The sequence below is a fragment of the Aplidium turbinatum genome, chromosome 18 (assembly GCF_918807975.1).
Source record: "Aplidium turbinatum chromosome 18, kaAplTurb1.1, whole genome shotgun sequence".
Taxonomy (NCBI): Eukaryota; Metazoa; Chordata; class Ascidiacea; order Aplousobranchia; family Polyclinidae; genus Aplidium; species Aplidium turbinatum.
The window spans coordinates 17,554,289-17,698,467 of record NC_137489.1 but is presented as its reverse complement, the minus strand read 5'-3'; the positions used below and the strand labels follow the sequence as shown (position 1 = coordinate 17,698,467).

Genomic DNA, 144,179 nt, shown 5'->3' with positions numbered 1-144,179 from the left:
TGCCAAAAGCGCCGTTTGCACATTTACATGGCTTTCAGAGTGCTATAGGCACAGGCAGCTAATAACTCCCTATCAAATGCAGAATAAGACTTTTGTGTCTTGTCCAGTCGTCTCGAAAAGAAAGCTACACGAGACCAGGAACCATCAATTTTCACTTACAACACACCACCTATTGCTGTGTCACTGGCATTAACCATCATACTTAAAGGAGCATTTTCCAGTGGTTACACCAAAATTGATGATTCAGCCAAAACTACTTTGCTGTCAAAAAAAAAGCTTTTTCTGCACATTTAGTCCAAACAATCTTTTAATCAGCACGTGTTTTACCGGAAATCACTTCACTGAAGGGTGCTAAGCATTGAGCTGCATGTGGTATGAATCTGTGATAGTAGTTTATCATGCCCAGATATATATCGTCTTAATCGCTTTGTTTTTTCAGGCAAGGGAAAATCAGAAGTTGTCTTGACCTTGTCAGGAGTGGGTCGCACACCATCCTTAGACACCAGATGCCCTAAGAACACTAATTCACCCTTACCAAATTCAGATTTTGTAGGATTGATGATTATTCCCTACTCATCCAGCCTGCAGAATAACTTATTTAAATGCATTTTGTGCTCTTCCTCACTTTTAGAGAAAGTAATATGTTTTCTACATATGCCATTACGTTGGTTAAACCATGAAAGACATGATCAATGAAGCGTTGAAAGGTGCTTGAAGCATTTCTTAATCCGAAGGGCATAAAATTATATTAGAACAGACCTAAAGGACACGTGATGGCAGTTTTATGCCTTGACTCGGAAGACAAAGGGATTTGGTGGTAAGCTCGAACTAAGTCTACTTTACTGAAGATAGAAAAACCTTGCAGTCTGTACAACAAATGATTGATCGAAGGTGCAAGATACATATCAGGCGCTGTTTGGGCGTTCATGGAACGATAGTCTCCACATAGACGAAAAACACCAGAGCTTCCTTTAGGTACCATATGCAGGGCTTAGGAAAAGTTATAGTTTGACCTACCAATAGTTCCTGTTTCCAGGAGCATGTCAATTTCTACTTTTAATTTATCAGGTGACAAAGGGCGAACGCGTGCAGAACAGGGATAGCCAGTAGTTTCAATAGTGTGTGTGATATTGTGTTTAATTTTTTTGTGTTTGTTTGGTGGACACGTCAAACCAGGATACTTTTCTAAAACTTTTAGGAAGGGATTGATGGCTAAAAATGTTTTGGGTGCACCTACATGTGCTACCATTTTTGGGTAAAGTGGCCAATTGGCCATGCAATAGAATGGTTTACACTTCTCGGAAAAGATTGACTGAAGTCGACGCTTAAAGTGAAGTGTTTAAGAAAATCAAGAAAATTTTGCTTCAAAAAAATTTTGAGATACATCTGCAAATACAAAAATCCACCGAAACCGCAAAATTTTATCACAAAACTGCAAGTTCATAGTTCGATGTCCAAAAGTGGCAATGGAAGTTCCATTCACACCCACTGAAGAATGACTAGGGGCAAAGGCAGGTTAGTTGATACAATTTTCACATTTAGTGACATTTTACTAAAACTGTTTGATATTGAAACACCATTTATGGTGCTAAAGAAACTTCGTTTGTTGGGCTAACTTTCCCCCAAGTTTAGTCTGTTTGATGTCACTAGTTATCAGTTCAGACTCATTCAAACTTACATCTCCGATTTGTATCAACTAACCTTCCAAGAAGGTTAGTTGATATACCTATGAGGTTAGTTGATACATGGAACTTCTAGTTGATACGATCAAAATACGCCTCATTTATACTGAGAATATAATATACTTTATAGGCTACTTTTGAAATTCATACACAAACTACTGTAGTGTAGATAGTAGAACCATATTGCCAGGTCAGGGTTAACCAAAATCCGTGACAGTGCTGCAGTCTTATAATGTTATCTAGTGTAAAATGTGATAAAGATATTTTACATCCGGATGTCCTTCCTAACGCCAACCTGTTATACAGATTTGGAAATTGACATAATTGTCAACTCTTATGACAGCCAGGGTTTACGTACAACGTACAGTAAGAGAGTCTTCAGTTGATCTGTATAGCATCCAGTGGCGTAGCCAAGGGGAGGGAGGTTTGGGGGGTTACAACCCCCTTTGGCACTCGTGTGACGTCACGATATTGAGAAGGATGCTTTCAGTCTCTATGTCTCTAAAACAAAGTTTGCCTAATTTTAAATAGACTGCATCAAAAGAGCGAGTTTTGCCAATACCAAACATTCAAATATCTCAGCCAGGAATTAACAAGAAAACATAGAGACAGCTTTATTACCAAAAAATGCCCAAGAAAACATGATCTGATCTTTTTGCTACGCCACCGGACAGCACCATTTTACAGGAATATTTATACCCACATCTTTGTTGAAAATGCTCTCAAAATGCACCAAATTCAAACTAATTTTTTCAAATTTTCTGGGGAGGCCCCCCAGACCCCCGCCGCTGGGTGTCGCCTTTGGCGAAGACGCCGTCGGGCTTCGCCCGCCAGCCGTCAAAACCCCCTCTTTTTAAAATTCCTGGCTACGCCATTGCATCGATCAGTTTTTCTTTTATAAAACTGGGGCATGTTGTCAAAGAGGCCTTATTAATTCTGTGATGTTGTCAAGTTCACAGGTTCTGCAGCTTCATTTACACACAGCTCAAAAGTTCAACAACTACTTCCAAACCAATTTACAGAGTTTTACATGTAGGCCTATTTTACCTGAAAATATTGTTGAAATATTGCAGGTTACTGAATGTATGAATGCAGGTTAGTTGATACAGTGTATCAACTAGCCTGGGCTAAAATGTATCAACTAACCTTTTCCTTACTTTTATCAAAAATGTGTCTGCCATCAATCTAACTAAGTCGGTTAAAAATGATTTGATTTATGCAATGATACTATACACCTATATACTGCCTGTCGCCAATAAGTTAATCTTTTACCGTTTTTCAAACACTCAAGAATTAACTGAATTGTAAATTTGAAAAAATTTACAAAAAAACTCAATTTTTGAACATTTTGCATTATTTTACAAACTTGAAATTGGATAACAGCGAAGTCATCATGTCACCACTCAATCATTATTCTTCACCAGTTGGTGGCGGTATTTGTACAAAATCTGTTTTCTGGAATCCGTTTTTAGTGGTGTATCAACTAACCTTCTGTATCAACTAACCTGCCCTTGCCGTGGTTTTAAATGTTTTTCAAACTTATACGGCCTAACAAAGCTTATTTCAGCACCACTGTCAATCATGAAGCATAAACTTGACTTGTGATCTCTAATGTGAAGAAGTGGACTGTGATTTTTGTGAAATGGTGGTTTTGTTGCACTGAGCACAGTCGATCTCGCAGTGCAACCTACCAGTTTCCCTGGAAAGAGCAAGGAGGGTTACATCTGCAGAAACACATCGTATTTTGTGTTCTTGTCACACGAGAATAATTTGAGGGTGGAGCTTGTGGTCTTTGTGCAAAACGAGCATGTGGTGGACCGGCTCTCTGGGAAGAAGCTTGGCTTGGAAGAGAAACTGTGCTCATTAAATCTTGCACTGACTTAGTCAATAATTCCAGTTGCAAATTTACCCTACCCATTTCAGACTGATGGGGCTCCTTGCCTACAGTACCCACAAAAGATAAAGGGGCGGTATGCTTCATAGCATGGTCTGCTCCTATTGCATACTCCTCTAGTGAAGCCTCATGAAGTGGTGCTAATGCAATTTTAACTTCTTGTGGAAATTTGTCGACCAACATGGACTTCACCACAGAATCGGACATGTCTGACTCCCAGATATTTACTTTCATATTACCTACAAATTCCAAAGGTTTCATATCACCTAACTGCTTGATAGAAACTAACCGTTGAATTTGGTCACATAAAGGTTATGTAAACTTGCTTATCAGAAAGCTTTGTATATCCGGAGATGTTTTTTATCTTCCTAAAAGTGGTTGCACTGAAATCATAGTTAGTGAATCCAGACAAGAAATCAAAGCTTCAGTCTTGTCTGAATCATAAATTATGCTCCACTTCTGACATACTCTATTGAAATTAGCAAACCTTGCCTTAGGGGCTGTTTTGCAAAATTCTTAGGTTACTCGTTTACCCGGTTTTAAAATAGAACTTGATGGGTTGCTATCTGTCATCACGCTGTTGCTGCTGTTTGGTAAGGTATAAGAATTGTTCTGCGCAATAAGTGATTGGTGGCGTGTATTGTAGGTGTGCGTAGCCGCAATGATAACAAAAATTAATTATAAAAAAAATTAAGTTAGACTACACACATTGATTACGGTAGCCTACATTAGTTTCCACAAAACACTAACAGGCAATGCCACTGCTAGAAGAAGGCTTTGTCGAGGGTCACCAGTTTGGTGATTGAGGTTCTTATGGTCGGATAGTGTTCGCTAAGCACTACCGATGTAGGCTACGACTCCTAGCTCAGAAGGGGCGAGTTCTAGCCTTATGTCTTCCAGAGTGCACTGCCTATTAACACCACACAACATAAGCCTTGTATAAGTTAATATAATTTAAACCAAGGTAGACCAACTCAACAATAATAATAACACTAGAATCAATGTTCCGAGTCAAAGTTCAGCTTTACCCTTGAATTAATGTTCCAAATGTCATTTCTTTCTTTGATGACTGCCTTTTTGGTGATTTTCCTTTATGTCCTGCCGCCGAGTCGTCGTTGTCAAAAGTGTAGGCCTACTACTTGAATTCTTCCGCGAGCCACGTTCCAGCCTTGGCGACCTCCAGCAGACCAACACTGTTCAGACGCAGACAGTATTTTAAAGGGGAACGCCACAGATATGTAACGTGATACCGTACAGACAATAGTATAACAGTATACATTAAAACATATAACACACACATAAGATACATACCCAATTCGATTCATCCAAATCTTAACTGGCTTTATCCAGCATAGCACAACAATTAAACATAAACAATGTCACCATTGTTACATTGACAAACAAGCATACAACTGCTTGTGATTCTCCTCAAAAGCAACAGAAACGTTTGGTCGGAAGATGAAGTATGCCTGACAGCATCCCTAGTCCCCCCCCCCAAAAAAAACTAACTGTGCCTTACAATCTCAACCAGCACCAGCTCTGAGCTAAGCATTAACAAAAAGACTGAAAAACAATGCTAGTGTCGTGGGTTGAGATTTCAGAGTTTCTTCATAGAAACTGATAAAAGACCAAAACAAAAGAAAGGGACCGGAACAGCGAGAAATTCTACAATCTTTTTTGATCAGCAAGACAAAGGATACAGCCAACTATCATTTAGCAAAATGTAACAAATCTCCAGAATGTTGGCAAAGTCAGAATAAAACATAAATGTCAAGCATAAATATAAGCTTACTCTAACCACACAAAACAGTGTGAAACCAATCAATTCGGTTTATCAATGAACTATCGTACAATACACAAGCAAGACATTCTTATACACAAGTCACAACCCTCTGATAGGTTCATCAAAATACAAGAGAAGTGACTGAATTACAAGCACAACACAGTATCATTATCATCTGCATATCAGAAATATAGGGTACAGTTAAGAAAATAAATGTAGGCCTATCAGGCTAGGCGATTAGCTTTGCTTTCGGCAACCTGAATAAGCATAGCTTAAACAAAGGTGAAATAAGATTAAGAACACACTAACTTATGTAAACATGCATCAAATATGTAAACCATACATCTTAGTAGTTTATGGTAAAATACCTCACGTCATAGGCCTACAAACATATTGAAAAATAAATACAGCTACTTAACCAAAGGAAAAAAGAACAGTGAGATGTAATATCTCAATAAGTTAAATATGAAATATACAGTATAATAAAACAAATGAAAACCACTTCACTTACAATTTGTATGCCACATCTAGTAGCTCAGAGTAACAACAGTTTGTAAGGTTGTATTTACAAACACCTCTCGTGACAACTGACAATGCCAAGTAGCAAAATATATCAACAGCAAGGACCATTAGGGAAATAAGTCAGAACTAACGCAATCACAAAGCATAGTTTCATGAAGTTCTATAGATTCTATACAGTTCCTATTCATCATCATTAAGTTCCTTCCTCTCGTTGAGGGTTGGAGGAATGAGGCGCCAAGTTTCTCGGTTGTGAGATTTTTTTGCTACAGTTTTGTAATTAAGTCCTGACCAGTCTTCAATATCATCATGTATGACTTTCTTGTAGACATCTTCTTTGCTTACTCATTTCAAACTCTTTCTTTGCCAATATACGGTACCCAAAGTAATTTCTACACAAATTCATTAGACATGCACTTACTCGACAGACTACTTTAGCAATATGGGAAACGTAAGACATGCTGTAAAACAATTTTAAGATTATGATATAGCCCACGCTCAGCATGCCATTTAGTTCATTAGGGCTATATAGCGAATGATGTAAAATGCATGCAAAGATCCTATGGCAACAAGATTCTTGTTGCAAACTTGTAGTAACAACGCACAAATCCGTCATAGATCAACTGCTGTGCCAGTCGCTGAAGGATCTAATCATGATCAACATGGTAACTACACAGATACAAAAGCACTAAACATCATTCAGGCCTTCAAAAAAGATAAACATTATAGGCCTACGCTTAGAAATACCTAATGCTACAAAATGCGTGTGAAATTTCATGGGTGGCCCAAAGGGGCCCGAGGCGACAACCTCAGCTCTTGCCTCACCCTAAATCCGCAACTGACTTTAAGGATACCGGTACTTGCTCGCTAATCGAATTAAATTTGTTCCATCGGAAATGACAGAAATTAATGCATTTTCTGTGTAATTTGCGGTCCCTGTACAATTGCACGGTTCGCACACTCCAAAAACACTGTTTGGACCACCCTAATCTAGATCGTAGCTTAGGCGATTTCATATTATTAAAGGTGGATGAATTACTTGGTTAGTTTCAGCAGCATTTTATCAATTTACCGAAGATTGTGTCTGAACGAATGAAAAAAAAATATATTGATTGTTTAGAAGGCGTTTTAACTTTGATAATAAATTGAAGAACACAGTTGTTGTTATTTTTTATTTATTTCAGGCAATGCCGTCGGCTTTGGGAGATATACAAAGATTTGAAAGCGATACTGGAATGGAAATATTTAATATTACGAATAAATTAGCTAACGTCGAAGGTGCAAGGGAATTACAAGTTGCAGGAGAAAGAAAATCAAATATTCCAACCCTTCCGAATGCTAACTATACAATTCCACCAAGGGGTTGGTGGTTACCGTCAGACACTTTAACTATTCGAAAGGCGTACGGCACGTCTGCTCGTTGCGCCATTCATGCTTCTACGTATGGCTCACTTATTGTGGCAACAAAAGACAAGCTAGCAGTGCCTTTAGAAAAATCAGTTATGCATACCAACATTTCAAACGTTGCAGACAATGTGCTTTATTCTGGAGTGACTGCAGCTGTGAGACATTCTCCTTGTATAGTTGAAGCTGCAAGAGCTTACATAAAACACATCTTGAAGGATAAAGAATACATAGGAGTGCACTGGAGGTTCAACCAGGACTGGAAAAGCTTTTGTAGAGGCTATAAGAACTTTAGTTACATGCAAATCATCTGCAAAGCATTGCCTCAAATAAAGCCCTTGGATTTAGTGAATGGATTAAATAATAGTCTCCAGAATGAAGGAAAACTTGACAGAAATATCTTTGTTTATATTGCAGCTTCACCTGCAATTAAAGATTTCAAAAAAAGCACATACGAAGAATTAAACACACTTAATGGTCGTTTAAAGAAACCTTCTCTCAGTTTAGAATCTTTTATTAACAAACATTAAAAAACATGTTGGGAACAAGAAGGTTGGAAGCAGCCAAATGAGATACTGTCCATGATAGAAAAGAGAATTATGATTCAAAGTACTTGGTTTTTTTCTGCTTTTTATTCAAGTTGGTCAGGCAATGTTATGCTACATCGCTTCGAAAAGCTAGATAATGGTGAGATTCGAAAGAAATTTGCTACTTCTGCTATAGAAGTTACAATAAATGAAATGAAGAAGCGAACAACTAAATTAGAGATTGAAAAACTGAACAAAACTTCTATAAACGAATAAGATCAGAAGTAGTTAGGCAGGGAAGCGAAACAATTTGGTGAAACGTCTCCCAGACAAGCAATGTGATTTTTAAACCGATACCTTACAATAGTTCTTTACCACGTATGCAAGTCTGCGTCATGTGTTAGGAAGCTTACAATAGTTTCCATATTTTGGCCTTATCTTGTGAATGATAAAAGATAGAAAGTTGGAACATGTCAAAATAATAGGAAGGATCAGTTTTTCATCTGCTTTCAATACATTGTTAAACGTTTACTGCAACAAAAAACAATTTATTTAGAAAAAATATGAAAAATAGCATTACACCGACGTGTAGTCACCTAATTTATATTTTCATTCTCAAACGTAGCCTCCTGTTCTATCCTACTTGTAACTTTTCCTGGTCTTCCCTTTCGTTTCCACAACGCTTCTAACTGCTCATCAATCCTACAACTTACAACGATGGGAATTGGGCTTCATGCCAAACATGCTGTTATTACGTCATAAACGGTATCATTGTCAGGCGTCGGCTGCATAGCCGAGTGGTGAGAACACTGGAACGACAATCGGCGCCGGTTCGACACCGCTCAAGAGCATGCGGCTGTGTCTGTGGCAGGACACTTAAAGGCATGCCTGAAGGTGGACACGAAGATTGGCTTCCTTCCCTTCCCGTCCACTTAATCTAAATCTTCAACCACCGGGTGTAAGCTTGGAAACGACAAACAAAAAAAAAAAACGGTATCAATTTTGCCACATTTTGCGTGGCATAGTGATTATCAAATATGGTCGTAGATCAAATCAAGTGATTACAGGTCGGTGAAGTGCTATTTTACAAAAATGAAGAAAAACACATTTTTTCTAAACAACTCGTTTTCTGTTGCAGTAAACGCTTAACAACGTATTGAAAGCAGGCGGAAAACCGATACTTCCTATTATTTTAGTATAAATTTCAACTCTCTATCTTTTACCATTCTCGAGATAAGGCCAAAATTGCAAAGATCCGCTAGGTGGAACCTCAAGATGGCGTCATGATAAAAAAACAACGTCATTTTTTAATTTCAACCTTGAAAATCTATTCAGAGCATGACTCAAGCTTATTTTTCCTGTAAAGTCATCCAAATATAGGACGGTATAGGGACGGTACTAGCCTATAGGCAGAGAAGGGCTTGATCTTCAAGATCACTTTTATTTTAGTAATCTTGAAAATCAGTAAAATCAAGACCAGTTTAGAAATTTAAGTTATCTTAAGTTAAAATGGGACTGTATGGCCTTAGGCAGAGAAGGGCGTGATCTGTTATTTTATGACATATAGGCATTTTTCTTGCACTCGTACAGTGAAAAGTAGCTAATGACCACTGTTAACGAGAAAAGACACTTTATGTCATCCAAAATAAGGAGAGCAGCTGACTCCAAGACTAATATGTCACTTCGCTGCTTCTTGTTGTCTGCTGTATCGCATCTGTGAACGCTGTGTACTGTACTATATGTTGTCGTATCGGGCGCACAATATAACATGATTATTATTTTTAAGCTACCGTTAATACTTACATGTGTTTAGCCGAAGCCGAGTTGAAGTCGGTAGCCGCTTTAACAAGTAGGCTAGAAATTCTGCCACTGCGAATGACTACAATGCAACCGCCAACCAATCAGAACATGTTATAAGAGGCTACCGTCCAATTGTGACCTTTCTAGCACTCAGCCAGAGAGTTAATGCTTGTTTTGAACTTTATTAGGTATATACAAAAGAAAAAAGGGCAATAGCAGTGGTGGGAATCGAACCCGCGTCAATGAAATAACTACTTTCTAGCCCTAACCCTAACCCCTAAGCCAACCAGCTGACAGAAAATCCATCACTTGATTTGCTTTGTATCATCTTCTTTTCGCTCTTTTTCACGTCATAGAAAACGTAGCTTATGATTGGTTGGCGGTGCATTCTAGTCAATTGCAGTGGCAAATTTTTCCTTGTTAAAGTGGCTACCGTTGAAGTCTCAACTTAATTTGATCAGCGTTGCTATTTCAAAAATAAAAAAGCCTTTTGTGTCAGTTTTCATCATCATTACGATTCTTTCTCTCGTCGAGGATTGGAGGCAATAAAGCGCCAAGTTTTTCAGTTGTGAAATTTTTCTATTGCAATTTTGTAATCAAGTCCTGACCAATTTTAATATCACTAGTCCCAATTCATTGTGGTCTGCCCCTATTTTGTTTTACATTCATTTTTCCTTCTGATGGTTGTCCGTGGATATAATTATTGCGAATTATGAGCCCAAAATAATTTAACTTCATTGTTTTAATTGTTTGTAAGATTTCCATCTTGGTTTGTTTTGTAAATAGTGAATTTTCGTTTGTGATTTTATTTTTTCATAAAAATTTTAGCATTCTTCTATAAATCCAAATTTCACATGCCTCAAGTTATTTTATCATTTGTGGTGATAATATCCATGTTTTTGCATTGTAAAGTAACGTAGGCTGGTCCTGATATAGCATTTCATAATTCGTTTTGGAATGTTGATGTCAATATTGCTCTGACTACCCCTGGCTCTGACCACAATGACAAATAAGACGAGTTTTAATTGAGACGTAATACTTGTGAAGAACAAATTAGACGACGCATTGCATTATCAAAGTCAAGTTTCAACACCATGGTAAAAATCTTTAATGATCGAAAGCTCTCCAAAACCTTAAAAATGCGTTTGTTAAAATGCTTTGTTTGGTCAATTTTGATGTACGGATGTGAAACCTGTACGCTAACGGCAAAAACCCGAAAAAAGCTTGAAGCTGCAGAAAGGAGGTTTTACCGAAGAATTCTTAAAATTCTATGAACAGATTTTCGAACCAACAGAGCAGTCTGTTCTCCAACAGATGGGCCGGAAGCAACAGATAATGAGATCTATAGAACTGCGGCAGCTGAAGTTTTTGTGTCACATCATAAGTGTCACGATTTCTTTCTATCTCTTACCAGGAAAAAGACTTGGAAAGGTTCAATGACGTAGTTTAATGGGTCAAACCGAAAAGCAGTCAATTAAATGTCAAATAATTCTACTAGTGAAATGATAATCTGACTTCTTGAAGAACTTTAACGAACGGCTTCTCAAATAACTCTAATTTCTGCATCAACTACCAATCCACAACTCATAGCACAACTCTCATAATCAACTCATAATAATCACCATAATAATCATAATCTCAGAATAAACATTACACAAACTACACCACTATTTATAGTTGGTTGTTCAGTCCAGTAACATCGAGAAGGTTACGTAACGTCACATTGTTCTGTCAAGTTGCAATAAATGTCAACAAGCAGAAGCTTATAGAAGTCTAAAGAATGTCACGTTCGCAAGAAGATTCTTACATAATAACGATTTCGTAATCAGAGGTCCATTCGTAAACAACCTTGTGACATCATGACAAACGATATTGGCAATTGTGAAAACAACAGAACGTTCCAGATACAGAATAATCTAGAATTACGTTGCAGAACAACGACTTCACAATTAGAGGTTACTACTGGTCATTGACCGATAATAACATACCGCTCAAGAATTCCATAATGAAAACAGCACATTCTGTCAAGACGCAAAGCAGCCCGACGCGAGGCTTTGCACATTGATTGTGACAATAAGGAAAGGCGAACTTGAAGATTTATCTTTAAGTGGAAAAATACTAGGAAAACGATCAAGAGGAGCTCAAAGATTCACATTTTTGCACAATTTTCAACCACATACCAAGAACCCTACTAAAATTTGGCAAGACGCACGAGATCGATCAAACTGGGACATCATTGTACATCGAGGGCTGTATCAGCCATGATACCTACAGAGAGAGAATACTTTAATAACCAAAGTTATTGAATTATTGACAAAGCTTTGGTGAGAGTTTGCTTTGTTAAACCATAGACAGACAAAACAAAGTAACTTTAACGGGTTTAACATGTTTTATTACAAAGAGATATAACATAATTACAAAATCAACTCAAACGTCTTCACCACGTACGTGTGTCCTCATCATAAATTACTTAAATCTGCAATACACTTAAAGTGAAAATTATAAGACAAATCAGACTATGCACTATACTGTAACTGTAACCATAGTGGCGGCTGGTGGCTTTGTGAATCGGAGGGGCTGCAAGCTGGCATATCCAGAAATTGTTGGTGGACGATATCCGGCGAGCTTCGCCGAAGGCGACACTCACAGTGGGTGGCCCCTCCAGATTTTTTTTTACAATTACATTGAATTTGGTGCATTTTGAGAGCAGAACAGTCAAAAACGCTGCTGTAGAGCTTGAAAACTACTAATATTTCAAATTTTTATATTCAAAATAAGTGCTAAATACAAAAGAAACTATGTTCTATACACTTAGTCGTTTTCTCAATAGTTCGCTTAGTTTATTGTCTGCAAATATTTATTGTCGATCGCCGGCCACTTCCCTTCTGGACATGATGTAGGTTTTTTTCCCTTAAAAATGCTGCACAATCCTCTATATTTTCAAATTGGTAAGTGCTGTACACTTAGTCTTTTAACCCTGGTGTGTGTTGAACAGACGGCGGACTTCTGCAGGTGACTTGGTTTCATACCAGAGTTGGACAATTTTCAACTTTTGTTCTAGCGTGCTCATTGTGCATACGATACTATAATAGGCCTACTTGTATATTGAGAAACAAAGACATGTGAACAAATCCAACCTCGTTGACTGTTTTTTTTTATTACGGTAATTTATTGGCATCGGATAAGAATGTCCATATACGATCCACAAAAGAAAATACACAAAAACAAAAGACAAACAGAAGTAACTTACCTTCACAACAATGACGTTGAAGTAAGCAATCAATCGACCATTTCAGATCATGCGATCCTTATCACACAAATTAAACATTCAAAACAAAAATCAATTCAAAATGAAGTCCCATACTTAATCTGTTCAAGCACCTAACTATAAAAGAAATCTAAACTTTATTAATCGATGAATGTTGATATCACTGCTGTGCCATAGCAGCCATCAACAGAGATGGGCGTGATCTTGATCTTGAAGATCACAAGTGATCTTGAAGATCAAGATCGTGATCTTGATCTTGATCTTCAAGATCACTTTTTTTTGATGATCTTGATCTTGATCTAAGATCACTTTTTTTTGTGTGATCTTGATCTTGAAGAACAATAAGATCAAGATCACTTTAAAATTGAATTTTACTTCCTAGATAGAGGCATTTTTTTAGAACTCGTACTGTACAAAGTAGTTAGTGGCAACTACTAACATTAAGCCTCTGTTAATATGATATGTGCCCAACAAAAGATGATTTAAAGTCTCCATCAAATCTGGTCAGTGTTGCCATTTCAAAATTGAAAAAGTTTTCTGTGTTGGTCATAATGAAGAAGTCAACTTCCGTGTACTTTATGTTGACGTATAATAAAAAATGATTTAATGTGAATTTTAAAGAAATGTTTGCTTTTATTGACCCAATTTTAGATGTTTCAAAAGTCTAGAATGGCGGTGTTAAAAAATCTGGATTCTAGCCGACTTTGGTCATGTAAAGTGGTTTATTGCAGCAAATCAACCAGACCAAGACTTGTTTAGGGTCTGAGTATGGAGCGGTTTGTCGGACCGCAAACCTCTGAACTTTTTTGATAGCAGACAAGAGTATCAAAGTTGCCAGGTGGGTAAATGGTGCAATAAACATTTGCATAATGCAGTGAAAGTTAAAACTACTTAGTAACACGAATAAAAACTCCCACATGAACCAGACAAACATTTGGTAAAAAATGATGCGGTTTAAACTTTATTTTTATTTATTTATTATAAATAAAAAGTATAAAACTAATGGCAAATTTTGCGACTTTTCAGAACTACTGTAATTAACCTCTGCCTTGGGGGTGACGTTGCGATTCTAAGCAAACTACGTCAACAATTGATAGGCCTATAATAGCAACAGTCACTAACGTATTACAATTCTTAGGCCAGCGATCGAGTAGTTAAGTAAAAGTTAGCAATACCAACTATATACCTTTACCCAGATTGCTTATAGTTATTATTTTTTGCAACATCATTGATCAAAAACTTCTTTTTTTTTTCAAGTACACAAAAAGTGATCTTGAAAGTGATCTTGATCTTCAAGATCACGATCTTGATCTTGATCTTCAAGATCACATAGTTTGGTTATCTTGATCTTGATCTTCAAGATCACCTTTTCTTGGTGATCTTGATGTTGACCTTCAAGATCACCAATACTGGTGATCTTGCCCATCTCTGGCCATCAAGGCTAGGTAGCGGCATACATAGTGGTATTATAATGAAGGAGGTAGTTTGAATTACGACAGCAGTTAGACCTGATCAGGGAAGCAATAATAGAGTTTGACGATGATTCACATCTTCCAACAAAATAAAAGGCACGTTTCCGTTGCAATACATTGATGTTCACGTACGCTATAATGTTTGGGCAAATAGTGAATAATTCTAAATGCATTGTTGAATACAACACGCAAGCGATTTGTGTCACGTTGGTGATAATTTTCTCACAGATGACATGCATTAATTGGGGTACAATACGCAATCAGAATTGGTCGGGAAACAATACGAAAAATGGGCCCCCAAAAACAATTTCCAGCAAAAATAAAAGCAACAAACTTGTGTCATGCATTGCATCATATCTATTATGTTGAACTTGGCATAGGCCTACTTTCCTCAGTGTGAACCTGAATTTCTTTGAAGTTTATAATTTTACAACGTATCGTTATGAAAAAAAAACTTCTTTCAATATGAAAATCAATCAAAATCACTCGACTACATTTGCAGCGAAATTGCCATTGCTCCTCATTATTTTGTCTAGATAGCTTGTAAGTTAGTAGGCCTATACTCGTACGTTGTGCACATCTCATATGCGGTTCCTTTGACGCTTTAACCAGTGTTTAAAAGTATCGTCACATGCGTGTAGGCTACTGCTCCATATCCGCCACTGATTTTGGTGGATGGATAATCCTCGATCAGGTGATTGACGTCCTGAATGTTGGATTCGCAGTGTTCAGGGCTGCTGAGAGTACCCCATCTATGTGGTGTTTGGGTAATGCGGGTGTGTTTGCTGATGATCCTGTTAGCTGTTACCCATTCTTGTCTGTTGTTGTATAAAATCCTGAAAGAGCCGTTGTTTGGTCAGTGATAACGTCTCCTCCCCTTGATAAGTCTGAGTGCCAGGCCAATATTGGTTCCAATCATGGTGCGAATCGAAATCGTTGTAGCTGATAATCTTAGTATAGCCTACATGGAGAAAAAAATTGTAAGCATACAATAGGCTGCAGGTAGGCTAATGCAAATAGCTCAACAAAACATTCAATCCACTCCGGACCTTTAACAATGCAAAGTTGTGGATCACAACATCAAATGCAATGTCTGATTTGGTGCATAACATGTACTGGCTGTTCAATCGGTTTTGAGTCATAGTTTACAAGCAATTCTTTACAAATTTCAATGTGCCAAAACCACGTTTTCAACACGCAACCGTTAGAGGCAGGGGCTCCGAGAGGGGGAGGGAAGTCGGACTACTTTCCCCCTAGCATAACATTGTAAAGTTTGTCACTTTTCAGGGGGCCCATTTTTACTACTAAAATAAAACTTTATCAACTTAAAAATAAACAAATTTTTAAATGAAATGCTTACAACTTTAGTTACAACTACTGTATAGTTACTAACTTTACAAGTATTTTTCGATCAATTTTATGTTGTTCTAACTTGAAAACTAGTGCGCTTTGGCTAAGCGTGTATTATGTTTGCTTGACCAACTGTACCTTGACATTGAAAACTGCGTTTGCCAGGCATATGATAATGGATCCAACATTTCTGGAAAAGTGTCCAAGCAAGATTGAAAAAGTAAACCTTTCTTGCCTATTTTCTGTTTATGGATGTCATTGCTTAAATGCACTAGAGTTGGAGTTCATGGTGTGCAGTGTTGTCCAAATATTATATCATTTTTGAGAAGTGTAATTGATCGACGAAGCTTATGTCATTTTCAATAGCAGCCAAGCCAGATAGGAAATTCTAAAGAAAGCTATTCCATTTCCAAGCAGCCTACTTGAGCAGTTTCAAACCTGTGCTTCTCTGCATTATGTAGATCTCAGTCCAAAGCGAGATTCACTCTACTAACCTATTTATGTCTATTTAAGATTCTCAAAGCAACAAAAATATTTGAAAAAGTGTTTCGAAAGTTGCGATTAATAATTTCCTTGAGTAAAGATTATGGGAAATAAGTTCCGGTTTGGAACTCAAGTTTACTATGTAGCTTTCTTTCAAAAGTACCAACTCATCCAAAATGTAATTATTGTACAACTTGTTTACATTTGTTCTACATGCTTGCAACTGCACATCAGACATACGATGAAATTTCCATAGAACTTCAAACTAATCGATGATGTGTTTGAGTTTTTTGATACATTTGTCACTAGACTATCAACAGCTAGCGAATCTTTTCCAACATAGCCTGCGATAGAATAAATTTCGTTTGTAGGCTATGATTGAGCCCGTGAAGCGGTTTTGTAGGAACATTCCGTCCCCAGAATTTTTTCTTTTTAATTCATAGTCCCCACAACAAATTTAGCTTGCGAGTAGCCTACTCTTTCCAGCTTTCTCTAATTTTGTTTTCATCTTCCTGCAGTTTTTTTAAAATTCATCAGCTGATTGTCTATTGTGTAATATTGAAAACGTGCCTTTAAACTTTTAATTTTTTTTGAGAACTTGCCTTTTAAGTTTGTACCTTGTGTTTCGCATTTTGCCTTACGCGATTTCCATGACTTCTTGATTGGCCGCTGATAAATAGGCTACGCTTTCCTGACAGCCATGCGTCATTTCAAAACCAGCTCAGTGGCCGAGTGGTTTCGCCTTCGGCTCTGGTGCTGGTAGATCTGAGATCAATTCCAGGTCGGGTCAAACCGAAGACTTTAAAAACGGTACCGATTGTGTTCTATCCTGCATAGCGCAGTGAGAATGAGTCGGGTAATAATGTGATAACATCGTAAACCTGATTCCAAATATAAGTGAGCCCTGTCGCTAAAAGACCTTAGCTGTTGTAGAGCGACAATAAATAAAACCATAACATTATTATTATTAGCGTCATTTCAAATTCGAGTTCCAATAATAAGTCAATCGTTTTAGTGCCGCAGCCATGTGGGCGTTTACGTTGCTAGTTTACGTTGAAGTCTGAGTACATGTTGAGATTTAAATAAAGTTATCTGTTTGTTTATGACAGTTCGTCCGAGAAAGCTCGACGTTAAGGATTCCGCGAAACATTACATATTGAACAGTCCTTTTGCTGTATGAATAAGTTAGTGGAGTGAATCTCGTTTAGGACTGTAATCCACATAATGGCATAGATTTTAAACTGTTGGCTGCAAGTAGCCTGCTTAAATAGTGGGACAGCTTTCTTTAGAATTTCCTATCTGGCCGGTTACAATGGAAAATGACACAAGCTTACATTCGATCAATTATTCCAAAATTGATATGACATCTGGACAACACTGTACAGTGTACACTATGAACCTAACTAGATTAAAGCAATGCCATCCATAAGCAGAAAATCGGTAGGAAGGATTTACTTCTTTTAATCTTGCTTGAAAATCCTTCCCTGCTCACTGTATCAAAAGCTTTTGTCAAATCAACAAAGACGGTGTAAAGGTTTTTGCGTTGCTCCATGCATTTTTCTTGAAGCTGTCTGGCGCAATTAAGGTTATATCTACAGTTCCTCGGCCCTGGCGAAATCCGTACTGGCTTTCAGGGAGAAGGCCTTGCTCGAGATGGATCAAGAGGCGGTTCAGTAGAACACGAGCCAGAAGCTTTTCCAGCAATTGACAGGAGGGAGATTCCTCGATGGTTGTCTCACAGTTGGGGATTTCCCTTGCGTTTGTAAATGTGCACTATTGATGCATTTTGAAGTTCTGGGGAAGTACACATTAACTGGAATGAGTTAGTAAGACTGTCAACAAGGGCTTGGCCGCCTTATTTGTAGATCTTTGCTAGTATAGAATCATGTGCAGGGGCTTTTCCCAAGGATAAAAGGTCGATGGCTTTCTGAAGTTCATCAACTGTTGGGAGAGCGTCAAGTTCAGATTGATGGTTACCTGAGGGAGGCGATCAATGGCTTCATCGTTTATCTCTGAAGGCCGCTTGAGGACGTCATGGAAGTGTTCAGCCCACCTTTTTTAAATTTGGCTCTTGGTAGTGAGTAGAATTGATTCATCGATGTTAAAAAGAGGGCGTGGTTTTACAGTGGACGGACCATAAACAGTTTTAAGGCGGCGTAGCAACGCTTACTGTCGTTCCTATCTGCATAGCTTTGGATCTCATCAGCTTCAGCACTAAGCTAAGATCAGGGATGGAGGAACCACGTGGGCCTCGTGGGCCTAGGCCCACCTACTTTATTTTCTGGGTGGGCCTGGCCCACCCACTTTTGAAAGCCAAATTTCTTTGAAAAGGTAGCGAAAACGGAAAATTAGAGGAGTTCCAAAAAAAGCTCTTAACTCATGCACATTGCACACTAGTGTGATTACACAGGCCGACAAAAAAGTTTTGGCACAAAAGGTGAGAGTCAATTTAGAGTATTTCAGGGCCCCTGATTCCAAAAATGCACTTAGTTTTTTCGAATTTTCGAAACTACCAGAAATTGAATTTCGAACCAAGATTACGTTCTTCCGAAACAAGGATAAAATTTTAAGCAGCTACTTTATTGAAGAACACAACTTTGTATTCTGTAATTATATAAATGGCCTTCGTACCTTGATGGGTGTTGCTCAGTATATTAGGCCTACCATAATAAAGAATTACATTTGTTCATCGATGGCTTTGTTTTGCTTATTCGTCTAGTTTGTTAAGCAAAACAATGTATGTACTGTACTTTGTTATTTGTACTTAGTAGCTTAGTTAGTAAGTTTGATACTGTGGAAGTCAACAAATATAGTAACTCAAAACACAAGTTATAGCCTATATTCTACATCTTAATATTGTATCCTAAGGCTTGCTTCACGTCGTATTTTGATTGTTACTAGGCCAGTAAGCGTTAAATAGCCGTTTGTTTGGGTTGTAATCAACGTGATTGGTTCCAAATAGCGTTTATAAAACTCAGAAATGTGCCTGGGATTACTTTCAGTTTTGTCTATATAATAAACGACACGACGTTAAATCTATAGCGGCTCAAAATTGCAAAAAAAAAAACGTTTTTGCTGTATCTCAAAAACTAGAACCAATTCGAAAAAAAGCAAGTGCATTTTCGGAATCAGGGGCCTCGAAATACCCTAAAATGACTCTCACATGCCGTGCCTTTAAAAAAAAATTTTTGTTGGCCTGTAAATGATGAAGTCTAATTTTTAAACTTTTCTGTTGAGCCCAACTGTTGATGGGCAGCACATGTGCGTGTGGTTGCGTGTGATTGGTGGAGTAATCTATAAATCAATCTAATTGTTCTCCAAGGTTAAAAGAATGATAACATTACATATTATGCAGTGCATGCACGTAGGCCTACTGTAGGCTATAATGCTGCAGATTATTTCTCCCAGGTTGGTATTAGCCTATAACTGTGTGTGTATTTTGCGTTTTTATTTGTGTGTACATCGCCATATTTTGTAGAGTACTACAGTATAGAGCAATTTAACAATTTTGTAATTTGTTTGGCCAAATCGGGCCTAAAAACGGAAATTTTTCACTGGTTGGCACAAAAGGCAATCATGAAAACACAATTTAAAAACGATTTGAAGGATTAGGAATGCAACAATGTTATGAGGGGTCTGGGGGGCGACGCCCCCCAGAAGTTTGATTAACTTTTACTGCTACGCCTTTGGGCCCACCTACTTTTAAAATGGTTCCTCCATCCCTGGCTAAGATTATTGCATGTTTCGCAGCTTGGTTTAAATGTTGCTGCCTATATTGTCAAACGCAATTATCTTAGAAATATCCAAGGGGTTGCGCTGGTAATCTCTAAGTAAAAGTCGCTTGGCTTCCAACATTTCCATGATCTCTGAATTGTTCTCATCGAACCAGTCTTGATGGTTTCTGACTGCAGAGCCTAATATTCAGAGATGTACATAAAGTCTACGCCGCAAGTGTGCGGCGTAGACTTTTTGTTTACGCTAACGCTTACGGCCACATGTTTTTGGATAGTTGTCGCTTGAGGCTACGCCGTAAAGTTTTCGCGTTTTTTTAGCGCATAGCGTCAACGCATACTTACGCCAATACCTTCCAGCGCTGCAGTTGAAAGAATGTTTTCAATGGGCAAAGACATATTGGAACCAAAACACAGCAAAATGTCAGATGAACACTTTCAGATGCTTGTGTTTCTTCGTGAAAATTCAAAATAAAACTTGTTTGTTTCGAGTGGTTTATACCGTGTGAATGTTTGGCATGTTGCAAACAAAATGAGTTTACGCTAGTGTATGCGCTGACGCTGACGCCGCCAACTGTTTTTACAAGTTACGTTGACGCATACGGCGTATGGTTTTTCGAACGTTTGCGTTTACGCTGACGGCGTCAATATTTTTTGTATGCGCGTACATCACTGCTAATATTTCAGATGTGGTGGAGTGTAGGCTAATGTGTCTCTTAAAGAGGTTCATTGACTTTCAATGCCGTTATCACTACGGGTTGTAAGGAGAGATTATTTCTCACAGCACATTGGAACTCCTTCACAGTGTCAGGGGACTTCAGCCGACTGATATTGAGCTGTTTTGACTGTTTGGCATTGAGGTCTTCTCTTGGGCTTGATATGAAGCGATAGGTCGGAGACTATTCAGCGGTGATCAGTCCAGCAGTCAGCACCAAACATGGCTTTGGTCACACGTCCATCATGTTTGTCTTTGGCTCTGGTTATGGCATAATCAATGAGATTCCATTATTTAAAGCGGGGTGCATCCATGATGTTTTGTTGCAGGTAGCAAGACGGAACATTGTGTTTGTGATAGCTAGGCCATGGGTGGCACAGGCTTTTAGCAGAAGAAGACCAATGCTATTGCACTTTCCTATACCATTGTTCCGGCGTGTCAATTGCCCTCTTGATTAGAATTGAAATTGTGATGAAATTTTGTTGACATTGTATTTGCGTTGCTTTTGTGTTCTGCGTGATGTGGCTTGCCTGGCTGCAAAGAGATTTCACAACTGATTGTCGCTTTTTGCTGCGTGCCGGAGCCGTTGTTTCTGGAGTCTGGACACAATTTTGCCTTTGTGTTGGGTTCAGTATTTAGTAAAGCAAGCTAGAGGAATGTGTGATTTTGGATTTAAGTTAAATCGTTAAGAATTAAGTGTGTACAAAATTTCAGCTTTTATCCAAACTCACTGAATCAAGTCATACGCAATAAATAAAAATACCAGAAACGATTGCAAGCATGGTTGAGGCAGGAAGAGGAGGGATAGTAGGAACGCATTGAGCCCCTACTCTCGTATCCAACCATGTTTTCCAATAACACCATTCCAGACCTGGTGTTCACAACCAACACGGGCATTGAAATCGCCAAGAATGAGCAACTGCAAATCAATAGTAGCACTGATTGTAAAACAATAAGTCAATATATCAAACATGATTTCCTGCCTCGACGTGTACATACAATATAGGGCTTTTATACATTTCATAATACCAAAGCTTGATTTCCTGTCGGCCCAATTGGTGCAGGCTAATCTGTGCTGTTTAGCCTGTAGATTACACGAAGATAGGCTCATTCTTGCGTCGACCTGGCTCATCCATCGGAGCTTTACAATACGAGAGCTAATTTTCCAAAAGTTAGATACTTTTTTATATCGAAAATTTAGTACTACCTCCGATTAGCACACGAGACCCATATCTGCCTGTTGCTTGCATTGCGGCTATTCGATAATGTTCATTATCATTGTCAGAATAATTCTATTTGCACTTCAACATTTGTTATCTCAAATTCGAGGTTCAACATTAAAGAAGATGTATGATATCCAGAAATCAGTTAAGTTTTAGTTGGGTTGTGAGCGACAACCTCAGACAGCCAGCGAACATCATTCTGTTTTAAGGTTGACTGTCTCAACAGCAACCAGATTATTTATGTGTATTTTGTTGAACCAGATGATTGTTTTGTGAATATCCAGAGTAGACGCACTGCAGCAGTAGTTAAGACTTACATCATCAGTTTGGGCAATCCCACCAAGCCCCAAGCTGAGGCTTAATAGCCTATTCAAGGTGTGCGATATTAATTAATTGCTCCAAGCGACATAAGAAGTTATATTATTGGTTGCTCGAGGAGAATGAACTTTTAGTAATTGCCCGACTGAGAAATGAGGTTATAGTAATTGCTCCTGCAACAATGGTTTCTGAACAGACTATCACGATTTAATTTTAATAAGATAACAGCGTATTACTTGTAACCTATTACATTTGTTTGGGATCAGGACATTCTTTTATTAAATTGTGTAAATGCAATAAACAAAAGATATCATAAAACACACGAAGTTGTCAAATTCGTAAGCTAACTTGTTCAGAACATGTATGATGAAAATGTTAGCTTGGGTCAATGTTTTGTCTAAAGGGTGGTAGATCTGTATGCGCGAAAAACCATTAGGATATGTCAAAATATTTTCCAAAAAAAATAACGTGTCTCCAAACAATAGCACAAAAAGCATTTGAAATCAACAACGAATAAACTGACTTTAAAGAAAGGGATCCGATTTAAACTACTTTTTTATCTACTTAATCCACTACACAAAATTCCTCCAGTATATAACGATTCTGATATTCATCATAGCATAAAGCTGGATTCACAGGAGACGCGGCTACCGTGCGCGTATTTGTAATCTGCAGGTCGTTGCAGCAGACGGAGTGTAATGACGGGTAGACGTTTTCCTAAACATAGGACAAATTCCCCTATGAACTAGCTGACTACATTCATTGCGCCCTTCTAGCACTCAGCCAGAGAATTGTATCTTGCTTTGAAACTTCGTTTGATAATTACAGAAGAAAAAAAAGTAATGGTAAGGGTGGCAATCAAACTCAATGCTTTTCAGAATATGCAACTTTGGTCTCACGGCTGAGCACGCTGGCCGGTAGCCGCCTCTCACCGTGAATCCAGCTTAATTTTGAGTGTACAACAGGCAGCTTTCCGTGGGTGATCATGTATGGCTACGATTGGCTATGATTGAGACCATCATTGTGCAACTGCACTTTTCAAACAAAACCTGCCAATCTCCAACCTGAGAACAAATTCCACAATTAATAGGGGAAGTGAAACTTGTAAGCAACGCCCCTGAAAAGTGAAAACGCTTGATATTCTGGAGATCAACATAAAAGGCTACACAACAACTCACATCACAGTTGTGTAGCAGCTTGCTTAGATCAAGCGAGCATTTGGTTATTATCCTCTTTGCTTGTCATACTCCTTGCCTATTAGCTTCTTTTCTTTTTGCATCCTCTTTGGTCAGCATCTTGGTTTATTATCTTCCTTGCTGATAATTCACTTCGCTGATCATCCTTTTTGGTTGTTATTTTTTTCGTTCCTTATCCTTTTTTGTCATCATCTTCTTTGTTCTTGAATCTCTTTTGTTCATCATATCCTCTTACCTCATCAAATGACCAAATACTCGGTTAATATGGTCAATTTGTTACTCATCATCCTCTTTCTTCATCACCATCCTTGTTCACCATTCTCCTTGTTTATTATCCTCTATGTTTTCATCATCATCCTTGTTGATTATTCTCCTTGCTTTCCATCTTCTTTGCTCATCATCATCTTTGTTACTCTGTTCATCATCATCATTCATCATCATCATCATCTGGCGATTGAAACTCAGCGAAACCAAAACTGTGGCAGCAGCTTTCCACCTCCACAATCGGGAAGCTGATCGTGAGCTACACGTCCAGAACAACAGAAAATCTCTGTCCTTCTGCCCCGAACCAAGATATCTTGGGGTGATACTGGACAGATCGCTCACATACCGCCACCATTTGATGTCACTGCGCAAGAAACTCACATCCCGCGCTGCGCTACTCAAGCGCCTGGCGCAGGCTCTAGCTGGGGGGCGAGGGCTGACACTTTGCGTATAGCAGCCTTAGCCCTTGTCTACTCTTCAGCGGAGTACTGTGCCTATGTTTGGTCAATTCATGCATCAACTCATCAACAACAATCTTCCACGCGTTTTTCAAGAACACTTTATCAAAATTCAAAATGTACACATTCACAACATTAAACAGTTAGATAAAGCTGTGTTTGTTTTTTTTCACAAGCAAACAAAACCTTTGCACAAAAGTTGCTGCCTTATCGAGGGATCAAAATTTGGAGTGAAATTAACCAAACAATAAAGAACTTGCGTATGAACTCTTTCAAACAACATTGCAAAAACTTTTTACTTGATTCTTATGAATAGCCCTCTCGTTTGCAAACAGAAGAAAATGTGTGTGTAACATTTGTTTTATGGTTAATGTTTGTGTAGCATTTGTTTCCCCCTACATCGCAAAAAGGAGTAGCCGAAGCTGTGTATAGCAATAACCATTCAATATGCTGTTTACTCAAAAGCACACAATGTCACTAACTGTGAATTTCCTAAGATTAAAGTTGAATTTCCTAAGATTAAAGTAGCTTCAGATTAACCCACTAGTGCCCACGCGTGCTAACATTGTTACAACGACGTGAAAAGTGGGTATTTTAGATTCCGAATTGCTTTCTTCAGATTGCTGATTTTTTTCAACTTTTTTTTTCTTGGGTTAGAATAACATTATAGCTATAGAAACAGCGCAAGAGCATTTTCGCAAATAAATTTTAGTGTTCGCTATACAACGTTCAATGTTGACCATTTGTGAAATATGGAGCAATATATGGTACACGAACTGTGAACTACAAATCGAGGTATGTAACATGGTTTTTGGTCAACTTTGTGTTTTGATAAATCTATTAATATGTATAGCTATGTGCCCAAAGCGAAATATTTTATTTTTCTCTTATAATTTTTTTTAAATATAAGTTAGAAGTTAGGTGAGTCCTTGTAGGGACGCTTGGTCACTGGCCAGGACGCTTTTTTGCCAAACTGTTGACATACATGCAGGTTCGCCTAATGCTATAGGAATTCGTATGTTTTCATGTTTGGTGCAAAAACGAACGTTATTTGTAACGCTCTGCTATTCAATTTCCAAAACCGTGCGTTTTAGTTGGGGTTGTAGGTTAGGTCATCATTTCGTGTGCGTATGGTGGTGCTTTAGAATCTAAGCGCTTTCACTGTTTTGTACTGTAAATTGAAGTTTTGTTGTAAATGTTCATGTATCTTTAATTTATCTTTATTTTTAAAAGAAGTTCATGTATAATTAAATTTTTGCACTCTTTATAGGAAAATTCATTTCACTGTTTAAGAAGATTTTGGAATTTTAGAAGAAGCTCCACCCAAGGAGCCCACAGATATTGCAATTTTTACTCCTGATGAATACGGCAAAGTGAGCAATGAGAACAGTGCAAATGAAGATGAGGGAGGGTGTCAAAAACGTTAACAATCTTGGAAAGGGATTCCTGAACCAGAAAGGCGATGAAACGACCATTTACTAGGGTTTAATGAACTAAGAAACGAAGTACATCTGCCTAACGCCCATTGCGTTAAATGACCTGGAAGAAGAACTATCGTACAACAAGCCTGCTAAAAGAAAGTTTACAGAATCACCCAAACTAATTGGAAAAGTCACACTTGTAACTAAAAAAAGGAAGGGCCGTCCACAAAAAATTGTGTTTCTTAGTTCATCATCAATTAAAGAAGAGTTAACAGAAGAAAAGATACCGCTTGTACGAGTCAGAAACAAAGATAGGATCCAGTTTACAGCCAAAAATACTACGCTGGAGCAAAAACAAACATCTTCAAGTATGGATGGAGTCCGGGGCTTGACATTATTTATGGCCTGGTAGAAAGTGCTCGACTGATTCCTGGATCGAAGGTTGTGTGCGACAATCTTTACACGAGCCTGGATTTGATAGATCGTTTGTCTAAGAAAGGGATAGATGTTTTGGGGACAATAAGGCAAAATTGAATAAACAATCTATCTTTGCTATCAAAGAAAGAGACCAATGATATGAGAGAGGGGAGATATGAAGCAACTTTACCTTGGAGATGATCAAACCATTGTTGCATGGAAAGATTCTGGACCAGTATACGTTGCATCTAACTTTGTGGACAAGGAACCTTTGGGAAAATGTGCTAGTTGAGTAAATATTATCAAAACATCTAACAAAGACGATGGAGCTATTTCGTTGTAATACAGCACAGTGGGATTGCCGGCTGGTAAAATACAGTAGGCCTATATGATACGCGTTATCTTTCGGCAGTGCGCGTTTACTTTTGAGGTTCACTCAAACTGTTGGTTTGGGCGACTGCAAGGCAGCACTCACTAGCAAGAACTTTACAGTAGTATGCATATTTCTCCATTTTATGGCCCCTTGGCCTTATAGGTTCCCTCAGATTGGGGGTATGGAGCCCTAAACATGGTACTGTCTTTCAGTTTTAGTAGGTAATCATTTTATCAAATTTTAGATACTCTCGTGATGCAAAAAAGAAACTGGACGTAAATAAGCCTTACTTACTCAAGGTCAACAACATGGGAGGTGTGGACCTGTTGGACAATCTCAGTTCCTGTTATTCCATCCGCTTAAGAAACCGCAAATGGTACAAGGGTGTGTACAATTGGATTCTAAATGTCAGTATGGTGCACGCTTGGAGGTTTTATAGAAAAACTGGGCAATCACAGAAGAGAGGGAAATGGAAAAGATTAGCCTCCTTGACTTTATCCGATCATGTGTAGAAATGACAATTATGATCAATAGGAACAACACATTTTCTCTCTTACCATCAACGCACGCACTTGCCAACCGTGAAGAATTCAGAAGGGATCAGGGCAATCACCTGATTATAAAGATTCAAGAGGAACAAAAAAGGTGTCTGCAAACACTGTTGCAAACGTCCGTCATACAGATGCCGTCGGTGTTATGTTGGACTGCACCCAAATTGCTTTGAAATATATCATAACTGAAAGGAATTTGTAATATTATCTGTTTAGATCGAGTTTCGTTTGTTCGTTTCTCAATAAATCTAATGGAAAAGCGATGAATTTTTATTAGGAATTCATTTTCAACGCATCTTAGAGCAGTAGCCTATAGCTTTTTACGACTTCAAAAATTTCCATTACCTGAAAATGCTAATTTTGTTTATTTTACACCAATCCTTCCTACGAATGCCTATATGCCCAAGCGTCCATAGAGGGATGTACCATTTTCTGCATTCCTGGTACAGATATCAGAAGTTTTTTTTTTTTTTGAATATTCATATTCGACCTATAAGGAATTAAAGATCTTACATCAAAAATTTTTTTAAAATATTCCGACTAGAACGATGACCGGGCACTAATGGAAGTTATCAATTACTTGACGTTACTCGATTGTACTTTAATAACGGTCGTCTGTTACTGGATGACAAGCAGCACCTCGACTAGGTAACCGCAAGTTCATTCGGTGCTGCCAATCCTTGCTGCATTGTACAGTATACAGTATATGTTGTATTTGTATGCTGATGCAATTTGTTTCGTGCTAGAAAGCGAAATAAAAAAACATCTCTCTCTCTCTCTCTCAACAAAGTCGCCAATAGTTCGTGATTATTCAAACGAAGAATTACCTAAGTAGACAACTGCAAGGCGAACCAATAGAAAAGACTAGGCTTGAAGTGACGTAGAAATTAGTTGTGATCTACTCCACATACAATATTAACCAAAAGTAATTTCTCTTTTCTCCAGACATTACACTTATTTATCTAAACAAAACAATATTTTGCAATGCAAAGAACAAAATCATGTTTTCTAGCAGTTTGGTTGCTGATATTTTTTTTGTTGTGGCTGCAATACTTTTTGTCCGGCAGAATTGAATTTATGAGATTCCATAACAAAATCACATCTGTTGAAAAGATAGATGGTGTTTATACCTCAACTGATTCTTCAAATCAAACAACTTCATTACTTGCTCGTTCGTTTGAAGAAGACTTCAAGGTAAACTGCTCAGGTTGGAAAATTCCCCAAGAATGGAATAACTCAGTGAAACCTCAGATCACTTTGGATCCTGACAGGTTTCTTTATCCTGGATTGATTTGGGGACCGAACAATATGCTCGTAGGCTTGAAACAATCTACTTACCTCGCCATTAAGCTGAACAGGTGAATACAATTTTTTTTGCAAATGAGTTTCTAACATCATGTTTTAAATTGTGCCGTTGCCGTTCATTTAACTTTTTTTAATAAGGAAGGATCAGCGTTTACGAGATCATAAAATTGCTTACACGAAACAGGATTGCACTTGTACAAAATTGTTGAGATGTTAGAAACGGACAACTAAAAGCTGTAGGCCTATATTCTTTTGCATCAATGTGGCTGCATCATAAAAGAAAATACTGGAAATACTTACCTTAAAATAAGCTTTTTAGCCATACAAATCGTTTTCCCATTGTGCATTACACTTTCTAATAATATCATAGGCCTACGTCGATTTGTATTTTACCAGCATAACTAATAATACAATAGGCTACTTTAGACTTGATCTTCAAGAGAAAATAAATTCAAAAAAAAAATTTACGTACTTTTGATTAGGCTAATCTAAACACTTAGCTTCAATAAAGGAACCCTACACCAATTTCCTGGATAATTTATTGAAATGCTATATTGGTGGTGTATATTTTTGGAAATCAAACACATGCTGTCAAGGCCGTTGACAGGATTTCTCGGGCCCGGTACCAATTTATTTTCGGGCTCCCTTCATCGACAATGTTATGAATATAAAGGTTGTGTACAAACTTTTATTGATGTGCTGTTAAACTGAGGATGACACATGCCATTCAAAGTGGAAAATTCAGAGGAATATCATTTATACATCATTATATTCTCAAACGCATTAAAATTTTTCTACATACCGCTATGCGCTTATCACAATCTTGTCGCTGCTGGTAGCCTGTAATGCAGTAGCTTGCTCTTGTTTGTTGTGTCAGTCTTGTCAGATGTAGAGCTTTTTGTTATTCTGTGCTCAATCAAATCCGATATGCCAAAAGCATGATCGTATAACAAATCTTGCGCAATCTTAAAATTTCCCGAACCGCAAAGCGTACTATCTCTATTTAGTGGTTGCTTTTTTGAACTTTTATTTGTCACATGGCGCTAGACTATTACTTCCCGATTCCATTGATGTTTCACTGGTCATTCTAGGCTCACCAGAAGAGAATTTACAGCAAATGTAGTGCAGACGGTCAGAAAGTTTTCAATTTGATTTGGGAAAGGTTTTAGGGCCTAGGTCAAACATTCGTTGATTGCTGAAATCTGAAAAGCCGTGTTGATCTAATTTTTAGTGGAGAAATAGAGATATCAATCTTCTTACCTGTGCCATTTCAGTTTTTGAGTTTAAACAAACATTAGCCTGCTTATTTTGAAATTCGTGTTTCAGGATATTTTACTGAATATTCGTGGTTAGGGAAATCACTATTAGGTAGACTAAACACTAATAATAATTTATCCTGCAAAGCAGACTATTGTTTAGAAACCAAAATTTGTTTCTTCGAAGCGTATACCAGTACTGCACATGAAATTGGTTGACATTGGTTGCCTGACCATTGACTAACCATTTCTAAGAGGGATCACGGATATTGTGCTAGTTCCTAATACAAGAAAAAGATATTTAAGATAATATTAAACGTTTTTTTTTTTTTTGTTACTTTACCATCTGACCGCTGAAGTGACTGTTTTAACCTCTGATGGCAAATCCTTTAGATCTGATTGTATTAAGATCTTGATAATGTTTGAAGTCGCGGAGAATTTTTTAAATCCGAGCCTCCTAAATATTCCGGGCCCGGGTCCAAGTGTACCACCTAGACCCCCCTGGAAGCGCCCCTGCATGCCGTTGCCGAAAAGTCACACACAATTGAAATTCTTTTGAAAATATAAGCAAAAGAATTCAAAAGGCATAAACGAAGACATTTGAACAGTTTTGAGTGTTCTCGGAGGACAATTCGTTTTTCTTGAAAAGGACAAATTCTCCAAAACGAGGACGTAGCCTATGGTCAGTGGTGGATTTCTAGAAGATTAGCTTCCGGAACGTTAGTTTTTTACTTTCCAAATGCGCTAGGTGCCGTAGAAGAGATTTAGAATATGCCCTTATAAGACTTTGAAACAACACACTTGATGTACCGTACATAAAACGTTGCTAAAGTAAGTATCATAGTCTATAGATGATATAACGTTGTTCAATGCAAATATTCGTATTTTAGTGAAACAATAACACAAAAAATACAAGTTATAGCCTACAATTTTTTAAGACATTTATCGTATTCAAAATCATAAGACCTCTGGCCTCAATTGCCGGGTTACGTCCCTGGCGCAACCAGGATGCAACATACTTCGCTGGTGAAAACTTTCTCAGTGGAGGATCGACCATTCGTATAAAGAGTGAACTTGAAACAGTGACAGTGTATAGAGAAGCACGGTCAGATGTCAGTATGAGGTTCATTTGTGAAAATCCGCGTTCACACTCGCTCGATGAAATTGGAAGGGATTTTAGTAACGTTATCAAATTGTGAAGACTCTGGGATCTTCTTTTCTTAGTTATATATTCACGAAGTCCTCTCACAGCTTCGCGTTCATCTAAGCGCAATTTCTTTGCCACTTCAATGATTTCGTTTTCTCCGTGTGTCATTACTGTGACCTATGGCCAAGTAGTTGAATCAAGTAAGTTATTTTGCAGCTGTTAATAAATAACAAGTCTGTTGAATTCAACAAGCGATCTTGGATGGAATTTCTTAAGTGATGATAGATGCGGGGATTGATTAGCGGGCTATTTCTGCAATTGTTTCCATGCAATTTCACACCTTTGAACTCTAAGTTTTCTTCAGCATTCTTGGTAATGCGATAATGTCGTCCTGGTTCGTTCCTATACGTGTTTCAAATAATTTTGCAAGATTGTTAATTTTGTTATCTGCATCCCAAACAGTACATGCTCTGTTTTGCAGTTCGGGGCTTAGGCTACTTCAGATATTTCTTGCGAGGATTCGTACATCAAAGCCAAGTTCAACAAAAAATCCGTGGATGTTATCTTCGACAAGAGTCCTTGATATTTCCCATGTTCCCGAGAATCTCTTGTGTCGCTACTACCTCCCTTTTTAAAATGTTCGACATGTGCTGGAAAATCATTCCAGACGGCATTAACTGTGCGGAAGCTCGAGGCTACCCAACGTGTGTCCACTGTCCAGTAGGCCTACTCTTCCGATTTTCAACAACTGCACTTCAACAGCCGCTGCACATTCACCCAATTCCCTGCTATTGTTAGGAGAAGCGTGGTAAAGGATATAGCGCTTGTCCATAAAAGATCGAAATCGATTCACATTACTGACTGATTTTACAACATCACGAACCGATAGTTCCAATCTATGGTTTGCACAATACCCAGTGGCGTGCCCAGAGGTGGGCACCCGCTACTTTTAAAGTAGCGCGCGCTACCGCTACTTGAACCAAAATAGCGCGCGCTACCGCTACCCGCTACCAATTTACAAAAGTAGCGCGCTACCGCTACTCGGACCAAAGTAGCGCGCGCTACCGCTACTTCTTCCGCTACTTTTGTCTAAAATAACACTAGGAAACACTCTTCAAATCCCTAGTGACGCAAAAATGACCCGTGGCTCGAGCCATGGGCGCCACACCCTAGGTACGCTACTGATAATACCACACCGCAATGTCTGGGAATTCATCACGAAGCAATTTTGCCACACCATTTTGGCGACCTAACATCACAGCCGCGCCATCACATACAATACCAATCAAACAAGAAGATAAAATGTTGTAGACATGCCATATGATTTTAGGCAGCTCTTCAGGGAATCAAAGATGCCATTCGCAGTACGACTATTTGTAGATCTCAACAAGATCTACAAATACATTCATAGGTTGGTTTCTGTCAAGACTGGTACGAAGATATATTATAAGAGTGGATGCGCGATTCAACGTGGTCGACTCATCAAGAATTATAAATATACTTTTACTCAAAGCATAATAAGAGTATAAAATATTTGAGCTTCCGGAACGCCGTTTCGGACAAGTCAACTCTTTGATCCAGCTTCCGGAGCGGCGCTCTGGACCGTTCCGGCTGAAATCCAGCCCTGCCTATGGTAGCCCTAAAACACAACCAAGTTACAAAACAAAGGTCCGCTTAAAATAAAGCAAGAAAAATGATGAGAAAGTAGAAAATAGGAAAGTGGAAAAGTGCTGAGGCATACTGTACGCTAGATTCGAAATAAACAAAAAGGAAATCTGGTGAAACCCGTTGTCCATGTAGTCTATATACAGTATAAGTAGAAACCTACCGTAGTTACACGTTGAACAGTAGTTCTAGATACACTATAGCAAGGGTCTCAAACACGCGGCCCACGAGGATGTTTTGGAGCGGCCCGCGATGCATTTTTGAACTTTCAAATGATTAACAATGACCGTGGAAACATTTTCTATAAATTTAAAAAGGTAAATTCACTCTAAAATTGCTAAAAAAAAGTCTTAAAATGCCTATTAAAGTTTGCACAACTTTTAAGCGCTACTGTAGACTGTAGTGCTATTTTATTGCGTGCGAAAACTGATATTGTTACATCACAATCACATTGCCTATTTATTTCTTGTGGCATTGTAGTGTTGCAACCAAAATACATAGCTCCAATGCAGGCTAGGTTATATATTCTTGAACAAGTGTGCTATTTTAATTGTGTAATTCTTGCGAAGTGATTTTGTTCTTACACTTAAACGGCCGAAAAAAAAGTAGCCTATACCGGTACAGTACCTCCAACGGCCGCTGGTGTCGAAATCAACACTTTTCAAAAAAAAATACTTTTTTTCCGCAAAATAACAGTAAGAGTTTGTTTTATTTTACAGTAATAAAATTATCTGAAGCAGTTATTACTTTTGGCACCTATTTGCGGTGTTCGTTTTTTGGTTTTAGACGAAAGTTATGACGTATAGGCTACCAGGTTTTGATCAGTTTGAGTCTTGACTGCATCTTGACTCTGTACGATAACCTAAAAATACAACAGAGCGACGACATAATTATTATAAAAATAGCACAAAGTTTTCTTATTCAGGAAAAAAAATCAAACATACCAACAAACACTTTACGCAGTGTAGCCTTGGCACTCTTCAACTTTCCAGTCACCATTACTACACTTTCCGCAAATTGGTTTTCGACAGTGGCGGCAAATGGTAACTGTATTGTTTTTGCAACATGCATTATCGGCTCTCCTTTCAGCACATGAGCAGTTCTCAAGCTCTCAATAAGCTGGAGGATAAAATCACGTCGTCTGATGTTGCTGCCGGAACTTTTTCTAAAAATAATCCAAAAGTTCAAAGCTGCAGTATCTAGCATGTTATTTGTCCAAACTGCAAGAGGCCATCTTTTGCTTGCTGCATGTGTGGTGCATTTTCTTGCCATTTGGTCAAACACATCAACTGCTACTTTTTCTCGTTATAAAATGTATCACAGAGGGTTTCTTTTGCTCTGTTGCATCGATACTGGAGTTGTCATGCATAGTGGAAAGGACATTTGCATTTTTCTTTTGTTTGCACTGATAGTTTACAAGCATGCAGCAGTTCGTTGAATAGTAGAAGAATTTACTGGAAAATCTTTCCACTCCACCTTTGGTCATCTCCTTTGTCAGTCCTTTACTATTAGCTCGAACAGTTCCAATAATGGTTATATTTTTTTTCCTGTAGCAAACCAGCAAGATTCACCCTAGTAAAGAATTATCTGTTGTAACATTGTACCGGCCTTGTCTGTGTAAATTGGTGGTGATCCTCGTCACTACATCCTCGGTGAGAAACTTACCATTTCGCTGATCTCTTTCAATTGCTCCAAGGTACAGTAATAAATTGCATACATATTTGGAATGAACCTCGGCTAACACCTAGAATTTCATGCCAAACTATTGTCTGGTTTGTTTGGCATAAACTTGATAAAAGGACATCTGTTTTTCATTGCGATAGCTGTTCATCGATTGGCAGGTTCCGATCCGGAGTGTAATTGTAGATGCAATTACCAACAAGTCCTTCCAGTGGCTCTCGAATACGAATAAACTTATTTGTTGCAAATTGCTGATAAATTTATGAAAGGTGTCTGTAAACTCAGTAGGATGACCTAAAATCAAGCCGAGCGAGGACACACATCAAGCCAAGCGTTGGACAATTACCATGAGAAGCGCTATATGTAAGCGAGAAAACTATTGAATTAGTTTTTATCACACATGAAATCTTTTATACTTTACAAAGCTTTCTTTGCGATTAAATTTGTGTGAGATGTCGAAATCGACACCTCAGCGCTGGAGGTATATCCGCACATTGCAGATAACCTAACCCTGATTGCAGATAACATAAAATAATTTTTAGAAAAATAATACTGAACTATAAAGTTTGAGCATAATTGGAAAGCTACTGCAAGTTTGAAAACGTGGTGAAAACAATTAAGACCCAAAATAATGCACTAAATTTCTAAAAGTGCCGTTCTAGTGCTAAACTAACCTTTAATTACGCAATGTTCCATTGCGGAATTTGCTTCTAGAACAGTGGTTCCCAACCTTTTTTATCCGGTGGACCCTTTAAGTCGATATTCAAATCTCAATCCCCCCCCCTTATAAATTTAGTTTGTTAAAAATTCGTTTACATTAATATTTTAATCTAATTCTTGGAAAATAACTAACATGAACAGGAAAATAAACAACTGGAAAATAAACTAAACTGTCGCTAGTAATAAGCTTTTTAGCCTGTACGCCTAATATTCCTTTTCATACTAAAATAATTTAATTAACACTAGAACGGCCGAGGTGTCGAAATCGACACTTTTAGAAATTTAGTGCACTATTTTGGGCCTTAATTGTTATCGCAAATTTTCAAACTTTCAGTAGCTTCCCAATTATGCTTACACTTTATATTTCACTATTATTTTTCTAAAAAATCTTTTTATGTTGTCTATAACGTGGGGATATACATCCAACGGCCGAGGTGTCGAAATGGACACCTCATACAAATTTAATTGTATAGAAAGATTTGTAAAGTATAAAAGATTTGATGTGTGAAAAAAAACTAATTCTATAGTTTTCACACTTACATATTATAGCGTTTCTCATGGTAATTGTCCATCGCTCGGCTTGATTTTAAGTCATCTTACTGAGTTTACAGATACCTACTACAAATCTATCAGCGATTTCCAACTGATAAGTTTATTCATATTCGAGAGCCACTGGAAGGACTTGTTGGTAATTGCATCTACAATTACACTCCGGATCGGAGCCTGCCAATCAATGAACAGCTAGTTCCAATGAAAAACAAATGTCCGTTTATCATGTTTATGCCAAACAAACCAGACAACAGTTTGGCATGAAATTCTGGGTGTTAGCCGAGGTTCATTCCAAATACGTATGCAATACCCTCCCTTACTTATCGTACCTCGGAGCTATTGAAAGAGAGCAACGAAACGGATTTAGAATAAACGTCAACGTCAATGAACGTCAAAAAGGCGTCTTCCCGAAGATGTAGTGATGAGGATCACCACCAATTTACACAGACAAGGGGGGTACAACGTCACCACAGTTAACTTATTTACTAGGTGAATCTTGCTGGTTTGCTACAGGAAAAAAAATATAACCATTGTTGGAACTGTTCGAGCTAAGAGTAAAGGACTGACAAAGGAAATGACCAAGGGTGGAAGAGAAAAGTGTTTCCAGCAATTCTTCTACAATTCATCGAACAGCTGCATGCTTGTAAACTATCAGTGCAAACAAAAGAAAAATGCAAATGTCCTTTCCACTGGTATGCATGACAGCCCCAGTATCGATGCAACAGAGAAAAAGAAACCCTCTGTGATCCATTGTTATAGCGAGAACGAAGTAGCAGTTGATGTGTTTGACCAAATGGCAAGAAAATACACCACACATGCAGCAACTGAAACATGGCCTCTTGCAGTTTGGACAAATATGCTGGATATTGCAGCTTTGAACTCTTGGAATATTTTTAGAAAACGTTCCGGCAGAAACATCAGACGACGTGATTTTATCCTCCAGCATATTGAGAGCTTGAGAACTGCCCATGTGCTGAAACGAAAGCCGACACTGCAAAGAGAAGAAGAGCAGGGACGAACGTCTATAAAACGCAGAAAATGTGATGGACATTATTACAAAATACAATTTTGGTAAAGAGGTCACTTTCTTCAACCACAGACATATACAACCAAGAAACCACACGGCATTTAACATAATCCATTAAAATTGAACATAAACTATAAGCTACAAACGTTTTCGCCATGCATAGTTTATGTTCAATTTTCTCTTGCAAAAATAACTCTTGCAAAAATAACACGTGTTTTCCACGTATATTACACGTGTTCAAATTCCTATGATTATTTGACTAATTTTTAAGGTATATAAGGTAAAATTACACCCAGAAGAGGGCATACAAAAGAGAAGAAATGTTTACCCGAGCAGAAGGATGTTTTACCGGAATTTTTTGTATGTTGATTATATGTTGTTTCCACGTGTATTGCACGTTTCCATCTGTTGAAAAGTAACACGTGTTTTCCACGTATATTAAACGTGTTGAAGTTCTTTCGTTCATTTGGGCAATTTTTAATCTGTGTTAGGTAAAACTACCTCCCAAGGACGGTATAAACAGAAAGAATTCTCCACTCAAGTGGATTGGTGTCAACCACGCTCCTCCGCATTTTTTAGGATATAAGTTAGATTATGTGTTTTTGTAGGTATTTTTACACGTTTTTATTACGTTATGTAAAAAGGAAACTTCATGACATTTTTTAGTCGCAAATTAATGTGATCTTTTAACGATAGTTCTTAGTGTAAATTTAAGTGGTCTCGCTTACTGATATTAAACAATTACTTACTAAGGTTTGGTACGGTAGCCACTTTAACAAGTCGAAATTCTGCCACTAAAAATGACCAGAATGAAACCGCCAACCAATCATAAGCTCTGGTTTAAGTGACGTAAAAATGGCGAAAAGAAGATGATACAAAGCAAATTAAGTGATGGATTTTTTGTCAGCTGGTTGGCTTAGGGGTTTTGTCAGCTGGTTGGCTTTCATTGACGCGGGTTCGATTCCCACCACTGCTATTGCTCTTTTTCTTCTCTAATTCCAAATAAAGTTCAAAACAAGCGTTAACTCTCCGAATGAGTGCTAGAAGGGTCACAATTGGACAGTAGCCTCTTATAACAATATGTGTTAAATAAATACAAATGTGTTAAAGTGTTGATTTCAGATACGGTACGCGGAAATTAGGTAGAATGTGGGTGTAAAAACACGTAAAATCCACCACCAAATATACGTGTAATACACGTGAAATAGTGTCGACACTTATACGTGTATTATACGTGAAAATTAACGTATAATACACGACCCAAGGAACGTAGAATCTACGTGTCAGATACGAGGAAATTAGGTGTAATGCGGGTGTAAAACACGTAAAATCCACTACCAAATATACGTGTAATGCACGTGAAATAGTGTCTACACATATACGTGTATTATACGTGAAAATTAACGTATAATACACGACCCAAGGAACGTAGAATCTACGTGTCAGATACGAGGAAATTAGGTGTAATGCGGGCGTAAAACACGTAAAATCCACCACCAAATATACGTGTAATGCACGTGAAATAGTGTCTACACATATGCGTGTATTATACGTGAAAATTAACGTATAATACACGACCCAAGGTACGTAGAATCTACGTGTCAGATACGAGGAAATTAGGTGTAATGCGGGTGTAAAACACGTAAAATCCACTACCAAATATACGTGGAAAACACGTGTATTAGTGTTGTCAGATACGAGGAAATTAGGTGTAATGCGGGCGTAAAAAACGTAAAATCCACCACCAGATATACGTGTAATGCACGTGAAATAGTGTCTACACATATGCGTGTATTATACGTGAAAATTAACGTATAATACACGACCCAAGGTACGTAGAATCTACGTGTAATACACGTGAAACTTCTAGCTGGGAATTATGTTTTCGCTCTACTGAATTTTTAGATCATCGTACAGTCAAGATACAGATACAGTCAAGCTTCGAACTGATCAAAACCTGGTAGCCTATACGTCATAATTTTCGTCTAAAACCAAAAAATAAACAGTGCAAATAGGTGACAAAAGTAATCAATGTAAAATAAAACGAACTCTTACTGTTAATTTTGCGGAAAACTAAAGTTTTTGTGAAAAGTGTCGATTTTGACACCAGCGGCCGTTGGAGGTATACTTTTTTTTCGGCCGTTCTAGTATTTGAAGAACGGTGCTAATCTGTTTCTCTGTTTTGTTTTCATTTCCAAGAGCTGAAAAACCTGATTCGCACAGATAAGTGAAACCAAACCGGAGGATACTTCGAATAGCTTTCTCTGCCAGTTTGGGATAAGAATTACACATTAATAGCCAAAATTCAGTGATTGATTTTTCTCTGAATAAGTCTCTTGCGCAAGAATCCGTTTTGAGTTCTATAAATTCATCCTGCAACTTATCGGGAAGGTTTTCCATCAACAATGTGAATGAATTTCGTATTAAATCAAGCTCATCGTCATAAACTTCAAAAAAATATCGAATGAATTTTAGTTCTAATGCTGTGAGATGTTGCAAAATCAATTCTTTTTCCAACCCTGGAAGAACTTGTTCTTTGCCGTCAACAACCAGCACCGATGATAATTCTAACATGGTAACATGTTCAATTGTTCATTCTAACTTTTCTCTTTCAATTATCAAGCTTGCTGGTGAAAGATTCCAAAGCATCTTTAAATGCTGAGCGGTATTGGCATCTGCTTCTTGAAGGGCCACTCAAGCTAGGCTAGTCGAAAGGTAGAGGCCAGACAAAACGTAGTCCCCCTCGACTAAAACAGTAGAGCCTTCTAGTACCTTAAGACAATCTCCTAATAACAGTGACATTAATCAATCACTTTCCTCCATTCTGCTTTGAGCCAGCATAGAAGCAGTACAGCTTGTAAATTCACATAGTATCAATATGTCAATGGCTCATAGATACAGATAACCAATGTTGATGCGCAATCTACTTTGAACGAAGATGGCGATTGAATATATACCGTATATAGGTGTTTTTCCCTTGCATTTTCAAATTTAGTTTATTCAATGGACCAAACAAATCAAACAAATAAGCAAGGAATCTAATCCATCTGTCATCATTCAGCAATGCAATAAATTCCTATTTTATTTAAAGGTCAAAAAATAATTTAAGATCATCTCTGAGCTCAATCACTCGCTTGGTTACGTTTGTAATTGCAACTCTATTGGTTCTTCGTACTAAAGTATGGAGGCCTGGCATTAACAACGATGCCGATCGTTTTTGTAGAAATTGTTTTGTGTCAACTTGTTTCGAAACCTGTATCCCCTGAACCCATAAAACGTATCGAGTTGCCAGAAGGACCCTGGCAAGACTTTGTTACCGACTTGATAGGAACCCTGCCTTCTGGTGATTATGTTTTTGCTGTGATCGATTATTTTAGTCGCTACTTTAACATTGATGTTTACAGTTACTAGTGAAAAAGTGATTAAAAGTTTAAAGAAAATATTTGCAACGCATGGGTTAGGCCTACCTTGTTCAATAACCGCTGATTAGCAATAAATTTCATTCATTTTTGTGCGAATGTAGAATATTGCATCTTAGAGTGACTCCATTGTGGCCTCAAGCCAACGGAGAAGTTGAAATTCAAAATCGCTTCTTGTTTAAACGCATTAAAATCGCACAAGCTAAAGTTAAAAACTGGAAAAATAAAAAGTATTCGTATTTACTTATGTATCCTTCTAAGCCACACTCAACGACCGGAGTTAGTCCAGTCGAATTGCTGTTCAAACAAAAATTGCGTAGGCCTACTAAGTTACCATGCATTGTTCGTTCTTTTGATATTCTTATGTTCTCAACAGATTGAAGATCATGGTCGTTCTTCACACGAACGACCATGATTCTCTATCTGTTCGTGACTGAGATTCAGAAATGAAGGAAAAGCTATATACTGACTTTAGACGTGGTACAGTTCAAGCTGACCCTAAACCAGGTGAACTATTGAAACAACATGGCCTTGAAAAACTCTCTCCCGGTACGACCTTTTGTTAAGATTTGTTTATTGACACAGAGAAGCATGGAAATTGTGTGATTGTGGAAAATGATGACGCAACGTATACAAGAAACGTAACCCATGTTTGAAAGAATGACTTAATCACTGATATCTAGTCTAGTTCTGTTGCTCAACACAACAAACAGTGTACCAGCCTCATTTTTTTAATTAAATATCGATTTCGCTTTTAAAGCATCTTCAGTTTGATATTGTCAAGAGCAAAATAATAATAAAAAATTCTTCAAAGGTTAAAAGTTTAGATATTATGACGTAACAAAGCATGTTGCGCCACCATGGAAACAATAAAACAAATTATATGATCTATTAGTACGTAATTACTAAAGAAGAAACGTAAAATGTAAAATTAAATAGCATGAAAACCAAAAGAGTCTACAACTTTTATGAAATGAAGTAAAAGATAACTAATAAGATTCTACACTGTACATTCGATATTCAAGAAATTGACAAAATTAATGGATGCTCTAAAGCAATTACGCAGGCAAATAACAATAAAACAATTAACTAATCAATGAATTCAAAATTAATGACTGATATGTCTGATATATTAAATTAATCACTGATATGTCTTCAAGACATAATGTCTCGACTGAGGTTTTTTCTAATTCAACTGATGTAATACCTGAACAAAATGCTTCGCCTGATAATAATTTTACTGACTCTGCTATTCTAACCAGACTGCATCGCAACATCAAATCACTACAACGGTTTAAAGACTTTGCTATGTAATCTACTGTGTTGTGTTTAACCAGAACTGTTTTGTTTTCTTCTTGATCTGCTGACTACATTTCGAAATAGCGTTTGATTCTAAAAAGGGAAGAGATGTAGTGTCTGTGCATTTGGATAATCTGTATTGGAAATCAGTAACGCCCTAATATATGATGGCTCGCGTCTCGCTGTCGAGTATTCTTTGTTCCACCACGCAAATACAAGTGCTATGACAAACAAGTTAAATCTGAACTATAAACTTGTGTAAAGTAAGCTAGGTAGACACAACACTATTTTTTTTAACCTCAAATTTTAGGCTGATTTTGAATTCACAAAGTTTGGCGACCACGAAGAGCGTTTCTATTTAAAGGCATACTAAATGAAAATTTCAAACGGGAATTAAGCATTAAAATGAGTAAACTGAACATTCAAGAATACATTTCAAAAAAAATTACCGAAAAAAATTCGTTTTCAAAGGTGCTGGCAAGGCCCAAAGTCCAATGTTTTATTTATTTTCATTTTTTTTCAAAATAACCAAAAGTGCAAACACTGCTCGAGTGCAAACACTACTCAAACAAGGTTTTTTAGATTTCGGTGAATGTCACGTGTTTACACCATGGAAAGGATAATTTTTTTAATGTCACTGTATTCTTTGGTAACTATTTTAATCTTTTTGTGTAACTTTAAACGTTTTGTTAGACATGACAATCTCATACATGTTATCATAGCTTTTAAACCGATCTCACCAGTTTGATGCTCTCAATTTAATTTTTGTTAGATCCGTTCCTTATCGCTTTACATTGATTTTCAGAACTTTAGTGCTTCCAGTGTTCATGGCGCAAACAACTGAACTGAAAAAAGACAGCAATAACAAAAGCCACGTTACCACATCTGATGTTTTGAGCAAACTGTCTGATGTTTTGATGTTGAAATGTGTTGTTTTGATGTACATACATACATAGCCTACAGTCAAATCGCCGGCAGTAACAATTATCGCGCGATTAGCTGATTGCTATAGTCTGTAGTGACGTAACTGTACAGTCGCACGCTTCGCTGCTCAGGCCAATTTCGTTTTGAAAGCTCTGACAAAAGCACGCGCGCAATGGTGGTCAGACCGCAATGGGGCAAAATTTTATTAAAAATCGTTTTATGGTAGTATGTTAAACACAAAGAACGTGGAAAATCGCCAAGTCAGGTTTTTCCTTTAGTATCCCTTTAAAATGTGAGAAACAGCTGAAAACACTTTGTCTTCACGAGCCCTGTTCTTCGCAGTTAAAGTAGCCTAGTTGGAAATCCCGTTCTTCGAGATCCCTGGAGAAGGCTTTGATGCTCTCAATTTAATTTTTGTTAGATCCGTTCCTTATCGCTTTACATTGATTTTCAGAACTTTAGTGCTTCCAGTGTTCATGGCGCATTACAAAAGCAGAGTACCAGACAGAAAGATGTTGCCACAACAAGTTATCGATGTTGATCGTTTGTGTCGGTTTGTTTCGTGTGTTTCGATTTCAACGATGAGGAGAAAGTGCAACGGCGCCTTCGACGTCGCTTTACAAGTAAGTGAACGTCAATCTTCAAACGGGACACAATCTATATTTTATACCAAAAGAAAGATATTTCCTATAGGCTATACTTTTTCAATTGTTTTCATTATGTTAAACGCCACGTACAATCAATAATACGCAGAAAGTGCTTGCAGACGCGGATCCAGGGAAGCACTTGGTCGTGCGCCCTCCCAGAACCGGGAAAAAAAATCGCATTTTTTTCAGAGTTTACAAAGTGTTCTTCCTCGATAAATCGCATTTCCATACCATGACCGGCGGCATGGGGCATTTGCGTTTTCAAAAGTGGATCTAAGGAGTTGATATTTTTCTATGTGCCTCTTTAAATAAGGTTGAAAATAGTGCAGTACACCCAGAGATGGGCGTGATCTTGATCTTGAAGATCACAAGTGAAGTTCTGTACATTTGGTTGGCTGTCTTTTGGTCTCTTCACTAAAATATACAAAATTATGAAGAAATTCCGTCGCTTTATACAGAAAATAAGGATAGAGTTGAAAGCGGAAAAAGTACATTGCGGTTGTTTTAACACGTTGGAACATTTAAATGCTACTGACAATTCGAGTAGTTTTCTCATGTTTATACGAAAGTTAATTACAAACAATCTGATGGAGTTTATTAGGTGCAAACTATATCTAAAATTTTAGGAAAACAAAATTTTACTTAAGTAAAACAAGCGCATTGTAACCAGTTCGTATTTTCATTCACACAAGCTGATCATTCAACAATCTAGTATGTGTAGGCTATTCAAGCCTGTTTTTTATCAACACCTGGTGAGATCGGTTTAAAAGCTATGATAACATGTATGAGATTGTCATGTCTAACAAAACGTTTAAAGTTACACAAAAAGATTAAAATAGTTACCAAAGAATACAGTGACATTAAAAAAATTATCCTTTTCATGGTGTAAATACGTGACATTCACCGAAATCTAAAAAACCTTGTTACAGCATAAAGTTGAAACAATGTTGCAATCAATGCAAATACAAAGCATGTTCAGACTTGTTTCAAAAAGTAGATTGTGTCGATTGTAACAGTACAGATGATGCTTTATGATCGGAGAAGAATGAGGAAGGTTTATTTTTGCTTAACAATTATTGTTTGTTATTATTTGCAAATGAAATACAATTAATGTGTAGACCGAAATTGTTGTCAAGTTTAACGTTGATACCCTGAAGAATAAATATAATACAACTTAAGAAAGTTATTTGAAAGATATATGAGTATCGTACACCATTTTAACCCTTTGCTTTTCAACGTTTTTTTGGAAGTTAACTGCTCAAGGGGGGGCCATTTTTGGATCAAATTCAATCAGCTGTTACGAGTTATCCGCTGATGCTATTTCAACAGAAGTTGCACTGGTGTGAAAGCAAATCATTTGTCCATAAGTTTGAAAACTCATTATTTTAAAATTTTATATGTTAAACTTGATATTTCAATTTTTGCAAAGGTACCTAAAAACGACAATTTTGATTTAACTTGCCGCCTTTAATTAACCGTGCTAATCCGATTTCATGCAAACTTCTAAATAACAAAGAGCTCGATCGAACGCACGAAGTGTGTGTGCGGTGTGCCGAATCATTGCATTGATTAGAATTTACGACTTGCGAGCAAATCTTATTGTAAGCTACTCAGTACTCACTGATTCTAAAATAGATACAATCAGAGTAATATTGTTACACGAATTTGAAAAAAACAAAACTGCGTTTGTTGTCTTACATTTTTGTCCTAAACTAATGCATTCCGAAACTCATGGCTAGCTTCTAGTTTTATGGAACCAAATTTCTCATAAGTAACACCTTAGCCTGCTTGAATAGCTGTTTACATCTTCGTTTGTGTATTTTAGGTCTACAATTGAGTTTGTAGTATGAATATTTTTAGTAGAGAGAAGACAATTGAACAAGTTGTTGAAATAATCTGAAATTTCTAAGTTCAAATTAGGTGCTTTTGAAATTGTGGATTTGTGTCAAGTCGCATCACAAATATCATGCAGGCCACATCATAAGTCATTTCGCTTACGAGTGTTTATAAACATGACTCATAAATTACATCCACAAAAAATACAGCATTTACATCAACAAAGCTAAGTTCGAAGCTCACTTTTTATTGAAGATTGTGTCAATCAATTTGAAAATACATTTTTAGTCCGCCAGCGTCGAAATAATGCAACAGCGAATTGAGGAACATGCGTAAACAAAGGAAATGTGAAATAACCCACAGTCAGCAAATCTACATAAATTTAACGTTTACAAATGTTGAATCAATGTAAAAGGACTGGATTGCTGACTGGGTCCTTATTGTTTGAAGCACTAAAAATACGCGTAAAAGCGACAACGTCAGCAAGGCAGTGATTATGTTTCTGGCCAAAAAAAAAATAACGTTTGACTTCAAAGATAAAAATGATTATAACGAAGCTTCAAAGTTTGTCGTAAAACATTTTACTGAGATACAATAAACATAATCATTTTGTGCCAGATTGTGAGAAGACTTCCTAGATTCTTTCCAACCATTTGCATGATTGCAAATTATTTTCTATAACTTTACATTGCTAAAAAATGGCTTCTTTGTTGAAACAACGTGGCTACAATTCTATAAAAAATTCTTAGGCCTACTACATTGAAGTAATGAAATTTTTTTTGTGATTTTGCTGATGACGTTTTACAATATCCGAGAAGTAAAAAATAATAATGATGAATTATTTTACAAAACCGTGGTTTGCAAGTGCTTCACAAAAAATTGTTGGGGGAAAATTTACTATTAGACGTAAAACGTTTGTAAAAGAAATTTGTCGGTTTACGTATTTATAATGTTTATTGCGCTGTTATCGAATTATAAACTGCCTGTAGGCTATTGTCTACCTTTGTGGTTGCCGGCCAGCTTAGAGCAGCATGCAAACTAAGCGTTTATGGTATTTGCATCGTGTTATGATTCTCGAAAATTTCCCACAAGGTCTTTATTTTTATCGTGATATTTTGTGCCTCTTCTGTCCTAAACTTGAAGTTATTGTGCAGCACTATCCACATCGGTTTTTAGACTCAGTCTTCATTGAAAATCTTTTGTGTGGTGCATCATTTCAAATAGTGTCTTTCCCTAAACTGTTACACAAATCGCCCAGAACCAGGTTGATTATTATGTATCTTACAGCAGTTGAGAGCCCGTTATTGTATGTGTGGAATTATTAGATGTCTGACTAAATTCATGCCAAAGTCGAGCAAATTCTGCTTTCGGGATCCTTGCCGTTATTTACTGTATTTTTTGTTGATAAGTTTAGGCAGCATTTTTCCAAGATAAATGAAGACATCGGTATTGTTCGTCACTTAGATTTAGTTTTCTCAGCATTATTTATTCATTCTTTGATCCACTAGTTTGTCCCACTTTTGGTATAATCGGATCGTTTATAAATGGCGGGTCTTCACAATAGCCGGCCTCTTATACATTGGCGCAACGTATTCAGATGTTGAATCAATGATGAAGAAAGCTGATTTGTTGTTTGTCTTATGTGACGCCTAAATTTATGCCTCGTCTACAGTACAAAATATTTTGTAATGTACATTGTGTACATTGTACATTTTGTTTGTAGGCCTACATTACAAAATATTTTGTAATGTAGATGAGGCATTATCATCTTTATTTTGCGCTTTTTGGAACAAAACACAGTGCACTGTGAAACAAAAATACAGGACATAACAACAAGTAGGCGACATAAAGCAGTGAAGGGACGCCATCGAGTTAGCTGCTACGTGCAAATGGAGCCTATCTCATAATTTTGAGTGTATCTCACAATTACTGTTTGCAAAAACGCTATTTCTCCGGCTTCTCCCAAAAGCATTTGCAGTGATACATTTCCTCAATTGCAAGTTTTGTCAATGAGAGCATTTCCATAGAACGTTTATTTCGAAACCAGGTTTTCGTGTCTTTATCCAAGAAAAGATTTCTTATTGTAACGTTTTTTATTCGTCAATGAATATTATCTGCTTGAAACAACTGTTTTGAATAGTTTGTGGCCTCCATAGCCTACTATTTTGATCGTGGATTGCTATTCTTCTTTGTAGAGCTGATAACGCAAAAAAGCTTGCTATTATTGTTTCTAATTAACAGCTTTGCGATCACTGGCTTTTCTTTGTAGCATAAGAAATAACGCGCTTTGTATTATTGAGGTCAAACCAAACAAAAGAAAGCAAGAGGATGCTTCTCTCTGCTCGCGCATATCGATGCACGAAGCAATTATGAGCTTATGGCTTGTCATCGCAATGTAATCCATTTCACGCTTTGCTGGAAGTTAGCTAGAAATAGCAAAAATTCACCAAAATCTTGAATTTACAAGAAAACTACACAACTTTTAGCATCAAATTTAATATCATCAGATCCGCCTGGCAATTTTAGGAAAAGTCAAGAAAAACCAAGTGCATGGCGTTACTGTGCTTCAAATAATTAAAGGAAATATGAGGGGGGGGCCAAATCTGGCCTCCCTTTGAGGAGCAAAGTGTTAAACTGAGTCTTTTCATCCGACATTTTCAAACAAAAAATAGATTAATACTGCTACAATCATAAAAACTCAAAATAATTACGGTTACAAAAGGGTTGCCAAAGACATAACCTATTATCGGACAATATTTTAAGAGCAAGTTGTTAATTTTCGTATGACAACTATAATTTTATCGGTTTCGTATCGCCTTCTATAAACATTGGTAATTTTAATCGTGTTAGTTTCTTCTTAAGTTTTCTTTGTATGCGTAAGATATCATTTGATATATAGCCTACATAAATGAAAGGTAACCTATGAGTGGTGTGGGGACTGTTCTTATTGAAAGCTAACGTGAGGTAAATCCGCACTTTCATAAAATATCTTGTGATCTGTAATTAATGAAGCTTTCTCTAAATTTTATTGGTACCGGTATTACATTTTGCTTTAAGTGGATTTGTAAGTTAGATACAGTATATTGGGCACAATATTCTTAAATAATGAAACTTGGAAGCAAAATTCTTTAACCATTTTATCTTCGTTACAAAGCATTTATTTCAAGCTTTTTAAAAACAAAAGTTTTTTAAATGAAGTGAAAGATAAAGGTCATCAATGTTGGATGTGAGATTCGAATCCACGCGGACGTTAACCAATTGGTTTTTAAGACCGACACCTTATACCCTCTCCTTGTCCAGTCTATTTAATAAACCTTGTTATCACTTTCCACCGTGATGTGTCGTCTTTGAACCGAAGGTTGGTTGTCACTTGCTTCCACATGTCACGCTTGTACTATTATTTTTTGCTTTTTGATGCTTGACAAGCCAGTCACTGGTGTACAACATCTCTCCAAGTTCGTCTACGTTTTCCCTTGCATCTTTTTTCCTCCACCACACCTTCAACAACCAATTGATGTAGCTGGTCTGACTATCCTCTCAAAATATGTCCGTAAATTTCATCTTTTGTTTTACAAAATCGCAAATTAAAACTTATAAAATTTCTTATAAATTTAGAAACGAAAATTTATTTGAAGGACAACTCTGTGCTTTGCTATGAAACAGAAACTTCCAGCTGTTAGTTCCCACATTATTCTTTTGCTTCTCGCTGCTTGACAAGTTGTACAACACCTCTCCAAGTTCGTCTCCGTTTTCCCTGGCATCTTTTTGGTTCACCTTACCTTACGATTAAGAACGAGAGTTGACACTTCAATGCTTGCTTGACACGCTGGGGTATGAGGGACTCTGCTGTGTGTCAGCGCAGTGCCACGGAGCAAACAGCCAACCACATCATCTTTGGGTGTCTCATCTATTCCCCTCCCTACGGAATAACAGTCATTCGTACACTTGACGATCTGACGAAAAGTTGGCTCCAAGTCCTTCCTTTCGACTCACCACAAACTTTTTGCTTCATACGAACAAGGATGACTACCTTACCTTCAATACCCAATTGATGTCTGACAATCGTCTCCACATATGTCTCCCAAATTTTATCTTTTGTTCTACAAAATTGAAAACTAAACAATTTTTTTTTTTTTAAAGGACAGCATGTGTTTTGTTACAAAATCGAAACTTTCACTTGTTCGTATCTTTGTTATTCTTTTTTTTTTGCTTGTCGATGCTTGACAAGTCAGCTTACAATTGTACAACACCTCTCCAAGTTCGTATCCGTTTTCCCTTGCATTTTTTTTTTGTTCACCTTACCTTCAACAAACAATTGATGTACCTGGTCTGACAATGGTCTCAACATATGTTTTTTTAAATTTCATCTTTTGTTCTACAAAATTGAACTAAAAAAGAAAAAACCAAAGCAAAGGACAATATGTGTTTTGTTACAAAAAAGAAACTTTCAATTGTTAGTACCTTTGTTATTCTTTTAGCTTCTCTATGCCTGACAAGGTGTACAACGGCTCTCCATGTTCATCTCTTTTTCCTCTGAACCTTGCTCTTTCTATCCTACCTTCAACAACCAATTGATGTAGCTGGTCTGACGATCCTCTCAACATATGCCCCCACAAGTTTCATCTTTTGTTTTACAAAATCGCAAACTAAAAATACGGTAATAAAAGTTACAAATTAAAACTTATAAAATGTCTTATAAATTTGGAAAAGAAAATTTATTTAAAGGACAGCTCTGCGCTTTGCTATAAAAAACGAAACTCCCAGTTGTTATTTCCTACGCTATTCTTTTTGCCTCTCGATGCTTGACAAGTTGTACAACGGCTCTCCAAGTTCGCCTCTTTTTCCTCTGAACCTATTGCTCTTTCTATCCTACCTTCAACAACCAATTGATGTAGCTGGTCTGACGATCCTCTAAACATATGTCCCCACAAGTTTCATCTTTTGTTTTACAAAATCCCAAACTAAAACTTATAAAGTTTCTTATAAATTTAGAAAAAAAATTAATTTGCAGAACAACTCTGTGTTTTGTTGTAAAACAGAAACTCCAGTTGCTAGCTCCTACGTTATTCGTTTTGCTTCCTTATGTTTGACAAGTTATGCGTTGTAAACGTTGTGCTAAAAATTGATTGTTTGTTATCATCATCATGTATCGGCCATGTAGTATGCGTATTGTGTTAGGTGTTCATTTGTGTGTCTCTTTTATACAAAAGTAGTTGTCAAAACTTGCGTTTGTTTCTCATATTTAGAAAATCTTGTCTCTTTATCATTACAAATAGTTTAAAATAAAACTTGAAATGACTACAACACTCAATAGTTTATCAAAAACCCTATTGGTAACCATCACTTGAGCATGTCATAGATCAATAGTGTCTCACCTGGTAATTTCAAACACATTTCTTGTGATCACCTCATGTAGAATCACACCTGAGGAAACTTGATAGGCAAGTATCTTACAAAATCTGAACCGAACAACTTCATAAGAAAAAAAACAACTCAAAATACATGAATTTTTGTAGACTTATGGTATGTTTTGTTGGTGTGATTGCGTGTTCTTACAAAAGACAAAATGTCTTGGAGGCTATAGTAGAGTCATTTTCAGAGGATCCGTGACCGTGTTGAGGATACCAAAGTTTCTCAGTGGATTTAACAAGGGCAACTGATACTAAAAAAAAATAAGCTCCCATATACCTCGCGAAAATGGCGGGAAAGTTGTTATTTTTGACGTTTTTCAAAATGGCCGCCACCGCCATCTTGGAAAACTGATAAAGTTCTATTTCTTGACGTGGATGGCCAAAAATGACAATTTGGATGTCAATTCCCACTAATTTTGGTGTCAGAAACACAATGGGATGATATAATTCATGATTCAGAGTCTCCTTGACCTCAAAATTCAAGATGGCAGACATATGCGGTCCCCTACTGTATTAAGATTCACTATCACTGCCGGACAAATATGATGCTTTTAAATTCACTGAAAAACTTTGGTATCGTAAACACGGTCACGGATTCTCTGAAACTAAAATGTAAACCAAGAATGCTGACTGATCAAGATTTCTGTTTACATTTTGCAGGTCTATTGCTTAAGATTCATTAAGCATGGATAGTAGAGATAGTGATGTGCCTAACCCAGTGCTTGAATTAAAATGCATATAATGTCAACAACCGTGTATAGCTGATGATCGTATGGACAATGCATCTGATACAAAGTGGGAGAATCTGAAGAGCAAGACTTTTAGGTGTAAGGAACTTGATAAATTTCAGCATGCCTATGCAGCAGTGGAATGGGACAAGGGGCCTAAAGGCCTGTACATGCATAGTAAATGTTACATCCAGGTCAGCAGTAATCGCTACATTCAGCAAGCACAGAATCGTAAACGAAAATCTGAACAGGAAGAAGAAGCTCAAGCATCAACTTCAAGTCAACACCTGCCAGGAAATGTGCCTAAAAAGCTTTGTTCTAGTATTGGAGTGGTTCATGATAAGAATCTCTGTGTGTGGTGTATAAAGGGACCACAAAAAATCAGTAATCCTGGCAAATCCAAACTTTTACTTCTGTCAACAGAAGACGCATGGAACCGGTTCAAACTGCATACAGTTTGTCTGTTAGATGAGCTTATAAGAGAAAGATTGAATACCCTACTCGCATCTATCCCAGACAGTCGAACGGCTTTTGGATTGGAAATTCGTTATCATCGTGGATGTTGGCGCAATTATGTCAGCAACCCTCTGAAGAAGTCTTTGTTTGATGAAAATGCAGAGCATTTGCAACAGGTTAATCTTCGAGAGGCCTAAGCAATCTTCTTTCATCATGTCCGTCAAATTATCTTTGAAAATCATGAAATCCGTACACTGCAAGGTCTACTAATGGATTACAAACGCATTACTTCAAATTATGAGTACTACTCCACAGCAAAGTCCAGTTTCTTAAAGGAAATTCTGATCAAGGAATTCGAAAATGACATAGCATTTCATGAACGAGGTCAGAAGAATGTGAGTGAACTGGTATATGATACGAGAGCTGCAGGTTCATATCTTGAGGCTGCAATATCCTCTCTAGGTGTAAGCGACGATAACTTGCTGAAGAATGTAGCTGGGAGACTCAGAGGTCAGATCATCAAAACAAAAACTATTCCTTGGCCTCCATACATACATGAGTTAGAAAATGAAGACCTAAATGATCTCCTCTTGAAGCTCATCACTTGGTTAAAGCATCCCACTAAGTCTGAAGTCGATGACACGCCCCCAGTCAGATCAATTGCATCTATTTTGACCAGCTACATCACTGGAAGACGTACTGCATTTGAGACAAACCTATCTGTACTGCTACATGGTATGGCAAAGAGCAGAGTAATGGTAGACATATTACATAAGGATGGCCTGGGAATCAGTTACAACGATGTACTTATGCTTAGAGATTTCTGGTCAGTTACTGACCTGAAGCATTCAACTGAGTGTCCATTTGAACTTTCTGAAGGAACACCCGCAGTATGTATAGTCGACAACGATGACTTCAAAAGTGACACTTTGACTGGAAGTGGCCAATCACACCGTACAAATGTCATGTTTGTCCAGCCAGACCTGCCTGAGTTAAATCTACCTACCCTGATTGAAGATAGACCAGTTGTAAATACCACCTTGACGTGCTACCTCTCTGCTAGTCTCAAAGAACTTGGGAGCCAGATGCAAAGAGTTGAACCATACAAAACAGTCAAGCGTGGTGAACCACCCATCAGACCAAGGGTAGCGGATGAACAACATCTGGACACAGCTCCTCAAAGAATGAGAGGTGTTATCCATGCATTGGCCCGAGCTAAGGCAGACGGAACAAGACCAAAGCCAGAAGATCAGACCGTACCAGCCTTTTCTGGCTTCCAGGCCAAGCTATCGCCAGAAACCCTGAAAAGTCAAGCAATTTATCACATGACTTATCCTGATCCACCAAGCAAGACCATTCTGTATGAAGTCCTGCGCAAGCTTGCAAAGGCAAGCGATGACAAGAAGATGCCATTTGCCGTTATTGTCGGTGATCATCCTGTCTACGCATTATTGCTGGAATTGAAAAGTGAAAATCCAGACATGACTGCTGACATATTGCCGTTTATGGGACCCTTTCATATCCAGATGTCTTTCATAAATGCGGTCTACAAAAAGTTCAAAGGCTCAGGCATTTCAGATGTATTGGTGGCTGCAGGTGTCGTTGCAGATGGATCCGTAGATCAAGCTCTGCGTGGAAAACACTTCAACCCCAGTGTGCGTTGCCTTCGACTCTTCTACGAGGCTTTAGTCCACCATGCACTAGACAAACGTTGGAAGGTTCCACTCTGTCTGAAGAGATCCAGGCATCTCTCAGTAAGTTACGCTGTTCAGCAGACCAACAAGAACTTCATGATGCAAATGCTGAGTTAGAGAACAATGCCGATCTCAAGGTGCTTGTTGACTCCCTATTCGAGAACTTAGATGGTGCTCCACAAGCAGATTTCTGGATTTCATTATTTGAGATGGTAGAGATACTTACTCAAAATATCCACGCTACAAGGACAAGAAACTGGATGGAGTTCAAGTCCTCACTGAAGTTGATGCTTCCTTGGATGCGTATCTATGATAACGATAGATATGGACGTCATCTTCCAGATTTCATTGCAGTCCTCGAAAGTCTTCCCCATATCCAAGCACAATTCATGGAGAGTGGCATGTTTGCACAGTCAATGACTGATAAACCCTACTCATGTGTTGCCCTAGACATATGGATAGAGTCAACGATGAATAAAGGATCCAAGCTTAAGTCTGGATGGTTGGCTATTCTCAAGAATGAGAAGCAACTGCTGTCAAACACGCGGAATGTTAATAACGTCAACCGGATAAGAGTCTGTGTCCATCGTCACGCAAATCACAAGAGGATTGGTTCAAGAAAGCATGCAGATTGTGCCCCAAGTAAGATGAAGATAGATGAACAATCTGTGCAGGATATCAGTGCATGTCTCACCGAGTTCCATGGTGATCCATTTGACCAGTCAGATCAGACACTAAGATCCCTACAATCTGGAATTCAAGCCTCTCCAGCTCTCTTTGCTGATCTGAAGTCTGCAAAGGCCGATGGAGAAAGGAGAGTGGAAGAATTTCTAAATGAAAGAGTCTATTCCAAAACAAAGTCACTCACTGCTCGAATACCACGTAGTAAAAGAGGTAATTTTGCAACTCAAGAAATCGAGAAGACAGGAAGTGAAAACCTGAAACAGGCAACTGAAGAAATGCAGAGTAAGGCATTTTCCTCTGTCATCAAACTTGTTGAGGCAAGTGATGGCTTAAACATCGAAGACTTAATGCAGCATCGAGTAACAGATGAGTGCCTTTCAATATTTAATGCAAATGGTACTATGCGCAAAACGCAGAAGAGTAAGCTACAAGAAAAGCTGACAATGACATCCATGCCTTACCCTGATGTTTAAACATCAATAGTAGATATTGGACTAATATGGCGTCTAACAACCCCTACTACTGAAGACAGAGAAAAAGCAGATGGAACCAAGTTAACGTGGGGAGAGTATGGTGAGAAACTTGTGAAATTTGTCCTGAACCGACATACGAATGCAGAACGTATTTTCTTGGTGAATGACTCGTACGAGCAAGACTTCTCTATCAAAGATAGTGAACGACAACACCGTCAAAAAAATCAGTCCATTCGCAATGTGTTTATGAAGTCAGAGGACAAATTTCCTTCTAGTAGAGACTTTCATGCTCTTCTTAGTAAGCCAGAGAATAAAGTTCGCCTTCAAGCATTCATCGAGGCTGCCTTCAAAAGAAGGGCATTTACAATCACTACTCAGCTCATATATTGTGTTGTTGGCAAACCAGCAAGGAATCTCACCACAGATGAAGTATTGTAGAATCTCACAGGCGCCCATGCAGAAGCAGACACAGCTCTGTTCACACTCTATGGTAAACTGCGATCCGAGGGGTATTCAGAAGCGGTTGTCATAGACACTGAGGATACGATAACTATGTTCAGGCAGCCTATGTGGCTCGGCAACTATCAGGACTTTTGTGCTTGAAACGCAAATCTCAGCTGATAAGTGCTCGATGTTTGTGTGATGAGGCAATGGCGGAGTCTTTGATCCCATTTCATGTTCTTACCGGATGCGATCATAACTCCGGCTTTTATGGAGTAGGCAAGAAAACTATTGTTGACTGTGTAGAACAATCGTCAGAAGCTCACAACCTTAAGAGTTGTGGCACAATCCTCCCGGTCACACAAGAAATCCTCAATGACTTACAGAAATTTGTTATCCGGTACATCTACGACCACACTTAGAGCGCACCAATTACCTCACATATCTGCAGAAGAACTTCCAGTTTCAGAATCATCCATCACCAATTGGCCATGGATGGCACCTTGTAAATGGCATATGCCTCCCAGTACGCTATACCCATCCTGCACTTCCACCATCCCTGGAACTTCCAACAACTCCAAGTCATCTATATATAGGGAACAGCGATGATAATAGCGAAAGTGATTCTGACAGCTGTGCATCATATTTGTCCGGCAGTGATAGTGAATCTTAAAACAGTAGGAGACCGCATACTTCTGCCATCTTGGATTTTGAGGTCAAGAAGGCTCTGAATCATGAATTATGTCATCCCATTGTGTTTCTGACTCCAAAATTAGTGGGAATTGACATCTAAATTGTCATTTTTGACCATCCACGTCAAGAAATAGAACTTTATCAGTTTTCCAAGATGGCGGTGGCGGCCATTTTGAAAAACGTCAAAAATAACAACTTTCCCGCCATTTTCGCGAGGTATATGGGAGCTTATTTTTTTTAGTATCAGTTGCCCTTGTTAAATCCACTAAGAAACTTTGGTATCCTCAACACGGTCACGGATCCTCTGAAAATGACTCTACTACTAGGTGCTATTGTAAAAGAGAGTGATCGTTTACCAAGTCGTGTTGTTATATTATTATGTCAGTGCTTAATTGTTGTTAATATCATACAGTAAGACAAAAAAGTTATTTCCAAAAATACAAATAAAACTACAAACTTAAACTTACGTCATTGCGACAAAGTTATCACTTTTGCAAACCTTGGGTTGTAACAATTTCAGGGTTTACTGCAGTTACAAACAATTGGTATCAAGCTTTTAACGAAAGCCGTTGTTGCGCTAACCTTCACTAAACGAAGACCTAATGGAGGTTTACCAATACAAGTATATAAACTAAAACAAGATGAAAGAATATAGGATTTGTTAAGTCTTTGGGTTAAACTGTTGGACATAGAGGGATAAAAATTAAAGAGTATGAATTAATATCAGAGTTGCAATATAGTTTGAGGCAACTGCGAAAGGTTACAGATAATAATGAATCCCAAAACTAAATGATAAGTGACTAAGGAACCCTTTAATAGCTATTACTTAATTTTATAGGCTATTACGTATCAGCTGGATGGAAAGAAAAACAAATGAATTTGTTTCCCAACAAATAAACGATAAATGGAGTCTGATAAACAACATTAACCTTAGAAAATTGAGATATTTCGGACACATTGCAAGAAGCAACTCGTTGGAAAATTCAATGTTAACTGGGATGGTGCAAGGCAAACGAACAAAAGGACGACAAAAAATGAAATATTTTGACAATATCAAGCAAATTACAGGAATAAAAAGCATGCCGGAAGCACTAATAAAAACAAAAGACAGAACAAAATGGAGGCAGTTCATAAGGGAGATCACAGCTGATCAAACATGATCAATCTGTTGAAGAAGAAGTGAACATACCTAGGCAAGGAAGTAATTAACAACAAATTTCCTACAAAGTTATGAGTAGGGAAAGTACCGACTTCTTTCATTTCTTCGATATATTACATAACGGTTGTGACATCGATGAACGATGACGCGGTGGAACTAATATAATGTCATTGCTCAGCTTTTAAGACACTGCTTTGTTTGGCTACACTGCTCTGTTTGGCTACACTGCTCGGTTTAGTTACCCTGCTTCTCGCTGTGTACTACCAGACGTAGCACTGTATGGTGACAGCCTTTCTCACAAAATAAAACAAACAAGATATAAATCATTTCAATTTCACATAAAATACACAAACAAGAAATAATACTCAGCTTTCACTACTTTTCTACACTGCTACCAGACGCTAAGGACATTGTCAGGACTCTTGCTCTGTTAGGACTCAGCTTGTCTCATCATATAAACAAATAAGAAATAATATCAATTTCACATAAAATAAACAAACAAGAAACAATACTCAGCTTTCACTGCTTTGTCACACTACTTCTTGCTCTGTACTGCCAGTCGTAGCATTGTAAGGGGGCTGTTTTCCTCATAAAATAAACAAACAAGACAACTACCAGGGCAGTGCCAGAGCACTGCTTTTCTCATAAAATAAACAAACAAGAAATACTGCCAGGACAGAGGCTAAGACTCTGCCAGACTGCTCTGCCAAGGCTCAGCCAGACTGCTCTGCCAAGACTCTGCTTTTTAGCACTGCCGGAGCACTGCTTTTGGTACTGCTTTTTCGTACTGCTAAGACTCTGCTTTTTCGTACTGCCAGGTACTGCTTTTTCGTACTGCCAGCGGATATCGATCTCCTCTTTCACTACTACTGACTCATCACAATGAAATTTGTAGAAATGAGTAATCAAACTACGTGTTGGCATACTAAACATACTTGTTCAGTTTTTAGTAGAGAGTTTTTATTTTCTTCTCAAACAGCCGAGTTGTCTTTCTTTGTCACTGTTGTCAAGCACAAATGCTTTCAAAAGGATGTTTGATAAAGTAAGACATGTTCCTTGAGATGAGCAGCAATGCAAGTTGGTCTTACCAAACAGTTTATAGGCTGAGTGTACGAAATCTACTGTTGAGAGTAGGGGTACAGTTAGTCCACCTCTATTTAATTTTGTGAGAAACTCCGAATTAATCCGATGGTCATCGTCATTTTCAGTTTCGATACGCAAGATATTAGCTCCATATTTGTATTTCAAATATCCACCTAGAAAAATACATTTATGTTTGACACTGTCATTAGATAGCACTAGGTCTTCAGTGTCAGCAATGGTGATGTCAAATTGATCATCATCAATGCAAATGTTAGAGGTGCAAGGCACATCATGAGACTCGCACGGAGTTGACTCATATTTTAAAAGTGGATGGAGATTTTTGGTTTTTGCAGCTGCCTTGATATCTGCAATGTCAATATAGAAATTACATCCACTGCGTTGTCTGGATTGACCAAAAAACTTTTCAAGGGCCTCATCAGCAAACACACCAGGTAGAACGTAGATGAAGTTTTGCTGAGTCAGTAGCAACTCTGCGGCCTCGATATTGGCTCTTGTAGACAGTACAAATACTTCTGCAGTTTGCTTAGTAAGCTTCTGCGTCCGACCTCGAACACCTGACTACGCACAAGAGAATATAATGTTACAAGTTTCATTAAGTTTCTTGAAACTAATGCAGTTCTTGGTCCATGGTTGACGAAACTCGTCGACTTTCTGGAGGAGTGAGCAGTAACTGTAACTGAGCATAAATAAACTGGAAATGAGGCAAATCAGAACAATGCATGCTATTCAATTCCTCTACAGCACTTTTTTGATAGTCTGTATTTTTGAACTCATACTCTGTTATGCATGACAGAATTTTATCTAACTGTGACCATTTACTGAGAAGGCTATTCTTTTGCAGACAACCAGCTTTGGAAAAATATGTTTTAGGTACGGTCTTTCCATTTTTCTCAGCACATTTAAGATGCAAAAATCCAAATGACGATTTCACGCGTTGAAAATGAAGAAATTGGATAACAGAAAGTCCTTTTGCATCAGTTTTAGAAATGTAAATATCATCACTATCACCAAAAAAAAGATGATCCTTTGAGAAATGCTGCTTGATGTCATTACAAATGGAAGAAAAGTCAGCTATCTTATCCAGACCTTCAGTACGGAATCGTTCCTTTTCAGCTCTGGCCTCTGCTGAAGCAGTTGTAGTTCTGGGTGCTGAGGAGACCTTCTTTAAGCATGACTTCAAAACTCCAGGGAAAATGGACGGTGGTTGGCTTGGTCTTTTTCCACCTTTAACTGAAATCCATTCACAGTCAAAATGATTAGCACAAACATAGATCTGCTTAAGCTGTAGCAAACTAGAACGCTCATTTGGCATGGCATCAATCCAGCGGTTTCGTTCTACTTCATCAGTTGGAAATGATATCACTTTGGAGTACGGTTCCTCCCTGTAATTGCCTCGACAACCATGAAAATTACATTTCTTAGGCATTGTGTGTTATTAACAGAGACCCCTGAAATCTTATGCCTTAAACAGAAAAAAAATCAATCAAGTAAATTATGGAGAATTATTGGGACAAACTACAATCCTTACAAAGTGTTACAGTTACACAATGGAACAAATCACTTATCATACAAGTAACTTTTATGGTAATATATCTTGACCCACTGAATGTACAAACTTTATGTTTGTCCTGGTGCATAATCTACAACTTGTTGAATTCTGGCTACTTTTTCTTTCTGCGATTGTTCAAACTTGTTTGCTCTTCGCTAGTACCAGTACCAGTAGGCCTATGTAGACTAAGCCAGTAAGCCTAACTCAAGGATGGGGAAGTAATCTAGAGTACCCATTCCAGTCAATAAGGCTACCGGTACCAAGTCTATACCTAGACTTATTTGCAACTGTAACCAACATGTACTGAACTTCTAGTTCTATCAAAAAGGTTCATCTTGGCTACAAATTACCAGTCGTTACATATTCAGATTCCTGATAAAATTCCTCATATGTTGAAAAAAAACTGTGTATGTGCAAAAAAAAATTTTTACTTCATAAAGTAATATTGGGACCCAAGTTTGGTAACCCGAGAGCGCGAGTTACTAGCCCTTCTATTCAAGGTGTCTATGACATCAACAATGAAAATTCTGTGAAGAGCTTAGAAATTATTGTACCAGAGTTATGGCCTGCTGTAATCGAAGTTCCATGGCAAGAAAGGGAGCAGATATTACGAGAAATAGAGGAGAGATTTCATGTCACCACTCTTATTTCCGATTGTACGTTGACAATCCTTGTTTAAAGCAGATAAGCTACGATAAAGTTGCTCAAGAATGTAGTAGCCTACTAAACATGATTGCTATAAGTTCTGCTGAAGCCGAATGTGGATTTTCGCAAATGAACCTGGTCTTCACACCGCTACGATCACGGCTGACTAAATCATTGTTTCAGCAATGTTGTTCATCAGCATCAATCAAATGGACCACCTACTCATATATGGAATGGCATTGCGGCAACTCAGAAGTGGTTTCGGACTCATCGATCGGCTGTGGATACTCAGGTTAAGCACTCTAAGCTGCCCACATTGAATGAACTCAGATCTGTGCAAAAACTGTTTGCTGGCTAAAATCAAAGATGTCGTGGTGCTTATAACTTTAGTCCATAAAACCAAAGACCTGGCAGACAGGCAATTTGTTTTGTATAATCTCGTTTGCACCAACTTGGAATAATGGAATATGCTTTTGCTGTATTTGGAGTTGTACTGTTCGTTAATAACTAAATGAGATTTTAGTGTAACTGTCACATTGGCAGCTTTTTTATTTATTTTTTTATTTGATTATTCGATTAGCTTATTGGTTCTTACTCGCAAAGCTACAAACGCAAGCACTCATTTCATAAGATGCATTTCCTCACTTTCCTACAGTCAATTTTTTTGCAAGTTTGCTTAGAATTGGCTCATACAAATAAGTAGCCTACAAATAAGTAGCCTACAATTGAGTTAAGAGATTGGAATTAGCTCATGCAAAGCGAGTTTCAAGTGTAAGCCTAGGAAGAAAAAGCAAAAGAAAATTGCAGTGTAGCAACCAAGCCAAATTTCAAACTTACAATTTTATTTCGGATTCAACCACGTTTTGTTGCTTTTATCTTTTTCTGTACTTCAAGCTATGTTTTAGCATGGATTGTTTTTTGATATGATGTTCAGAAATAAAAACAAACTGAACAGTGTTTCTTTTTAAAAAAGGTAAAGATTGTTGGCTCACCTACACCGATTACTTATAGTTATACATACCGTACTTTGTCTATGACAACACAGCTAGGTGTTAATAGAGCCTCCTTAATAAAATGCTAGGAATACACCCCTGGTGATAGCTTACCTCAAATATAATTTTGTAGCCATCACCTATCTATACTGTTATTTCAAGTTTCTTTAATTTAGTTAAATAAGCAAGCTTGGGGAATGGCATTCGTAAAGTTATGTCTGTTTAACAAGGCTTATTAGCTCCAGTTGATTCATATTCAGTGTAAGTGAAACCATAATTCAAATTTGTTATTATAAAAACACAGTAACGCAGGATGGAATTTCATAATTATCAGAATTCTAAACCAACAGCATTTTGCTGTCAATCGCCATAGTTTATGCACAGTTATGAAAGCCCATTCATAAGTGGCATATCATTGTATCACTTGGCTTGTATTTTTTATAAAATTAAGTAGCCTGAATAAAATATATCAGTCAGTTCCTTTATTTTTAACGTTGATGCCACGTTTTAGAAAGGTTTTACTAATTGCTAAACAAGTTATTAAGTATTCACAAGCAGTTTGGTGCTTGCCAATGAAGTAGCCAGCTTGATTGTTTTCCACGTCACGCTTCATTGCACAGACCTGTGGGAAAGGTCTATAGTATGGATTTCTTGTAGACCTTTTCTTTGCTTACTAATTTCAAACTCTTTCTTTGCCAATATACGGTACCCAAAGTAATTTCTACTCTAATCGTCGTCGTCGTTGTCGTGTGAGCGTCTGGGGCCGAGGGTCTATCCTTTTACCACCCCAGATTCACGATGTTCCCGGACTACACTGGAAGGCTACTAGAGAACAGCCAGTCTTTGGTTTCATCATCCATGACACGCAGACCTTCCACTCCGTTAGGTGGCTTGAAGATGGAGCAGTCATTGATGATGTGGTCTGCGGTCTGTTCCTCGGCACCACATTCACAAGAGGAGGAAGAGGCCATTCCCTATTGGTGCATGGTTGAGCGAAAAGCCCGACGCCCGTACGGAGACGGTTGAGGCGCACCCATGCCTGTCTTGGTAGTGTTAGACCGATGGGGTCGGGGATGAACGTTGGGGATGAACGAATAGACCGGCGGCGTCGGGGATGAACGAATAGAGTCTGATGGCGGTTCTTCCATTCAGAACTCCATTTATGGTCGCCAAAGCAGCCGCAGAGATGTCTTGTACATCAGCTTCGTTGATAAGAAGTTGAGCGGCTGGCACGAATGGGTGTCTTGATTTCAGTCGACGGGGGTGCTCATTTGGGAGAGCAGAGATTTTGTGGTGGAGAAGGTGGTTAGGCTCCAGTGCCCGTCGACCGAGGGACAGAGTGGCTTCTTCGTGACGAAGCTCAGCGGGTTGGATGCCAGCGGTAATGGGGAGATTGTCCAATGGTGTGGGACGCAGGCATCCGGTCACGGTGCGCAGGGCGCTGTTTATGGCAGTGTCGATGTTATGGCAGTGAGCACTGCAGCACCAAACAGGTGCACAGTACTCTGCTGAAGAGTAGACAAGGGCTAAGGCTGCTATACGCAAAGTATCAGCCCTCGCCCCCCAGCTTGAGTAACGCAGCGCGGGATGTCAGTTTCTTGCGCAGTGACACCAAATGGTGGCGGTATGTGAGCGATCTGTCCAGTGTCACCCCAAGATATCTTGGTTCAGGGCAGAAGGACAGAGATTTTCCGTTGTTCTGGACGTGTAGCTCACGATCAGCTTCCCGATTATGGAGGTGGGAAGCTGCTGCCACAGTTTTGGTTTCGCTGAGTTTCAGTCGCCAGTTCTGGAGATATGCTGAGAGAGTTTTCATGTCCTGGCTCAAGGTGTCTTCTAGATTTTTCCACGACTTTGTGGAGTGGAGAATTGCCAGGTCGACCGCATTCTCTCATCCTCTAATCCATTAGACAGGAACTTACTCGACTGACTACTTTAGCAATATAGGAAACTTTAAGATTAAGACATTATAAAACAATTTTAAGATTATGATGTAGCCCACGCCAAGGATGCCATTTAGTTCATTAGAGCTATATAGCGGATGATATAAAATGCATGCAAAGATCAGTGGCGGATTTAGGGCAAAATTTTAGGGGGCGCCAAAGAAGTATGGAACAACCTCGCGGCAAATGGCTTGGGAAAATTTTTAGCGTTTTTATCAATAAAATTGCCTATCTAAGTCAGGTAGGCTACCAAGTCATTCCCACATCACAAATCAACACCACAAGTGACAATCAGTTGTAAAGTTGAGGCAATGCCATAATGCCGCTCGTGGCAATTAAAAGCAATAACGAACGTGAAATGATAATTAATTTAGGTATTTTCCACTAAAACTTTAGGCTATACAACAGTGATTGCTCCAAGTGAATGAAAAGGGGTAACTACCAAAATCCATTTCCATAAATCATCAACCTAGAGTGCCTGAAGCTCACTGGTGTATAGCCCAAAAAAATGTATTATAAAAAACATTCAAACGGTGAGGCCTAGGTGTACTTTTACAAGTTAGTGGTACTCCGTTAAGATATTGCGAATAAAAAAATAATTCAAATATAAACAAAGCGCTTGCAGCAATAAGAGTCTACTATTTCTATTTTGTAGAATAAGCGAAATCGGGCCTATGCCCTATCAGCAAACCAAAATATTGTGAACTGACAATGATGCAATTGAGCAAAAGAACAATACGATTAAACTATTCATGCTGATAATGTTGCAAAAACGTCTCAATACGTAATTGTAATTTATAACAACGTATAAAAATGACATTAATCTAAATCTATATAGATTTCCTCAAACAAGTAATTCGATCACAAACATGTTTTGAATAAAATACGTAATAAATTTAGCAGAGATGTGTTCAAGACCAGATCCAGCTTTACTGTCCAAAAGGTTGATGTATGGCATTCCATCCTATCTCTCTGCTTAAATTGCTATAAAATCTGGATTGCTACCATGCATTATATTATTTAACCCTTTGAAGGTTGGGGGGGGGCTGTCAATTCAACTTTTTTTTATCAACATTTGTATCTCTAAAACCACTGAGGCTGCGACTATGAGACTTCTTGACTTTTCCTAACTTTTATTCACCTCTATTGAGCTGAAATTTTGAGCGAATAAAGGTTATAAATTGAGAGATATAAGGCATTTCTCAGCACATCTTCTGAAATATTTCATATTCTATTGATCAAAATTTTCCCACCAACTGGATGAAAGTAATTAATTTGGCCTCGTTAATCAAATGATTCGTTAATCAAATGATTCAAATTGAGATTATGTAAAAAAAATTTAATCACAACATTGCAATGCATGTTTTTCATTACTCTATCAAAAAATACCAAATAACCCAAACGTCATAAGTCACCTCAACATTTCAACGTATATGAGCAGTTCTAAAACTCACATAGTTTTAATTTTCGGATATGCTCAGCGTGAATAATTTTACAAAGTGAATCCCAAGATTTGAAACCGTGCTTTAAAAAATAACAGAGATATCACTCCTAAAGCATAAGAAGAATCGACAGCCCCCCCCCAAACTGAGCAAGACTCCAGAAAGCCCAACCTTCTAAGGGTTAAACTTGAGTTAAAAAAAGTTTCTTTATTGGTTATTAGTATTTTATATGATGTCCATTGTCTCTTGTACCGTTATCAGCGGTTAGTAGGTCTACTTGCCGAGACTAAACATCACGCATTGTTTTACGTTAGTAAAATGGAAATTTACAAGTTAAACTATAGCATAAAAAGGGAATTTGCATGCAGACATAAAATAATAAATTGGAATTTTAGGGGGCGGCGCCATAGGTAAATCCGCCCCTGGAAAGATGATAGGGCACCAAGATTCTTGTTGCAAACTTGTAGTAGCCTAACAATGCACAAATCCGTCATGGATCAACTACTGTACCAGTCGCTGAAGGATCTAATCATGATCAACATGGTAACTACACAGATACAAAAGCACTAAACATCATTCAGGCCTTCAAAAAAGATAAACATTATTCGCCTAGAAAAACCTAATGCTACTAAATACGTATAAAATGTCGTGGATGGCCCAAAACCACGTAAACTTGTAAAGGGGGCCCGAGGCGACAACCTCAGTACTTACCTCACCCTAAAGCCGCAACTGACTTTAAGGAGTCCGGTGCATGCTCGCTAATGGAATTAAATTTGTTCCATTGGAAATGACAGAAATTAATGTATTTTCTGTGTAATTTGCGGGCCCTGTACGATTGCACTGTTCGCACACTCCAAAGACCAGCACTGTTTGGACTAGCCTAATCTAGATCGTAGCCTAGGCGATCTCATATTATTAAAGGTGGATGAATTACTTGGTTAGTTTCAGATATGATATTTTGAGATATGATACATGCACACGACAACCCGTGATTGTCACTTTCGCTGTGCAGAACAAAACATTACAGGTAATCAACACAGTAATTGCTAATGAAAATAACAGCATTATCATACTACACCATCTAACGCAACTAATATAAGGATGATTAAACCAGACAAAGAACATTGTATCCCCTCAAAACTGCTTTATACACTTGCTCTTTCGCGCATGTTCAGTGTCAGTTTGACGCTGGAGAAGCCAGCAGTGGTCCCCCATCATGTTTAGGTTAAATCGACCCCTATAGCGTCATTCCACCACAGAGATCACTTGGTGAAATCTTTCGCCGTGCTCGTCGCTCACATCACCCAGGTTTGGTGGGGAAAATATAAGTGTGAATGAAGAAGATGCAGTTAAGGCGACATTTTGCAGCCCATTTCGCGGTATGAATCCAGCAAATCGTCCACTACTTCCGAGTAATTTTCTTTCCTGTAGTTCCAAGAAAAATTTTTACAATCAGTACAAATGCATTCCAAACTTCCAATTCAACTAAATTAAGCTTGGATGGAGATACTGGGTCACGGATCAAATCACGTATTTGGGGGCCAATAAATATCCCAGCTCTCAGTTTAGCGTCACTTAGTATAGCACCAAACTTTTCTTTTATGTGTAGGAATCCATCTTCATTGAAATCCATTGCCTTCATAAATTGTTTGATCAGGCCGAGTTTAATATCGAGTGGTGACAAATACACTTTGCTGGGATGAATTAAGGGTTGACACTAACATTATATCTTCCAACAAAGTAGTCAGTTCTCATTGGTCATTCGGTTGTGTCATAGTGGTTTGCATCGTCTCGTCTGTCCCACAAGCAGAGAAAACACATATGCTTGGTGAAAATACATACGCTTTGTTGGTTTATCGATAGACCCTATAATCCATTCCTCAAGCAGGCTAAATAACCCCTCCCTATATAGCCATGGCCAAGAACACTCCAGTATGCATTAATTGTCAAAAGGTATAACATTAAATCAAAAAATAAAGAGCCCAAAATGTAGATACCAAACTCATGTTCAGCAAACAAACGTTTCGAAAACTATACTGTCTACTAGGGTGAAGTGAAAATAACTTTTTCGCGAAATTCAAAAACATAGCCCCCTAAAAAGTTGCTTTTGTTCATGAAAAACACATTTGTGAAAAAAAATAAATAAAAAAAATAATGTCTTGATGAATCTCAATCCACAAATCAAAGATGGCCGCCAAGTTTTACCGTTGGGGTCCATTGGACCCCAAACTTCAAAGGACTTGTTTTGGACAAAAAAAATCAGTTCCGATGATGAAATTAAAACTCAATAAGAAAGGACGTAACAGACTGCAAAGATCATAACTTATAAACATTGTAGAAAAACGAAAAATACTCGAAATTTAACAAACAAGTCATACAGAAGCCCATGCACAAACCAAATTGTTACCGAATTGGTGCATTCTTGAGTAATGGCGATACTACTGAGAGAATTGGCTAAAAAACCGCATATTAGGCCTACATATTAGTTCACAAGAAATATTGCGAGTTTATATATCATCGCATTCCTTATGATCAAATGATTTGTGAATGTTCTTGGCAAACGTTGAGTTTGCAAATAGTACAGAATTGTCGGCATTTTTGGAGTTTGTGTCTTTCGCAAAGATAGCATCTAGCCTTCTTTGATTTTGGCGCCTGATCTTCAACACTCAACAGCTGTTTCTTTTATTTTGTTACGGATTTAGATGTCTTGTTGATATTGAAGTCGAAGCTGGTAATCCAGCAAGCTCTTTTCCTAGTTGGATCTAAAATTTTCTTCTCTTTCATGCTGAATGTTGTGCTGCTATTTTCGCCTTGCAATTGATGCCATATCACAAAGCATTGACAGCAGTGACATCGATTATATTGTAAAATAGAGCTATCGGCTATCTTCTAGTCATTCTTTTGGAAGTATACTTCCTAACCATTCTGTCAATAGTGTCAACTCCCCTTTTAGTGCTGTTGTAATACAAGATTACTCAGGCTTGGGGTCCATTGGACCCCACGGTACAAGATGCTATTATTTTTTTTTATGCTACTAACGTTTGTTTGAGATAAATAATTATTATATTGTCCTAAAGATCAAGCAAAGCTGTGAAAAGTCAAGGAATATCAATATCGCATCTGCTATATCTCCTGAGAAATCGAAAAGCGAAATTTGTTTTGGGGTCCATTGGACCCCACGGTAGACAGAGGGTTAAGAGTAAAAATTTACTATACGGCATGGCCTACTTAGCCGATATTTTCGGTCATATCAACAATGTTAATCGTGGCATTCAAGGACCAGGTGTGACAATAATTGATGCAGCTGAAAAACTGAAAGCATTTTTAGCCAAGTTGCCGGTTTGGAAACGCAGATTGGAAGCAGGTAATTACGCTAACTTTCCAATGTTAGAAGATCTTATCTTGATGGATGAAACTCAAAGAGAATGTACTTTTTTGATCTCTATGACAGAAAAATGTTGCACACACTTGGAAACCCTGCACATCTCATTTCAACGTTATTTTAATTTAGAACACTTGCCGAACGAAGTTGACACATGGATTCGAAATCCTTTTCTTTTTGACTTGAACAACATTAGCGATGACGATCTCAGTAAAGATGACCTAATTGATTTGAGATCAAAAAGTTATTACGCATTGAGTTTCATTTAAAAACTGTGGAAGAATTTTGGTGCTCACAACTGCAAACCTACCCATTCTTGGCAAAGCAAACGATTATTGTTTTGACAGTTTTGTTACCATTTATAACCACTTACCTTTGCGAGGCAGGGTTCTCAGCTCTTGTCACAATAAAAACTAAACATCGAAATCGCCTGGACGTTGAAGATGACATGCGTGTTGCATTGTCAAAAACTCAAGCACAGTTCAGTCGTTTAGTTCAGGAAAGGCAACGATAGCCCTCTCATTAAATTTGCTTACCGTACGTTGAAAAAGCTTCGTCATGGCACTTTGGGTCACCTTAATATTCAAATACTGCTGACATTCCTTGAATAATTGATTCATTTTTTTATTTGAGCAACTGTTTAACCTGATATTTGCCACAGGAGTCATAGCGGCAATGCAATATGACACACAGTAGTTGAGTAGCATAATTATTACAATAGTCAATAATAGCCTATGTTAATTGAGTTTCAGGCAAAATTTAGGTAGGGGTCCGCAGAATTAATAATTTGTCTAAAGGGGTCCGTGACAACAAAAAGGTTGGGAACCACTGGTCTATAGATACCCGGTAATATATTTTCATTTGAGAAATAAACTTAATGTTGCCCAGTGTAATAAATTGAAAAACACAGTCGTTGTTATTTCTTATTTATTTCAGGCAATGCCGTCGGCTTTGGGAGATATACAAAGATTTCAAAGCGATACTGGAATGGAAATATTTAATATCAAGAAAAAATTTGCTAATGTCGAAGGTGCAAGGGAATTATAAGTTGTAGGAGAAAGAAAATCAAATATTCCAACCCTTCCGAATGCTAACTATACAATTACACCACAGGGCTGGTTACAATCAGATACTTCAACTATTCGAATGGTGTACGGCACATCTGCTCGTTGCGCCATTCATGCTTCTACGTATCTTACAATTCTTGTGGCACCAAAAGACAATTTAGCAGTGCCATCAGAAAAATCTTTAACTAACATTTCAAACATTGCAGACAATGTGCTTTATTCTGGAGTGATTGCAGCTGTGAGACATTCTCCATGTATAGTTGAAGCTGCAAGAGCTTACATAAAACACGTCTTGAAGGATGAAGACTATATAGGAGTGCACTGGAGATATGACCAGGACTGGAAAAGTTTTTGTAGAGGCCATAAGAAACTTAGTTACATGCAAAAGATCTGCAAAGCATTGCCTCAAATAAAGCCCTTGGATTTAGTGAATGGATTAAATAATAGTCTCCGGAATGAAGAAAAATTTGACAAAAATATCTTTGTTTATATTGCAGCTCCACCTACAATTAAAGATTTCAAAAAAAGCACATACGAAGAATTAAACACACTTAATGGTCGTTTTAAGAAACCTTCTCTCAGTTTAGAATCTTTTATTAACAAACATTATAAAACATGTTGGGATCAAGAAGGTTGGAAGCAGCCAAATGAGATACTGTCCATGATAGAAAAGAGAATTATGATTCAAAGTACTTGGTTTTTTTCTACTTTTTATTCAAGTTGGTCAGGCAATGTTATGGTACATCGCTTCGAAAAGCTAGATAATGGTGAGATTCGAAAGAAATTTGCTACTTCTGCTATAGAAGTTACAATGAATGAAATGAAGAAGCGAACAACAAAACTAGAGATTAAAAAACTGAACAAAACTTCTACAGTATAAACGATTAACGAATAAGATCAGAAGTAGTTAGGCAGGGAAGCAAAACAATTTGGTGAAACGTCTCCCAGACAAGCAATGTGATTTTTAAGCCGATACCTTACAATAGTTGTATACCACGTGTGCAGCAAGTCTGCGTCATGTGTTAGGAAGCTTACAATAGTTTCCATTTCCTTTCCTGTAAACAACATTTTAGTGATAAGTGATCAACTTTTATTTACAACATTGCTTGCGGTTCAAGTAGAAGTTTACCAGACGGTGATTGAGAGTCGATTTTCAATTAAAATTTCAAATTAATAGCGCAAGTTAAGGTAAAGGCCGGCCGGACGACACCTGACATTGAACTAAAATTGAAGCGTTTTGTATTTCCTGATGTATTAAATCTCTTGCTGGTTTATTTTCTGAGTTTACAGTGTATAGTAAAGTGTCACATTTTTGGGCGACTTTTCAGGAAAAATAAGCTTGGGTCATTCGATACTCTGAATGGATTTTCAACGCGAAATTAAAAATGATGTTATTTTTATAATAACGTCATCTTGAGTTGCCACCTAGCGGATTTTTTGCAATTTTGGCCTTATCTCAAGAATAATAAAAGATAGAGAATTGGAACATGCCAAGACAACCGCAAGGATCGGTTTTCCATCTGCTTTCAATACATTGGCGCATACTGCAACAGAAAACGAGTTATTTTGAAAAAAATATATTTTTCTTCATTTTCGTCTGAAAAATAGCATTACACCGACATGTAGTCACCTAATCTGATCTACGACCATATTTGACAATCACTGTGCCACGCAAAATGTGGCAAAATTGATACCGTTTATAACGTAATAATACCATCTCGGTGTTTAGCATGAAGCCCAATTCCCATCGTTTATGTCGTATGATTGATGAGCAGTTGGAAGCGTTGTGGAAACGAAAGGGAAGACCAAGGAAAGTTGCAAATAGAATAGAACAGGAGGCTACGTTTGGGAATGAAGAGATGAAAGAAGCGACTGAAGACAAGAAAGAATAACGATGGGAATAAAACGATGGGAATTGGGCTTCATGCCAAACACCGAGATGGTATTATTACGTCATAAACGGTATCAATTTTGCCACATTTTGCGTGGCATAGTGATTGCCAAATATGGTCGTAGATCAGATTAGGTGATTACAGGTCGGTGAAGTGCTATTTTACGAAAATGAAGAAAAACACATTTTTTCTAAACAACTCGTTTTCTGTTGCAGTAAACGCTTAACAATGTATTGAAAGCAGATGGAAAACAGATCCTTCCTATTATTTTGGTATAAATTCCAACTCTCTATCTTTTACTCTTCTCGAGATATGGCCAAAACTGCAAAGATCCGCTTGGTGGCACCTCAAGATGACGTCATGATAAAAAAACGTCATTTTAATTCAGTGTTGAAAACCCATTCAGAGTATGATCCAAGCTTATATTTCCTGAAATGTTGCCAAAAAATGGGACTGTATGGCCTATAGGCAGAGAAGGGCTTGATCTTCAAGATGACTTTTATTTTGGCGATCTTGCAAAACAATAAGATCACGATCAGTTAAAACTTTAAGTTATCGAGAGGCATTTTTTTGAACTCGTACTGTGTAAAGTAGTTATTCACCACTGCTAACTGAAAAAGACATTCCAAAATAAGTTGAACAGCTGACTCGAAGACTATATGTCACTTCGCTGCTTCCTGTTGTCTGTTAAATCGCATCTGTGATCGCAATGTAGCTTACTGTGTGTTGTCGCAATGGGTGCAAAATGGATGGTTGGTTTGGTTTTGAATCTTTATCCTCGGACTGACAAAGTCTTGATAGGTTATTCCTGGTAGTTTTGCATACTTGTAGAGGCTTTTGACGCAGGGCCGGTTACTGAGATTGACAGAGTGAAATTTCTGATTGTTGAAGTCTTGTTGCCGAAGAATTATTCCATCCATTCGGTGCCGCTGAATGAAGAGCAGTCCTTAAAATGCGTTGCTCAAGCGCACACCCCGAAAGTCGAACCAGGGCCGCTTGATCTTGAAGCTTTTTCGTTCACGAAGTCACGCGCTAACCAACTAATCTATCGGGGCTGACATGATTATTATTATCAAGCTACAGTTAATACTATGTATGTTTAGCTGAAGTCGATTTGAAGTCTCAACTTAATTTAATCAGCGTTGCCATTCCAAAATTAAAAAAGCCTTTTGTGACAGTCCTCAGCATCATTACGTTCCTCTCGTCGAGGTTTGGAGGCAATGAAACGCCAAGTTTCTCTGTTGTGAGATTTTGCTATTGCAGTTTTGTAATCAACAGTTCTGTAATTCATTTTTCCTTCTGATGGTTGTCCTTGGATGTAATTATAGCGTATTATGTGGCCAAAATAATTTAATTTTCTTTTTTGAATTGTTTGTAGAATTTCGATGTTGGTTTGTATTTTAAATTGTACATTTTCGTTTGTGATTTTATTCTTTCATAAAATTTTAAGCATTCTTCCATAAATCCAAATTTCGCATGCGTCAAGTCATTTTACCATTTGTGGTGATAATGTCCATGTTTTGTGCATTGTAAAGTAACGTAGGCTGGTCCTGATATAGCATTTCATAATTCGTTTTGGAGTGTTGATGTTAATTTTGCGTATTGTTGATGCCATTTTTTAGTTTTACGAAGTTGTTTCTTGCTATTTCTATTCGTCTAAATATTGCTCTGACCACAATGACAAATAAGACGAGTTTTAATTGAGACATAATACTTTAATACTTAAATAACCTAAGTTATTGAATTATTGATAAAGTTTTGGTGAGAGTTTGCTTTGTTAAACCATAGACAGACAAAACAAAGTAACTTTAGCGGGTTTAACATGTTTTATTACAAAAAGATATAACATAATTAAAAAATCAACTCAAACGTTTTCGAACAACAAAAGAAACGATGAGCCACAGGCGAATAACTGCCTGTTGAGATCCATCTCTCATGTCATAACATTTTCATTTTATAATATCCGTCTCTCAACAGGCAGTGATTCGCCCGTGGCTCATCGTTTCTTTCGTGTGTGTTCTAATTGTTTGTCACATGCTTGTACTTTACACCTTATGTGATCTGTTTTCTCCGTATAATTTACTCGTAATCATTCTTGTATCACTTGTTCAGTTTGTGCTTTTCAGTCTGGAATGTCGTTACAGTTATACAGCATAGCCAGATTTATCTTATAATTTTCTTTTTATATAAGTTATATTGCAGATTTAAGTAATTCCTGATGAGGACATACGTACGTGTCGAAAACGTTTGAGTTGATTTTGTAATTATGTTATATCTCTTTGTAATAAAACGTGTTAAACCTGCTAAAGTTACTTTGTTTTGTCTGTTTATTAAATTAACTTTAATTACTTAAATGAAACAAATAAGAATGACGTCACCGAACAACTAACCAATCCGAAGCGAAAAATAAAAACCAAATCAATGCAAAAATGAAAAACTAAAGCTATCAAAACCTTCTTTTATTTCGCTAAAGAAATCTACAAGATCGAAACAGTTGGCCTCTGTCTGCTGTTAGTGGTACTTGAAATGCCTTTTTAGGCATTTTCTTTGAAATCGTATAAAGAGCTATAAAGGCATGTAATTTTCACGTCGTGTAGAGCTACATGTGCTTGAGAGGTTGCTGATCTTTTTTTTTTCAACTTCTAACAATAAAATATGTAGGCTACTTAATTTTACATAACCCCTTTATATGTTTAGAATTCCAATAAAACCTTTCTGTCTTTGTGAACTAACCCAGCAAACTGTCCATTAGAAGCGTTTGACTGTATCGTATATCGTTCCTTGTTAATCGCTTATTGCAGCAAATCAATCAGACCAGAAGTGTGTATAGGATGTGAATATAAACAAACACATTGCTGTGCATGCAAAAATATATGCTGCCTCTTATTTGTATAGGCTATACTTTTTATTTTTTATTTTGTTTGAAGCAGTTTGTCTGACTTGAGACTTCGGAATTGTTTTGTTATCAACTAGCAATACCAAGGTTACCAGGTGAGTATCGTGTACATGGTGCAATAAACGTTGAATCTAGTAAAAGTTGAAACTACGCTACTCAGTTACAAGAACTAAAGCTTAGAATACGAACCACACCAAATCGGGTTAAAAGTGGCGCAGTTCGAAAAAAAAACTAAAAGCATGAAACTGATTGAAAGTTTGGTGACTTTTTCAGTATTTTGCAATGCATTCAGCTTACACGAAAAAAGTGCATACGACTACCTTTTTTATTTTAACCTTTAATTTGCCATACTGAATCAATGATTCACTTTATCTTTAGTTCGATCAGGTCTCATCACAATCTCACAAATTGGTTAGAACAAATAGGTTACAGTGACGCCCGCCTAACCAAGTTTTCAGAATAGCTGTTTAACTATCAAACCATCCATGCTCCACTTCAGCTTGATGGTCTGAAATCCCTTAATGTAGATGTAACTGTATGCAGAGATGGACAAGATCATCAGTATTGGTGATCTTGAAGATCAAGATCAAGATCACCAGGAATAGGTGATCTTGAAGATCAAGATCACCAAACTATGTGATCTTGAAGATCAAGATCACTTTCAAGATCACTTTTTTTGTACTTGAAAAAAAATGAAGTTTTTGATCAATGATGTTGCAAAAAATAGTTACTATGAGCAACCTGGGTAAAGGTATATAGTTGGTATTGCTAACTTTTACTTTTAACTACTCGATCGCTGGCCTAAGAGTTGTGATAAGTTAGTGACTGTTGCAATTAGGCCTATCAACTGTTGACGTAGTTTGCGTAGAATCGCAACGTCACGCCCAAGGCCGAGGTTAATTACAGTACCGTAGTTCTGAAAAAGTCGCAAAATTTGCCATTAGTTTTATACTTTTTATTTATAATAAATAAATAAAAATAAACTTTGAACTGCATCATTTTTTACCAAATTTTTGTCTGGTTCATGTGAGAGTTTTTATTCGTGTTACTGTGTAGTTTTAACTTTCACTGTAATATGTCAATGTTTATTGCACCATTTACCCATCTGGCAACCTTGATACTGTTGTCTGCTATCAAAAAAGTTCAGAGGTTTGCGCTCAGAAAAACCGTTCCATACTCAGACCCTAAACAAGTCTTGTTGATTTGCTGCAATAATCCACTTTACAAGACCAAAGTCGGCTAGAGTCCGGATTTTTTAATACCGCCATTCTAGACTTTTGAAACATCTAAAATTGGGTCAAAGAAAGCAAATGTTTCTTTAATATTCTTATACGTCAACATAGAGTACATGGAAGTTGACTTCTTTATTATGACCAACACAGAAAACTTTTTTAATTTTGAAATGGCAACACTGACCAGATTAGATGGAGACTTTAAATCGTCGTTTGTTGGACATATATCATATTAACAGTGGCTTTATGTTAGTAGTTGCTACTAACTACTTTTTACAGTACGAGTTCTAAAAAAATGCCTCTATCTACTAAGTAAACTTCAATTTTAAAGTGATCTTGATCTTATTATTCTTCAAGATCAAGATCACACAAAAAAAAGTGATCTTAGATCAAGATCAAGATCACCAAAAAAAAAAGTGATCTTGAAGATCAAGATCACACCCATCTCTGACTGTATGATGGCTCTAATTATGCCCAGACATCTCGTAAACTAGTTATATCTATACGCCCTACACGACTAAGATGGTCAAAAATACTCCTAAACTTTGAGCGTGGCGTTGCGGTCTTACTTTCATTGCGACAACAACAGACTGATAAATAGTAACAGTTACAAACTTATTACAATTCTTACGCCGGCGTTCGAACAGTTAAAATTAAAGGTTAGCAATAATGTAGGCCTACCTATCTCAGATTGCTTAAGGGTAAAATTTGTTTTTTTGCAACCTCATTGATCAAGAATTTGCAGTTTTTCAAATATGCAAAAAGTGCCTAAAAAAACACATAAACAATTTCAATATTAACACTGGTAATTCATGCATCACACAAAAAGATTAAATAAACTACAACAGAAACATGGAACTGTCACATCGACAAAATATGCGGAGAAGTTGCAAAAGGTTCATATAGGCGTTATTAAAACTCATAAATTATGTGTACAAAGGCACTACGCAGGGCTTCCGGATTCGTTTATCACCCCACACCCATGGGATTGATGACGCCAATCTCGCACCCCCTGTTTTGAAGCGGAGTGGTTCTGAGAAAAAATTCAAAATACGTGCGAAAACAACGCAGAAAAGCAGCTCACAGGCATTTATATGGCTAACGAATAGGAAAAAGAGCAGCCTTCAACAACGCAATCTCATAAAATGCAAAAGCGAATAAATAAAGAAATACCGTAACACAAACTGAGAACATAATGGCATTAGGCCTAATCAAGATCTTTGACTTTTCTCCTGCCTCTTTGCAATTATCTGTTCGAAACGTGGAACCTTGTGGGACAATGCAATGCGCAAATTATTTTCATGGTCCAGTGCGTTGCGGTATTTATTCTACATGTAAAGTAGAGATGAAAATCCCGATTCACACAGCCAAGTGGTAGCAAATGGAACCAAAACTTGCAATGCTTTCTTAGTCAGACTTGGATAGTCAATTTGAACGCTGCTGGCTGGTATTTTCTTGTTTTTGTGCATTGTGCTGCATAGGCCAACATAGAATGCTCTGAGAGATAATCACCACCGCCCTCGTTAAACAAAATCCATCTCTATGTACGATAGCTTATAGCTCTTCTTCCTCGGTGGATTCTTGCACTCCCAGCAACAGCTACTCGCACCCCCAGGGGTTGCGAGCACCTCCAATCGGGAAGCCCTGCACTACAGTATGAAAGCTTTTAATTTGTCATGCTTTGATGTATTCACACTTACACAGGGGCGCGGGAAGTAGGGGTGCTCAAGGGGCTTCAGCCCCCCCTAGAGCTAATTCAGCCCCCCCTAGAATTTTCGATAATTGCTTCAGCCCCCCCTAGAAAATTCTGACAATTTAAGGTACATAACATGTGTTCAGAAAATTATTCGAGCAATAATTGCTACGATGAATCGAGTTCCCATTACGTGTGATCTCGCTCATCATTTGCAATAAAGAGTCGTTGATCACAGGGTGCTATAGGCTACCTCGCAGTAGCAGTTCCAGCCACCCTCCTTACTAATACTAACACGGCGATCCATCGTTTATTGGACGTCATTCTGCAATATTTACTTTACACATACAGCATAGAACAGCAAGAGATCTGGTTGTTATAACGTAGTGCGGGTCAAACTTAAAGCATTATGCCCTGGATCGTTGTAGGCTACATTCACTGCAGTAATCATGCTCTCGATATGATTTTGCAAGACGTTGTAAAGGAGGTGAGGCTTATCGCCGATGCCTTAAACTTCGTTCAAAGTGTTGCAGTTGTAATTTGTGAATCGTCTAAACGTAAATCTTTATTTATGTCGCTTTTTGGTTCCGATGAAGTTGTCTGCAATTTGCTGGGTTTGTGTCCTACTCGTTGGTGCGTTCGTGCTTCTGCCCTCGCTTGTGTTGTTAAGTGCTATCCTACCCTGTTGCAATGTCTGACCGACATGACAGAAGATAGTGCAATAAAAGGAGACGCACGTGCAAAGATATTCAGCTTGATAAAATAAGCACGCACGATGGGACTGTATTTTGCGATTACCTGCAGAAGTGAAGTTTTTCAGCCTGCAGAAGCCGCAGCAAGACAGCTCCAAAACAAGAAGATGTCTGCTTCTTTAGCTTTGGTATCCATCACCATTCTCCGCGAACGGTTCAAAATTCTCAGAAAAGATGAATCGTTTCCAAGTTTATGGAAGCAGCGAACGTCTTTGCGTCTGCCAATGACCTAAAGACGCCAAAGGATCCCCGAGTGAGCAAAACTCCAGCAAGATTTCGAAACACAGAGGAATCAGATGCTTTGTCGTCTGCGGGAGAAGGAGCGTGGAAACGGCAATACACCGAAGCCCTTGATTTGGTTCAAGCTGAGCTTGATCGAAGATTCGACCAGGTGGATTTGTTTAGCTCAATGACACAATAAAGACTTAGGCTACTCATCTTGGGTTGATGCATGTCCACCAAAACATTTTGAACACTGTCGATGTCAAAAAACTCATGACACAGTTCATAGGGAAAAACCTGAGCGTAAGCAATCTTCGGAAGCGTGTGAGAACTCATTTCCACAAACTGTCGTTTTCATATCACTTTCTAATTTGTTTACTTTTTAATTTCCTGAACAGCTGCTTTGTTGTTGCCGTTCTTTGTTTCTTACAACTTACAATGTGTGTGTTTTGGCGTCATTTTGTACACAGGAGAGACCTATTAAAGTTACTACCAGTTTTAAACGTAGCTTACTCCCACATAAGGGGGGTGTTGTGTGCGACGCGAACACAACAGGTGCGGTAGTTAATTGCGCCGGTGACGTCACGATTTTCCTAATCCACCCGGCAGGACTGAGCAACTGTTAAAGCACGCCAACTTGAAGAAATCACTCGGTTTCCAATGACTGCTTCGCAGCAATGAAGTTTATACGGTTTTTCTGTCAAGAAATAACACAACATAAGACACTAGTCACAATTCAGCAAGCACAACAGTCGAACTGATAAACGTACCAAATTTGTTGACAAACAGTTCTCAATCCACTGTACGGTACACAAGTTCCACAGGTTGGCCAATGACGCACTGAATAAATAAATTCGCGATGTTACCTTACACAATTATTACGTAGGCTACCGTACCGTACAACCATAACGCTAGGCCAATAATCATTAAAAAACAAAGAAACGTGGCAGTTCACATGGCCTAGTTAAGATCGGTTTACGAGAATTAATTTCCATTAGGCTGACAAATTATTAAGTCAATAATTCAGTAGTAAACATAAATCCACAATTCACGACACAAATCAATCAATCATACAATTCAGAATAATGAACGTACCGGTAGTATAACCGGGATCAGTAAACCAAATGATGCACTTGCACGCGAAGGATTCTATAGTGATTGACTCTGCAATATTTAAGTTTGAAGTATTAGCCTAACAACCATTTACGCACACCAGAGATACGTTACGTTTGTTTACGGTAGAAAGTCAACATTCAGCTACAAAAAACATTATTACATCACAAATAAGCTCACCAGTAAGTTGAACTCTGAGAGATATTGAGCTGCAAATATGGAATCAGACAGCTTACACGAAAAATAGGGATCACCCTAACAATTGTCAAACTTAAGTCCTGTAGAAATACATAACAGAGAAGCAGCTAACAAAGCATAAACATCAATCAATCAACTTTCAGTCACAAACTACAGTAACTAACAAGTTCGGCTAGCTGGCAAACTAGCAGCAAAAACGAAAACGTCTCGAAAGTTCCATAGACAATCTCGTGGTGAGTGTTGCCATTTGCAAATCAGCGATAACAATGAAGGGGAAACGACGCTAGGTGGCGAATACACAAATCAACGGGAGTAATGCAGTAAAACGAAAAGCAGGCCTTTCAAGGACCTGTTGAAAATCTAACACTTCCGGGCCAAAGAAGGGCCAAACTGGGTCATTCTTTTCATGAATAAAAGTTTTTTCAACAGTCTATTGTCATGTAACAGTTCAGTCCTTTGTCTCTTCCTCATCGCTTTGATCTTCCAGCAAAATCTCAACGGTGTCTATTGGTGTCTCATCTTCATCTGGATCATCTTCTTCCCTTTGGACAATTACACAAAGTTTGGATATTGGTCTCTTCAGAGATCCGGTTGCAGTCTTCACTTCTACGGAACGAACAACGCCGTGACGATCAGGAAATGTTTCAATTACTCTGCCTAGTGGCCATCGTTGTCTGGGAGCAGAGTCATCAATCAAAAGGACGATGTCTCCTCTTCGGACATTCTCCTTTTTGTGAAGCCATTTTGCTCTTGACATCACAGATCGTGGGTATTCCTTAACCCACTGCTTCCAAAAGGTGTCTGCCAGAAACTGCACATGGCGGTATCGATCACTTGGTCGGTAGCCATCTCTGTCGCAGCTTAACATTGGCGGTAAATTCGATGAAGAATTCAACTTCAACAAGTGGTTAGGTGTCAGGGGTAAGTCGCCATCAACTTCCAGTTTCACATCGGTGAGTGGTCTTGAATTGACGATGTCTTCTACTTCAAGAAGTAATGTGTGCAATGTGTCATCATCGAGTGGTTGTTTTGGTAAGATGTTCATAAGAATTTGACCTACTGTGCGAATCATTCTCTCCCAGGCTCCGCCCATATGGCTGGCTGTTGGGGGGTTGAATGACCATTCTATTCCTTGTTGTCGAAGGCTCTGGTGGATCTGGTTCTGATTCCACTCATCGATGGCTTGCTTCAAGATTCTTTCACAACCCACAAAGTTGGTTCCATTGTCAGAGAAGATTTTCTTGATGGGGCCTCTGCGAGCTATGAAACGCCGTAGGGCATTTATGAATGCGCCAGTTGTCAGGTCTGGTGCCACTTCCAAGTGAATGGCTCTAGTTGTGAGACATGTGAAAAGGCAGCCGTATCTCTTAATGTCACTTCGTCTGTTTCGGACATTTAGCGGCCCAAAAAAGTCAACGCCAGTCTGTGAGACTGGTGGCTGTGACATTTGTAACCTTGCTTCTGGCAGTTCTGCCATGAGCTGTTGTCTAGGTTTTGCGGTCCTTCGCCGGCAAGGCAGGCATCTTGCAAGTACGTTTTTAACCGCAACTTTGGCATTAACTATCCAGTATTTTTGGTTAATATTGTTCAGTGTATGGCTTTCACCCATGTGCTTCGATTCGTTGGTATGACAATGTTCAATTATCAAGTCCGTTAAGTGGCGCTCTGGAGCTATGATAGCAGGATGTCGCGTTTCGAACGGTAAGTCGGATCTGTCGATTCTTCCGCCAACACGTAGAACATCTTTCATTAGGACAGGGCTGAGTTTTTCGAGTGGGATCCTCTTGGCTTTGGGCATGTTTGGATGTTTTCCTTTGGATAGAGATTTGATCCAGGCTGGAAAACTCTGACGCTGCTCGTATTTGATTAACTCAATTTCTGCCTCATCAAGTTCTGGCACACTGATTGGTCCTTTCAGTGTAATCTGGGTTTCGTTCTTCATGCGCATCAGTAAGTATGATTTGAATCTTAGGAACCAGGCTACTGATAGTTTCAGTCGGCGCAGAGATGAGAAGTAGGAGATTAACCTGTTGGTTCCTTGGCTTTCAGTCGTAGAAGCAGTAAAGGTTTCGATTTTCCTCTTTGGTTTGTAAGCAGCAAAGATATCTTCAGATTGTGGTTGCTGAGCGGTTTGGTTGGGCCATTCTTCTGGGGGTTTCCTCAGAAAATCTGGGCCATTGAGCCACATCCCAGAATGCATCAAGGCTTTGGCCGTCATGCCCCTTGATGCTTGGTCAGCAGGGTTCTGCTTCGTGTCACGGACAAGAAAATTTGAAATGTCGGATTCAGCATCGAAATTATCTAAGCCTGTCTCCTTTGGTCGAGTACCTCTAAGCAACCAGCCTAAGGGCGTCCTGACTGCATCAGGTCCTTGCTTCGGGTTAGGTGCAAAGCGGCTTTCAATGCATCGGTGGGCGACAGCATGATCATTTCCGATCAACAGTGTAACTGTACCATGGTCCAGTTGCTTCAAGTCAATGCCTTGGAGGTGCTTGTGCGTTTGCAGATACTCCGGAGAAGGCGCTGGAGTTGGCTTGGTAGGTATCTTGTCAACGACGATCACATCTGTCAGTTCTTGCACTTCGCCGCCAACTACTGGTAGAACTTTCAACGCTACAGTTGAAGAACTGAAGGAATATGGTCCACTCGAAGACAGTGTTTGCACCTGGAAGTCACCAGATGGCTCAGGTTTCAGTTCAAGCATCTCTACAAGTTTTTGTTCACAAAAGCTGCGGTTTGAACCAGAATCTAGGAGAGCATATGTATGTATTACCTTTCCTTCTCCTGTCACACGTACGGGAACGATGTCCAAGTAAGTTGCCGAGTTGCTGGTTCTGGAATGGAAGGTTTCTACAACTTCATTTGTGTTCCTTTCTAATGGTCTTCTTCCGGGATCATCTGGCTGGCTATCATTTCTTCTATTAGCAATGGGATTAGGGTGTCGTCTCTGGATTTGTTCTCCAGTTGTGACCAGATACCGATGTAAAAGAGAATGATGTGATGAGCTTCCGCATTCAGTGCATTTACCTCGGCTTCTGCAGTCGGCACGTATGTGATCTGGTCCAAGACAGTTTAAGCACAATTTGTTGTTCCTTACAAATTGCTCACGTTCAGTGACGGATTTGGCTTTGAACTCTTTGCAGTGTTGCAAATAATGTGTACTATCGCACAGGATACATTGTATGAGTCGCTTGTTGCCAATTCGGAGCTGTCCGGATCGTTCAGTAGGTTTTGTCACTACGTTAAACAGTGAAGCCTTTTGTTTCCCTTTGGTGTCAGGCTTGTTAAGTTTGTCGACATTTGATGAAAAGAGTTTCACGCCATAGATTGAATTGGCAATCCTAGATTCGTTCGTTATGAAGTCAGCAAAATGTTGAAATCCAGCCACTTTTCCAGTGTCATCATTGATTTTCAGAGCTTCAATTACCCACTTTTCTTTCAAAGACGCTGGCAACTTATTTGCAAGGCAGGTGATAAACTGCACGGTATCCAAGTTCGAAGCTTCGGTGTTTGAGCTCAATGATGAACAACATCTTTTCAACAGGACGGACAACTTCTCCAATTGTTCGGGTTCGTGGTGAGAAATTCTGGTAACAGCTCTCAAGCGTTCCTCGCAAGCATGCGCAATAACGTGAGGTTGGCCATACCTCCGTTTCAATTCTTCCCACGCTTCATCATAGCAGTTGTGGCCTTCGCTGCTGTCGGCAAGGTGCCTTATTTGTTCACAGACTGCATCACAGCAGTGCTGCATGAGGTAAGACATCTTCCTGTCGGGTGTCAACCAATCAGAAATATGGGACTTAAAACGGTGCCAGAAAGCCCAGAAATCGAGCGGGTCACCAAAGAATTTCTTAACATCTGGTTTAGGTAGAAGTCGTTCTGAAAGATCAGGTTGTCGGCTAGTATAATAACAAGGGTAATTTACCTTTTGGTCTGGCATTCTTGCAGACGTTGCAGTTGGTTCTTGTTTGTGCCGCTCATCACCGTGACGCAGAGGTTCCAGGTGTGTGTCTTTGTGAGTGAAGGTTTGCTGTGGCAATCGTACGGGTGTCATTGATCCAATATTGATAACCGAAGAAGAATCATCTTGCCAGAGTGCGGCTTCAGTTTCGGCAGCTTTAATTTGACGCAGGTCTTCAGCTTCGGCTCTCTCACGTTCAAAGCGAGCTTTATCCTGCTCCAACCGAGCTTTATCCTGTTCCAACTGAGCGAACAAGCGAGCTTTATCCTGTTCCATCTGAGCTTTCTCCTGTTCCATGCGAACTAGTTCTTCTTCCTCTCGTCGCCTGGCATCATTCTGTTCTTTTGTCAAACGAGCTAGTTCCAATTTGGCATGTGCTTCACGTTGACGCAAACTGTACGTTGTACTCGATGACCGAATGCTTCCGGATTTGGAGCGGTGAGAATGGGTACGCAAGGACGAGTGATGTGAACGTAGTGGAGGAGTTTTAGTGTCTGTCCTCTCGCATTCCGCGAACCACTGTTTGGCTCTATCAGCAAATTCTTCTTTACCTTGAATGTAATCCCGTTTGGTTGAAAGACCTCCTGGAATTTGTTCATTGTCAGGGACATCGACACAAAGCGCCATTAAAGAGGCATAATTTTTGTCAATTTCTAACAGGATAATCTGTACTTCTGTGAGGTTTTCACGTTTGCTCATCAGCTGTTCACCACGCTTGTAGCTGTCTCTCAAAGTATCAGCTGCTTGTTGAATAGCTTCGGCTTTGGAATTCATAACTGTGTATGCAAATCCGCTTCGTAACAGCATAAGCTAACTTCAGCAAATGAGAGATGTCACGTAACGCTGATGGGAACTTGGTAAGTAAACGCAAATTTGATCGTCAGGTTGGTGAAGATCAGCAGTTCGGTTCAATTGACGAAATCAGCTTCAGTTCAAAGATGGTTAAGCTTTGATGTCAAATTTGAAAAACGATGTTGTGTGCGACGCGAACACAACAGGTGCGGTAGTTAATTGCGCCGGTGACGTCACGATTTTCCTAATCCACCCGGCAGGACTGAGCAACTGTTAAAGCACGCCAACTTGAAGAAATCACTCGGTTTCCAATGACTGCTTCGCAGCAATGAAGTTTATACGGTTTTTCTGTCAAGAAATAACACAACATAAGACACTAGTCACAATTCAGCAAGCACAACAGTCGAACTGATAAACGTACCAAATTTGTTGACAAACAGTTCTCAATCCACTGTACGGTACACAAGTTCCACAGGTTGGCCAATGACGCACTGAATAAATAAATTCGCGATGTTACCTTACACAATTATTACGTAGGCTACCGTACCGTACAACCATAACGCTAGGCCAATAATCATTAAAAAACAAAGAAACGTGGCAGTTCACATGGCCTAGTTAAGATCGGTTTACGAGAATTAATTTCCATTAGGCTGACAAATTATTAAGTCAATAATTCAGTAGTAAACATAAATCCACAATTCACGACACAAATCAATCAATCATACAATTCAGAATAATGAACGTACCGGTAGTATAACCGGGATCAGTAAACCAAATGATGCACTTGCACGCGAAGGATTCTATAGTGATTGACTCTGCAATATTTAAGTTTGAAGTATTAGCCTAACAACCATTTACGCACACCAGAGATACGTTACGTTTGTTTACGGTAGAAAGTCAACATTCAGCTACAAAAAACATTATTACATCACAAATAAGCTCACCAGTAAGTTGAACTCTGAGAGATATTGAGCTGCAAATATGGAATCAGACAGCTTACACGAAAAATAGGGATCACCCTAACAATTGTCAAACTTAAGTCCTGTAGAAATACATAACAGAGAAGCAGCTAACAAAGCATAAACATCAATCAATCAACTTTCAGTCACAAACTACAGTAACTAACAAGTTCGGCTAGCTGGCAAACTAGCAGCAAAAACGAAAACGTCTCGAAAGTTCCATAGACAATCTCGTGGTGAGTGTTGCCATTTGCAAATCAGCGATAACAATGAAGGGGAAACGACGCTAGGTGGCGAATACACAAATCAACGGGAGTAATGCAGTAAAACGAAAAGCAGGCCTTTCAAGGACCTGTTGAAAATCTAACAGGGGGTCTGGGGGGCGAAGCCCCCCAGATGCTCACAATACTACGGCAGCTTCAGCCCCCCCTAGAGAAAAGTAGTTCCCGCGCCACTGCACTTACAGTAAGTTATTGGGCCAAGTTACTGCATATTAAGTTAAGAAAAGGCCTGTGACAGTGTAGCCTACTGAAACCTTACTGAAGCCTACTAAATATGCAAAAAAAAAAGTTATCAGAATAATTAGGCTATAGGCTACAAAAGATGGGGTACAAAAAACACCACAAAAAGAGGTATTTGTCATGTTTAGACTTAAAAAATTGGCCATTTTATCAGCTATCATTTAAAAGACACTGACGATAGCCTAATCGGAAAAACACAAAATGTGAAATTTAAAAAAAAATAAAATTGGGCACTTTTTGAAGTTACGTATTCAATTCACAATTCAACAAAAGTTTCTTTTTTAAAACTCTTGCTCACACATAATGCCGAAAATTATAAATTTTTATCTTTAACTTTGTCAATAAGTTTTATTGAGACTCTGAACACGTATTGAAACGAGCGTTACGAAAAAATGTAGCCTAGTTGACATAATAATATATGAAAACTCGATTCATTGCTAAAATTAATCTAAATATAAACTTTACACCAACAAGGCAACAAGTAGGCTATGACACAAAAATGGCCAAATCATTGAGGTGTTGCGACTGTAGTGTATTGAAATGTGATTATTATGTTATGCTTATGACCGGTTACCAGATTATCTTTTGGCAACCCTGGCAAGTATCCCGGAAGTACATTCTGTTGTCAGTAATTAATCAAAGTAGAAGTGCATGTTATTTCTGTATATAATACACCAGTAAACAGACAGAATATGACATTTGGCGACGAGGAAAATATTTAAATCTGTAGCCTATTAGTTCAAGAGGTCCAAGCAGACAGTGAATTGTTCTTATCGTGTTGTCCAAACTACTAGTGAGCATCATGAATGGAGCTGCAGTTACCTGCGAGGTGTCAGCTGTATTACCCTTTGATGTCAATGGTGATGCACAAAACCAGGGACAACGTTGGAAGCGATGGAAACGGGCGTTTTCATTGTATATCACTGGAAAAGGTGTCACCAGTGATGAACAAAAACAGGCTCTGCTGCTGCACACTGCTGGTGTGGATGTGCAAGAAATTTATTTTTCTTTGGTTCCAGACAATGAAGGTAAAACTCTTCAAGAGACTTTAACATTGTTGGATGATCATTTTCTTCCTAAGGCTAATGTACCTTTTGAACGCCATGTTTTTAGGCAATTGATGCAAAAACATGATGAGCCGGTGAACAAATTTGTTTGCAGACTGCGACAACAGGCAGCTATGTGTGAATTTGGTGATTCATTGGATACCCAACTTCGTGATCAAGTAATTGATAAATGTCATTCCAATCATTTACGACGAAAGTTTTTGGAAAAAGGAGATGTGCAGTTAAATGATATATTAGCTATTGCTAGAGCACATGAAGCAGTTAATTCACAGGTTAAGATGATGGAAAGAAAATCATTAGAACCAAGCATGCAGCATGAAGTAAATTCAGTTCCTATACAAAGAAAGAGTAACATTAAGTCAAAACAGGGAAAAGACACACAAGAGTGTTTTGCATGTGGATTATTTGGTCATTTCAAATTTGACAGGCAGTGCCCTGCAAGAGGGAAGAAGTGCAACAAATGTGGAAATCTGGGACATTTTCAAAAGAAATGCAGATCAAAAGTAAGGAATACAACACAGTTTTATCAACAAAGAAATGCAAAATCTAAAACCTTTTTAAAATCTAATGCCAATCAAATAGATAATTCAGGATTGGGTGAAAATGAATTTGGAGCATCAACTAATGTCTTTTCAATGAAAAGTTCAACACATGGGCTGTGCAGTGTAAGTTTAAACATTGGTGGTGTGTCTGTGGGAGACATGTTAGTTGATTCCGGTGCATCATGCAACATTGTGAACAAGCAAACTTGGGAATGGCTGAAGACATGTAATATTAATGCAACAACAAGGAAATCTGCTAAAACATTGTACGCGTATGGAAGTAAGAAGCCAATTCCAACATTAGGAACATTTACGGCAAAAGTTGAATCAAAAGTTACACAAAAAGTATGTGTTGCTGACTTTGTTGTAGCAGATACCGATGGACACAGACTATTGGGCAAAGACACTGCAGAGACTTTAGGTTTGTTGCATGTTGGTCCAATACATGTAAATGGTGTTAAATCTGGTGCTAATAATGTTGAACCTCAAGTTGATAATGACATTGTGTCTAAGTATGATGGTTTATTTACTGGTGTTGGCTTGTTAAAAGATTATGAGTTAAAATTGCATATTGATGATTCTCTTAAGCCAGTAGCTCAACCTGTTCGAAGAATACCATTTCCGCTGAGAGAAAAGGTAGATGTGAAGTTAAATGAATTGCTTGATGCTGATATTATAGAAGAAGTCCCAGAAGGACCATCAAGTTGGATCTCTCCATTGGTAGTCATACCTAAGAGTGATGGTGACATTCGCATTTGTGTTGATATGCGACAAGCCAATCAGGCTATAGTTAGAGAGAGACATCCAATTCCCACTGTTGAAGAACTGTTGTGTCAACTCAATGGTAGTACTGTTTTCAGTAAGTTGGATTTAAAATGGGGCTTTCATCAGATAATGTTGGATGAAACGAGCCGCCATATTACAACATTTGTTACACATCGAGGTCTATACAGATATAAAAGGCTAATGTTTGGACTGAGTTCTGCTCCTGAAAAATATCAGAAAATTATTTGGGATTTATTGAAGAACTGCGATGGTGTTGCTAACATTGCAGATGACATTGTCATTTATGGAAAAGACAGGACAGAACATGACAGTCGATTACATGTGGTACTGGAAAAGTTGTTAAAATCTGGATTGACTTTGAATAAAACAAAATGTCAGTTTAGAATGTCAAAGCTTACATTTTTTGGACATGACTTGCACCAACAAGGGGTAAGTCCCAGTGCAGAGAAAATTGCAGCTATTCAAAAAGCACAACCTCCAACTTCAGCTAGTGAAGTCAGATCATTCATGGGTCTTGTTCAGTTTTCAGCTAAGTTTATCCCAAATTTAGCAACCATTGCAAGGCCTATACTAGACTTGACCAAAAAGACTGCAAAGTTTCAATGGCATAAAGCACACCAAGATGCATTTTTGAAATTAAAAACAGTGATCACAAAGGCTGATACATTGGCATATTTTCGGAATGACTGCAAGACAAGAATTGTGACAGATGCATCTCCAGTTGGTCTAGGTGCTGTGTTGACACAGTTACAAGATGGAGTGTGGAGAGTCATTTCTTATGCATCTCGAAGTTTGTCAGATGTGGAAAAGAAGTACAGCCAAACGGAAAAAGAAGCTCTAGGGTTGGTTTGGTCTTGTGAAAGATTCAATTTGTATGTATTTGGAAGACATTTTGAACTTGAAACAGATCATAAGCCCCTGCAATACATTTACACGAAGAAATCAAGACCATCAGCAAGAATAGAACGCTGGGTATTGCGTTTACAATCGTTTGATTTTAGTGTTATCTATCGTCCAGGGAAAACTAACATTGCTGATGCATTGTCAAGGCTAAATAAAGAGCCCTATGAAGAAAGCAGAGATTTAAAAGAACCTTATGATTATGTGAGATCTATTGTTCTTCAAAGTATGCCAGTCGCTTTATCTACAGAAGAACTTGAACAAGAATCAGCTGCTGATCCACAATTGTCAGAAATTAGGGACTATATTCATTCAGGAAATTGGTCCAAGTGTACAGACACAAGCTTTTTGCATGTAAAAAATGAACTGTGTACATATGGAAACTTGTTGCTCAGAGGGACAAGACTCGTTATACCTGCTACATTGCGTGAAAAAGTGCTCAATTTGGCACACGAGGGTCACCAAGGCATTGTCAAGACAAAGAATCGATTACGCACAAAGGTGTGGTGGCCAAAGATCGATGCTGATGCAGAAAAGATGTGTAAACTTTGTCACGGATGTCAAGTCACCAGCGACTTTTGCAGACCAGAACCAATTGCTCGGGTATTGCCACCAAGTGGGCCTTGGCAAGATTGTGCGGCAGATATTCTTGGTCCATTACCAAGTGGTGAGAACATTTTAGTAGTGGTAGATTACTTTAGTCGTTTTTACGAAATTGCAATCTTGAAATCAATCACAAGCGAAAAATTGATTCAAGCGATTCTGCCCATGTTTTCAAGGTTTGGAGTACCTTACTCATTGCGAACTGATAATGGTCCACAATTTGTATCGAATGATTTTGAGAATTTTCTAGAAGAATATGGAGTAATACACCGCAAAACAACACCATTATGGCCTCAAGCAAACGGTGAGGTGGAACGACAAAATCGAACATTGTTAAAGGCAATCAAAGTTGCTCAAGTTGAAAAGAAAGATTGGCGGTATGAGATCAACAAATTTCTAATGGCATATCGTTCAACTCCGCAAGTTTCTACAGGTTCTACTCCTTATTATATGATGTTTCGCAGAGAAATGAAGTCTAAATTACCTGAACTGTGCCGAGAACCTCAGATCTTTGATGAAGGGATTCGAGACAGAGACTGGAAGGGTAAAATAGACGGTAAACTATATACTGACTTTAAGCGACGTGCTGTCGACTCAGATATTCGGGTTGGAGATGAAGTTTTGGTTAAAAGTCAAAAATCAAATAAACTTTCTGCAAATTTTGATAGCGCTACCCAACAGGTAGTTAGGAAGGAAAGGGGGGAATTGACAGTACAAAACAATGAAGGGGTTCAATTGACACGAAATTCGTCGTTTTTTAAGAAATTGAACACCAGTGATGAAAATGTAAACTCACCTCCTGCTGACATGACCGTGAACGCTGATTTGAATGAGTCCTCAATACCTGTACGTACTCGTCCGACACGTAATGTCAGTAAACCTGCTCGCTTTAACGATTATGTAACTTGAAGTGACTAGAATGCAGACTTGTATGCCTATGATTCCTTTTGTTCTTTCGTTATAAAGACTAGCTCTGGAACGCATGTCTATTTGTTTAAACGTCATGTCAATTGAGTGGTAATCTATTTAATTGTTCGCCACTACAGTTTCAAGATCAAAGTGTGAAAAGTAGAAGCAAACGTATTAGGCTAATCATGATCTTTGGAGTATGGCTATATTGCTTTTGACAGTAAATGTTGGTACTTAAAGTTAATCTGTGTATACCATAGATTGCATGAATGATGCTTACGTAAACGAAAACTAATGATGCGTCATTTGGTTCAAGTGCTCATGGTTTTCATCACCTCTAGCTTAATGATCATTTAATGTAAAATGAGTTTTTATCCAAATAATTAATGCCTTGGAAAACTACGTTTTAATCCGAGAAGGAAGGGATGTAGTGTATTGAAATGTGATTATTATGTTATGCTTATGACCGGTTACCAGATTATCTTTTGGCAACCCTGGCAAGTATCCCGGAAGTACATTCTGTTGTCAGTAATTAATCAAAGTAGAAGTGCATGTTATTTCTGTATATAATACACCAGTAAACAGACAGAATATGACAGCGACCATGCCATATTTTAAACTGATTGTCCTGCTTTGGTATCATGCACGTTATAACGTCCGCGTTTTGTCTCTTCTACCTTTTTCTAGACCTCTGCTATGTTCGTCATATATTATTTTTTCGTTGTGATGGTCAGAAATAAAAACAAACTGAACTGAACTCATCCTCTTCTATACCCTATTTCGAACGTGTAGGCTACAGTTTCTATTTCTGACAAATAAACTATTGACTGATTGATTGATCTTGATCCGTACGATCACATTGTTTTGCTGGTCTGATCTTGATCGCCTGATTTATGTAAATCTTGTCCATCTCTGTATATGGGCTACAGTAGACCTATATTATTGTATCATATATGCATTGTAATTACAAGTTATACAGGGCTGGGGTGCAATAGCTGGAACTATGAAGCCAGAAATTTTTGTAGAACATAAGGTTGAGCTAGAGCCTTTTGTAATATTTTTGTGGTGCTGATGGAGCTACAAAAATTTTATTTGCTTCAGTTTGAGTGTTGGATAGCCTTTAGCAAGGCTTACTTCTTGCATTCGATTCAAATCAAGTAGTAGGCCTATCAGTCGAGTTGACAAGGGGTACTTTTGAACCCAGGTTCGGGATAATTTTAGCGGTCTGGAATCTTTTCAGGGGGCCCAGTAACATGAAAACCAGAGCGTATTGTTTAGATAAGCTACAGTGAGTTTTGATTTGGGGCCCAAGGATCCCATTGGTATCGGGCCCAAAATACCTTCTCCAACGCCCTGCAGTTATAGTTACCTTAGCGTAGTTCAAATCACCCGAACACATGGGTGGTTTGAACTACTTGATAGTTTTTCTTTTATAAATTTTATATTCAAAGTCCCGGCTTTTTTTTTTCCCGCGCTTTTACAAAGTAAGCAGCAAATATTTTGCTCTCCAGGTCTAAATATATAAATTGGATTAAAGAAAAACTTAGGCTTGGAGAATAGCTAATTTTAGACAAATTAAGAATGGAATTTAATTGTGGTCATTTCAGTCCAAAAATTTTCGAAATTGATAAAGAATTCGCAAAGACAGAACAATTCAAAGAAACCCATATCAAGAATCCAAGCCTGCGGTTGCCGCATGTAGCAAACAAGCAATTGACTCGCCAGCCTCAGCTTTGAAAGAATAGGGATGACGAAAGTAAATTATTATCCAGTGAAGCAAATAAAGTACAGTAGCCTACGATAGAAAATTCATCAAACAACGATTAGTAAGCCATGTGGATTAATTGTTTTACATTCTATTGTGTAACATCTTGTTTGCTGCCCATTATCAAATCGGTTCAAAGTTTGTCCTAAAATTTTTTGTTTTAAATTCAGTTTTTTTTAAACTTTTCTTGTTTGTTTGTTTTTCATATCTTTATCCTGCATTGCGGGAAAGCGGACTTGAGCGCTATGCATCGGTGTACGCCTTCCGACGTAGGCCTACACCTGACCCACGCTGCAGCCGACGGCAATGTCTGTTTCCAGTTGTCTACTCTACTTATGACTTAAATTTGGTACTACCCATTACTCGAAATCGATCACTGGGTAGAGGCAATTATCGTAAAGTTTCTTGCCCAGAGAAACAACAGCAAGTGCGGGTGGCTGGAGTCGAACATGCAGGCTCTCGACTGCGAGCCTAACCGCTAACCTATCTGTATAAATCAATTTAATTAAACCAGCGCAAGAGTTTTTAATGATAAATTGCTTAGTTTTTGACATAAAAATCGAACGTTGGCCAGCAATCAAGCCCAGTCAGTTTTTAAGCAGGGCTGCCAGACAAGTTTGGATCAATCGCACTTAGCCTAAATCGACAAAAACGCTTTTTTTTCTTGCTTTTATTTCAATGCGAAATGTTTGATTTTTTTTAATTGAATTTAAATTTTGTTGCTTTATGTCAGTGGAAAAGTGACAAAAATTGCCATAAATTGTTATTTTAGGCTCAAACTTTGTAATGATACGTCGCATGGATTTGATTTGTTAAATTTCGTCTGAAGAAAACATTAATAACCTATTGTGTTGTTCGGTTACACTCAATTATTTCTCATTTACATTCTATTCAATTTCTTTGTCAATATTAAATTATACGGTCACATTGCGCTAGTTTCATGCAGCCTAACAGGTCACACTGAGAGTCACTCAGCCATGTCTTTTATGACAGAACAATAGGTCTATACCTTTTTTTAAATTGTGATTATTTTGGTTTTTGTAATACTGTTACTGAAAATGTTTTTACTCGTAGCCTTGTACTATTTATTTTATTGGCTTGAACTTTTCTTGTTTGCACTGAAGTTTAAACGCCCTTGCTACAAGAGTTTATTGATTTCAAAAGTTTTTCCTATTTTTAGTCACCCGGAATAAAGTTTATATTTGAATAAAACCGCAGGACTTCACTTGAGGATCGCAGCAGCACATGATTTCTTTTCTTTCATTAATATTAGGCTACTGAACATCAGCCTATCTTGTTTCAACGTAATTTGCCGATGCTTGACATTTGTCACATTAAGAACTGGGAAGCAGCTGACTCGATGACTGATATAGTCTTTCGCTGCTTCCTGTCTGTTGTGGTATTTAGATAGCTATGGTACTATTTTATTCGTATTGTGTATAATTGTACCGTACTATTGTCGCAACAGACAAAATAAAGGGTTTTTCTCTCTCTCTCTCTCTCTCTTTAAATGTTTGTCACGTGATATTTTTGTTGCAAATCTATATTTTGTTTGGAAGAGTGTTTACTGGTGATGGACAGCAAACAAATTAAACAATCCTATCTCAGTGACCAACGCTAAAAAAATTATAACCGGAAATCTCTTTTTTCAAAATCCGAATTTTTAACTTTAGCACCACATTATTTAGCCTATCAATCGTCAACTCAAACCAGGAGAGAGACCATGGGTTGCGAAACTTTCAGATCACGTGATGAAGAATTGTGGTGACATCACCGAATTTAAGATAAAGAAGGAGTGGATCAATGAACCCAGTGGCTCAACCAACCCGACCTTTCCCTAATCATTTTGTCTAGTCTGTTGGAACTGAATTTTGACTGGTGTTTTTAATAGTAGTATCTGCATTGCTGGATATTTTGCTATGGATTTATAAAATCGATACGGTAGTTATAGCCTATAGGCTACTTATTGTAGCCTACTTACAAAATATACTTTACTTTTATTAGCCTATTTCATAAAAATCTTACGAGCTCTTTCACATGGCATGAAATTCGGCATGTAGTAAATTAATTGCATAGAGCAAATAGACAAGAATGGGTAACAAAGTTATCAATTACAAACACGCAACAACATAACTGGAGCACTCTACTGTAATCGGCCCTGAATGATGGCACCTCAATTCCATCATTCAGTAGGCCTACGTCGATCATTTGGATCAATATATAGCCTACATGAGGCAACATTTTCAACCACAGGTTGAAACACCAAAAATTTTTAAAGGCTGAGAGATGATAGTCCAGGGCCGTTGAGAAGCTAATTTTGGTCCAGTTTCAATGAGGTCCTCGGGCACCAAATCACACTATAACCAAAAAATACGCAATGGTTTCTTTAAGTCAACGACCCCGTAGAAAGGTTGAGGGCCCCTAAATTTTTCAGGGGTAGCCTAGTGTCTAAAGGGAGCCTACCCCTGTCAACGCTACTGTAAAAGCATACAGTCAGTGGCGGACGCAGGGGGGTAGGCTACTGGCATGAGGCTATGTAGTAATGCGGACCTTCTGAAAGGTTTTCACAATGAATTTTGGGAAAATGTTTTGTCAATGTTATGCAAAAGATTTATTATCATTATTTTCATTAACACAAAGAATAATCTGAATGCGATAAATAACTTTGAAGTCAATTTGTTAACAATATTAAAAAGAGCATTGGGCCTTCCTTGGACGTTAATCACGTTTTGAGAACCAAAACAGGAACTGACGTTTTTAGGTCGGAAATTGCAATGAATCAAAGGGAATGTCTATTCATAGCTGTCAAACCTGTTGTCACTGGGCTATTCGTTCAATTTGAAGAATGCTGCATGATTAGCACACTTTAGCAGTTTTGAATCAACACAGCAAGCAACTCTGTGCTTTTTTACATAGATTTAACGTCTGCTTGCAATGGCGTATGCAGAATTTTCTCAAATGAAGAATCATCAGAAATTTTTTCGAATTGAAACAAAATTTCTTAGCCTGCAAAGAGTCAAAAGTGGCTGGTTTTCCAAAGACAATTTTAAACATTTTTCTTTGCATTCTTTGTAGGCCTATTTAATGGCACTTGTGGCATTTTGCGTCAAAAAATCAAACAGGGTTTTAAATTGCACGTGACTTAAACCAGTATTATATGCAAACAATTCACTAACAGGAGAATTTAAAATGGATCTTACACTAAAAAATGACCCCTTTTGCAATTGTAGCGAAAGAAGAGATTGCGATTCATGTTGCATTTTTAGAGCACAAAGTTCTTCTTTCAAAGCTTGATTTTCAGTTAATTTCATATAACTTTCTAATTTGTTCGTTTTCATTTTAATTTCCTGAACAGCTGCTTTGCTGTTTGCTGTTCTTCATTTGTTACAATTTGCAATGTGTGTGTTTTAGCGTCGTTTTTTTTTTTTGCACAGGAGGAGACCGAATGCCCAGTTGTAAATGTCCCCCCATGTAAGGGGGGTCTGGGGGGCGAAGCCCCCCAGAAGATGACAACACTACGACAGCTTCAGCCCCCCCTAGAGAAAAATAGTTCCGCGCCACTGTCTTAGAAAGCACTATTTGCAGCAGGTTTCCGATTTTAAGTTTTCTAAGACATCTCAAATATGTTTTGCTGTCAAACCTGCAAGTACCGCAGTAGAAAATTCTACTTCTAAAAAATCACAGCATAAATGTGACGGAAACTGCATAAAAGCAATGCTAGATAATGGGCTAGCAAAAATAGCTTGCTCTCCTTCGCTCTGATTGGCAGAGCGTTGCTAGGCGATGGATCGGTCTATGGTGATATGATGATTTCGCGGTTATCTAGTTTCAAGTTTGTAAAATAATGCAAAATGTTCAAAAATTGAGTTTTTTTTTCAAATTTACAATTCAGTTAATTCTTGACTGTTTGAAAAACGGTGAAAGATTAACTTCTTGGCGACAGGCAGTGTATTGGTGTAAAGTATTATTGCATCAATCAAATCATTTTAACTGACTTTATTAGATTGATGACAGACACATTTTTGATAAAAGTAAGGAAAAGGTTAGTTGATACATTTTAGCCCAGGCTAGTTGATACACTATATCAACTAACCTGCATTCGTACATTCAGTACGGTAACCTGCAATATTTCAACCATATTTTCAGGTAAAATACGTAAATGTGAAACTCTGTAAATCTGTTTGGAAATAGTTGTTGAAGTTTTAAGCTGTGTGTAAATGAAGCTGCAGCACCTGTGAACTTGACAATATCACTTGAATTAATAAGGCCTCTTTGACAACATGCCACAGTTTTATAAAAGAACAACTGATCGATGCTACAGATCAACTGAAGACTCTTTATGTAAACCTTGGCTGTCATAAGAATTGACAATTACACCAATTTCCAAATCTGTATAACAAGTTGACGTTAGGAAGAACATCCGGATGTAAAATATCTTTATCACATTTTACACTAGATAACACTATAAGACTGCAGCACTGTCATGGCCTTTGGTTAACTCCTGACCTGGCAATTGGTTCTACTATCTACACTACAGTAGTTTGAGTATAAATTTCAAAAGCATAAAGCATAGTCTCAATATAATTGAGGCGTATTTTGATCGTATCAACTAGGAATCCCATGTATCAACTAACCTTATGAGTGTATCAACTAACCTTCCAAGAAGGTTAGTTGATACAAACCGGAGTTGTATGTTTGAACGAGTCTGAACCAGTGGCGGATTCAGAACGTAATTTATGGGTGGGCCTAGGAAACATCTTGGTGGGCCTCAGTGATGTAGGTGACGCGTATACAAAAGATATTGATGCCGTCAGCGTAAACGCAAACCTTCGAAAAACCATACGCCGTATGCGTCAACGTAACTTGCAAAAAAAGTGGCGGCGTCAGCGCATACACTAGCGTAAACTTATTTTGTTTGTTAAGTGCCAAACATTCACACGGTATATACCACTCGAAACAAACAAGTTTTATTTTGAATTTCCACGAAGAAACACAAGCATCTGAAAGTGTTCATCTGACATTTTGCTGCGTTTTGGTTTCAATATGTCTTTGCCCATTGAAAACATTCTTTCAACTGCAGCGCTGGAAGGTATATTGGCGTGTAGTAGCAAAAAAAAAGACATTAAAAGGTATACGTTGACGCCATGCGCTAAAAAAACGCAAAAACTTTACGGCGTAGCCTCAAGCGACAACTATCCACAAAAATGTGGCCGTGAGCGTTAGCGTAAACAAAAAGTCTACGCCGCAAGTCTCCGGCGTAGACTGTAGATGGTGGTGGGCTTTCACCAATAATGCCATGGTGGTGGGCTTTCACCAATAATGCCACGGCGGACCGCAGCATACAAAAACTTAGTGTTACCGAAAATCTCTTACAAATGCTGTGAAATAGTGATGTCACAGACAATTCAATGCCACTTAGTTGTTCTAGTATTAAACATTAATATGTTTTTTTCATGAATCTGATTGTGGATGGGCCCACTGTCAATTTGGGTGGGCCTGTACCAATCAGGCCCACCCGGTAGATCCGCGCCTGGTCTGAACCGATAACTAGTGACATCAAACAGACTAAACTTGGGGGAAAGTTAGCCCAACAGGCAACAAACGAACTTTCTTTAGCACCATAAATGGTGTTTCTATGTCCAACAGTTTTAGTAAAATCTCACTAAACGTGAAAATTGTATCAACTAACCTGCCTTTGCCCTAAGTCATATTGTGTAATATTAGCCTATGCCATGCCTATACCATACTCAGCTTGCATTGACGATAATTTTTAATTTGCAGCAACTACGTAGTTTAGCCTACTCAATTGAGTAGATTTTGTATTGAAAACAAAAAAATGTGATACAACACTCTTGACGTCGCATATGACGTTTCACGTAAACGACGTAGTGAGATTACTCTGAACCATGGCTTGGAACGTCGCCCACATGGTCTCGCCCAGATGTCGTGTACCGCGTGTGAGCACCACTTCGCCCCCTTTCCCTTCCCTTCCGAAATTCATTAGTGGGCCACTGCCTTTTTAGGAAAGGTGTCTAAAATGTTGGTCACAGCGGTAAACCATAATCTCTTCGTGGGAAAATTGTAACGTAAGATTCCCAAATCCGTTCGTCTGCATGCAATGACCCAAAAATAAACACACTTTCGAAACGTCTATTCAAAAGTGTATTCCAGTAAAATTAGCCCGAGGCTATCGAAAATAGGTGTAACGCCTACACCTCTAAAAAAACTGTCACTACAATACAGATTAATTGGATAAAAGACGGAACTTTTGTCCAGCTAGCAAGCACTAAGCCAACAGTTAAATGAGCGGCCAACTTTCAAGCAATCATTTTACGAATGACCAGAATAGATATCAATATCTCAAATTCACGTATGCAGTACTGTGACGCAATAATGAAAAACAATTATGAAGTCATTCAACAGGTGTTCGAGCTAGTGAACCAATGCATTCATGTTTAAACAGGCCCAAACAGGTCCAAACAGATTTAAACAGGTCTGACACAAGTCTTATTAACGCTGGTGCAATTTTGGCTCATGTTTTAGGAATTTCCATGACGTAATATTCAGTAGACTTGAACGGTTTTTATATGACGTTTGATTTGGTGAAAATTGTCGGGAACAAATGTTTTTCAAACCATAGAGTTTTTTCAAGTCTTAGAATTCGGATCAAAAACATCAGGCCGACTCTACCATTTATTGGGACTCCATTTTTGACTACGTAACAATGCAAAAGGCTATGGAGTTCAGTGGCGTAGCCAAGGGGGGGTTTTGGGGGTTACAAACCCCCCCCCTTTGGCACGTGTGTGACGTCACGATATTGAAAATGATGCTTTCAGTCTAAAAAAATTGCCTAATTTTTCACAAAACTGCATTAAAAGAGCGAGTTTTGCCAATACCAAACATCTCAGCCAGGAATTAGCAACAAGAAAACATAGAGACTTAGCTTTATTTCCGAAAAATGCCGAAGAAAACATGATCTTATCCTTTTGCTATGCCACCGGACAGCATCATTTTACAGGAATATTCATACCCACATTTTTGTTGAAAATGCTCTCAGAATGCACCAAATTCAAAGTAATTTTTCAAAATTTTCTGGGGGGGGGCCCCCCAGACCCCCCGCCGCTGGGTTGTCAAAACCCCCCCTTTCAAAATTCCTGGCTACGCTACTGATGGAGTTTAACTAAAAGATTTTACAGAGCTGTTTTCAGAGAATAATTTGGCAATGAAAAATGCCGTCTCCAAAACATTGAATTGTATCTCTCTTGGAATATCTTACAAAAACTAACACCTAGAGAAAAGAATGACGCAATGTTTGTCTTAAAAAAAAATAAAACGTTTGGGTTGAATGCAGAACAGCCAACAGTAGTTATTTATTTTTCAATTTATTTTTCTTGAACAAGGTAGCCTACAGTAGTTGCAAAAAAAAAATGAGGCAACATGGAGTTTCTTTCCGTATGTAGGCTAAATCTCCCCCCTCCCTTCCTAAAATGCTTTTAAATTTAAAAAAAATCATCTCAAGTGCAAAAATATACGCTGGATAATCCCTGTCAACACTTCTGGATGCCATTATTGAACATCTTCGTCGCTTCATGAGCATTTAATTTTGTACAAGTCTTATGCTATCAACCGTTGAAACACATTTTCTAAGAAAGCGAGAGCAAACACTATTATTTCCTCTGTAAATTCAACAAAATAGCATAACCATGCCACGATTTCTTTTGCTGTAGGTTAGGTGTTATACCAAGGCCTTGGTTATACTCATTGCACTTTTAGACATTCGTTTCGATTTGTTTCAAGTAATAAACGAACCAAACTGAGTTGGTAATCAACAACGTCTACAAACGTGGTATCAATATAAAACTTATGTAGGTAAAAGAATAATTTTTTTGTGAAAGTGTGAGCATGGCCTTTAAAATGTCATTTAATATCTTACAGTGAACCAGGCAATGAACGTTCAACAACAGTTCCATAACATGCGCCAATTTCTTGTAGAACTTATAAATCAGCAAGTTACATTAGTATACAAAATGTTTAGAAAACAAATAGCCTACAAGGCGTCGCTGAAACGTCATCAAGCAATATAATCCCGTTGAAAATATAGGCATGAAAACCAAACTGTCAAAAGAGGACATTTGAGCATTTTTAGTGTCCTCGGAGGACAATTCATTTTTCTTGAAAAAAAAAGGACAAGTCCTCTTAAAAGAGGACGTATGGTAGCCCTAGCATAGATTTACTGGTTTCGTTGATTTAAAGTGGTCAATCCAAGTGATGATCAACTATACAACACCGATGGATGCAACCCAAGCTATAAAATGTCGAGTTTTTAACAGAATATAGGAACATTGTTTATTTTAAAATGCCGAAAAACACTGCACCAATTAAATATGAATAAGGGTGATTGATTGAATCTTTATCCTCGGACTGCGAAAGCTTCTTTCAGTGCTTAATCCTAGCAGTTTCGCATACTTGTAGAGGCTTTGAATCGCTGGCGCACTTTGAATCACCGAGAGCGACAGAGTGAAGTTTTCGATTGTTGAAGTCGTGTTGCCGGGGAATTATTCCATTCACTAGGTGCCGCTGAATGGAGAGCAGTTCTTAACGTGCGTTGCTCAAGTGCACACCCCGAGAGACAAACCAGCGCCGCTTGATCTTGAAGCTTCTTTGTTCCAGAAGTCACGAACTAACCAACTGAGCTGACGGCGCGGTGGGTGGGCCTTTAAACTGAGATGTGGTCCCACTAACTGGGGTTTTGAAAGCGGTAAATAGGACCTCGCGTAATGTAAGTTACAATATCGAGCTTCTGTAGCAACGTTTGCACTTTTTTATTTCATATAGCCAAATAAAAACATTAAACAAATTGATAGCGTGGGCCCCTAAACAACCGTGCCTCCGCCCTGCGTACGCCACTGTCTGCTAGCGTTGGATCAATATAACAATGCTTGGTTTGCTGTTTGGAGTAGCATCCCAGCCTATATAACGTTGCTTTCATAAATCTTCAGCAAAAGTGGATCGGAGAACACGATAGGACTGCCTGCTGGCTCATATTTCGTCGACGATACTTTCATCTTACACCGTGAGATAACGGCAACCTACCTGTTTACTTAACCATAACAGAAACGGTTATTTACTGCCAAAACTGCAAAAAAACGTTTTGTTTACTTTTTACATCGCTTCAACGAGCCCGAACAACGCAACAATGGGTCTCCAAATTTGACAAAGTATAGGCGACACTTCGCTAAATAGCCAACTGCACAAGCACAATTTTTTCCAGAACAATTTTAGAACATTTGAAATGGAAGCTGAAGCGATACGCCACGCCTCATCTTTACATTGAATCTGGGTTGTTTTTCTTTCGGTCATTGACCGATTTTTTAGCAAAATGTCCGAAAAAATATAGCCTATAGTCAATTCGGTCAAAATGTCCGAAAAAAACAACGTTTCTCAGCGAAAGTTAATGCTGTAGCTAGTCAGGAAGTGCAAATTTTGGTTTGTATCAGCTAATTGAAAAGAGATATTTTTATCAGAAAAAATGACCGAAATAAATAAAAAATGCCCGAATTTTTTCAAGTCATTTCGGACAAATGACCGAAAAGTCTTAGCGAAAAAAAACAGCATTGAATCAACGGAGCAAGATGTTTATTTAACAATGAAAAGCAAAACAACTCTTGGCAATTTTCGTTATTTACTGACGCGGGTTTAATTGACGGCTGTCAAACTACGACACTGCAACATCAACAATGCTTGTGACAATGACGCAGCATTAAAGCGCACTCGATACGTTGTGCGATGAAAAGTGTAGATGAAAAGTGTAAGATGAAAAGTGTAACATCAGCTACTTCTAGAGAGTAGAGACACTGGCGAGAAAGCCAGATTCGCAAAAGGCCAACCACGTCTGCATAATAAATTACCTTATTTCAAAGCTGCAAGTCTGATTTTTTAAAGCTCGCACCACACTGAAGCCATTTAATATTTCATGCAACCTGGCCACATTTGTTGCCATTTAAGCCAATTTATAATTGTGTAAATTTAACAAAATAAAATGAGGTAGGCTACTTTGGCGTTGTTTCGATGCAAAATAGCAGGATTTCACAGCATTCTAATTACAATCTTGTGTATGATCTAAGTACAATCTATGAACTGCGAAAACAACCCCAGAGAAGGTGGTGACTGTGGTTGTACTAGTTACAAACAGGCCTACTTCCCTACTTGTTAGATCTTCCAACATACACGTAGGCTATGTACAAAAAGCTGTTAACAGTTTACAAATCCTATTTTCAAATTACAATAATGAAAGTGACGTTATTGTATCAATGTATATCGATCTAATTCATCACGATGACGTAAAACTGTGTTCCAGACCCCAGTTGTTAAATGCGGCAAACATTTTAACTAGCGACATTTCGCGCAGGTTTGTATTGTGGCCTAGTGTTTCTACTGAGGAACCTGTAAACACTTTCGATGGCTACGCACTGAATAGCCCTTCGTGAAATTGCACTGCTGTGACTACAGTGTCATGGCAGCCTAGCCGCCTTAGGTCTATCTTGACCAATAAAAACATAATGAACTTAGTAACCTGATTATAAAGACAATAATCTCAACGCTTCTCGAACCGAAAGTTCGCGCGTGACTCACGCTGTGTCAACATTCCAAGTATGAAGTAAAATTAAATTGTTTATAAAGCTTAGGCCTACCCAGCTAGAATTTTTTTTTCTAAAAAATAAGCCTGCACGACTTGCTTCAAAAGACAACATCTTAAAATGTAGCCTTGCAGAAATGTGATACACAACAAATTCTGGTATTACACTGACAAGCAAGGCACTTCGCTATTCATACATTTTCATACTTTTATTCTGATATTGATGCATTGAAATGATGACTGGTGCTACTGTAAGGAGTAAGGTATGAAATTCGAAAAAACACGTTGCGAGTAGAAACGATTTTCTGTTAGGCCTATATACAGAGCAAACATAGCAAAAATGCATTTACAAAGAACAGACATTGCTGAAAAGTGTGCATTTCATTCATTTAAGCAAAGATAAACCTTAAAATGATGAAATCAGTTGACGAAAAAAACAAGATTGAAAACATAATCATACGGATCAAAAATGAAATGAACCGGAAATCAAACGGCTTGGTGAGAACAAAAGTGCAGAAGAAACTAGGATAGATGGTGTGGCCTGAAAAGCTTAATTACGTATCCAAAATGAAAAAAATCCATCTTGTTAGCTCAGCGGTTAAACGCCCGACTCAAGATCAAGCTGGCGCTGATTCGGCTTTCGGGATGAGCGCTTGAGCAATGCATTTCAGGACTGCTCTTCATTCAGCGGCACCTAATGGATGCAATAATCCCCAAGCAACAACACTTCAACAATCAGAAAACTTCACTCTGTCAATCTCGGTAACCGGCCATGCGTCAAAAGCCTCTACAAGTATGCGGAACTTTCAGGAATAACCGTTTTTTCAACCTATGAAAGACTTTGTCAGTCCGAGGATAAATATTCAAAACCAATTAAAAGGGATCCAACAAAGGAAGAAAGTTTGGAGATAGTTCTTCTTAAAACGCTAAGTGACCGTTTGCAACGCTACAGCCAGCTCTTAGAAACGTGGTCAGGATGTATCGGTTGGTGGACGCATTGCACGTGCAATCAACCTCTGGTCAACAAGAGTTGCTGTCTGTGCAAGGTGGAGCAACAAAAGAAAAAGGTTTGTATTCAAAACCAAACAAGGTGAAAATTGACCTGCTAATTGGTTCCCAGCCTTTCTAACTGTGGATATGTTTACAAAATATCAAGCACCTGGTCTGGTATCTGGATTTCTCAGCGTAAAATTTACCGCAGTGAAATCGCTTCACCTATGACATTGCTAACCTGGGATAGCAAATGGACAGACCGGCTCCATATCGGGTCTGCTACTATTCGGTGAGTTCCTAACCCCTAACCCTTAAACTTAACTCCTAACCCTAAAACGGCAATGATAATTAGGCTACGGTACCCGATAATTTAAAAAAAAATTCAAAAAATCACCGAATAGGGAATCGGACTCACCGAATTGGACTCACCGAATCGGACTCACCGAATCGGACTCACCGAAACGGGCCATTCCGCTCCATATCGATGATGAGTTGGTACAGCACAGCATGATGTGTTAACAATATTGGGGAAATTTAATTTTTAAAAATTTTAAGGTTGTAAACACCAAAACGTCACCATTTTAAATGTAATTCTTAGAAGGATAGCTCATTTTTGGAGGGATAAACCAAAGCAGTCATATCTGCTGAGTGTTTTAATGCAATCCATAAAGTGCAAAGAAAGCGATCGGACCGCCAGAGAAAAATGACTCGCACTTACTGTTCGGGAAATACTCATAAAACCTTGTTGTTAAGGATATGGTCAGTTAGTTCGTGACTCAAAGTCGAAACATTTGTTAAGTAACTGTGCATTTATAAATTCAGCTCTCCTCTTGTGAAATGTGTTGGGATTGTTAGAAACATTAAATTTGTATTGGTAACAAAATGATTGATGTTTTTCCTACCCCCACAGAGAAACACTGCACGAGCGTAATACTTTCAACAACGCAACGACTTACATTGCCTCTTGAAATGAAATGTTCTGCTGTGTACACCATGATGTCACAGTGACCATAAAAGTTATTTGTAAGAGAAATCATAAAAGGCTTATCCAGCTATCCGCACAGCTTTACCATTAGTTACCAAATAATCATTTAAATTAAAAATTCAATTAATTTACATGAGTTTAAAGACCACTGAGGGCTCCCCATGCACCTAATCAAGAACCACTGGTCTAGTTATTAGAGAACTACATTGCTGCACTTGTAGCATAAAGACAATCGCGGCATCCAGGTACTGAAGTGCCAGCATGGTTAGGATGAAAGAAAAACAAAGCAACACAACTTGTTTAAATAACAAGCACGAGAACAACTAGCCACAGTTGAATGATTTGACCAAGTCATTGAATCACTTGCAGGCCATCCTTAAAAAAAATTTAGAATGAATTCTGATCTAAATCAAAATGATGCTTCTTCAGACTAATAAATAACTCATCCAACCAGATATTGCGCACCGGTTCGAGTTGGCATTCATCATCGCTGGCCGAATGCAACAATAGATGATTTTGCCAACGCCAAAATGAATCACTTCAATGTCTGTCGAATATGCAGAACCTCTTTGATTAATCGAGACACATAAAAAACGAGCTGTCGTGCAAATAAAATTCAAGATACTTGGTTGTTTATGTTTGGCTAAAAACCAGACGTGGACCATATAGCGCAGTTATCACTATGAGCAAGCGATCGACGTGAACTTGTGAGAGCAACCTTGTTGAACACCGCATCATAAAAAGACGCCTTTCGGCTTGTGATTTGTCTCCAAACAATGATGGAACCGCCGATATTTCAGCCTTAATATATTTATACAATCGCATTTACGGTCACCCTGGGACGTAGCTCAACGCAAAAAAAACAAAAAAACGTCAGACTCTCAACAGCCACCCACTAAACTACCACCATTAAAGAAAACTTGCTAAGTGCAATGCGGTATAAAACTGGTTTGCCATCTTGCTACCACGTGTGTACAATTCGTCTTGAAATATTCCGGGATGTTTCGTGAAAATAGTTACCGGTGTAGTCCAGGCTGGTTTTTACTATAGCCCAAACACTGTCATCATTGTCATTGTTCATAGATTTAGGATCATCTTCTTTCACGTCACTGTTCTGATCCACTCCTTGGGGGAGATTCAATGGAGGTGAGGGGTGACTCAAGTTAATCAGATGAGACTGTTGTGAAAACATTATTCGTCTATTAGCTGCTAGTTTCTGAAAACAATCTTTAAAAACGAGTTAATAATATAATTTAAACTACGGCAAACACACTGACTTAGAGATCATACGTCTAAAAAGAGACAGATAAACAGCGCTACATAATTCAAATGACATTAAACGGCGGTAGCTTAAGTCCTTCTCTATATTGTAAGCAAGCATTGGTTGTGAACTAAAACATATCAAAACCTATAAGAGAATCACCAATATTTGCACGACAATGGCACATTTAAGTACCATCTTGAAACAATGTAGCAACGTGTTCAAGTTGGTGTGTCAACACTTCTTTCAACTTAAACTGTTATGACAACAAGGGAAATACGTGAGACAATACAAATATGGTTTGAAAACAGTTGGCAATAGTGGAGCAAAACAACATCTAGCTAACACTATTGGATATCAAGACATTGTATAGTCATGGATAGTTAATTACAATAATAACGGCTTTATATGGCCTCCAGAAACTGGAGAAGACTGCAAGGTTGGACGTTGAGTTGCTTGTACAAAAGTGACCTCTTCAGATATTCAATAAGTGATAATATATACCCTGAAAATTTCAAAAAGCACGTATATATATATATACAATAAAAACAGTTTTCTTTTCTGGTTCTACTCACGTTCATCCACAGGCTGAGATGTATAAATGCCACTCCAACAAGGAAGCTGATACTGAAAAGAGTGAAGAAATGGAATAAAATGTGTCGTTCATGTCCTCTGCAAAAAAATGTCCACAATTAAATGTCATTCAACCACTATTGAAAAAAATATATGATGTATCAAAATGGAAATCCAAGATTTTAATCTTCGGTTTTCCAGGAAAACTTTACAGATTCTAAAAATATTTGATTAATACTGTAGCAACACTTATTAGTTATCTAGTATGGTAGAGCCTTTCTTTGTACGACTTCAATTTGATGAAAATGCTAACTAAAAAGAACATTTTGCCATATACAACATTTGTAGTGGTTGACTGACATTGTAAACTGCAAAATGACGATTTAACATACAAATGTAGCAATGTAGCATATATGATACACTACAGAATTAAACAAAATATTTGGAACAGTGCAATTTTTACTTCAAATTTTAGTGATCTCGGACAAGCACTAACAACGTATCCTTCTGTACACGCTTACACTATAGCTGCAACCATTCTGAAAAAATATTGATAACAGTTACAAATTGAGAAAATTGATAGCTGTATAGGCCTAGTGTATGGTAGTAGCACAACTTTGCCACAAGTCACTTATCATTCTCTGATAAACAAATGATTGTCTTGATAATGTTGGTATATGTTCATTGTTTACGCAGCTAGCTTGACTTTAGAATTCGATTGTTCGTTTAAAAGCATACAGTTGTGCTTAACAATCTCCTACTAAACTAATTGGCATGGTCATTGCACTGAGACATTGCGAATGAGAGTCATGGCTGTGCCAAATGATGTAGAAAATTTAAAACTGCGGACCATGCTATCTAAAAGTCAACAAACACTGGAGAAAAACATAATTATCTGCTTTAATTGTAATGCTAAAGTACTTCATATCTTTAGTATATAACTCACACAATTCAACAATGGCGAACACACTAGTGAACATGAACAATGTAAAAATATATATAAGTTAAGTAGGCTACATAGAGCAAGCCTCCCTTGTATTGGTTTCATGCATAATGTTTTTATGAGCACAAAGAAAACCACAACACTGAAAATTGTTATTAGCCTACTCTGAATTACTTTGGCCTTTGTGATGTGAACATCTTTTTAGTATATATGTGTTATTGTGTTAAACTAGTAATGATAAATAGTAATTGGTCCTAACTTTTGATTCACTGCCATTTTTCATGCAGCTTCTAAGCTAAAAAAGTTGTTTCTCAATACGCGGTAAAAATGACCCACATGGGCATGGCTGGAATACCATAAGCACTACAAAATAAAAACTAACATTAAAATGTATAATATTGTATACAGACAATCTTGTTGAATAACACAATCAATTTGATCATTGTTTTATGCATTAAACCCGCCTCCACGATATGCAACATTTACATATTGGCAGTAGTTCGGAATTCACAACCTCAACACAAAAGATATATATATCATATACAATAAGATACAGAATAGCCTATGGCAATGCATTAAGCATTAGTGCATAGATAGACTAGGTAGCCTAGCTTATGCGGATGTCAGATGTTTCGTCCCTGAGATCTTTCGTCCCGACGTTTCGGCCATACAACGCATCGGCTACTTTGGTGGAAAGTGCGATATTGAGAGTGGAAAAACACCGCCGAAAGATCTCAGGGACAAAACATCCGACAAGCGTGCGAGATTGAGAGTGGCAAAACACCGCGACCGAAAAGAAGTTTTATTCGAAGTCGGCATGTAGGCCTAGTTGTAGCTGTATTTTAGACTGTAGCTAACCCGAGCGACCGCACGCACGCCCCAACCGCGCGACTGTGGCGGCGCCTTTGTCATTTCATGACAATACAAATCGCAGACCAGAAGTCAAACTCAACGAATCACAGTCAAAATACTGTTCTAGCGATCACGACACCCTGGTCTTCATCTAGGTCACCCGGTCTCGACACCTTGGCCGCGACTGGCCCGAACGGCCTCTCCACGGCTTTGCTGAAACAAAGACGATTGTCCTATCTTCGCCAGCTCTGGACTGGGCATGAACAAATCATCGCTTGTCAGAAGGATTCCGACCAGCGGACAGCAGCTTTGCGCCGCTGGCCGATCGGCCAAGCGCATGTACGGTACCAAATGTCCGAATCTGCGGTTCTTCTCGTACTGAGCAGAGTTGCTATCGCGGCGACCCTCGGTCAGGAAATGAGCGTTCATTAGTAGGGTAAAACTAACCTGTCTCATGACGGTCTAAACCCAGCTTACGTTCCCTATTGGTGGGTGAACAATCCAACGCTTAAGGGTCAAAACGTCGGGACGAAAGATCTCAGGGACGAAACATCTAGCAAGCTAAGGCCGAAATGTCGGGACGAAAGATCTCAGGAATAAAACATCTGGCAAGCGCCTAGATGCAATATGGCTTCCAGTAACCAGATATATACACCTTTGCAATGGTAGGCCTGCATGCTTCGACATATAAATTATATCATATATAAAAACAATGAAAACTATTAATACTACAAAAAGTGCTCAATGCCAAGCAATAGGCAAAGCAGAGCGAATTAAATCAAATATAGTTATTACTATCTGAAGCCTTTACAAATTGTTTCACCTAACGGATCATCAGAAGGTCTTATTCAAATGGAATCAACATATTATATAATATATAATTATAATTAATTATATATATATACTTTTTAGGTAAGGCTACATGCCACTAAATAGCAGATAAATCACTACAAAACTGATAAAAAATGTGCATATCTTGGGAGGCCGTTTAGTTGACAATTTAACAATATTTCTACAGTTCAAGGACTTAAACTATTTGCAAGTTGGCTATTATATCAGCATTGCTTATCATGCCCAGGGATGCCCACCTTGGCATTGAATGATTTTGGACCTGTTAAGCAAATAAGGCCAGATAGAGAATTGCAACTCTTGCCCTTGATAATATCTACTTGATATAAGTTCTAACTGAGTGGTTGTTGGCACACTTATTAAAAAGTCCACATTTAAGAGTAAACTTTTGAGTAAATTTAAAATTTGGCAACGTTTTCTTTCCACACAATTTAGTACGGTATTGTTTTTAAGATATTGAAGATTTTTGATTGGCTTTCTTGATCCCATTTTTAATCTTACATGTACCGTACAATGTACATAAAGACCAATGTAGCGGGCAACATGTGTATTCCTACATTACTACAGCAGGCTATAATGATACAAAAGATTAGATTTAAATAACTAAAGTTATGAACTTGTCCACATTCAAACACTGAGCTTACAGACATGCCTTCAGCTCCGAGATGAATGTTGATTAATCGTTACGATTGCATCGCAATGCAGTCAAACCAACAAAACAATGTCGTTTCTTAATTTACCAAACAGTCGGTTTTTGTATTAATTCAACGTTTGCAAACGTTATGAATATCAATAATAAATTTGCTGACTGGGTTCTTTTAATCTGTAATCTGAGCGTTGCATGTCACGACTGTTAGTTATTGTCAAAGATTTAAAAAGTTAGGCTTGTCATTCAGTATCACATCTGACACAAGGCCGGTCAACAAGATTAGCAGATTGAAATTTCCGATTGTAGAAGTGTTATTGGCGGGGAATTATTCCACCCATTAAATGCCATTGAATAGAGAGCAGTTCTTAATGTGTGTTGCTCAAGCACACATCCCAAGAGTCAAACCAGGGCCGCTTGATCTTCAAGCTTGTTCGTTCACGAAGTCACCGACCAACTGAGCTATCGGGCCGCATTATTTTATACCATGGTCATGTACAGGACCCAAGAGAATAGTTTGCACTGTTTGCTATAGCTTATAAATGTCATTTGTGATTATCATTTGTCAAAACAAAACAAAGTCAACATCCATCTTAAGAAGCGCTGACATAATGTTACTCACCTGATGTGTTCATAAGCTTTATCAACTGGCATAGGCTTTTGGTGAGAAATTGAAGCAGTTGAGTTTTCATTTGAATTGCTATCCCCACTTGATTCATCAACAGAAAGTCTTTTTTGTAAACGAGTGTTGTCATTGTTTTCCATATTTTAATGCACTAAATCACACACTTTAATCACATGCTACAAACTAAGCCACAATTACTTCCTACAGATACAGGCTACTTAAATATGAAATAAGAAGTTTTAGTAGTTCAAAACTAAACATGTGGTACCCGGAAAGCAGAGGAGAAGTGTGGAAGGAACATATGGAAAATGTTATGAATAAGGAGAATGTATGGGATCATATGACAGAGGTTGATCTGGTGGAGGGTCCAGTGGGAAAGGTTACTCGTGATGAAGTGGTGGAGGCAATGGGGCAAATGAAACTGCATAAAGCAGCCGGTCCATCAGAAGTGAGCGTAGAGATGATAAAAGCAAGTGGAGAGTTGGGAATTGAAGTAATGCTACAACTTAGCCAAAGGGTATTAGATGGAGAGGGAATGCCGGAGGAGTGGAAGCATAGTACTGTTGTTCCACTGTTCAAGAGAAAAGGGGATGTGAGAAGTTGCAGTGCATATAGAGGTGTAAAACTACTAGAGCATGGAATGAAAATTGTGGAGCGAATACTAGAAAAGAGGTTGAGAACATTGGTGAAATTAAATGATATGCAGTTTGGATTTATGCCAGGAAAAGGTACAGTGGATGCTCTGTTTATATTGAGAAGAATGCAGGAGGAATACCGAGAGAAGCAGAGAAAACTATATATGTGTTTCGTCGACTTAGAAAAGGCATTTGACAGAGTACCAAGGAAAGTGATGGAGTGGGCAATAAGGAAAAGAGGTATACCGGAGGTATTAGTGAGAGCTGTGATGTCTATGTATGAGGATGCAAGAACAAAAGTGAGAGTTGGATCAAATTATTCAAACGAGTTTTTTGTGAAAGTTGGTGTACACCAAGGATCAGTTTTGTCACCTCTGATATTTGCTACTGTGGTTGACGTTGTAACTGAAGGAGTGAGGGAGGGCTTATTGAGTGAAATTTTGTATGCAGACAACCTGGTCTTGACAAGTAATAGTATGGAGGGGCTGGAGAGAAAGTTTGAGAAATGGAAAGAAGCATTTGAAACCAAGGGTATGAAGGTGAATCTTGAAAAAACAAAAGTGATGGTGAGTGGAGCAGAAGGAACAGTTGTTGAGAGCAAAGTAGATCCCTGTGGAATATGTGGCAAGAGAGTGAGAAATTCAATGCAATGCAAGGAATGTGGAAAGTGGGTACATGCAAGATGTGCTAATGTCAAGAGAGCCGCAACAAGATTGGCGAAGTGTTTTGTTTGTGGGAAATGCAGTAAAGGAAGGAATGAAGTGGAAGGCCATGATGATGAGTTCTGCCATGGCATCGAAACAGTGACAGACTTCTGTTATCTGGGTGATCGGATAAATGGAAGTGGTGGATGTGAAGCAGCGGTGACAACAAGGGCAAGATTGGGCTAGGCAAAGTTCAGGGAATGTGGGGAAATGTTGTATGGCAGAAAATTTTCACTAAGGATGAAAGGGAAAGTATATCGGAGCTGTGTGCGGCCTGCAATGCTATATGGTAGCGAGACATGGATATTGAGAGAGAGTGAACTGGCAATCCTGAGATGAACGAAGAGGTCAATGGTGAGAGCAATGTGTGGGATGAAAACAAGAAGGGAAAAAAGGACTGAAGAATTGTTGGATATGCTAGAGATGAGAGAGACCATAGACCAACTGGCAAGGGCAAATGGAGTAAGATGGTATGGACATGTGATAAGGAGGGAGGAAGGAAGTTTTCTTAGAAAGGCACTAGATCTAAAGGTGGATGGGAAGAGGAAACGCGGTCGTCCAAGAAGAACGTGGAAACAACAAGTGAAGGATGAATTTAAAAAAGTCGGACTGAAGGAGGAAGATGCGAGGGACAGGGTGAAATGGAGAAAGGGGATTAAAACAATTGCTGCGCGGAAACAATCGGCCACCCCCACTAGTGGGGAACAAACCGACGATGGATTATGATGATGGTACCATACGATATTCCTAGTTGTGAATCAGAAGTTAATTTATACAAACTAGGCTAGTTGCATGGCATCCATTCAACAAGCAAGGCAGACAAGATATTAGTTGTAAAAATGAAACACATTCTCTGTAAAAATCGGTTTGTTTATTGAACAATGAAGATTTGCATCCTCGGAATTCTGCAAGTGAAAAACAATCACTTAATCTATAAACCTTCAAAAATTTCTGTAAGTTAAATCGTTCCTTAAAAAATAATTCATAAATTTACAATTTAAAAATATCTACAATGCAGTTTTCACTTAATTATCCAAAATACAGTCTATAATAACAAATAAAGTACCGGTATGAAAGTTGTGCAATATGCAACGAAATTAGAACTTAGAAGTGCAGCAGGGTCTGATCTTAGCTTCAATCGATATAGGAGGAATGGATTGAAGGAATGACAATTAAGTAAACAGCAACTGTGACGTCAATGATGTCACGCATAGGACTTTACTATCAAATTTAGGGTGAAAAGTATAATTGATATTCGACTGAAAGGTCTTTAAGTCAAACAGCCACCCTCAAACTCATTGATAATAATAACCGGCTAACTGAAAAAAAAGTAAATAATAGCAGAGGTGGTTTGGTTTGCCGGGCATGGGAAGAAATTGATAGAGTGGGTAGCCTATTAATTAGGCAGGCCATTATTATATACATTTATTTTATTTTACTCGATTACTTATAGTTATATAGTCTTTCACTGCTTCCTGTCTGTTGTGGTACCTACTTTGCCATGGTGCTTTTTTATTCGTATTGTGTATAATTGTACCGTGATATTCTCGCAACAGGCAATTTATAAACTTTCTCTCTTTCTCTCTCTCTCTCTCCCTTTCCATTTTACAAGTTTCTTTTGTGATTTTGGCCAACTGTTATATTCAGCATTTTGCTCAATAAGTAGGCTATTAATAATTTTCTTTTCAAACATTTTTTTAAAAGTTGTGAAAGAAGATTTCAATTTCAGCTGGTAGGCTATAGCCTCTTATTCCAAATTTTTACCTCAGAGCATTTATCCTACACCGTTGCAGATTAGTAGCATAGTTTTGTATCTTCTTCGTCGTATGAGCTGTTCTTCTGGACTATATGTTTGGGCATGATGTCATCAGCCACTCGACAGTCTCGTCATCCAGGGCCTTCAGTCCAAGCGTTCCATGTGGTGGTTGATGGATTGGGCAGTCATGGACGACATGATCTACTATCTGGTCTGTGGCGCCACACTCGCATCCCGGTGAGGAAGCCAGGCCCCATCTGCACATGTCTGAACGAAAGCGACCGACGCCGGTTCGTAGGCGGTTAAGCCGAACCCACGCAAGGGGAGGAAGACAAGCACCTTCACGTGGTCCCCCCCGTCAGTAGGCCTAACATACGAAATTATACAAAATACGTATGCGAAACGAAGCTTGTCAAACAAGAGCTAATGAGACTGTTCAGCGCAAGGTGGGTAGGGAAATGCCCTTTTCAGGGCACGGCAGTGCTCGCACTGTCGAAAAGTACCGACGACCCACCGTACTTCAGCTGAACACCGAGGGCATCACGGCCAGCAAGCTCAACATCATCGAGCACCTGGCCACCAAGCATCAAGCCCTCATAGTTTTGTATCGATAGTAAGTTAATAGTCATGTAGGTCACATTTAGGGTCCCAGAATGTTAGCCTATGGGTAGGCTATAGCTGGGTCAACGGCGACGGATAGGCTATTGTGGCCTCAGCCGCAAATACTATGGCGCTGCAAAAATCATGGTAGGCTATGCTTCGTCTACTTTGCACGTTTCACATAGTGGTAACCTTGCATTAGACTCGTTGATCAAGAGGCTGTATTGATGGCAATCGACTTTTTTGCTTTGACGCTTCATCGGTCTCTGTCTCATAAGCAAGAAGTAGGTGAAGTCGGAACAAGAGCCACGTGTTTTGAGGCGATGATGAGAGACGACCGGTGTTAGGACAGCGGAAACTTTTCAAGCACGCCTGTCAGGAAGAGAACTATCGACACTCGCAATGGCCAGGTCAAGGTTTGTCCCTGTTGCCCAGCGACCGTAGTGGAAATTGGCTGGTTTCTTTGGGTTTAAGAGGGAAAGAGGGTTTGTGGCATGGGCTCTATCCAAGGGGGGGTGAGGGGGGTGATCACCCCCCCACTAATTGGAGTGGGGGGGTGATCAATGCAAAATCACCCCCCCCCCCCCACTCAATTGACTTTGAAAAGGTTTTGTGATATTTTATTGATCAAATTTTGAAAAAAATATTTTCGTTGTTAGCACATTTTGATTTTTTTATCAATATGATTATACATTTCATTTCAATATGATTTTTTGGTTTGGCAACCCTGAACTACGAGCCAGGCGTTTACACTGTGTTTTAACTTAGTTTGCTTGGTAGCCACTTTAAAGGCATACTAAATGAAAATTTCAAACGGGAATTAAGCATTAAAATGAGTAAACTGAACATTCAAGAATACATTTCAAAAAAAATTACCGAAAAAAATTTGTTTTTAATGGCGCTGGTAAGGCCCAAAGTCCAATGTTTCATTTATTTTCATTTTTTTCAAAATGACCAAAATGTGCAAACACTGCTCGAGAATACGTCACTAAAGATAGCAATAACAAAAGCCACGTTACCACATCTGATGTTTTGAGCAAACTGTCTGATGTTTTGATGTTGAAATGTGTTGTTTTGATGTACATACATAGGCTACATACATAGCCTACAGTCAAATCGCCCGCAGTAACAATTATTGCGAGATTAGCTGATTGCTATAGTCTTTAGTGACGTAACTGTACAGTGTGACCTTTTTCGCACTTAGCCAGAGAGTTAATCTTTGTTTTGAATTTTATTTGGTAATTACAGAAGAAAAAAGAGCAATAGCAGTGGTGGGAATTGAACGCGCGTGAATGAAATGACTACTTTCTAACCCTAACCTCTAAAAAGCCAACTAGCTGCCAACTTAGTCGGCAGCAGTGGTCGAGTGGTTAACGCGTTGGGCTCGCAGTCGAGAGCCTGCATGTTCGACTCCACCCCCCTCCGCACTTGCTGTTGTTTCTCTGGGGAAGAAACTTCACTATAAGTATAATTGCCTCTACCCAGTGATCGATTTCGAGTAATGGGTAGTAACAAACTTAAGTCATAAGTAGAGTAGACAACCGGAAACAGACATTGCCGTCAGCTGCAGCGTGGGTCAGGTGTAGGCTACGTCGGAAGGCGTACACCGATGCATAGCGCTCAAGTCCGCTTTCTCGCAATGCAGGATAAAAATATGAAAACCAAATAAACAAACAAACAGCTGATAGAAAATCCAGCACTTGATTTGCTTTGTATCATCTTCTTTTCGCCATTTTTCACGTCACGGAAAACGTAGTTTATGATTGGTTCGAGTTTTCATTTGCAGTGCCAAAATTATTTCTTGTTAAGTGATTACCAGTTTGCTTACCCAAAAATTCCCTTTTCGAAACATACTTTGTGAAACGACTTGGAAACCCTATGCTACCATCAGAAAGAAGCTGATGCTTCAATGGGGGGTCTGGGGGGCGCAGCCCCCCAGAAGTTGAAATGACTATGACGATTTTAGCCCACTGTCCAAAAATCACCCCCCCCGAATTCTAAAAGTGGATAGAGCCCCTGGTTTGTGGAAGCCCAGTCAGCCAGCAATTCACCGTTGCTGTAGCCACAGTCAATGTACTGGCAGTTGAAATCGCCAGCGTAAAGAGTGGAAGAGATGATGGTAACATTCGCGAGGGTGGGGGCTTGTAGATATTGACGATGTTGTAGTGTGAGATACATATGCAGTAGCCTATGCACACATCACACCATTCAATCTCGGCATCAGCTCGAGATTGATCGGCAAATGTTCACTTCAGGCTCTCATGCACAAACGTGCAAATGCCTTAGGCCTACTTCCTGCTTAAGATAGACCCGGCTGGCGTGTAGGGAATAGCTAGCCTATCTGCAGTGGATTTCTTGGAGGCAGGAAGGAGGTAGTCTGATTTGTGCTGCGCTGCCAATCAAATCAGCTCTTTGTAGCCTAGTTTTCGGCGTTCTTTCTTGCCTAAGCTATAACTTACATTGCTTTTCGCACAACTCGTTTTAGGTGAGCCTACGGTTATAAATTTGTAATGCTATTTTTTTCCAGTTTTTGATATTATAGCCTATATCTACTACCCTACGGTACTGTATGTCTGCAAGAATACTGATTCCAGACTGAAATGGACGTTTGGCTTCAGAGCCTCAAAGACCTACCGCTACCGAAAGCTGGAAACCTTTTGAATATTTGTTGTGTTGTTGATGGTAGGCTACCATGGAAATGGCTGCACCTACAGGTTAGGGATTGTAGATCATAGGGATGCGAAACTTCATCCGCTTTTGGCTTATCCGCAACACTAGAAGGGTTACGTTTTTTTGTAATTTACATAATATTTTACTTTTTATGGGTTATATAAGAAGAGTGAAGTTGGTTTTAAAGTAATTTAAGGTTTTTAGTTGAAAGCAAGCCAGCAGTAAAGCGTAAAAAAAATGTCAAATTGGCAATTGACCCTTCTAATGTTGAAGGAACAACGGACTTGCGCGTCCCGTAATGTACCGTCCCTACTACAGGTGCGACCGTGGTTTGTCACAGTTTGACTACCGTACCGCAATTGTTTGAGTGTCCGAAATTTTCCAAGATTTTTCACTATTTGCTGACTCGTCATGATATAAAAGATTTTTGTTGCCTTTGAAAAAGCAGTAAATAAGTAATGAAGACCCGGATCGAACAAAGTTCAAAAAACGTTCAATCAGACTGTTAGTAATAAGCGGCTAACAGTCCGACTGGATTTTTTCTGAATCTGATTGTCTTTATTTTACAAAACCTGGTGATGGTGCAACCCAGTTTGCAACATAGGAAAGCAGTAAAAAGGAAATTAAAATATTTTTGTTTAGACATTTTATTCAGAGTGTTACCAAAATCTACAGAATGTAACAAATCAGTTCTACTCTTTTGAGAGGAAAAGTACCACGCACAATTGCACATAAATATATTGATTTGAGATATACAGTTCAACTTTTTTAATCTTTGACACGCCCAAACTTTATCAAACAGCAAAAGCCAAAGACCGCAGTTTCTTCAAATACATCAAAATCAGCAGTGAAGGAAATAAAATATATATCCATAAAATTTTCGCATTAATACTTTTTGAAAGTTCTCGATTAATTCTGATGTCCATGAAAGAAGCAAGCTGATCGACCAAAGCAGTGGTGTTTCAAACTAAACTATTTCCAAACATTCACAAAATACTCCTTTTTATTTGCTTACAAATAAAATGTTAAGCGAAGAATTTCATTTTCACCAAAACAATCGTTTCAAACCGACTTTTCTATAGGCCTATAAGAATATAAGATGCAGGACTACAAGCACAATACAATAAAACACAAATAATTACGGACAAAATTATAAACACATTGCAACTTTGAAATAGGTGTACAAGATAAAGCAGAATGATTGGTGAGGAATAGCACTAGAGTCTTCGGTAGGCACTTTGATATAGGACAGTTTTCCTTGCGAATCAGCTGATTTCGGTCATGCGACTCAGCACGTGATATTCTGACCGATTTACTCGAAAGATTTTTGATACAAAGAAAATTAACTGAATGTATCGCCACAAGCAGCGTAGCCTAATGGGTTAAGGTTAGGGCAAGGGAATAGTCATTTCGATTGCGTCGGTTCGATTCCCACCCTCTACTAATGTTCTTTTTTCTTCTGCAACTGAACTGAGTGTGCAAGAAGGATCTTAATGACTGTAATCAATTGAGGTTATAAGGAAAATTGTTCTACCTTTCTTAACCAATGCGCCGCGGCGCAATGGTGGTAGCTGGTTCGCACGGAAAACTGTCCTATGTTAAGTGCTTACCAGAGTCTTCGACCACCTGTACTGTATTACGCGAATAGCAACACGAACCATGCAATTCTTCGCAACGGGACAATGTTGTTTGTTTGCTGCCATCTGTCAACACTTTGAATGGCACAATGAACGGCAGACATTGAGGCAGCAATTTTAAAGAGTGCCAACACAATAATTAGGCACATAGGATTATCAATTGGAAAAAGTCTAAACAGTAGTGCAGCAAAAACACAGCAAACTTTTAAAAATTGTTCCACAAGCAACCATCTAGTTACTTTACATTACAAGTAATATTGAACTTTTTCTACATTATTGCAAGCAAACTCAAGAGTTTGATTTGATATACTGTGAATGAATTATGGTCCTGGAGGTGCGAGTGACAAAAACCACCATAATAACGAGCAATTTTGCAGCGATATCAAATTAAGCATAGCTGAACGAATCATTCAAAGTGCTAGTGACAATGTGACATGATAAACAAACTCATTCCGTTCCAAAATATTTCTGGCCAAAATGAACTGGGGCCACTGTGTGCACTTCAGATGAAAGCAGAGTAATCCCAGGATACTTAGTAGACACAGCATCAACACCTGCAATAAAAGTTTCTGAAGTTATGGACAATCCTACACGTTACATTTCAGGTACTGATCCACTATAAGTAGGCTAGTTGACAGTGTAGGGTACATGATTCCTCTACTTGAGAGAAGCGCAAACTGCGGTCAAAGAAAAGACATGAATTTTAAAGTTTGCGAATACAAGGCAAATATCAAGTGTTTCTGCGATTGCATATATAATCTGCTCATAAATTTCTGTTCAGTTCAGCAGGCCATAGCCCTCAGAACTAAGTTTTTCGACTCGTGGGAAACCCGTAGTGTTTACAAGATTTGCCATACAAACCTACAGACACTCCTGGAACATCACAGCACGAAACAAGCTACGCTTGCATTGTTTTTCATGCTCAATCAAATGATATACAGTATAACGCATTTTTGGCACTGCATGTAACCAATTCACAATAAAAGTAGTTTGGCAACAACAGGCGTTCATTACAGCTGTGTTCTATAAAGCAGATACAAAGTTGCAGCTTCTAATTAGAATGAGTAAACATAAATTCAACGCCACACTTCACTTGTGTGTTGAAAGCTTGACTAGATCTGAATTCACTAATTTTGCGTCTTTCTTTTGTGGAATTAGGACTTATACGCGATAGATTGAGATTAAACAGACGGAAAACCAACCTTTGTGTCCACATTCAAGCATGTCACTGAATGTCCTACCTGGACACAAATAATCCTTACACTAGATCGCACTTCACCATACCACACATAAATTTTATTACTGTCGATTAAATGTATGCTTCACATAGGCAACGTACCTTGCGGAGTACAAAATAATGTCAAAAGAATAATTTTGGAGTCAGCAACTCCATATTCTTTCAGTACTTCAATGGCCTTTAAAACAGTACTTCCACTGGCTGAAAATGTTAATAACACAAAAATTTAAAGTGGTTTTGTAAAAGTTGATGGCTTACCAATGTTTGCTCAGTAACGGCATCAAGATATTTTGACGCAGCCAACTTACCACGACTGCATTTACCGCGGGCAGGCGTTTTACAGCCGGAATGGCCCGTTTCGGAAAAGCCGATTCGGTAAACTCTCAATTCGGAGACAGCTTTAGACTTCGGAAAAAACGATTCGGTAGTTTCTTAAATCCAGCGACGGTTTCTGGTTCTGTTGAATCTGTTTATTTAAAGAATTTGCAGGAATCATTTGGGCAGGCGGTTTTTGTGTTTACCTTCCCATACCCATACAAACGAGAAAGTTATTGTCTCAGTGAGGTAGATGTAAATTAGCTGAAAATGAAATGAGGCTGTTCACCAGGCATTAAATTAAATAATATGAGATGTTCTACTGGTGCAAATTAAGCTGAACTATCACAAGATGTATACAGTGGCAATCTGCTTTTATTCCGACGTTTCGTCAATCAGACACAACTGACTTCTTCAGGGGGCTAGATCAGGTAGTGACTACCTGCCTAGCATGGCAAAACACAGGACATATTGCTGAAAACAACTAAACATGCAAAATGAAAATTCAACTTCTGGACAAAAACTTATCGTGCGCAAAGTTTGAAAGAAGTTCGAAAAAAAGGGGAGACTTAATTGTTAACGATCAACAAGAAACTTAAACAAGAAACTCTCCTATCTTGTTATTTAAGTTTCTTGTTGGTCGTTAACAATTAAGTCTCCCCTTTTTTTCGAACTTATTTCAAACTTTGCGCGCGATAAGTTTTTGTCCAGAAGTTAAATTTTCATTTTGCATGTTTTCAGCAATATGTCCTGTGTTTTGCCATGCTAGGCAGGTAGTCACTACCTGGTCTAGCCCCCTGAAGAAGTCAGTCGTGTCTGATTGACGAAACGTCGGAATAAAAGCAGATTGCCACTGTATACATCTTGTGATAGTTCAGCTTAATTTGCACCAGTAGAACATCTCATATTATTTAATGTAAATTAGCTGATATCTTGCTGATATTAGCAACTTTAGTTAAAACGTTTTCGCTGAGACTTTATTTGATTAACCTCTAGTACAGTGGTTCTCAACTGGGGGTCCGCGGACCCCTTGGGGTCCGCGAAGCGATTTCAGGGGGTCCGTGAAAGCTTGCGAGTTTGCAGCATGATTGATAAATTACGAAATGTAAAAATTGGTTGGTTGTGCTTTATTTGTGTAGGCCTATTAGGCTACCGTGATTTTCAAACTGTACTTCCTAACGAACCGGTGCGATGTCCTTTGAAAGTTCAAAGGTTTGGTTTCTAACTAAAAAAATATCATATAAATGAATTAATTTTTTAACAAGGCTATGTTCAACTTAATTTTTTTGAGACAGTAGTCTATTGGTCAATGCTTAACTTAGAAATACAAACGTTGGTCAGCAGTCTATCACCACTCACAGTTTTGTGATGACAAAGATTATAACGAATTAATATTGATTGGAAACGAAAAAAGGAAGAAATTGTTTGTAACGGTCGCAAAAGTCTATTGGTTTTTGATAAAATTTATAGAAAAACATCAAATCAACATAATTATAGATTATATAGCCTACTGATTTTTGATGTGCCAACATAAAGCTCATAACATAATTTCTCTAATGTCATCAATAGTCATAAGTGTGTCGCGAGTTCACCAAATTCTTTTAAGTGTGTCGTTTCGAAACTCATAAAACATTTGATTCCATTATAATTATAGGAAAAGTGATATACCAAAATTTCAGATAAAATTTTTTGGGGGTCCGCGACCGCTTTGAAGGTACCAAAAGGGGTCCGCCAAAACAAAAAGGTTGAGAACCACTGCTCTAGTATAAGCTAATTCCTTTGAATAAACAGATGCTGCTGAGTAATTTTTTTATAAGACAAGAAATGGTGTGTAATGCCATCTCTCAGATTTTTGCAATTTTTGAATATGTGAAATAGAATGTATATACAAGGACAACAAAAAAAAATTTATCAAAATCAGAGTTGTACTTTTCAAGATGTCGAACATTAAAAATATATGATTTTTAATTGTCACGCCTGAGCGATTTCATTGATTTTTTTTTTTTCTCAAGATCTAGTAGTAGGAATACGGTGAAAATTGGTTTTCTACCATTTTCAGGGTCAAGGAATTCAAAAATGTTGTCCTTGAAATGATTAACACAAACAAAATATTAAAAAATTTGATTTTAAATTTTTTTAAGCAGGCTACCACCAGGAGGCGCCCCAGGAATGGTGACAAGTAAACTCAAATTTTTTTTTTTGAAAATCAATCTTCGTTGATGTGCCATTCCAGTAAACATAAGGAAAACAAGGCCCCAGCTTGTTTTAAAGTGCTATACTGCAGAAATAATAATGATAGTAAAAAAAAGAACAAAAATCCAGTGCCGCATCACCACAGCAAAAAATGGTAAACACTAATTACAGATACACATAATAGACCATATGTAAGATTCACACACACATAAGGACAAACACTACTACACAGTCTGATTACACACATATTTCCAATTAACATTTTTATGTAGGTAGCTTGTAAAATTGACCTCTTGTTTGTGTTCAAGCTTTATTTTTACAGCAAAAAGTTTCTTGAACGGATAACAACCTTATAAAACAACTATATTCAATTTAATAAGTTACGAAATGCAAATATGCACTTACTGTTTTACTAAAGTACATTTCAAGTTACAAATTAGCATGAGCTGTAGGCCTAAATCAGACATAAGTGTGTTGTCCTGACTTTCTTGATTAGGAGCATGACAGTCTAACCGGTGTTCTCTTCTAACTGCTTGCCGAAACTTCATCTTGTTTTGAAGCTCAGTTTTTCCAATCCTTTGAAGTTCTTCATTTTTTACTTGTAATTACTAATTATTTTCTATTATATATATGAATTTCAAAAACCTCATCAGTACATATTTACCTCAGTTGATAGTCATTTATAACTACTCAGTTTATAACTTCTCTTTACATTCGAATTGCTGCCATGTAATTCATTTCATCTTGAGTGAGTTTGTACTGCCTCCCATTGATTGTTGTTGGAACTTGCAGTTTCAGCAAAATGCTATCCAATGGAACCCAACAAGATTCCTCTGATATTGCCATTGGCCAGTAAAACATCTGTGAAGGACCATGAGGATGCATAAACATAATCAGTATGTCATTGTGCATAACGTCATGTTCTTTCACTAGACCTATCCACCAGGAATCATCATATTTGGCAACAACGTATGTCTGTGGTGGAATTTCATTATAGTTGATACACATTTTTACACATAAAGAATGAATGACATCCTGCAAAATTTTCATCATCTGATACACGTTTATATTGTATTGTGCCAACTTCCTTTGGACAAAAATGGTGAATACTTCTTGTCCCATTGACAGTTTGTCCCTTGATATATCTATCTTGTAGTAGACTGCGTGTTTCTTTAATATCCGCTTTAAGAAGGAGACAAAAAGTTATCTTAGGCATTGTGTGAGAGCAGTGGTTGTATGCTGTTTCAGCAGATAAAATTTTGTTGGATGGAGATGCAGTAAGACTAGCGTTGGTCAGCTTTCGTTTCACACTACCCCCAATTCCGTCACAAGGTGACTTTCCGTGACTTGTGGCAAAGAAGGACCAAGATGCTTTTATGCCAAAGTCTGAGTGATGGTATGTCAGGTTCAGAACGTTTTTGAAGTTTTTATACTGTTCACCACAGCCATCCGAGAAGTACTCAATATGTGTTAGTTGAGGATGTTGAAATTTCAAATGTGTAATAAGATGTTTCTGTAGGTTGTACACAAATGATGTATCATGTGTTAAATCATCGGACATGAAACACAAGGATTACTCTCTGACTTGAAATATTGTTGAATCAATGTCACGAGTATAAACTGCAATGGGGTGAATTGTGCATTGTTCCTTGCACCAGTGATAACTTTGGATTTTATTTTGAACTACAAATTCATAATTTTCTGCAAAGTCTGTCAAAACAATTGCTTCATGTGGCTCCAATGTCAATTTTTGTCATTTCAAATAGTTAGCTTGTGACTTTGCAATATAAGAATGTGCTGTCAGCCTGTCAGTTTGTTGATTGCAGCAAGAGTATCTTCAATGAGTTCCTCCTTAATATATACCATTGTTTTCAAATCTGATCGGTCAGTAGAAGTCCATTGTTCTACCAAAAAGGTCTCAGTCTCATCATATGTAGTCAAATTATCAAATAATTTACGTTTCAAAGCAGCCAAACCAGGACAACTTGGACAGCGATGAATCATGCAATTTTTGTTTGTCACTTCGCATACAAGAACACTCATCATTTCTTTGCTTGGCAGACCACATGCTGAGGCCAAGAGCTCTGCGTTTTGATGCATGCGACAAACACATACATTGTGAGTTCCAGAAGCTCCTGGTGAAACACACCATTTAGGTTTTAAAGACCAAAATTTGGAAAAACTAATTTTCAGTGTTGGATTTTGCTCTCTAAAGATATTGTATAGTTCCCAGCCTGACCCTAGTAACAACCGTTTTTGATGATAAATATTTTTTTGTATGCTTACTTTGTCCTTCATGCCTGGCAACATACGAGATGTTTCATCATTTTCAAAAAAATCCAATAATTTTTGTTGTATCTCAGCTGGAGTACCAATTCTTTGTTTTCGATCATGCCGACCCAAAATTCCTTCTTCTTTTTCAATATTTCTAGCTTTGTAGATTGAGTACGTGGAGCAACCAAAATAAGTTGATGCTTTTTCAGCAGACCAAGACTAAGGAATTAGGGTCAGAATTTGTAATTTGTCAGAAAACTTTTTTGTGTTGTGAAATTTAATCTTTAATTTTGCCACGAAACTGTTTAAATCCATGCTGTCATTATGTAGTTGTTGTATATAGTTGTTTAACTTTGTCTCTTAGTTCAAGGTCTTGGGAGTTTGCTGTCTCTAGATCATTGGGATTCAAGCCAGACACTACAGCAAATTGTGATGTTAGCTTTCTCTTGCATTATTGCAATTTTTGGGAACATACTATTACTTTTTGGTGCTTGGGTTTGCTGTGCAATGGCACCAGTGGAGATTCATTCAATAGTGCGAAACTGTCATTTAAGTTTGCTGTAGATGCTTCCTTTTCTGCATTGAAAACTGCACTTTGAAGTTCCTTTGTGATTGGAGATGCACTCGACTCACCTTCAAAAATGCTACTATCAAAATCAATTGCCATGTTTCCTGCTTTGGTGAAACAGCGGCTGCAAAGCTTTTGTCCTGGAACAACATTTAAGTTTCCAAAACTTCTCAGTTTTTTTGCCAATTCAAGCCCAATTGTGCGTCTACTCTGAGGAAGAGGTTTTGAAGATGCATCAACCTCATGTATTTCAAAAATGTTGCGGCATTTTTTAAAATTTATCAGAGAAATTTTTTTTTAATAACCGCATTTCATGATGTGCGCAAATCACAGCATCATCAGCTCTGTCCACACCAGACCTCCACCATAGTAGCTCCTGATCTTCTTCTGACAACTCCTTTACTAGCTTTACTTCATTTTCTACCTCATCTATCTTATCTTCCACATTGCACCATTCTTTCCAAATATTTCCAAAATAGCACTTGTCACTTGATCTTAACATTTTAACTGTAATCTTAAATTAATATTGCAAATATATTTTTCATTAATAATTGCTTAGTTAGTGTACACTCTTTATCTTCTCAACCTCTCTCAGTCGGCAGCAGTGGCCGAGTGGTTAGCGCATTGGGCTCGCAGTCGAGAGCCTGCATGTTCGACTCCAGCCACCTGCACTTGCTGTTGTTTCTCTGGGCAAGAAACTTTACGATAATTGCCTCTACCCAGTGATCGACTTCGAGTGATGGGTAGTACCAAATTTAAGTCATAAGTAGAGTAGACAACCGAAAACAGACATTGCCGTCGGCTGCAGCGTGGGTCAGGTGTACGTCGGAAGGCGTACATCGATGCATAGCGCTCAAGTCCGCTTTCCCGCAATGCAGGATAAAGATAACAAAAACAAAACAAAAACAAACAAAACAACTTCTTATTTGCTGGAATCCAAACAGACATCGACAATCATTAATCATTTTCAAAGCATTTTCTATGATGAGCTCTTTATTATCTGCTATTCAAGTTCTGCAGCTCTTCTTATCCCATAATTAATCATTATTTACTAAAGGTGCATTCTCTATTTGAAGCATAATGTTAATGCCAAGCAAGTCAGATAGATACAGTCTATCTTAGAAGTCTTTCTAATTACCAAGTTACAATCTAACAGCTTATTGACTTGACTACATTGTTAACTGGGCTGAGTGAGACTCAACTCAAAGTAGGTTAAAGATGTGCAATGTGCATTACCAGTATATTTAAATGCTTTAGCTGTTCATGCAAATAACTTTAATGGTTGACCTTTTGCTTAAATATACTCACAGCTGAAAATTGAAAATGATTTAACTTGCAAATATGTTGTCAGCACACAAAACAAAGGCATATATTTCCATGTATCAGTAGGCTGCACTTTAGAATTGAGTTCAAAATATACCCTGAACTCAACAGGCTTGGGGCACCTGAAAACATGCTGGGGCCTAGTTTTCCTTATGTTTACTGGAATAGCACATCAATAAAGAATAACTTTCAAACAAAAAGTTATGATTTTACTAGTCACCATTCTTAGGGCGCCCTCTGGTGGTAGCCTACTTAAAAAAATTTAAATTCAAACTTTTCGATATTTTCTTTGTTGCAATCATTTCAGAGACAACATTTTTGAATTCCTTGACTCCTAAAATGGTAGATCACCAATTTTCACTGTTCTCCTACTACTAGATCTTAAGAAATAAGAAAAAACAATGAAATCGCTCATGCGTGACAATTAAAAAACACAAATTTTTAATGAGTGACATCTCGAGAAATACAACTCGGATTTTGATAATTTTTTTTTTATTCCGCTCCCATATACATTGTCTTTTACATATGTGGAAATCATAAAAATCTGAGAGATGGCATTACAAAATCCTCATAAAATTTCTTGTCTTATAAAAAAATGACTCTGCTGTGAGATTTTAGAAATCTCCGAAAAAGGCTTTCTCCAAATCAGATTCTCTGGATTGAATTTTCCGAATAGTAGCAAACCGTTTTACCGCTGGTGTTATTTTGCTAAATGTGGTTTATCTCGACTGCATTTGACAGTCAGCATTTTGTTATCTAGTTTATCATACCAGATTAAGAATAACAACTATGTGCTATTTTGAACCCATTGTGGCAACATGTAGTACAGTACGATTATGAATGTACCACAACAGACAGCTGGAAGCAGCAAAGGAACATTATAGTCATTGAGTCCGCTGCTCCCGCTATTTTGGCATGTCATTGAGTGCCTTACCGAGACAGAGCCGCCTGCTCTAGACAGAACTGTGTCAAATGTTCTCAATATTCGGCCAGGCAGCCTAGTTTTGAAACAGAATGTGTTTTGAAAATGTACATTTGATCGAAAAGGATGAGTTGCTTGCCGCTTGATAGTTGTGATGGTTTTTAAGTACTCAATGACAACTTTAACGCAAAGTCATCAGTAAATAAAATCAGCCAGGTCCGGAAACTGGTATTTATGGATAATCCTTGGAGTACGGTAAGAGCAGTTTCCTCACTATCTTATTCCAATATCGGCCACCCCCACTAGTGGGGAACAAACCGACGATGGATTATGATGACGATGATGATTCCATAACATTATTCAGAACAAATGCAACATCATTAATTCAAACGTTTTTGACAAGAACTTTTTGCCCTCATCAGGAAATGCCTAATATATCTAAAAACACAACAAACAACTGTAAATAATAGTAATAATAAGTGACTGAACAACTAACTTCATACGCACTGGGCAAAGTACACACACAACTGAAGTGAAGAACAGATATCAAAAGTGCTAACATTTTCTTGTAAGGGATAATGGAGTGTAATCACAAAATTAATCATCAAAATTATATATCTAGTATTATATTCGTATTTCCAATGTTAGCGTTAACTTGTGTAGCCTACCACAAGTAACGTCTACTGTGGTGACTGCCAAGCTAAGATTTTCTAATAGAAATGCTACATTGGAGTCGGGTGGTCCAAGCAGCAAACCACCTAGAAATGTGAACAAAAAGCAGTTGATGAAAACGTTGGTAACCTGATTCAAATCAACACTTACATAAAATTGGATACATGAGTAACACATTTCGTTGTGAAACGTCTTTGGGAAGTTTTGCATAGAACAATTTTGCTTGATTGGTTTCTTCATCACTTTGAATCAGTATCTTGCCAATGCGAATAGAGCGACAACTGTCACGCAAAGCCCGTTCCATGGCCTCACCTATGTGAGTAGAGTTGTACACTTATAAAAACGCAGACTAAGTCATTATTCTTTTACATTGTATGTATTTTTGCACTAAATGTTTGTCAAAATATTGGAATAAGAACAGCTAAGAATGGGATATCATAGGAATATTTGTAGAGGCATGACGAATATGGTAGGAGATTCACAGAAAAAGTAAATGCATGCATGTGAGCATCATGCATGCATTATTGCATTTAAAAAAGTTAGATTTAATAAATATCAAAGTAAAATACAAAACATTTTCAGAATGTCCAACACTTCTCCTTAATCTCCATCAAGTAGGCCTATCAAACCACAGCAATCACAATGTCTCTTCTCAACATTCAACTCTGTTAGAGAAACATTATATATAATTAATAAATTAAAAAACTAACACTCGACTATATAGTTCAGCTTACCACTTCTAATTATGCTGACACCACAGTTTCCTTTGTCAAACTTTACTCCCTCATAGACCTGCCCAGATGGTGTGATCACAGTATGTTGGGAGCATGGCAAAAAATTCAGACCTTCTTCAATCACAAGTCGAATGAGACGATCAGAACTGATTACAAACTCACTCCTTGTTGTATTTCTAAACAGTCAGCAATTGTATTAATAGCATGTGCTCCATATACCCCAACCTATCACAGACATGTTAGAAAGCAATCAATGAGTTAATTTGAAAATCATCTTGTTGGTGCTGGACTGGTAATGGAGTAGAAAAGTTCTCCTGTAGTAGAATACAAAATACACATATAGCCTATTTCAGAAGTAGGCTACCGTAGGACGCATCAATTGCTCATAAAAGTGATCATCAGAACACAGCAAGTATCGGTCGGTACCTGTTATAAAATTGGTATCATATTATGTCTTTCATATGAGAAAGACTATATCTACAATGGATATATTAAAAAAGTTTGAATAGAAAGCTTGTATGTTGTCATAGATATAGCCACTTTTTACATTTTTACTGTGAAGAAACAAGTTTGGTACATGTACAAATTAACGATACTGATATATATCTACAGAGAATTTTATCAATACACCTGTATATTATTACCTGTTTTGTGTTGCTAATTTTTTCTCTTATTGATGACAAGTTTCAGTGTTTGTGATTCATGAGTAAATGTACACTTTGCAAAAATATATACTTATACGCAATTACGCATACACAATACACATTAGACCTCCCCAATCCCCGGACTTTTTTTTGTTTTCATCTATATTGTGACTTTTCTGCATGGGTTTTCAATGCTGATTTCAAAAATATGCATAAAATTTTTTTTCGATCAACGTCTGGGAAGTTATTCGCTGTTGCTTAGCAACAACTATTCATAAAAATTACAAAAATCTCCTTTAAAACCCCTTTACTTTTAACCTAGTATCCTGATATCTAGATTATCTGAAAGCATTTCTTCTGCCGAAGAATTTAAAAAAAAAATTATTAAAATTGGACAATCGGTACCAGAGTTATGACCGTTTAAGTACCCAGATTATGCAGTCACGCATGACTGATTTTTGTTAATTTATTGCCAAATGATACTAGAAAAATGGTGAAAGTTGCTGTCAAGGGGTTTTTGGGGGTAAGGAGTTCAAAAAATATATTAAAAAGTGTCTCAGAGCAACAGAAAAAAAGTTATTAAAAAATTGATACGAACAGTCATGCATGAATGATTTTGTCGCAGTCGCTTCATTCCTACAATGAGATGTATTCCTTAGGCACCACAAACGTTAAATGCCTGGAGTCATATACAGTATAACGTGGAACCGATCATCTCAATGTAGCTAATATCTGGGTACCCATTGCACTTGATGTTAGAATACACGCTACATTGCTCGGAAAGAGCTCTGATCAAGTGCAAGATGGTCACAGTCCGCCACAATTTCAATAGCATCTCTTACCCAGCATAATGTAGTCTATGTATCTAAATCATGTGGCAAAAAATGGATTAAGTCAGCTGAACTTAACGATAACCTTCTGTAATGCATTTCAGGTTTCACTATTGATCAGTTAGCATTTTCTACTTGTATCTTGTATGATTATATAACGTATTGCATACACTTCTGCTGTCTGATATTCCGTGTGTTTTCATGTATCCATCATGGAGCTGAGGAAGAGTAAAATAAACAATGGTGGTTTGCTTGGTAATTTGCAGCCTTTAAAACATTTTAAGGAAGGACAATTTAGACCAACTACTGGAGATGTTCTTCAGAAATACATATATCATCTTCAATTAAATCCTCGTAACCACCAGAGTGGGAAGCTCGCAGCTTGGGATACAGCAGTATGTCCAGCAAAAGTATGGCAGCCTGCTTGCATTCCACTGATGACAAAACAAAATATCTAAAACAAAATTATTTGTTTGGTTGATGAATACAAGAAATACAAACATGACAAAAAGGGATCTGCTGCCTTAATTAAATTTCGAGAAACTCTGACAACACGATTTATGATATCTGCTAAGAATGTCGAAAATCTTATTAACAAAAACAAACCATTGCTACCAGAAGATAAGGCAGAAGATATACAGTTTCTTAAATTACTTGAAACAAACCAACCAGCATCTCTTGGACCCCTTGATAGAAAGAGGTTGAAACGCTTCACAAATTATGCATTGAAGAATCGAATAAAGGTAATAAAGTATGATGTATGTTTATTCCCAGTATGCTTAACAACCCAATGATTTTTAAAGTAACATACCTATTAATTTTTGATACGGATGCATAAACAAGACGTTTTTTACGGATAAATGCAGATTCTCAGCCATCTACCTCAAGACTTAATTTCCTCTCCTCGTCATTTTCCCAATAAATTAAGTCGAATCTGCACTGAGAATCTGCATTTATCTGTAAAAAATGTCTTGTTTATGCATCCGTATCAAAAATTAATAGGTATTTATATGTTACTTAAAAAATCATTAGGCTGTTAAGCATACTGGGAATAAACATACATCATACTTTAGTACCTTTATTCGATTCTTCAATGCATAATTCTTGAAGCGTTTCAACCTCTTTCTATCAAGGGGTCCAAGAGATGCTGGTTGGTTTGTTTCAAGTAATTTAAGAAACTGTATATCTTCTGCCTTATCTTCTGGTAGCAATGTTTTGTTTTTGTTAATAAGATTTTCGGCATTCTTAGCAGATATCCTAAATCGTGTTGTCAGTGTTTCTCGAAATTTAATTAAGGCAGCAGATTCCTTTTTGTCATGTTTGTATTTCTTGTATTCATCAACCAAACGAATAATTTTGTTTTGGATATTTTGTTTTGTCATCAGTGGAATGCAAGCAGGCTGCCATACTTTTGCTGGACATACTGCTGGATCTCAAGCTGCGAGCTTTCCACTCTGGTGGTTACGAGGATTTAATTGAAGATGATATATGTATTTCTGAAGAACATCTCCAGTAGTTGGTCTAAATTGTCCTTCCTTAAAATGTTTTAAAGGCTGCAAATTACCAAGCAAACCACCATTGTTTATTTTACTCTTCCTCAGCTCCATGATGGATACATGAATACACACGGAATATTAGACAGCAGAAGTGTATACAATACGCTATATTAATCATACAAGATACAAGTAGAAAATGCTAACTGATCAATAGTGAAACCTGAAATGCATTACAGAAGGTTATCGTTAAGTTCAGCTGACTTAATCCATTTTTTGCCACATGATTTAGATACATAGACTACATTATGCTGGGTGAGAGATGCTATTGAAATTGTGGCGGACTGTGACCATCTTGCACTTGATCAGAGCTCTTTCCGAGCAATGAAGCGTGTATTCTAACATCAAGTGCAATCTGGGTTTTTTTTTTCGGTCATTTATCGGTCATTGACCGATTTTTTAGCAAAATGTCCGAAAAAAATATAGTCAATTCGGTCAAAATGTCCGAAAAATATATAGTCAATTCGGGTGTTGTAAGGTTGAGTTTCGCTGATGAACGTTGAAGAAAGTTTTCTCAGATAAAACACGACAACGTTTCTCAGCGAAACTTAATGTTGTAGCTCATAGGCGCCTAACTATTTTTTTGGCCGTGGGGGCGAAAGCGTGTTTCATCAGCAGCAACGTAAATTCAGCAAAATGTCACGCAAATGGATGACGTAATTATTTCGTCACACTAGGATTGCTTTTATTGCCACACTCGGAGTTATCGCTACGTTCGACCTACCGTTAATTATTATAAACAAAACTCGACCACTTCGGTTAAGCAAACACATGTCATGCGTCTGCGTAAACTAGCGGTTGATGGACTGCGACTCTTTAAGCTAAGCACAACATAAAGTTTAGCAACGAATTAGATTTATTACCATGAAACAAGAGACGAAAAGGTTTACTAAAAAGTAAAAGGTATACTGTAAATAGAATGACAATATCTTGAAAATGGAATGCAAATACTAACTTGATTATATGCTTGAAAATGTACCTGTTGAAAGTAAAACCATTCACGTTTACATCAATTCAACAGCACGTCAACTTGACTAAATTTAGAAGTTGCTCACATCCGTAAACAGCCCTTGAAAAATAGTTACGGAGAGACGTTTGATTATAGCTCCCTTTTCACTACAATATCGCAACTTATGACTGACCTGCTTTCAACTTTATGACTGACCTGTTTTCGTGTTGCAGATGAAACAAAAGATGCGCATATTTCCCCCTTTGATCAGGTTTCTATGGCAACGGTCGTGTGTGCGTCATGCAGTTTGCGCGAGTCCGTTGTTGCGTTGATTATTCCGCATGTGCGCAATGCGGTTTGTACCAGCCCTTGTTGCGTTGGTTGGTGTTTACGTCGTGCCGAGACTTCAAGTTCATTTTCACAGCGAGCGGTTCACTGCCGCGACAATTCACTGCAGAGGTTTCGACTTTCGAAAGCGACATCGAGTCTGTTTGCAAGCGCATAAAGCTAAACGCATGCTCCGTCTACGTAGCAAATTATGTTGTTTTTGGGTGCATTCAACATCTGATGACATTGAATCGACACAAAATGGTAGATTTTTGCTATGTCGCAGGCAGCAAAATCAGTCATTTTTACATTGATTCAACGTCTGCAGACGTTAAATCAATGTAAAAATGACAGATTTTGTCTGGTGTGGAATTGTAGCATCGCTACTCGTTCTAGTGATCATTTATCGCGAAGCTGTTGCGGTTTGCATTCAAAAAATGTTGTCCTGCTGCCGATCGCTAGTTCATCTATTGTTTTATGTATATATCAATACAGCATAAAAAGTTGGCGCCTATGTTGTAGCTAGTCAGGAAGTGCAAATTTTGGTTTGTATCAGCTACTTGAAAGGAAATATTTTCCTCAGAAAAAATGACCGAAATAAATAAAAAATGTCCGAATTTTTTCGAGTCATTTCGGACAAATGACCGAAAAGTGTCAGCGAAAAAAAAAACCCAGAGTGCAATGGGTACCCAGATATTAGCTACATTGAGATGATCGGTTCCACGTTATACTGTATATGACTCCAGGCATTTAACGTTTGTGGTGCCTAAGGAATACATCTCATTGTAGGAATGAAGCGACTCCGACAAAATCATTCATGCATGACTGTTCGTATCAATTTTTTAATAACTTTTTTTCTGTTGCTCTGAGACACTTTTTAATATATTTTTTGAACTCCTTACCCCCAAAAACCCCTTGACAGCAACTTTCACCATTTTTCTAGTATCATTTGGCAATAAATTAACAAAAATCAGTCATGCGTGACTGCATAATCTGGGTACTTAAACGGTCATAACTCTGGTACCGATTGTCCAATTTTAATATTTTTTTTTTTAACTTCTTCAGAAGAAATGCTTTCAGATAATCTAGATATCAGGATACTAGGTTAAAAGTAAAGGGGTTTTAAAGGAGATTTTTGTAATTTTTATGAAAAGTTGTTGCTAAGCAACAGCAAATAACTTCCCAGACGTTGATCGAAAAAAAATTTTATGCCTATTTTTGAAATCAGCATTGAAAACCCATGCAGAAAAGTCACAATATAGATGAAAACAAAAAAAAGTCCGGGGATTGGGGAGGTCTAATACACATATGCATTAGAGATACCAGTACTGACATCCTGAGCTGCTGAAATTGAACATGCAACAACCTGGTCACAAAATCATGCAACAACCTGGTCATAAAAGCTGTTGAAACCCAGTTTTGATGCAAACATCATACTAATCTTGAATCAGTCAAATGACTCAAACATCACAGTATCAGAGTTCATGTGATAGATCAGTGCTCTTCAACCTTTTTGTCAACGCGGAACCCCTCATGTACTTTCGCGTTTGTCACGGAACCCCACTAAAAAAAATTTACAAATTACGAATTGCTTGGTCAGAAAATTAAATATTTCGTTATTACACTGTTACACTTCAAAAAATAATTAGACATTTCAAAACATAGACAGTTATTACAAAAGTTATAAAGTCAGACATTTAATGACTCTGTTGTTGTTGCTTATCTTTTATAATCTTCTTAAATCGTGGTTCAACGTTGCTTAATGCAATTCTCATACACATATCGACACTAGGGTGGCTCTTAAAATTGAGTTTTTGAATTTTGCTTGGGACACCCTTTCAAATGGTGAGGTTGTCAGAAAAAATAACTCTTGCAAAATTTTTTTTAATTTGAAGTTGATTTAGAGGTGGCCCTCCTCCCCTAAAGTTCTGTGCCCTCCCTCGAAATACCAAATCTGCGTAACTCGAAAACCACTTGAGCTAGAGATACAGTTATTGTGTTAAAAGATGCAGAAAACATGGTTTTCTATCTGCTTTCTGAACATTGAATGCATCTATCTTGAGTAGAAAAGCAGTTATTTAGAAAAAACGCATTTGACCAAATCTTGATTTTACAACCTTTTTTGTGACCACGCAACCGTCTACAAAATTTCTTTTTTTTTGTCTTAATTTTTGCACCTTAGAGGGAACACTGGTAACGATATTCATTTCAAAATGTAATTCTGGTCAGTATCATACTGGAAGAAGCGATATTATTGACAATATTTTACATATTGCCTTGCGTATCGTGACAGGATGTCTGCGACCTACACCATCGGACAATTTCCCTGTCCTTGCAGGCAACCAACCAGCTGAGTTTCGTCGCAAAGAAGCCATCCTGTCTCTTTCTCGCCGCACTACGAACCCCAACCACTTGCTCCACTCAAATCTCTACGAATCTGTGAGCGAGCAATCGAGCATCCTCGGCAACTGAAATCGAGACACCCATTTGTATGTGACGCACAACTCCTGATGAAAACCGCTAAAGACCAATCCATCAGCGCGGCTACCTGGGAGGACAGCAAATGGAGCTCAGAGTGAAAGAAGAACTCCTCAAGACTCTAAAGTTGTATCTCCGACACCAGCCCCCATCCAACCGGAATGGATAATTTGCCAAGGAAGGCCTGGGTGCGGCTCAACCGCCTGCGTACTGGGCTAGCCTACTGGAGTCAGACTATTCCGCTTCAACATGCACAAATGGGGGATGGCTCCATCCGCAATCTGTGAGTGTGGCAAAGAGGAACAAACCACAGACCACACCATCTGTAACTGCACCAAATGGTGTGCGTGGTCTGCTTGAACTGGATGACGAATCAATGGATCAATGGACGAATCAAAGGATTGCTGCTCAACACCTGCTCAAGCATCTAAACAGCATCGCCACTGCCCAAGAGTGGTAAAAGACAGAGCCCTTGACCCCTGGAGTAACAAAGAAGGTTTAAAGTTTAAACGAAGAAGAATAGACAATATTGTTCTTGTTGGAATTTGGAAACAGTTTCCTGTGTTCAGTAACAACTTGCAAAAGAAACTGAAGTTGGTACTCATCTTCAGTTAAGATTTTGTTAAAATCCTGGATTAGACTTAGAGCAACTCCTCTCTCTGCTCTGTCATTGACTACTGAAAGTCCCTTCGCCATGTGTAAAGCTTGAATAAATGCACCATCTTCAGTCCAATGAGCAGGATCCTTTGAAAGTATAATTATTGCTTCATTTTCACCCAACACCAACAGCTGAAGAAGCCATTTTGAATTAGAGGTGCAATACTGATCTAGACCCTTATTGCTAAGAAACGCATCTACTTTGATGCTTGGTCTCCTTGGTGGACGTTCTCCTGTTTCATCTAACATGGTTGCCACCATTAGCTTTTTACTTTCCACAGACAATCGAGAGTCAAACAAGGCTAGACCAACCATTTCTTCGGACAGATACCATAAATGCAGACCAAGCTTTTTGCATAAATCGCCTTCGCCATCCAACAAGTGCGATGCATAGCACCTGAAGCTTGAAAGCGGATTCCACGCTCAGGAGTTTCTCCAAGGAATATGATAAAAAACGGGCATTTTAGCTATGCATGAATGCATAAAAGTTTAGGAATACTTATTTCGTTTATTGCTTTACCAGTTTTACAGGTTAGTTTATGAACTTTGTTTATTGAATAGCTTGGGCCACAATACTTGTTTAGCACTGTTTTGTGCTAGAATACCGAAAACAGGTTTTTTCTAAATAACTGCTTTTCTACTCAAGATATACGCAATCACTGTTCAGAAAGCAGATAGGAAATCATGCTTTCTGCATCTTTTGACACAAAAACCGTATCTCTAGCTCAAGCAGTTTTTGAGATATGCAGATTTGGTATTTTGGAGGAGGGCGCAAAACTTTAGGGGGGGAGGGCCACCTCTAAATCAATTTCAAATTCAAAAATTTTTTGCAGGAGTTATTTTTTCTGACAACCTCACCTTTTAAAAGGGTGTCCCACACAAAATTCATATTTTTTTCATTTTTTGCCAAATAAGAGCCACCCTAATCGACACCCTTCAAGCAACTTCTGTTTTTGTTCTTAATTGTTGTTAAAGCAGAAAATGCTGTTTCACACAAATAGGTATTTGGAAATTGACACAATAGTTTCAATGCTTCCTTTGAAATTTCTGTCCCTTCTTTGTACAGAAAAATCCAAAAATATTCCTTTCCGTTTTTTTCAAAAATTTCCTCCAAATGAATATCATTGCAGATATCCAGGAGTTCTTCATGTTGTTGGCAAAGGAAAACGAAAGGATTAACCAACCACTTTCGCAAACGGAAAATCTTAGATTCTTCTTCAGGAAAGTAGCGGTTGAAATTTTTCCTCAATAGCTTCAAATGCTCCAACACTAATTCCTTTATATCAGCTGTATCTTCAACTTCGGAGTCAAGGAGCTCCTCTGCTACTATTCGCAACGCTGGTTTAATAACTTCCTCGGCTAAAGTAAATGGTTTCTTTGTTTTAAGAATATGATGTGACAGTCGATATGAAGTCAACAAGATATCTGGATTGGTTTTCACTGCTCCTAAGAATGACTCTTTTTGCTTGTGCACGCTTCTTTTCATATGTTTAAAAAATGAGATAGTCTTTGTCGCATACGCAGAATGATTTGTTTGTAAGTGTCTTTGTAATTTAGCCGGGACCATGGCTGAATTAGAAAGTCTGTTACAGCAAATCAAGCATTCGGGCTGAGGAGCTACATTCAAAAGTTGGTCATCCGGCAAAAAGAACCCGTATCTCAAATATGCGTCGTCCCATTTTCTAACCTTGACAATTGAATTACATTTGGTTCGCTTCGGCGGAGGTGTCTCTGTTACAACTGAACTACAAGGCTCATTTCCGCCCACACCTTCGCTGTTGCTATTCTTTGGCTTCATATAAGAAAATATGCTATTTTGTTTCATCTGGCTTGACTAAACAATAAAAATTTGGTTAAAAACTGTTTTTACTTTATTCTCACAAAGGATCAACAGCAGCTCAAGTCTCTACTCAGTCTGCTCTGCTTGTACTTCTGTGATCTGTACACCGGCTACATCCTATGACTGTGATGCAACAATAACGTTATTGTTAATAGAATAACAATGAACAGCCAGTGACGCAACAATTATAGCAATGTTTTATTCGGTTGGTGACTGCAGTCAACCCCTCGTTTAACAAACTGGCCTACTTGAAGTGTGAATGCGGTGCAGTGATGTAAAAAATCGGAATGACGCATCAAAATGCTGAAGCAAGAAATCAATTTCCCTAAATAAAACGAGGAACCCTTGCGGAACCCTTAAAACTCACGGAACCCCTGTTGAAGAGCACTGTGATAGATAACTAGATATGGCCTCTACCTACATTCAGACAAATATATTATAAGAAAAATGTGAACACTATAATATAAACGACGACCTTTTAGAGTACATGTTAGTTGTATGAGTACATGCATAAAAGTGAGACGAAGTCCAATTTGAAATTCTTCTGTTGCATTTTTCCACTTTGAAATTCTTATGTTGCATATCGCGCGATTTCGGGTATTGAACCCTCTTCAGTACAACTTTTATCAACAGCATAGTACAGTTAAATTTACAGCAGTTCGCTTTAAAAAAATGACTAAAAATGTTATGTGGTTGCCAAGAAACAAATTAGTCTGCAAAATTAGTCTACGAGCAGTAATAATGACAACTTTTATGCAAATTATGAAGGTAAATAGGTCATAGGCTACATTATAAAAGTAAAGTGACAAACTTTAGTTGCAACAAGAAAAAGTAAGAGAATATTAAGCATTCGGCGAAGTATTTAAATGTAAACAACAAACAATGGGATCAGTCAAGCTGACATACTAAATATATATATATATATATATTATATACGGTACTCTAAAAACTGATAAGGTTCTGTACTCACATATCTCTTATTATAGTTTGCAATCTTCTAACTTGGTCATTAATTTTGATTAACTTCAACAGCTCTGTGTTTTCAGGATTAAACAATTCATCATTTTCTAAGTCCAGAGCTTGCCCACCTTGCTGTGCATGCTCCGACCTAGCACTGTCATCATCTGACATAGTAGATTTACTTGCACCAGTTTGTTTTCTATCCAATTATTAAAAACACATCTTACACAAATAGTTAACAATTAATTCGACATATCCTAGTTATTAAAAAATTATAAAGTAAAATATGCCTTGTATGCTAGAGAAGGCAGGGGAGACCTCAGACAAATTTTCAAACTTTAGTAAAAGAATTTTAATTATTACACCACCACTGTCTAGGCCTACCATCATTATTAAATCGTTGAAATCATTCCACAGTCATAAAAATATCTTTTAAACGTAACATGCAAATGTGCAGTTACCTTTTCCATGTACAATTGCAGCAGATACTAGCTGATAGCATGACTATAATGATGAAAGAAGCACCAAGTAACTACAAATTTTCATATTTTGTGGTTATTAAGTTTGTCCATTTAGGGTGGAGTGAAAAAATTTTTTTCTCGTAAATCAAAAAAGTACCCCTCCAAAAACCTGGCAAATATCCTAAAACTGGCGTAAAACTGGGTTTTGGGGTGTTGTCCCCTAAACTGGCCGAGCCCGGGGCCGATAAAGGTCACGCAAAGGTCAAATTTCATAAAATTGCCATAACTTTTGAACCAATTATGATAGAAAGATGAAACTGGTCTTAAAAGATGCAGAAGGGCCAAGTTTCTATCTGTTGTAAGAGAAAATTTTTTATCTATCTTCTTTAGAAATAGAAATATTTCCAAAAAACTGCTTTTTAGAGGTCTCTGATAGAGCTGGTTCAGCACTTGCCAATGCTGCATTACAGGATGTTGGATTAATAGATGATGAAGATAAGTCTCTCGATACCTCCGATACTTCCATCTCCGATACCAGCCACCATCCAACCGGAATGCATTTGCCAAGGAAGGCCTGGGTGCGGCTCAACCGCCTGCGTACTGGCGTCGGACTATTTCGCTTCAACATGCACAAATGGGGGATGGCTCCATCCGCGATCTGTGAGTGTGGCATGGAGGAACAAACCGTAGACCACACAATCTGTAACTGCGCCATCTACCATGCGCCAAATGGTGTGCGTGGTCTGCGTGAATTGGATGACGAATCAATTCAATGACTGCTCGACACCTGCCCAAACATCTAGACCGCGTCGCCGCCACTGCCCAAGGGTGGTAAAAGGCAGAGCCCCTCGACCCTTGAAGTGGCGAAGAACAAGGTTCAAACGAAGAAGAAGATAAGTGATTGGTGATAGACAGAAGAAAGTTAAGGCGAGAAAGAAACAAATATCGTGAGGAGATACAAGAAGAGGAAACAAGGCATTTTGCATTAGTGAATGGAATATACATTGATGGAAGACAGGATGCAACACAAATGATGCTTCAAGCTGAATGAAAATGGTATAGGACGATTCACCTAGAAGAGCATTACGTTGTAGTCATAGGCGCCGACTTTTGTTTTTGCACGGGGTGGCGGATAGTACAATATGGCAACCTAAAAACTTTCAAACTGCATGTTTTTGTTTGATTTTTACTAAGCGTGTTTCGTAGATGCAATTGTCTTTTCACACCTGATTTGTAGCTCGATAATTTACAAAGCAACTTTAAAGCAAAGCATAGGAAGTATGTCGTGAATTTTATTGTTACGTTGCTGCTCTGACACTGAACATTTGGCAAAAGTATTTTTGCAAACAGAAGCTATGTCAATCCAACTGTTAATCAACTGGTCAAGTTGTAACCGTGAAGCTTCAGCTTGATAAACATTTAAAATTAGGACGTGGTTCTATCGCTGTTCCGTCATGGTAGATCGCAAGTAGGTTTTTATGCGCCTGGGTGCACTAAACGATCGCTCCGCCTCGCAGATGGTGGAAGGCAACGATAAGTATATTTTTACAATGCAGACCATGTTTGGAAGCATTAATGAAATTGTTTCATTGCTTGCAAATAGATCAAGCAGTTGCGACATATTTGAAACAAAAATCTGTTTTTAATATTGTTACATGTAAACGTGTAGGTTTGCAGAACGTTAAAACTGCTACTTTACTAAGTGCACTTTTTAAATAAAACTCAAAAAGTTTTGAAAATTGCATTTTTTTAATGAAATTTGAAAATAGATATAATATTCATTTAGGGGGTGGAGCCATCAATCATCGAGATAATTTTGATTCCAAGTATTTTATAGCTGTCATAATTTATAGCGATATTATGAGCAGTTTAAAATTTGTCAAAAAGGATTTTTGAGGGAGGCAATGGAAAGACCGTATTTTATTGACTAATAAATCCCATTGTAAACCTAACAAATGTAACAATGACTTATGACAAGTAACAAATAAAACGATCGCAACAACAAGGAAAAAACTCATAGCCACGTGTTGCATAATCTTCACGTAGCTTGCTTGATGTTACGCGAGTATCATGCTTGTGACAAAAACAATCATTTTCTTCGCAATGCTGTATTGGTTCACCTCTTGCTTTACGTTGACTTGAAGCAAAAACCAATGATCAAAAAAAGATTTAAACGTCCGTTCAAATTACATTTAGTTGCAGTAAGTAATGTAACCATGAATGTAAGCTAAACGGGGTGGCTGCCACCCCGCCACAGCGATTACGGGGTGGCGTGGCCACCCCGTAATTCGGCGCCAGTGGTTGTAGTAGGGGAGCCAGGTGAGTTCTATTTAACTCACCTTGCTCAAAAAAAATGGCAAAGGGAGAACTATTGCATTAGATGTTTTCAATGCAATTGCAGAAACAGAACTGAAAGAAAAACTTTCAGTGGTTGGTACAGATGGTGCTGCATCGATGACTGGTGCACATAATGGATTTATCAGAAGCTTGGAAGAACTGCTTCAGCGGCCTTTGCAATGGGCAATTTTCCTGCTACACTGCAATGAACTTCCTTTGCGCCATGTGTTCATCAGCTTAGATGGTACAACTAGAAGCCCAGATAGCTTTTGTGGACCAATAGGGAAGGAATTAAACACCAGTGTCTCAGATTGGCCAACGAAACAGTTTAATAAAATTCCTAATCCTAATCTAAATTCCTAATCAGTTCAAATATGAAGTAATTGAAAATCTTAGTTCTGATCAATATTACGGCTTTAGAATATGCATGGCGGTGATGCTTGGTGAAGGGGACTTGGATCTGCAACTCTTGGAAGTTGGACCGCTCGTTCATTCCAGATGGATGACCCTTGCCTGTAGAATACTACGGTGTTATACTTCAACTACCAAACTTTGTCCAAATTTAATCCATTTAGCTGAGTTTTGCATTCAAATTTACTTTCCTACATGATTAAAAGAAATTAAAGAAAAACATAAACTAACCGATGGTCCGAAAAATTTCTTCAATCTTGTCAGAAGAATAGTTCAGTTTCCTAATCAAAAAGTTAAAGATATTGCAAAAAAAAGTCGTCCAAAGAAATTCAATTTTTGCACATCCTGAAAATGCCTTGCTTGGTATGCTTGGTGACCATGATGAGGATGTACAAAGAATTGCCGTTAACAAAGTCCTGGCTATAAGAGGAAGTTTAAAAGACTTTACAATTGATGATGATGGTTTCAGTGGAGGGTATATTGAACAGAATGATGAAGATGAGTCTGCAATGCAAAAATTGCACAATTCTAGCGCAACCGTTCGCAAATTTCTTCTTCCCAAGTTGAATTTCAGAGCGAAGTCCTTTCATAAATTAGTGAATCTGAATGCAAAAGATGTGAATCAGCCACCAGCACTTTTAACTCTAAACAATTCTGAAATTGAAAGCATAAGATCTCAGCCTTTGGAACTTTTGCATCCTTGTCATAACCAGGCAGTGGAAAGGCATGTAAAGCTGGTTACAGAAGCTTCAACATCAGTTGCTGGATTTGACAAACGTGATGGTTTGATAAGGCAGAAAATTAAATCAAGGCAGTTGATAAAACAGTTCAACATTAAAAAGCAATTTAGTTCATGAGCTCATTCCTAAAGATGAGGCACAATGACTCCTCAGTCCTCATTATCACTTGATTTATTTTTGTACCCCAGTCCCCAGTGTTTGATCCAACGATCCACTGTTTTATGCTTGACTGTGACTAAAGCAATACTTGTTTTATACTTGACTATGACTACAGATGACGATGTTATTGCATGGAGAAGTGCGAATTGAAGCCTGCTTCTAAGCAGCAATGTGTTCTTTAATCGCTACTACATCAAGTGTATCTTTAAAAAATTTTCCAGTAGTGAACACCGTGTTCACGTGCATATTGGATAGCCTATATTTATTCAAAGTATAGTAGTTATCATGCCGTGAGCTAGTAAAAGTTTATCACTCTTTTTGTACTGTAATACATAGGCGAGCATAACAGTCGTTGTTCACAATTTGTTCATTACATTTGAAGGACTCTTATTAGGTTAAATATCAAAGAGAAAAGATCTACTTGAGCTTTAATAAATGTATATTGTATAGGTTGAGATGGATTCGTAGATATTTTCAAGGTTAAGGATAAACGTAGGTGGTTACTAGATTTCCTCTAGATTTTCCTCTAGATTGTATATACATTCCTTATCTTCAATGTTACAAAAATGTTGGCAGCTGAATGCTTACATTTTGTTATGCATCTGTTTCGTTCAATTTCACTAAATTACAACTTTTGTTCCATATTTCAGCAGAGCTCGGACCCTGAAAAGCAGTTTTTTGAACATATTTCTATTTCTAACGAAGATAGATAAAACTTTTCTCTTACAACATACCGTATATATAGAAACTTGGCCCTTCTGCATCTTTTAAAACCAGTTTCATCTTTTTATCATAATTGGTTCAAAAGTTATGGCGATTTTATGAAATTTGACCTTTCCGTGACCTTTATCGGCCCCGGGCTCGGCCAGTTTAGGGGGCAACATCCCAAAACCAAATTTTACGCCAGTTTTAGGCCATTTGCCAGGTTTTTGGAAGGGTACTTTTTTGATTTTTTAGAAAAAAAAATTTTCACTCCACCCTAGTCCATATTATATTTGGATCTTTGTGATGAGTTTTTTTTTTGTCTACCTTAAAGGGTGTTCCCGACAATTTTCACCAAATCAAACGTCATATAAAAACCGTTCAAGTCTACTGAATATTACGTCATGGAAATTCCTAAAGCATGTGCCAAAATTGCACCATCGTTCATAAGACCTGTTTGGACCTGTTTGGGCCTGTTTAAACAGGAAATATTACATCAGCTTGAACACCTGTTGGAATGACTTCATAATTGTCTTTCATTTATTGCGTCACAGTTACTTTCTACGTGAATTTGAGATATTGATATCTATTCTGGTCATTCGTAAAATGATTGTTTGAAAGTTGGCCGCACATTTAACTGTTGGCTTAGTGCTTGCTAGCTGGACAAAAGTTCCGTCTTTTATCCAAGTAATCTGTTCTGTAGTGACAGTTTTCAGTGGTGTACGCGTTGCACCCCCTCGTTTTCGGTAGCCGTGGGCTAATTTTTACAGAAATACACTTTTTGAAAAGAAGTTCAAGTGTGTGTTTCTTCGGTCATTATATGCAGACGAAAGGATCCGGGAACTTTAAGTTACAATTTTCCCACGAAGAAATTATGGTTTACCGCTGTGACCATAAAAAATAAAAGACGAGTTCTTGTTAGCTGGTAGGCCAAGAAGCACATAAAGAAAAAATAAAAGACGAGTTCTTGTTAGCTGGTAGGCCAAGAAGCACTAAAAGCATAAAAAATAAAAGACGAAGTTGTTGGTTGGTAGGCTACAAAAGCAAAGAAATAATAAAAGAAGATCTTGTTGGTTGGTAGTCTAAAGAAGCAAAGAAAATTAAAGACATTTCTTCTCGGTAGGCAACTGAAGAACTTTAAGCTAAAAAGTAAAGACATTTCTTCTCAGTTTGGTACAGAAGAAAAAATAACTTTGACATTCATTGGCAAGAAAGAAGATTAAAGGCAATCCATCTGTGCTTGAAGATTCAAGTGGAAGAATCCAAGCAAGTTTGTGGACGTTTGGACTTCACATACTCGTACAGCTACGGTATCGTGCATTTAAATTCTTTTTTGTATTTTTTACGGTCTTTGCAGTTAAGTTTTTTATAACTACTGTAATTTGTGTGTTTGTGTAACTTAATTTTTTAATTGTTAAATTTAGCCCTAACATTTAATATGTCTACACTCGGTGGCGACAGGGACTCGACCGCCGTCGACTCGACTGAGTTTAAGCCTGATGATGTTCTTTGCGGTCGGGCAGGCCATTCTGGGGAGGG

General features: G+C 38.1%; 3 protein-coding genes and 1 pseudogene across 6 annotated transcripts; all 4 read right to left on the bottom strand.

Moving 5' to 3' along the window:
• Nucleotides 1-57,001: 57,001 nt before the first annotated feature.
• LOC145787229 (uncharacterized) lies at nucleotides 57,002-58,592 on the bottom strand (annotated as a pseudogene).
• A 20,040-nt stretch (nucleotides 58,593-78,632) lies between these two features.
• Nucleotides 78,633-82,919, bottom strand: LOC145787228 (uncharacterized). The gene has a single exon (XM_082598950.1). It carries the CDS (start codon nucleotides 82,917-82,919, stop codon nucleotides 78,633-78,635), a length of 4,287 nt encoding a protein of 1,428 aa, XP_082455076.1.
• An 18,900-nt stretch (nucleotides 82,920-101,819) lies between these two features.
• On the bottom strand, nucleotides 101,820-109,564 carry LOC145787905 (uncharacterized). The gene is made up of 3 exons (XM_082599743.1): nucleotides 109,350-109,564; nucleotides 105,440-105,536; nucleotides 101,820-104,780 (listed from the first exon to the last, which is right to left on the bottom strand). The coding sequence occupies exons 1-3, from the start codon at nucleotides 109,490-109,492 to the stop codon at nucleotides 104,565-104,567; spliced, it is 456 nt and encodes a 151-aa protein (XP_082455869.1). The 5' UTR covers nucleotides 109,493-109,564; the 3' UTR covers nucleotides 101,820-104,564.
• A 6,795-nt stretch (nucleotides 109,565-116,359) lies between these two features.
• On the bottom strand, nucleotides 116,360-138,040 carry LOC145787624 (uracil phosphoribosyltransferase homolog). Of its 4 annotated transcripts, XR_014291415.1 has the most exons (6): nucleotides 137,841-138,040; nucleotides 127,593-127,768; nucleotides 127,009-127,170; nucleotides 118,900-119,057; nucleotides 118,694-118,792; nucleotides 117,876-117,908 (listed from the first exon to the last, which is right to left on the bottom strand). XR_014291415.1 is itself a non-coding variant. In XM_082599400.1 (5 exons), the coding sequence occupies exons 1-5, from the start codon at nucleotides 137,999-138,001 to the stop codon at nucleotides 117,802-117,804; spliced, it is 705 nt and encodes a 234-aa protein (XP_082455526.1). In that variant the 5' UTR covers nucleotides 138,002-138,040; the 3' UTR covers nucleotides 116,360-117,801. The 4 variants fall into 4 exon arrangements, 2 of the variants coding, with proteins under 2 accessions (XP_082455526.1, XP_082455527.1); XM_082599400.1 differs by lacking the exon at nucleotides 118,900-119,057 and having other exon boundaries at nucleotides 116,360-117,908; XR_014291416.1 differs by lacking the exon at nucleotides 118,694-118,792 and having other exon boundaries at nucleotides 117,850-117,908.
• Between the last annotated feature and the right edge of the window lie 6,139 nt (nucleotides 138,041-144,179).

Coding starts and splice junctions, on each gene's coding strand:
- LOC145787228 (XM_082598950.1), bottom strand. CDS start 82,919: ATGAATTCCAAAGCCGAAGCTATTCAACAAGCAGCTGATACTTTGAGA.
- LOC145787905 (XM_082599743.1), bottom strand. CDS start 109,492: ATGGAAAACAATGACAACACTCGTTTACAAAAAAGACTTTCTGTTGAT. Junction 105,537..109,349: donor AAAGCTTATGAACACATCAG/GTGAGTAACATT, acceptor ATTTTTTTGCAG/AGGACATGAACGACACATTT. Junction 104,781..105,439: donor ATCTCAGCCTGTGGATGAAC/GTGAGTAGAACC, acceptor TTTTCACAACAG/TCTCATCTGATTAACTTGAG.
- LOC145787624 (XM_082599400.1), bottom strand. CDS start 138,001: ATGTCAGATGATGACAGTGCTAGGTCGGAGCATGCACAGCAAGGTGGG. Junction 127,171..127,592: donor TGTCAGCATAATTAGAAGTG/GTAAGCTGAACT, acceptor CTACTCACATAG/GTGAGGCCATGGAACGGGCT. Junction 118,793..127,008: donor ACTCATGTATCCAATTTTAT/GTAAGTGTTGAT, acceptor TAACATTTTCAG/CCAGTGGAAGTACTGTTTTA.